The sequence below is a fragment of the Eulemur rufifrons genome, chromosome 16 (assembly GCF_041146395.1).
Source record: "Eulemur rufifrons isolate Redbay chromosome 16, OSU_ERuf_1, whole genome shotgun sequence".
NCBI lineage: Eukaryota > Metazoa > Chordata > Mammalia > Primates > Lemuridae > Eulemur > Eulemur rufifrons.
In genome coordinates this window covers 24,777,961-24,887,086 of record NC_090998.1, presented here as the reverse complement: position 1 = coordinate 24,887,086, position 109,126 = coordinate 24,777,961, and the positions used below count along the sequence as shown (strand labels likewise).

General features: G+C 38.2%; 1 protein-coding gene and 1 non-coding gene across 2 annotated transcripts; both read right to left on the bottom strand.

Moving 5' to 3' along the window:
- Positions 1-27,008: 27,008 nt before the first annotated feature.
- Positions 27,009-103,504, bottom strand: STK38L (serine/threonine kinase 38 like). Its single transcript, XM_069489581.1, has 15 exons — positions 103,489-103,504; positions 91,045-91,125; positions 54,533-54,677; positions 50,493-50,544; positions 44,323-44,445; positions 43,996-44,079; positions 38,000-38,123; positions 35,904-36,058; positions 35,438-35,540; positions 35,188-35,249; positions 33,258-33,375; positions 32,701-32,824; positions 31,466-31,561; positions 29,335-29,426; positions 27,009-29,197 (listed from the first exon to the last, which is right to left on the bottom strand). The coding sequence occupies exons 2-15, from the start codon at positions 91,094-91,096 to the stop codon at positions 29,070-29,072; spliced, it is 1,458 nt and encodes a 485-aa protein (XP_069345682.1). The 5' UTR covers positions 91,097-91,125; positions 103,489-103,504; the 3' UTR covers positions 27,009-29,069.
- Positions 82,690-82,796, bottom strand: LOC138397677 (U6 spliceosomal RNA). The gene has a single exon (XR_011235809.1). It is a non-coding gene; the product is annotated as a U6 spliceosomal RNA (small nuclear RNA).
- Positions 103,505-109,126: the final 5,622 nt, after the last annotated feature.

The following is a 109,126-nucleotide window of genomic DNA, read 5'->3' as shown; positions in this document are numbered from 1 at the left end:
TGACACATCACCTCAAGATGCTTGGTCACACGACCAATAGAAATGAAGAATTAAATGGCCCTATTCAAGAACGATGCCATCTATAGTTAGTATTATACACGAATTATGAAAAACTCTTTTCTCGGCAGAGTAGAAATATTCTACTATTTTATAGTATTTATTAAGAGCCTTATCTAGGTGGAAGATCTATCTTAAAAGTTAAGAAGCTTATAATCCTGTATATGTTTGTGCATGTAGAGATAAATAGACATATAAACCAAAACCAGAATGAAATTAGACCTAGATGGAGGTACGAGCTTATCCTGCAAAAATACAGGGGAAAGGCACTTAATTCTGTTTTGGGGGAGGGAGTAACATTTGAAAGCATTTTTTTGGATGGGTGTTTTAGGCTTAGAGAACACCACGAATAGGAGGCAGCAAGTGTATTCAGTAAAATCCTATGCCATCATTAAAAAATGACATTTATGAGTTTTATAAATACGGAAAATGCTTATGTAATGTTTAGTAAAAAAATGTAGGATGAAAGATACAAACTATGGAAAAATAAGAAACAAAAATAATGTGTTTGCAGGGGAGGGGAAAAAAAAGAAAACCACAATGAAATGTTTTTAGGTATTTCATCTGGGTGGCCAATCAAAGAATTTTTCTCCTTTCTACTTTTCTGTATTGTTCCAAAATTTTCTAAGTATCATGTCTTACTTCTGCAAGACATAAACACAACTTAGAAAGAAAAAGAATACAGATGGACTATTAAGAAATAGCAAGATGATCAGTACAGCTGGACACAGTGTAAAACTGATATTGTGACATCAAGCTAGAAAGGCAGATGGCACTGGTTGATGGAGGGCTCTGGATGTCACATTGAGGAGTGTGACCTTGATTTCCAGGTAGCGGGGAGCTAATGCAGTTGCCTAGAACTGCCGCTCAGCATCATTCATTTCTGAAGCCAATTCTCACCAAGGCAGGGGGAACATTTATAATATAATACAATGTTCTCCCTCCTAGCAGATCAGTTCTCTAATTAGTCTTCCTAGCAAAAATTACAGCTTTCATTCTAATGCACTCTGCCTTTGCCTAACCAAAATGACTGGCCTCTCATCGGGATTCCTGTTTATTTCTGTAAGGAAGTTTGTCCTCTGAGCTGTATACTCTGAGCCCTCTCCACCTTGGGAAATACGGCTTTGCTGCTAAGCCTGGATGGGGAAAGCCAAAAACCGTTTCAGGCAGAGGTCAGGTCCCACAGCATACCTCAGATACAACACTGAAACATCACAGAAGGATCTACCTGTCCTGCCTAGATTGTAGGGAAGAAATTTGATCCTGCTGGCCTTGACCTCAAAAGTAGCAAGATGTCTAAAAGAGAATTCCTGAGTATGTTCCTAAGATTAAATCATTTTAGGGCAGAAAGGCTCAGATATGGTGAGACAGGAACCCAGGTGGAAATCCCTGGAACAAAGTATAACTATCTCAGGCTTCATAAACTAAAATGTACTTAAGCTTATTTTCTCTGTCAGTTTCTATTTTAAGACTCTCTGTTAATTTCTGTGAGTTCCAAATAATAAAGAGGAAACCATACATTCCTAGATTCCAGGGACACAGAGCTTTGCTGGCATGTGACTTTAACCATGGTCACGTAACAGCTGGAGAACTGAAGCAGAGAAAATAGATGTTTTTGGTTACCCAAGGCCAGTCACTTGCCAGGGAAGTACGCAGACGCTCAAAGGACAAATCAATAAGTGGTATGTGTAATATCATCGTAAAACGGGGAATCACAGAGCACCAGCTGGGCAGGAAAGCAAGAAACATCCAGGAGGAGCTGAAAGAAGAACCGGGAGGTGGATGGAGTGCTTGGAAATAACACTTTTAGGGTGAAAAACAGATTTTATGTAAGTGGGAGAGTCATAAAAATATGAAACCATGGTCCGGAGAGAGAAGCTCAGGCTTGGGGATGCAGAGGTGAAGCATTTCCAGCTGATTCTAGGGTCTATGGAGTAGGTGCCCAAGGAGGCGTCTGCAATGAAGTGAGGAGGGAGCGTGTTGAAAGAGAAGAAAGACCCACGTTGGCCAGGAGGACATCAGGGGATGAGGAACAGAGGACAATGTCTCCAAGAATACGAGGCAGTAGCATCCTGGAGGTCAGGAGTGATAAAACGAGGATGAGAAGAGGATGCAATAAACAGAAAACCTAGATGAAGGCAATTAAATGACAGTGGGGAATGACACCTGGAAATGGCCATGAGGCTCAAAGAAATGTCACCCTCACTTCTCAGTTCTGAAATACACAAGAGGGTGACTGGCTCCCACAATGCCCCTTTGGTTAATTCCTTAAAATCTGGGCTAAACACATTACAAATAATATGAGAATTACTGAATTATAAAAGCAGAGATGCTTTTTTTTTTTTTTTTTGGCCTAGCACACGGATTAATACTGATAATTTGTTGTACTGGCAAAGGGGCTTTGGAGAAGGGGAAAGGAGGAGGAGAGAAGATAGCCTCATAATTTCATACACTTTTGATAGGAATGAAAATCTGTACAGGTTGAGCATCCCTTATTTCAAATGCTTGGGACCAGAAGTGCGTCGGATTTCAGATTGTGGAGTATTTACATATACATATTGCGATATCTTGGGGATGGGACCCGAGGCTAAACGTGAAAGTCACTTATATTTCATATATACCTTATACACATAGCCTGAGAGTAATTGTATACAATATTTTTAATCATTTTGTGCACAAAACAAAGTTTTAACTGTGTTTTGACTGCGACTCCTCATGTGAGGTCAGGTGTGGAATTCTCCACTTGTGGCATCCTATCAGTGCTCAAAAAGTTTCAGATTTTGGATTTTCCACCTGTATAACGTTTCCAGAGCGCAATTTGAAAAAATTCTATCAAGGGACACAAACGTATGCTGTTCTTTGATCTAGCAATTCTATTTCTTTGAACTTATACTGAAATTATTAAAGACATACATAAAGACTTTTGTACATAGAATTCATAAAAATATTTCAACACTGTAAAACTGAAAACAACCTAAAGGTATCAACAAACAAGGGAACAGCTAAAAAAATTAGGTGCAATCACGTGATAGACTACTATGCTGCCTTTAAATATAATGTTTTCAAATTATTTATGAAATAGTAAATGCTATACAAAATACTAAATTTTGTATTTCTTTTTTGTTCTTCTTAATTGTTTAAAAATCTAGTGTATTAATAGAAAATCTGAGGTACAGTAGGGCCAACAGACCAGGAGACAACTGCTATTGAAAAAACAGATTGTTACTCAGTTCCCAAGCGGAGTTGGTTGGTCAGAAGGCAGAGTGAGAGACAGAGCCACGTGCAAAAGCTTTAACTGTGCTTTCTGCAGGAGTAGGCAAGGCAGGCTAAGCAAGCTTGGGGTTGGCGAGTTGGAATAATTTCAGCAGACTCTGGGGCATGGGGTCTGTCCCTAGCCTGCCTGGTACTCAGCCCTGGGGTGAGGAGGGCAGGTGGGTGGATAGTTGCCCAGACTGCAAGAGCCTAAGAAAAGAGGTGGTTGGGTTGTAGGCTCTGGATTGATTCGTTTGTATTTGAAAAGTACATTCAAGGGTGAGTTGTTTACTATCTCTGGGAATTGGCTAACCCTGAGGGGGACAGTCCCTCTAGGTGCAGCAAAGCCCCAGATGTCAAAAGCATCAGAATACAGAAAATAAAAAACATGGCTAATTAATACAGTTATATATATTTATTTATATGCATACATTTACATATTTACATTTACATAAATACATTTATGTAATGTATTTCTATAAATACATTTATATAACATATATAAATTGGAGACAGGGTCTCGCTCTGATGCCTGGGCTGGAGTGCAGTGGTGTCATCATAGCTCACTACAACCTCAAACTCCTGGGCTCAAGCGATCCCCCCGCCTCAGGCTCCTGAATAGCTAGGACTACATGCATGTGCCACCACACCTGGCTGATTTTTCCATTTTTTTGTAGAGTTGGGGTCTCGCTCTTGCTCAGGCTGGAATTTACCAATTTTTTTCTACAAGTAACACATAGTACTTTTTTAGTTCAGAAAAAAATAAACACAACAAAAAGTTTTCTTGTATTATTTACAACCTTGGGCATTTCTTTCAAAGGATAAATTTATATCATTATTCAAAGAATCATGTATGCAGTCCTTCTTATATTGTTTTTTAAACTCAAAGAACAACTACAGACTGCTGATGCCATGAACTTTGTGTTGCTAAAGATACAAGAACATACTGAGTCACTTCCATGGAACATCTTTGTGCTTTCCTGAACAGAAGGGACAGGGGGGTTCTAATGTAATGCAAAAGATTCCAGACTGACCTTTGTCCTACGCTGGAGTGAAAACGAGGGAAAAGCCTTCCACACAAGCATTACCTGCCTAGAGAAGGTTCCCTTCGTGGGCGAGAAGTAACTGTACTGGTTTCGGAAAGTGGCAGCCACACATTTTTGACCAAATCTATGTGCCACACTGGACTGAAAGCATCAGTTAGGTGCCATGTCTAATGCTTTTAAAATAACTGTGGCATCAGAGAGTCCATCAAAAGCTGTTGCTGGTGGCAGGGAACAGCCCATAGTCTGCCAAAGGCACCTGCTTTTTCACCGGGAGTGACGAAGTAGACCCTGACAACCTGTACTGATTGGAGGACTTTTCTAAAGGAAGAAACTTCCTGACTGTGTGGACTTCATAAAATATCCACCAGTCAGGACTCCTAGCCCAAGCTCAAGCCCCTGCCACAATGAGAACACCGCAAACCACCTCCACTGACCACGGACTGAACGGCAATAATGTGGCACCAGGTACAGCAAGAGCGTTCTCGTCCAGCCGTCCCCCTAACTTACTGTGTGGCTCTAGGCAAGTTGTTTACACTGTGGTCACCTCCTCATCTACAAAACAGAGGTCATAATACATAGCAGCATTACCTCATAGAGCTTTCATAAGAAAACAGATAAATGTCAAAGTGTTTTGAAATCTATGATATTGGACAGATATTCAGTAGCACATTAATTATTTATCTGAAGTGAGTATAGTGGGCTTCTGGCCAGCTATAAGATCCAACAGACACCACTGTGCATTTCCACCCTCACATAAATGGTCAGACTGAAGGAGCTAAATTAAATCAGAAATATAGTGCCAGATTATTCAGATTCCCACATGAAACTCCTCACATAATTAGTGAAATATAAATTTCTCCCACCTCTTACGAAGAAGGCAATACGAGACATTAATCAATAATCAGACACATAATTCAAAAGTGTGGTCATGGCTGTGAGTTAAAAATAGTGTCCTATGAGACTATTCAACATGCAAGCCACCGACAGTGAAATTATTGCACAACAGCTTTGATTATTTCATTCCATTGCTTGAAATCCAACTGTGGCTCCCCACTGAGTTTAAGACGGCATGAAATACCAGGTCTCACAGAGCCCAGTACAGCCTGCCCATCACCCTCATCCCCTGCTGCCCTCTTACTCTTAATCCAGGCAACGGCCTCAGTGCACCGCTTGATGTCCCCAATCATCTCAGGACCCCCCGTGGCTCTGCTTCTCTGGGTATGCTCCTCTCTTGCCTGGAATGCCCTGTTCCCAAATCAGGCTAACACGAACTTAACTGTCAAGACAAAGCCAGACGTTGTCTCCTACAAGAAACCTTTTCTGATCACTGTCCCTCAAAACTAACACCTGCCACCCAACTGGGCCCCTTTTACATAGTACGGTAGTGCTTTGTAACTGATGCCATCATTGAGTTCACCCCACTTCACTATTATTCTCTCTTTACTAATCAGATTAACATCCCACACCACACATTTGTCCAAATTTTCCTCTCTTCTAAATCAAACCCTGGGGTTCTTTCAAACATGACTCATAGGATACCTTATCACCAACCCAATTGCTCTCTTCTGGCCATATTTTGTTTAAAAATCCTTTGATGTGAAGTGCAAGTGAAATGTAACAACCAGGTGTGTCTAGTTTACAGAGAGGAGGGTAAAGCCTGTGGATAGTGTTCTCAATATTACACTGTCATCATTTATAGGACTGCATTAGCTTTTATTTATTAGGCTTTCACTTTATACTGTTGATTATTTATTCATATAATTTTAAAATTGAAATCGACATTACAGACAGTCTAATATAATTCCCTCTTTTTCCAAAAAAGAAAGAGTTCCATGGTTAAGTCACTTGCCTTTTATCACTCGACCAGATAATCGTGGTAGAGGAACTACTGTGTAGGTCTCCTGCCTTCCAAATAGGGCTTTGCTCAGCTTAACCCAAATCTGTCTTTTCTACAGGCTGTTGGTGAAGCCACACCTGTACCATTTCATGTGTCTTCATTTTATTTTATACTTAAGTGCTGGCCTTTTTTTTTTTTTTTTTTTTTTCTGTTAAGTTTAATCTTCTTTGGTATCATTTCTAACAATATCTTTTGGATTAAGATTATATCTAACTCCTCCCTACGCCTTCCCAAAATACGCCAAATGCAACAGTGGCCAGCAGGACATTTACATCTTCAAACCAAATGACTGGCTGTCATATTGAACAAAAAGGCCAAAGAGAGAACAGCAGGGAATTTACTCACTGTGGCCAAATGCAGCATAGGCAAAGTGAGAGCCCAAGGCAGAGTTATAAAGCACAGTAAAAGGCTGACACTAAGGTAGAGATGTGAATGGTTGGAATGGACTCATACAATCACTTGGCAGGTGGGAAAACTGAACTGGTTTGGATTGGGAAAAGCAGCTGAGAGTAAGACTGTGAACAATGCCAGGGTGTCAGAGAGCCCAGGGATTAAGCTTGCTAGCGGCATGGATTATGTTGGGCCTTGTGATTTAAAATGAGCCAGAGGGGATCTGGTTACCTATATGACACATCCCTCCTACCTGTAAGGAAGAGCCAGGAATTTCCCAGGCTTGATTTGAACAAAGACACGTATATTACCACCACACGTATGTGTGGTTAAAATGTGGATCTGCTTATGTCGCTCACACTGGACTATGTACTACAGATGACCTTAAAAATCAGCAGGTGCCCTGGATCTCTTGCACAGTATATGCTAAGTTCTTCCTGTCTGAGCACAAGGGCATGGCATTCAGGGTGAAACACAAAGCAACTGTATGGGTGTGAATGGGAGAAGCTGGAGGCAGAAAGAAATGACATTTAAGACTTCTAAACCCCTACAGTAACCTCAAAATCAGTTCTCCAGTTTGCAACACAACCTGGTGGAAAGGATATGGTAGGCGAAGCATTAGCAAGCCTATTCTCCTATTTGGATGGTCACCTGGCAAATGGTACTTGTCAGCTGTGGTCCTATAATGTTCTGTAGACCACTAAATTGGTAAATATTCATCAAGCACCTACTATGAACAAAATGCTGCTTTAGGGGCTGGGAATACAATGGTGACAAAAGAAAGAGACGGCTCATTTTCATGGGACTTAAAATCTAATGGGACATCTATGTATCCTGGAGTTCTATCAGGTATTAACCAAAGGCTTTAATGCCACTGGTGGTATGGAGAAATGAAAGAGAAGGCCCAAATTATTGAGAAATGATATGCTTTATGCATATCAGTAAAGAAAATCTATTGCATAATCTTGAAGCTTTGGGGTTCATGGCCATTATCACTTGCCTGTGTGACAATCAATGCCAAGGATGTTATTTGAATGTTTGATTTATCTCTTGCTTGACTATTGTCTTAGTCTGTTTAGTGCTGTAATAACAGAATGCCCGAGACTGGGTAATTTATAAAGAAAAAAGATTTTTTTGGCTGATGACTCTGATGGCCGGGAAGTTCAAGATCAGGCATCTGTATCTGGTGAGGACCTTACACAGTTTCTGCTCATGATGGAAGGCAGAGGGGAGCCAGCCATGTGCAGAGATCACATGGCAAGAGCAGAAGTAAGAGAGGGCAGAAGGTGCCAGGCTCTTTTTAACAAACAGCTCTCGGCCGGGCGCAGTGGCTCACGCCTGTAATCCTAGCACTCTGGGAGGCTGAGGCGGGTGGATCGCTCGAGGTCAGGAGTTCGAGACCAGCCTGAGCAAGAGTGAGACCCCATCTCTACTAAAAATAGAAAGAAATTATCTGGCCAACTAAAAATATATATATAGAAAAAATTAGCCGGGCATAGTGGCGCATGCCTGTAATCCCAGCTACTCGGGAGGCTGAGGCAGGAGGATCGCTTGAGCCCAGGAGTTTGAGGTTGCTGTGAGCTAGGCTGACACCACAGCACTCACTCTAGCCCGGGCAACAGAGTGAGACTCTGTTTCAAAAAAAAACAAAAAACAAAAAAAACAAAATAAACAAACAGCTCTCAAGGAAACTAAGAGAGTGAGAACTCACCTCCAAGGAAGGGGATTAATCTATTCACGAGAGATCTGCCCTCATGACTCAAATATTTCCCATTAGGCCTCACCTCCAACACTGGGGATCAAATTTCAACACGAGGTTTCACAAGGACAAACATCCAAACCATAGCAACTACACACCTGTCTTTTGAATTTGAAGAATCTTAAAGTGTAACTTTAAAAACCATCACACCAACTGGAGCCATAGTCTGACAACAGCCATATAATCAAAGGAAAAGTCAGAACCATGGTAAAGTGTGAAAGCAAAACTTTGAAAACAAAAGTTTATCGTCACATTGAAGAGATGAGATAAAGTGAGAATAGTGAGAAGGTAAATCAAAGTTTATAAGCCAGAAAGATCAGAAACATGCCAGGGAGTTTAGAATGAGTTAAATTTGGACAAACATTTCAGAAGAAGGACAAAAACAGTCATTGAGTCCAATAGACTATAATAGTTTCCAAGTTCATTTGTTCACACATTGTTTCTCATCTGATGGAGTAAGAAAGTGTAGGATTTTCTTGGCTAATTTTTTATTATCTGATTCAACTGTAATTATTTGATTTGATATGAAAAAAAATAAACTAGTTTTACTTTTTTTTTTTTTTTTTTTTTTGGGACAGAGTCTCACTCTGTTGGCCCAGGCTAGAGTGCCGTGGCATCAGCCTAGCTCACAGCAACCTCAAACTCCTGGGCTCAAGCGATCCTCCTGCCTCAGCCTCCCGAGTAGCTGGGACTATAGGCATGCGCCACCATGCCTGGCTAATTTTTTCTATATATATAGAAATTTTTTCTATATATATATTTTAGCTGTCCAGATCATTTCTTTCTATTTTTAGTAGAGACGGGGTCTCACTCTTGCTCAGGCTGGTCTCGAACTCCTGAGCTCAAACGATCCAGCTACCTCGGCCTCCCAGAGTGCTAGGATTACAGGCATGAGCCACCACGCCCAGCCCCCTAGTTTTACTCTTAAAGATAAAAACTACGATAAAATATTTGGAGAAACCCTAAAAATATATCTGGTTTTCTTAATTTGCAAAAAAAGGAGGGAAAAGGAACAGAGGTAATTATCTTGTCCAATTCACTCACCTCACAGCTCAGGAAACTGAGGTTTGGAGAGGTAAAATAATATGCTCAGCTGTGTATCACACACTGCAGTTTAAATAAAAGAAGAAAAAAAAAAACAAACTCAGAACCTAAATACCAAAGCCTCTTTTGGAAAAGCTGAAAAGGAACAAAAGTCACGCAGAATGATTTTCAGTGTCACTACAGAATCCAGTCCTCCCTCCCACTAGCTTTTAGCAAGCGGGGGGGGGGGGGGCAAGTTTGGGGGGAGGCAGCTGTAGTGCTGCGTGGACATATCAAGGAAAGCTACAAACATAGTGTGTCTGGATTTCAGCAAGACGTTTTTCAAAGATGGAGAGGGTGGGCTACTTTGAGCCTTTCGTGATAGCCTTGAGAAAAAAAGGGAGATGGATTAGAAGAGACTGAGGACCAAGGTGGGAATACCAGTTAGGAAACCAACCACTGCAGGGAATGGGAATGACCAGGAGAGTGACAAAAATGGGAATGAAGTCACTATTATAGCTGGGACCACAGCTGCTGACACCCCACCCCCACCACCACTGCTACAAATAAAATAATCTTTTACTGAATCCTGACATGCAGGCAGTAAACCCTTTACACATCCTACTTCATATAATCCTCACAACAATCCTCTGGCGTTTACTGTCCCATTTAGCATGTGAGGAAAGTGAGGCTCAGAAATGAAATAACTTTGCTGTGTGAACTTGGCTGGGCTACAGTCCTCAGTTATTCAGTCAGATACTACCCTAGGTGTTGCCGTGAAGGGATTCTGTAGATGTGATTAAAGTCCATAATCAGTTGACCTTAAGAAAGGGAAATTATCCTTGATAATCCAGGCGAGCCTGATTTGATCAGCTGAAAGGCCTTTTGCCCAAAATGAAAGACACTCCGCCAGTGAACAGCAGTTGCAGCCTGTGCCAGGGTGTTCCCACCTGCCTTTACTGACAGTCTGCCCTGGGGATTGCAGTCTTGCCTAGCCAGCCCCCACAGTTGCATAAGCCGATTCCTTGCAATTACTCTCTTAATACACATCTCCTACTGGTTCTGCTCCTCTGGTTGAACCCCGACTAATATACGTGCCAAACATCACACAATTATTAGGTCAAAGAGCTCAGATTCTCTCAAAGCCTAAGTAGGCCAGTGTTCCATACTCCCTACCAACAGAAGATCAGTTTTAGACCCCGGCACTTCACAGAAACGGCCCCACATCCAAATGCCTCGCAGGCATTCACAGAAGGGAAAGGGTAAAAGGATAAAACCCAGGAAAAGGGTAAAAGGATAAAAGCTCTGCAGACCTGGGTTCAAACCCTGATTCTGCAACCTTAACCTTAGACAACGTGCCTCGGTTTCCTCATCTGAAACACAGATTAATAATAGTACTTACCTTATAGAGTTGCTGCAGATTCAATGAATTACACCATCTAAAGCATTTAGAACACTGAGCACAGAGTAAATACTCAATAAAGATTAAATATTACTAACTACTCAGAAAACCAAAGAATGAGAATGATACATGCTATGCTTCTGAAATAGGGCAAAGAAGGGGTAGAAACGCCCGTGATGACTATAAGGAAATCGGAGTCATGGGAAACCACTCAGTTGTGATGCAGAATATAATGCGTGATGTAAGCACTGAAGAATGTTTCCCCGACTAGGACCATTCCAGAAAGGGCCAACATTTCATAGGCATTATACCTAATCCAGGGATGGGTGAAAGCAAGAAACCACAGTTCATCAGAATTTCACTTCCACATCGAAACAGAAAAGTCCCTTAACTTGTTCCAGGCCTGATTGATCCCCATGAAAAAGAAGAATGCAGGGTTTAACATTTTCAACATCAGCAGATTTTTCCAAAAGGGACAAAAACGTATTTAGACTTGGATGGTCTACGCCCATAGCATTGTTATACATGGGCAAATACAGCCCCCCAAAATACAATTCTTTCGGGTTATGAGTAAACGAAAGACACGATGTATGTCATTGTCATGATTAATATTAATTAGGCATGTTGGGTATGCCAAATTCTACACAGAGCCTGTAAAAGTGACATGGTTCCTGACAATTGGTATCAACAAGAAGAGACACCTTCAGTTTAACTTTGGGGAAAAAAAATACATCAGCATCATAAAAATATTTGTGTTTCTTGTTACTTAATGGTGATTATACTATTAGAGGAGGAGGAAAGAGGCTTTAAAAAAAGGCAGCATGACACTGCAACAGGCAAATGTTAAAATTTTACAAAATGAAACACAACATGGATTTTGAAAGCAATAAAACCCAAAGCAACAATTATGGCTTTAATACTATCCAGGCATAACATGCCATAGTAACAATGATGACCAGAATCTAACGCTGGTTTCATGCTCTTCCTAGACAAATAGCTAACAAAAATTATTTCTAAACCTTCCGATAAATGAATTGCCCTAGGTGCCTTCTACAATTTGAGGTGTGAATTTGAACGTCCCTCTCAGATCAGGCTGTTTTGCTTATGACCATGTGTCCCAGAGGTAGGTATGATTATTGTTGAAAGGAAATGATAAGCCAAAAGTGCTAGCATTTCAAGTTGAAAACTAAAGAAAAGGAGAATTGTCCGAAAGAAGCAACTAACATCATGATGCATGGAAAATTGGGTTTGGTCTCTCTTTTCTAGGTCAGTGCGGTTGCCTGGGTAACTCACTGTAGCAGAGATGGCCTATCTGGAATGCAATATTGTTTGTGTCCACCGTAGTGTAAGCATAGCCTACCTTTGGGTACCACGTAAACCAGAGAGGAAATATAATTCTCCAACCAGGGAGATGGTAACTGTTCAGGGAGCAAACGCAGAGCTGGAGATCGTGTTCAATATTTCATCAAAACTTTTCTCTAGATCTTTGACAAAACAATTTTGACAATCTTTGATTCCTTTAAACATCTACTGATACCTTCTCTATCAAGTATTCAATTTCAATCCCATCTACCATAAACTGATCTTTTAAAATCTGTATTTCTATAAAATATAGATGGGGACCTTCTAGGCACAACGATATATTCTCCCTATATTCTGTTCTCCTAATAAAAAAAGATGAAGATGTATTTTGATGTATACAGAACTTCTGTTTATAAGTAACTTTTAAGCCAGAGCTCTTCTGTACTGTATTGGAATTAAAATAAGAACATCTTCTGATGTCACCACACTTAAGTGTTTCCGAGAGTGCTCTTTTCCCATGAGGAGCATGTTCTGACATGCAGGGCTCTGGATTCCCTGTTGTTTATAAACTTCCGTTGGGTGTTTGTATCTGCAGTCAAGGCTAAGGTCTTCACCTTTATCCCATGGAACTGTCTGGAAAGGGTCTATGAACGCGGTACATTTTTTCCCAAGAATATGCCTGGAGCACATGCCCATATCGAGGGCACAAGAGTGACAGGGTCAGAGGGAAAACACAAGTCATTGTGTTGAAGGGATGTGGAAAGTACAGACACCTGCTTCCCAACAGGCTGCACTAGGAATAAATGAAATAGTACCTGTGATGCTTTCCAGAAGAAAGAATGAAGTGGATTTGAAGATGTAAGTAGCTGCCTTTTCAGGAAAGAAAAGAGGATGAAAGAAAGAAAGGGCCCAGACGGTCTTAGAGTGAAGGCTATGACCTAAGAGCCGATTTATCTGGCAGGAACCAGGACCTCTGCCTTCCAGCTTTCCTACTGATCAGAAATATGCCATCGTTAGCCTTCAAGGTGATTCAGAAGCTCTGTTGCCCACCTGGAACCAAAAGAAGATGCAAGTACCTTTCCTTCTGTACAACAGGAAAATCACCTGCTTGCAAGACAGGCTTTCTGTGTAAACTGTCCATGCTGCGTCAGACCTGGAAGGGGAAGCCAACACAACACTAACAATGCAACTTCCGGAGGCCAATTCTTCCCTTTTCAGCTCTCCTAACCAAAGCCCGAGGGTACCAATATCAGTTCTTCCAAGCACATCGCTGGAGATTTTTCCATTTCCATACCTATCTGTCCCGAAAGACCCTCTTCTTCCCTGCTTCTCCAATAGTTATCTTTCCATCAAGACTAAAAGAGCACCTCCTCTGAAAGCCACCTGTGATCCCCTCCTTCATGAACTAGCTATAATGTCTCCCAACTTTTGGGAGAGGAGGCTAACTCTTACCAGTTAGCCTACATATTGTACCATGTTCCACCTTGTATTACAAACTTTTTGGCTGCATTTCTCACCCAGCTTAGCAGATTTTGTAAGCTCTTTAACCCCTTCCCTTGCTTTGTCCATCTTTGTTTGCTTAGCAAATAGTAGGTATGTATCTAATGGATCGTTTCTGAATGAACTAACCCTGTCCACACCTTAAACAAACTATCACCCATTCAAAATCTACAAACCTTTATTAAGTACTTAATAGGTTCAAGGAATTGGAGATTGTAAAGATGAGTAAGAACCAACCCTGCCCTCCTAGGAATGTGCAACTTAAGGGTGGAGTTAAGAAACCTACAAAAAAACTTGTGGCAAACAGGCACAAGTGTTGTCATGGACACACTAGGACACAGTGTGAAAATAGGGGGCCAGAATCATTTCAATTTGGCAGGGGAAGGTTCCAGGAAGGTTTCATGAGGAAACGGGGAAAAATCATGTGCTGAAGGCCAGAGTTCACGAAACAGTTCCTAATCATTATCTCATTTATCTCCTACAAAAACTCTCCAAGTTAGTAGTTTTATCCTCATTTTACAGAGAAGAAAATGAAGGCTCAGAGAAGTTAAATAATTTGGCCAAGGTCACATAGCTGATAAATAGTGAAACTGGAAATCACACGCCCAGCGGCCTGATTCCAAAACTCATGCTGGTTTTCCTATTTACCAGATCTCCTCCTCCAAGACATATAAAAGAAATGACACCTGTACTGAGCCCTTCAAGCCTGATTAGTAAGATTATACAGGCTATCTGGGGCAAGGGCAGGGGCATTCCAGGAATAGGCAACAGCTGGAGCAAAGACATGGGGGCAGGAAAGTATAAACCATATTGGGGAAAGGTAGATCCCCTCACATAACTGAGTACAGGACGTACTGGGGGGACAAAGTGGAGGTGTTTTGGGAAGAGAAGGCTAGGAGATGATTTTCTACATTCCCCGCCATATGCTTGGAAAATATGATAAAGTTTATTTCTTATCTACTTAAAAATGCATGAAATACTGTAAGTAAAACATTCTGGGGGCTGGTCGCCATGGCTCACACCTGTAATCCTAACACTCTGGGAGGCTGAGGTGGGAGGATCGCTTGAGCTCAGGAGTTCAAGACCAGCCTGAGCAAGAGTGAGACCCCCCCCCCCCCGCCTCTACTAAAAATAGAAAAAATTAGCCGGGTGTGGTGTCGCACACCTCTAGTCCCAGCTACTCGAGAGGCTGAGGCAGGAGGATTGCTTGAGCCCAGGACTTTGAGTTTGCTGTGAGCTAGGCTGATGCCACGGGCATCAGCCCAGGCAACAGAGCAAGACTCTGTCTCAAGAAAAGCAAAAAACAAAAACAACCATTTTGAACATAAGTTATTGTTTTATGGCAATACTCTTAACCTTCAATTCTAAATATCCTTTAATGCAAACCATGGAGTGAAAGAATGATTCTCTCTACATTTCTCTTTCCTTTAGACTTCCTTGTTTTTAATCTCTCTGTAAAGACACTATCTAGAGATTTAAACCGTAAGATTCAAGACTAGAGAAACTAAACACCAATAATTGACTTACATAAATGGCAAATCTCCTATCATGCCAACCAACACTTAAGTATTTTCAGATGAAAATTTTAATATTGTGCAATTGGACTGATTTTATAAAGTTAAAAATATTTTAAGTTAAAAAGTTGGGTGTAACAGTGATATAGAATCTCTTATGTTCTCCCAGATAGACTTGGAACCCATTCTACTAAGTGAAGTATCCCAAGAATGGAAAAATAAGCACCACATGTACTCACCAGCAAATTGGTTTCCCTGAACATCACCTAAGTGCACATTTGGGAATAACACCGATTGGCTGTCGGGCAGACGTGGAGGGGAGAGGGGATGGGTGTATACACACATAATGAGTGAGATGAGCACTGTCTGGGAAATGGACACACTTGAAGCTCTGACTCAGTGGGGGGGGGGGGCGCATGGGCAATGTACATAAACTAAACCCCCATAAGGTGCTGAAATTAAAAAAAAAAAAGAAAAAACAAGTTGGGTGGATAAATGAGGTGTTATAACCTAATGCGGTATAAAGGGGATGTATCAGGGGCCAGTAAATGTGACAGCACCCAAGTAAGAGAAGAAAACAAGGTGGGAGGCAAGCATAGCTAAGCGTTTTAGAAATTATCAGTAAATACCTAGAAATACTACAGGCTACTGCAGAGAACTATTCCACCTGTGGTCCCAGCTCACAGCCTCCTGCCGCTGGGAAGGAGAAGCACTGGGCGAGGCGGGGGGCTCCAGAGTGCTGGGATGTTGAGAACCAGGGGAGCCACTCCAGGTAGCAGCTTGTGAAAACCAGGACAGGAAATCACTGTCTCACAAAACAAGCAGATGTCGCAGGGACCCTCGCCTCCTGCTAGGCACCTGCCACATTCTGGGCTGATGATGATGCTGATACTGACTAATGACCCAGATTCCAAGCACCTGAGCAACTCAGCTGTCACCATGGAAAAGTGGAGGTCTTCAATTAAATGGGACAACTGAAATTAGGGTTACTAGAATGAAATGTTATTAGCTCATTTGTGATTTCCTGACCATTGCATACAGGGAGAGATTTCAAAAGGTTGCTATGATGGATGTGCATAGCACAGAACGACATCGTGTTTTTTAGAAATAGGAAAAAAGTAAAGTGAAATCACTATATTATCTTTACTACTATTTTGGCGTTCCCTATATATTTTAAACATTAATTTTTTATTTGTTTTCCCTGGAGTCAAACACTGGTGGGGTGGCAGTCCCTACCCTCCCTTCCTCCCATCTCCTTCTTTCTCCTCCCTCCTCTCTCACTCCTTCTCCCCTCCCTTCTCTCTTTCCCTTTCTCTTTCCTCCCCCTTAAATCTGTGAAAAGTAATTAGCCCATCCTGGTTTATCTTGAGTAATGAATTTCTGGCTGAAATCTTGCCTTAGGCTCCAGGCCATGAAACAAGAGCTGATGCAAAGCTGATTGGGAGATGACTTGATTTCTGAGTAACAAAAATGAATGTGAGCCACTATAATTGCAGAACTACACCAAGAAGAGCTGGATCTGATAATGCCACAGGTGGAACTGTGGGATGGTAAGAAAAGGCAAAGTGAGAAAGCCGCCCCAGAGATGCCTACACTGAAGCCCATCTCTGGCAGTCAGTCTTGAGAATATGTTGCTCCCTCAAGAGGGCCCTCTCCCTAACACCAAAGATTCTGGAATCATTTACCCGGAAGACGCCCAGTCACTTGGCAGCATGCTCAATCTCAGTGTTTACCATAAGTCTGTGAAAAACGTAAGTGAGCAGGCAATTATGTTCAGCGCCAACTAGTTGTTGGTGGCCACCTTCAAAACCAGCCCTGAGGTTTGTTTTTTTTTTTTAACAACATAAGCCATACTATGAGTTTCCCCCATCCCACTACCATCAGCGTTAGATTTTTATTTTTACCATGAGGCTCTAATGTCAAACTGCCTAGGAAAAAGAATCATCAGAGGTTTTGTGTAAGAAGTACATTGCCCTCTAGTCTGCCATAGAGGCCTGTTTTTGTTTTCCCTTTGGGAATAGGGAAAAGTAGTAAAATACATGTATTTTTAACTACTCCTTAAAGGGGTGTCTGGAATTGAGTACCCTTGTTCATTAGCATCACCAGGTCAGATGGAAAGAAAGGAGAGTAGCACAGGCAAGAACCACAGATCTTAATTCCAGTTCTGTCACTTCCTGGCTGTGTAACTGAGCCAGCCTCAGTTTTCTCATCTGTGAAATGGAGATAGTACCACCTACATTACAAGGCTGCTGTAAGACTAAAAAAGGCACCTCTTGTGAAATGCCTGGGACATAGTATGTCCTCAATACATGTTGGCTCTCCCAGCCCCCACAGAAACATTGCTGTCCTTAACTAAGAAAAATTAATTTTGATCATTCCCAACTTCACATTAGGTATTCAGCGAAATAGCAATAAACTATTTATCTAAAAGCTTGCCATAAATCCATAAGACTTATTTGGGAAAAGCTGACTTTTGAATTAGGAGGTGCATTTTCTCTTTTTTCAGAAAAGTCCAAATATTCTTTCAGTTGGCCCATTTTAATTCACATGGGACAGCACTTTCATAATGGGCTAGACATGACTCATTAATTTCACAAAGCAAACTGGACTTGTAAATTACTTAGGGAACACTTACTATTTCCCAAGGACTGGGCTAAACATTTTATATGCATTTATATCTCATTTGATCCTAAAGCAGATGTTGTATTTGTCCCCATTTTACAGATGAGGAAATTAAGGGGAAGGAATTGTAAATAACCTGCGTGACACAGTCCGTAAAGGGCCGAGTGCAGTCACAAGCCAGAGCAGAGAGGGTGTCTGAGCTTAGCACTATATACACCATCTTCTCTTTCCAACAAAGGGTTTATCTAAGACTACAAATACTCAAATGATAGGATTTTTGAGATTGCCTCATGATCTAAATTCCCACAGCTGTATTAGAATTCCGAAAGCCATCTTCTTTCATTGCCTTATTTCAAAGGAGACTCTACAACTCTATCACCATATTCCAAAAAGAATCAACTGCTTCCCCGAACTTTTCTGCCAGTCGTCCTTTAGGTATCTGGTTTTCTTTTTTTCCTGCCTGCTACCTGTCTTAAATAACAGCTATTTTATAATCATCCCATAATTGTGAGTCATGGTCGCAATGGTCCCATGTAAGAAACCACAGACTATCGCCAGTGAGTACTAGGGAGGAGAAAAAGGCATAGCACAAATTCCAACTCGATTCACAAAAATTCCTCAAAAATATAAAATAAAACAAGCTAACTCCACTGAGGGCTTTGCGGAAGCTGCAAAGGTAGAAGACTGGTCGCCTGTCGCTTACGGAGGGCTGTCATTCTGGAGTGTGGAAGCGCGATGGACCTGCCTGCACGTGCCCACCTGTCCGCCCCGCGGCGGGGCAGTTTTTGAAGCGGGGAATGGAAGCGAGTGTTTTCAATTCACAGGAGATGGGCTCGGAGAAAGAACCCGAGCTCCTTCCAGGGCTGATGACAATTGTTTTATACAAAAGAAAGAAAAACATCTAAGAAGTCCACGCAGCAGGGCGTGCGGACGCCGAGGTGGGCGCCCAGGGGTCGGCGGAAGGAGGCCGCTCACCGTCGCAGGCTGGATGTCCCCTCGCCTGCCCACCTGCGCCAAAACGTCGGGCCGGGGCCGAGAGCCGGCTGCGCGCAGCCCGGAGAGCCCGCGGCGATCCCGGGCTTCCCTCCCCGCGTCCAGCCCCCCGGGAGGACGCGCCAGGCGCCGCGCCGCGCCGCACCTGTGTCCCAAAGGATGTCCCGGTTCCAGAGCCCACTGGAGGTGATGCGGGGCCCGAGGGGACGGCGCGGGCCCTCCTCCCACCGCACGGTGGGCAGACCTGGCGTCCCGGGGTCGGCCCTTGCTCCGGAGCACGGGCCGGGGGGTGTCCCCCGCAGGTCATGCGCCCCGCGCCCACCTGGAGCCGCCTCCGCCGGCCCGCCGCCCGCAACTCACCTCCCGCCGCAGCCTCCTCTTCTGCCGCCATCGCAGGAGCCACCCGGCCGGCTCCGCAGCCCCGGGGGTGGCAGCATGGAGGAGCCCTGGGCCCCCCTCCCCCGGCCCAGGTGGCGGCCCCGGAGCGGGGGCGCGGGGACCCGCGGGGCTCTCTCCGGTGCAGCGGCGGCCGCCACCGCAGCCCCTGGGCGCGCAGACTTCGCCGTCCCGCCGCCCGGCCGGCCGCGGCCACTGAGCATGCGGACTCGGGCTCGCCCGCCCGCCGGTCTGAGCGCCGCGAGGCTCCCCGGCGGGAGAAAGGGACCCGGCCCGGGGCGGAGCCACAGCCGGCACCGCCCCGCCGACCCCGCCCGGGAGAGGCAAAACGCGGAAAGCCGGCTTGAGTCTTTCTAGAAACTGGCCTGTTGAAAACAGGCTTCCATGATCGTGTTAAGTCTTTTTGTCTGAGCGTTTCGGAGAGTGGAGTTGTATCCCGTTGGGGGAAAAGGCAAAGGATGAATGAAGATCAGTGCATGGTGGGGTAGCACAGGGCGCGGGGGTGGGGTGTCGTGCTGGAAGAGCGACTTCCATGGACCCTGCTATTTTCTGCTTTGAGAAGGGCTTAGCTGCAAAGACCGAGATGTAGGCAACAAGAGACAGGGTCACCAAGGAAGCCGGTTTGCCTCCTGGAACAGTTGCGTAAACCCAGAAGCTAAATCCTTTGGGGATCACTTGATGGCTCCACAGCCTATGACGACGTTTCTAGAATACATTGGTTCACTGCCTTCCCACTGGTCCCTAGACCGATTCTTTGGTTACAGTGTGCCTAGGAGAGGTAGTAGAAGAAAGGAACTGCAGAGAAAACACTGAAGCTTTGCATGAACCAGCCTAAATCCAATAATTTTCCTCCAAGGACTCAGTTACAGCGTCCTAACTAGCTGCTTATGCGCCTCGAGGGCAGTACTCAGAGCCACTGTTAGAGTCTGGGGCGGGGTGAGTGTGCGCCCAAGCAAAAGTAGGCACGACAGCAAAAAACTTGCAGCCTTAAGTGGGAACTGGGACTTTATACAGCCAGAGGTAGAAAAAGCTGCTAAAAGCTGTGCTGCCCTAAATAACACACACCAAGACACATCCTTCATCAAAACCATTCTTGAAACATCTCACTCCTAGCTTTGACTTGGAACTTCACCCCAGATAACACCAACACCGATTTCTGCTGGCAGCTCAGAAAGAGCAGTCCCATAGAGGGCTCCCTGAACGTTTTCAAACGCTGGCTTTCCAGACAAGTGTACACTGTTCTCAGGTGGTTTACCAAGTGGAAAGAGGGGTAGAATCTATTAGACCTGGGCCTGTGTTAAACACCACCTTGATGGTGAAGCAGAATTGCTAGGACCCTGGTTAAAACTTCTCTACACATCTTGCTTACAGTGCATTTTCCCCTTTATCCTCTCAGTGAGCCTCAAAACAACCTCTTAATTGTGGTCTTAGTACGGAAACAGAGGTTCAGAGATGATGAGTATTTTTGGCCAGAATCACTCAGTCCATAGTAGAAGCAAGACCATGAACAGTCAGGCCTCCTTCTTTGGCGTTCATATGGTGGTGTGCAGTAAGCTTGCCTGTGAATCATTGCACTCCTCATTTCTTTGAAACGATGATTCACTTCCACCAAAAGCCTGAAAATAAGAAAGGAGGGATCCAGAATCTAAAATACGAAGGCAGAAAGCATAATGCAAAACACGGCAGAACCGTGGGATACCGTGGGATTCCGTGGGGCAAATCACTCTCATTGTGTAGGATGTGTTCCCCTATTGTTCAGGTTCAAACCCTAGTTGCTATTTTTTTTCTTTTTATGTTCAGGCGCTTTACTTTCTAAGACGTGTTTTGGTTTTGTTTTGTTTTGTTTTAAATAGTTACATACTCCCAAGGATAAGGCAGAGGTAGACAGCCACACAATATCTTGCCAGATGGCTAGGAAAGTAATCTCTCATTTCCAACCAGTGATTTTCTCATATTTTATCCTTGGGGAAAATGTGAGAAAAGGGATTTGAAACCTGATTTGCAGAATGCATGGTACAGTTCCTTCTGGTCAACACCATTCTCCTGCCAAAAGCCCAGAAGCAGCCTTGCTCTCCAGGAATCATTGCCTACCCTTGAGTGAAATTAGTTTGTTCATTAATTTTGTTTCACTGCCAAGTACTCAGGCAAGCATAGTACTATTGTCAAGGTGGGACAAAGATTCTTTTGCCCACCCAGAATTAGGAACCACTGCCTCACAAACTAGAAATTCCTATCCTTTTCAGCCTCCTGCTGGGATTGTAACAATATAATTTAGTTTGGGGGTTCTCTTAGGGCCACTTAGATATTTTATTTGATCCAGGACCAAAGAAAATCCACCTGCTTCAGAGTGTAGTTAAATTAAAGATACTTTTTCCAAAGATGCATAAAAATAAATGACAACTACCCATTACTGAGCTTCTAAGTGACTAGGGAAAATAAATTAATATTTAAAATTACCCTTTCTCCTACCCTACCTCCAGCATCCCATGGAGGGTGAATCCTGGGAAAGATGCTTGAATTTGCTGAGCAGGCTGATGAGTGGGACTGCAGTTTGGAGAAACAAGGAAGCCAAAAGACCCCTATGTGTTTAGAGGGAGAGATAGACCTATGGTGGGCTTGTGGCATAGGAAAGTTCAGCTTGAGCTTGGCCATTAAAAGGGGAAAAAACAGAGAAGGTAATTGCAGGAGAGTGTACCCACGGGAGAGAAGGAGAGAGAGAAAGGGAGAGGCGGCCATAGTGAGTGGAAATTTGAGACCTTTTAAAAGGGTATTTAGGGAGCTTCATTGTATAATGCAAACCCTCTTATTTTCCTGGAAAATAACAACTTCAGCAAAAACTACATCCTTTCAATACTTTTGGAGTTCTGTTTATGTTTTTATTAAAGGTGAAAACATTTTGAGATTGGCTTTAGGTGGAAAGTAGGGCTGCCCACAAAATGCAGTCATTTAATTCATTTGTTCACAAACATTTATTGAGCACCTACTACGTGCCAGACATTGTTGTAAGCACTCATTTTTCTACTTTACCTGCTGTACCTCACTTACTTTATATAGATGGTCTCACAATAACCAATGAGCAGGTATTATTTTCTTTTCCCTTTAGCTCACTAGTTCCCAAAGTTCCATGTGAATGAGAACGCATAGAATTTTAGACCCACCCTCAGAGAGTCTGATTTAGTAGGATTGGAGTGAGACAATCTAAGTCCTTATTTCAAATAAACACTTTAGTTGATTTTGAAACAGTTGCTGAGTGCTCTACTTTAAGGAATACTCCTTTAACTTGTCAAAAATGAATTTTCTTAAGGCTCGGTTGTTGCAGGGAATATGCACACACTTTGTGTGTTAAGGAGGGTGGGGTGGGCAGTATTTCTACTAGCCAAAGGACAGGAGTAGCAACACACCAAAATTTCAAGAAAACTACAGGGAGAAACAAAATTTAGGTCAAGAAGGAGGGGATCGTTTTGCAGATATCTCTTGATATGTGGAGTTCTTGCTCTGTTATTTTTCCCTCGGCAGAGTGTGTGTGTGGGTGTAAGTGTCAAAAGCTGAACTAGTATTTACTTTTGCAGGTTTTGGACACTCTTAAAGCAGGCATGCTGTCCCAGGGTCTCCTCAGCCCTCCCAGTATCGTATAGAATTGGACAGGAGGGTTCTTCAAGTTCTTATCAGGATTATTTTACCCAAGAGGACAAAGAGAAGGATGTTAAGTCAAACACTGACAGTTTGCCTTTCCTGCTATGAATTTCTTCTTTGGAAGAGGCTTAAAAGTCATCCTGTGTTTAGGATTTTGATCATGAATGTTTTAATAAAAAGGTAAAGTAATTCAGGGATAAGTTGGTGTTAGTTAGAACCTCACCTGAGAAATGTTTTTATTTCCATTAGTCAAAGCCCATCTTCCTAATTTAGACAAAGCAATGGAGCCACGCCACCCCTGGCCAGGTCTTGGGAGGAAATAAGTTGATGAGGGTCCCTATTTCTGATATAAAAACTTTAGAGGAGAGGGACCAGTGAAGAGATTATCTTCTCTGATGAGTAGGGCCTGAGAGGGATCGCAAAAGCACTAAAGAGACCAAGACCTGGTCACTAGGCCATCTATCCATCCTCTCTATATGTCCAGAAACCCAACCCTATTCCTGTGACCCTCCAAAGGACAAGAAACCTGAGATCCAAGCAGCTGAGCCATGGTCTAGCAGAGTGGTTCTCTTTTACAGATGGGACAGGAAAGATGCTAATGGACTAACGTTCAGTTCACATGTAGGCAATGGCAAGATGCACCAACACAATCTAGGTGCAGTGGCTTCGGGTAAGAACCATTGCTCTAAACCTGTGTGGGCACCCTTTTGATTACCTTGTAGCTTATCAAAAGAACCCGAATTTGGTACCAGGGATGCGAATGAATCTTGATTAATTTTAAGTCAATTTCTAGGCCAGCTACTGGCACGATCAGTAAGATTTGCTTAGAATGCTTCTGTAAAAGATTTTCCTTGCTCTTAACAAGAGGGCACAAGAAGTAGTTTCCTCTCTTGAAGGCCTTACATGTGTGCGGAATGGATGCTTAAGAGTATCTGGGCTGGGTGCAGTGGCTCACGCCTGTAATCCTAGCACTTCAGGTGGTTTAGGTGGGAGGATAGCTTGGGCCCAGGAGTTCAAGACTAGCCTGAGCAAGAGCGAGACTCTATCTCTATAAAAAATAGAAAAATTAGCCAGGCATAGTGGCGCATGCCTGTAGTCCCAGCTAATCAGGAGACTGAAGCAGGAGGATCACTTGCCCAGTAGTTGGAGGCAGCAGTGAGCTATTTAACATGATGATGCTACAGCACTCCAGCCCAGGCGACAGAGCGAGACCCTGTCTCAAAAACAAAACAAGTCAAAACACAGTCTCTGTAGTAGTCTAGCTTCTCTGAGAAAACAAAACCAAGGATAAAGCCAACACTCTGAGGATGACAAAGTAGGGAAATGGAAAACAGGGTCTCACTCTATTGCCCAGGCTACCCTTGAACTCCTGGGCTCAAGCAACCCTCAGCCTCCCGAGCAGCTGGGACTACAGGCACGCACCACCACACCGGCTTCCCTGGTAATGTTTTTGAGATGCTAAACTGACTACCCTGCAAGCTATGTTGTGTTTTAATTACATGAGATACTCTTTTTCCTTATTGTTGAAGCCATTTTTACTTGTGTTTTCTGTCACTTATAGTCAAAATTATGCAAAGTAGTAACTATTCCTTGTGTTCTTCTGAGGTAATTTGTCAGTGAGGCGCACTCCATGGTTTGGGGGAGCAGGAGCACTAGACTGCAAGAGCAGTTTATTACCTGTGTTTTGGCTAAGTCATAATCACTCAGCCTCATGTTCATCCTCTATCAAATGATAGTAATTGTGTTTATTTACAGAGTAGTTGTAAAAAAACAAAATGAATAATGTAAGTGGAAGTATTTTGTATACAAATGTAAGTTATTTGTGTGTCACTACAGGCTTTTGAAAGATAAATTTAGAGTCTTTGGGCTTTAATACCCAAATTGTGTCATTTGGTATTCTCACTGTTTTGTCTTACAATGGCATTATTGAAACGATGTCAGGCAACAGCTGGAACACAACAAGGCTGAACAGGATTCTCACTAGCTCCCTGTGCGCTCAATGGAAAAAGTGTTATGATTGATTGTCAGCATCTTCTATGGGACATGATGCAGCAGTACCTGGGCCACTTGCATTAATAAATTTCTATGCTATTTTGAGGCATTTGCAATTTACTGCTTGCTAATTGGTTTTGACCAAGTGGGGTAGTTGTATATAAGCTGTATACCCAGCAAGTACCTAAAATTGTAACTTATGGTTTGTGTAGCCATATGTTTTTAGCTACAGATTTAAACAGAGATTTTAAATATAAACTTCAAATATTTATTTCTTGATGTGATTTTTCAAGTGTAAAAGTTATTCAGTAATTTACAATTACAAAACAATCTTTCTTGAGTTTTGGATAACACCTATCTCAAAACTCAAAAATAAAACCAAAAAAACCTCACCAACAGAAATTTTGTAAACATAGTTTTTATTCTTGTCTTACCTTCAATGAAAAAGCCCTCACGCCACCAAAACATTTTATGAAACTCAGTAACTGAACACCAAACTCAACAGCCTGACGATTATTCTTCTAGACAATTGCTGGCTTATATTGCTTTTAAAAAAATAGCGAAGATATATTTTTATTACTTTATCCCCTTTTAAAGCAGCAGTATCCCCTCACATTTTTTTTCATAAAAATCTAAAATATCTCTAGTAGTCCCAAGTGTCTTGTATTTATATTTGTTCTAAGTGTTTGTTTCATTAACATTTTTCAGAAATAAGTGCACTTCTAAAGAGAAAATAAAATTTAAGTAAAGACAAGGGAGAAATAATCATGGTTGTAGCAAAACAGTAATTTTCAATGTCCTGAATTTTAACAATTCAAAAAAAAGAATGTGTTTAGTAGCCAGGGACCTCTACTGATTAAAATCTCAATTCATTTATTTATAAATCATCAAAAGATAGCTGTTTCTCCTATCAGTAGAGACTGACTGATTGTCTAAAGGTTTTCTACAAACATCAAAAATAAATGTTACTTAAAACATTTTAAAATTTAAAGATTTACACAAAGATATGCAGGTGTTTAAAAAACAGAAAAAGTATGCTATTATAGATGTAAATGAGACCCTATCTCAAGCCTTAGCAACCAAAGAATATTTTTAATATTCCACATTTCATATTTTCCATTTAACTAACTAGCTTATTGAGTCTGCTATATATTCCATTCAGAAGTGGCTGATTTATAAGCGATTCCTTATTTTCATACAGCACAATGCTTCAATACATTTAAAGATTTAAAGCTATGTTAATGCATAAAAGAAAAATAACATAACTTGCTTTAATATAAAGGTTTTTAATAAAAAAGCCAAAGTCTACATTAAATCAGGAAATTGATAAATATGAATTATACAAGCTTTCTATATACTTAGAAAAACCAAAAACACACAGTTTATAATAAAACTCTTTTAATTCAAAATAGAGTCTAATTTAAAGAAAATGTCATTATGCCCAGTTGATTAGATAGGGTTTTGTCATTTAAATTAAAGATTCACCTGAAATATGGGACGTGTATAATAGAGAAAATTCAATCTCAAGGGTGCTTGCAAATTATCTAGTTAATTTGCATCATGAATCAAATTCTTAGCTTCCAAAGGGCAAACACAGTCTTTAATTGCTTTTAGATAGGCACTTAAGAAATACTTTTGATGAGGAGAAAACCCCAAAGATTGTGAATCACTCTATTAACTCCAGGGAAGAATGAGACTCCAAACAAAGTAAGCTTTCCAGAACTGCCCTTCCATTGCCAAGAAATTATAACTATTTTCCAAGTTCTTTCTGATAATAAGAATGAGGGAAATCAAAACTAAAATGCTCTAGCCGTATGTAATTAAAAAGTAAACTTAGATAATTCAGTTCCTTAATATTAATCTCAATCTCTCCCTCTGTCATCTTTTTTTTTTTTTTTTTTTTTGAGACAGAGTCTCACTTTGTTGCCCGGGCTAGAGTGAGTGCCGTGGCGTCAGCCTAGCTCACAGCAACCTCAAACTCCTGGGCTCAAGCGATCCTCCTGCCTCAGCCTCCCGAGTAGCTGGGACTACAGGCATGCGCCACTATGCCCGGCTAATTTTTCTATATATATATTTTTAGTTGTCCATATAATTTCTTTCTATTTTTAGTAGAGACGGGGTCTCGCTCTTGCTCAGGCTGGTCTCGAACTCCTGACCTTGAGCGATCCGCCCGCCTCGGCCTCCCAGAGTGCTAGGATTACAGGCGTGAGCCACCGCGCCCGGCCTCCCTCTGTCATCTTGAATTAATATTTTTCTGCACTAGAACAGTTGCCACACTAGAACTACAGAATGTTGTAATTTCCTCATAGCTTACCTATCCATTATCACACTAGCAAAACAATCTTTTTTTCAAAAAAGGGGGTGATGTGGGGTGAAAAATCTCATAAACTCCAGCAGAAGTTAAAGATTTTTTTAAAAAAATTAAAGGCAGTTATAATTAGAAAAATTAGAGTTAGTAAAATTGAGATAACCCCAGAGTTTTAATAGCTCTCTCTCCCAAATACTCAAGTCACATGATCCACTCTGGAAAAATGGAGATGAACACATCATAAGTACTCAATAAATACCTAAAAAGAAATAAACCAAAATAAAGCATATGGGGGGGGAGGTGGGGAGGTGGGAGGGACAGGATCGCCTTATTAAAACATTGTGGAGCTACCTAGCAGCAACATTTATAAAAGCTTTTTGTAGATTTGCATAACGATCCTATGCAATTCTTCCCCATTAGGAAGACATTCCTACAAATAAATCATCACTTTAGATTTTGATCACAGATCATTTGTAATGGTTACAATTATTGTATCTTTAAAAAATTCTATCAACTAACAGTTAAGACAAACATTAGGCCATTCTTTGCTAAAGTATTATTCCTCAACTAGTACTTAAGAAACCAAAACCTCAGAGAGTCGTTTAAATTAGAATTAAAATGTTGAGCTAGAAAAAGATTATTTAATTCTTAGGGAAATACCCAAAGAATTTGATGCTGACATTATCTCCCATATCCTCTCATCACAACCCCCCTGGCCTGCATTTACTTCCTTCATTCCATCTAGATTAACCACAGTGATGTAGCTAAACATGAACAATATTGCCCTTGAATAAGCCAACTTCGATCAAAGATCTATCACGTCTGAATACAGCATTCCCACGGGAAAGTAAAATTCTACTCAGTTGTGAACATCCACTCTGTTCAGGATCTTTGGTACATTTAGAGCATAAGAAAATAATGGCATGATAATACAAGTACTATTAAAGGAAAAATTTTCATCAAAAGAAATAAAAGTCAACCAGCCATGATATGTAACAACTTTCTAGAAAACCAAAGTAAATAGCATTTTGTTCTCTACAAGTCCATTTACATGATCAGAAGTTTGACATTTAAAAAAATACTTTAATAAAAATACACTAGTTCTACAAGCAGCCTTCATGGTCATTTCTTAAATTCAACTCATCATAATCAAATTAAAATAATGCCATGTCCTCTTGTTAAAAAAGAATTCCTCTTGTCACAAGAAAAGCAACTTTACATTTTATATAATACAGTACATCTCCCTATGCGTATACAGACTACGTATATAAAGGTCGTCAGTGTTTCTGAATGCAAAGTAAATATATTAGTGGAGTGCTTGAGTGAAGGTGTTCAACTTTCTCTTCCTTATAACCTTGTCACTCCCTACTGTGGAGTTTGTGAAATAACTTGATGATAAATTCTATTTTTAAAGAACCAGTGTATTTCTTTTTAAATTTCTTAAAATCATTACAGAAATTGTCATCATATATATTCTACAGATGTTCAACCAATAGGGCAAATGTTCTAACACCAACTATGGAAGATGGCTTTTACTGATTATGTAGACCCATAAGATTTGCAGTAAAACAGCAATACTGCAGTGTTACCTACAGGTTAGCCTATGTTGCTTTATATGATATGTGTTTCTCCTGAATTGATTAGAGGTGTTACAGTTCAAAGCCATGGCACACACAGGCAGAATGGACCTTAATACGCATGTAGGCAGTGCAGTTAGAAAGGGATGTACGTTCCTTTTATTCCAGTACCTTCGTATAATAAAGTTAACAAAAATAATAAAATATTAAAAAAAAAAAAAGCCAGCTGGCACTGCCAACCAATTCCTGTAGTAGTCTTAGAAATCCTAATCCTGTAGAATTTCCTCTTGTAGTCGATAAGCACCACCGTCTTCAGGAGTATTTCAGTGTATTGTTATCTACGCCAAGCAAGCCTGGTGATGCAGCTACCTGAGTTCTCTTGGTTGTGGGCGAATGTGATCTTCATTCATAATTTCCCAGCTTTCATGTAGGTGGGGATAGAGCCACGTTGAGTCAACCCTTCAAATCTTTTATAGGTATAATTGAGAAAAACCCAGTCTTTGGATTTATAGTCCGGTTCTGTGGTATTTGGCACTAGAAAGATAGAAAAATTAACCAAGAGCAAAGGAATTTCATTTGTGATAACATTAGTGAATGTGATAACATTAGTGAAATGTTATCATCTTCACATTCTTTTTTAATAGTGTAATTTATATTATACATTGTCTTACCTGGCTGTAAAATATCAGATTCAGGGAAGTCATCAAAATTTGAAGTATCATCAATGCTTTTGATTTCTATAGGGATTGCTGCTGGCCTTTCCCTATAAAAAGGTATTGAACAGCCATGGTGACATTTCTTGAACTCTTAATTTTTCCAACAAATATTTCTATTTGCAAATCCTGCATGCTATTCTATAAACATTAGAAAGGCCAAGGAAATTTACTATGGATTTGAGAATAGTTAAGTAGATCTCAAAATAGCTTAGTACAATTTTTTATTAAAATTATTTTCATTTACTTATAATTTTTATATCTTTGTACCAAGACTTTCTCATGCTACTTTTTAAGTGGAAAAACAATTGCTTATGAAAGGAAAAGTAAAACAGAAGAGATTTTATTTAAAATATTTTATAATTATATAAAATATGTGAGATATTGTGAGGACTGGGTCTTTCATAATTGATTTTGGAATAGAATTCTGCTGGGAGAGGGTTCATAAATGAAAAGACATTTGGGAAAATAAGGGGCATGAAGGGTGAAGGGATTACATATTTGTTTTGAAATCTGAATGCAAAAACTTCTCAGACATACACATTTTAAGAGAATCAGAGGTATTCAGTTAAAAAGAAACCAGTCATGAAAATGCCTTTTTATCATGCTAAAAATGTTTTACCTATAGAAATAGTTAAAAGAAGCTGTCAGTTTTTATTTCTTCTATTTTTTTCAACAAATATTTATTGGGTCTAGTAGGTTCTAAGTTTACCAAATTATGTAAAAGCATGTATATATTTTTACCAGAATTATTCCAATTTATTTATACTTAATATACTAACTTAATACACCTAGTTTAGTGGAAAGAACCATAGACCCTGGAGCCCTGAGATCTAACCTTTCTTGTCATTAACTATTAATAGCAGTATGACCTTAGGCAGGTAAGCCCCTGCTCTATGACTGTTTCCTCATTATAAAACATTGGAATGGTAGTTTCTAAGCATCCTTCGACAACTGTAAAAAGGGGGGTGTCATAGCTCTATTCAATGAGATGATGTATGTACAGTATATATAATACAGTGTAGCAGCTAAGAGTTAGGTCTCCAGATTCAAACTGTCTGGGTCTAATTCTAGCTCTTTCAATTACTAACTATAGCATTTGTAGGCAAATTACTTCTCTATGCCTTCATTTCCTCATCTGTAAAATAGGGATAATAATAATTACTATTTTATAGGGTTTATTATGAGTCTAAGATGAGAAATAGAATAGTGCTGGACATACAATAAATGATAAAAAAAAAATACTAGCTATTATTATAATAGGTACAGTGCCTAGCACACAGCTGGATTTCCAGTGAAGAGCTGTCTTGGAAGATGCAAAGGGGCTGGCTAGGCAGGGTAGGGTAGAGGCAAGAACGAGGGCAGGGAGGAGAGGAGCGTTTCAGTTGGAATGAACAGCAAATGACAGCACTCTGAGGTTGGAAGGAGTAGGAAAGGCCATCCAAGATGCAACTTGTGCAGATGAGGCAAGTGCCCTGTCCTGCAGATCTAAAAAAGCAGTTAAGGGTTCTTAATTCTAAGTGCAAGGGGAAGGAGGAAAGTGGCATGATCAGATTTATATTTCTAAATTGTTGTGTGGAGAACAGACCAGAACTATTGAAGGTAGTTTGGCCATAAACTGAAAAAAGGCAAATGCTCACAATTAACAACTATAAGCAGATTCTTTAAAGTTACTTGCATTGTTTAACTTCCCCCCAATGTTTAAAGAAGGGACTTGTACCTTATTATAAGTTAATTAAGGACACACAGTATGATATATTAGAGAGAGGGCAAAAATGAGGGATCACAGAGTGAATGGTAACTACATCTTTCATGTGTTAACAGCCTTCACTGTGTAAGTATGAATGTAAGAATCTAAACAGGTACACAATATGTGTTTTTTCCCCTTAAAGTAGACATTAGCCCAAAACGTGTCATTTAGCTGTAGCCACTATAGTCCCACTCACTTACATTATACAGAAAACACTTAACAACATTTTAACAGTGTCATTTTTTGTATCTAATCTAGTAGAATCAGCGGTAAATTAATCTCTAAATTTAGAAATTCGTTTTGACTCAGACCTCTCCCATTCAGAGGGTAGGGACATACCTTATGTGCCCCCAGTCTACACCTTCAAAAAAGGGATGACCTTTTATTTCTTCTACTCCACTATTTCCAATTCTATTTTCAGAATCAATACAAAATCTAGAACATGGAAACAGAGAATTATCATACACAAGTTATATCTAATGTACTCTAGTTGCATTATTTCAAATATTTTCCTTTTTAAAAAGGCATTACAATGTTTTTCTTTTTACTAAAGTTAACTATGTTTAATTGTGAGAAATGTGGACGAAAATAAAAATCATCTGCCCCAATATGCAGATAAGACAGGTAAAAGAAAAAAAATCATCTGTAATTGCACGATTTAGAGACATTAATAACTACTATAAATATTTTGAAGTCATTTCTTTCTAATCTTTTATAATAATATTAAAAATATTGTGTTGATACAAAGTTACTATGTTAAGACTACTTTTTTTCCACTTAATATAATGGGAAAATTTCCCAAAGTCATTAAATATTTTTCTATGAATATGTATTCTAAAATTTATATATGGAGATAATTATAATTTATTTAGCCAGTCCCCTATTATTGAACATTTAAATGGTTTCTAATTTTTCACTATTAAATAATACCATGATAAACATACTGTATCTAAATCTTTACATACATCTGACTATTTGCAGAAGCAAAATTCCTAGAAATAGAATTGCTGGGTCAAGGGTCATATACAGTTTAAGAATTTTTTATTAGTAAGCTGCCAACTGGTTGTTCTCACAGGTTGTCCTAATTTATATCCCCTCCAGTCATTTACAACAGTGTCAAAACACTTCATCTTAGTTGAGGAACAGAAAGGAACCTTTTGCTTATAAGATTTCATATATAGACTGTCATGATAGGAATTTCTGCTACTAACAATTTATTTTCCCTTTTCTTTTTAATGAGATTAGATCACTGCATTCTAACAGGAGTGACCTTTTACTCTTATATATATCTATATATCTATATCTATATATCTATATATCTATATCTATATATCTATATCTATATCTATATATATATCAGTAACTGAAACAACCTCTTCCCTCTTTTTAACTCCTACTTTTTTTCTGCATACTTCCTTTTAAGAGTTTATGTTTTTTAAAATGCCTTTTCTTTATTGACCTCTTTGACTGTATAGGTCAGTGGTATTCTTTCTCCCCTGACAAAAGTGAAATGGGTCTTTTAGGTCCTTACGAAATTCTAAGACACCATGAACTGCTCTAATTTAACCACGAACCTGAGAATTAAGTCCTTGGCTTTCTCAGATATAGGTACCTCTGGAGGAAACACCAGAGTTTCTTTCCAATTCATCACTTTTCTGTATGTTTCTTGAGGTGTTTCAGAGCAGAAAGGTGGATATCCTATGTATCAAACCGAAAAAGTTTAATCAGCTTTTGTGATCAATTAATTTATACCTACTAAATATGTGCCACAAGAAACAAAACAACCCTGAGTGCTCTATTTAATAGTATAAAATGCCATCATTCATCAAATTATAATAAACTTGCTAACAAAGTCAATAAAGTCAAGGATTTAAAGTACTGCCTCCCCCTTTTACCTGAAAAGCCATGCAGATATAATTTTGATTTGTGGAGTTTGGGTTAAATACCTCCCTTCCTGAAACAGGATCCCTGGAGAGCTCACTGGTAGTTATCAGTATGTATGTAACTTTGGGAGATGTCAGAAATAGGTTTAAAAGAGTTCAGCTATTTTAGCCCATGGTGTCTGCAATATGTCCAAACAATGGCACTCAAGGAAAAGTATATATTATGTACATAATTGAATAAAACATACCTATTAGCATTTCATACATAATCACTCCCAAAGACCACCAGTCACACAATTTGTTGTAACCAGTCTGCATGAATACTTCAGGAGCAATGTAATCTGGCGTCCCAACTGTGGAATATGCCTACAAAGGAGCAGTTTGTCAAACCAGTATTCTTAACATTAAAAAAAACACATATCTGAGCATGGCTTACTACTGGAAAAAGCATAATATGTTACAGAATAGATGATTCCTGCCCCCCAAGAAGCTCAATTTAGTTATTTATATTAAATATATATAGCCCCAAGTTCATTTTAAAAAGAATGAAAAGTTAGTTAAACCCAGTAGGCCTGGCTTTCCACTCACCACTAATGGGTTCTTGGGCAAGTTATTGAGCCTCAGCTTCTGCTTACATAAAATTGGAGTGATAATACCTGCCCTAACAGAGTTGATATGAAGACGAGACAATAAAAAGGAATGTGCTTTGTAAACTACAAACTAACTAAATATGCATCAGGTATTTCCATTATAAACTTAATTCCAAGACACTGCTTATTCATCGGGAAGCTATGCAGTTTTTCTTTCTTAAGTCATATAAAATCTTACAAAAACTATTTCTTTAAGGCAATAGTTCTCAACCAGGGGTAATACCTAGGGGCCATTTGAAAATGTGTGACAGCAGAGTTTGTCATCTCAGTGGCCTGGGGGAGGACATGATTGGCATTTAGAGAGCAGGGGATCCAGGTGCTAAAGAAATTTCCTGCCCCAAATACCAGCAGAGTCCCCTCCACTTCCCCCTTGGAAAACACTGACATAAGCCATGGTGACTCTTGGACATGAGAACAGCAAAACACACACATGAGTAATCACCTATAAATATTCTGTAAATGGGGGCACAGAATTCTCCCACCATATTTTTAAGCAATATTCATTTTTCCCCCTTTAAAAATGTGGAATATTGCAATTATTTTCTCAACTGTAAAATCTGATCTAAAAGTGACGCATTTAAAAGTAGAATGAAGTTTTTCTCCTTAATACATACATAGTTCAATACATTATAACAACACTGAAATGTTTTACAAGCATAGAAAGTTTGAAATTACTTGGGTTTTAATGAGAGAATAAGCTCAATAATGCAAAGGTCATTTTATTTGGTTTTAGAGGGTATCAGATACTACTTTTCGGTCTGTTTACTTTTCTGAGGGAATGATGAATTAGTTTCCCTTTCATGACTTGGTGGAATTGAACAATATATGTACCAGGCATTGTATAAGAAATTAAGAAAACAAAGTCAAAAGGCACATTCCTAACCTTAAGAATGTTCATGGACTTTGTTAACAGGATAAAGGGAAAGAGGAAAATGGGGAAATAATTCTTATGTTTGCTCAGTAATTGGGGGGAAATAGTATAGGGTGAAAAATAGACAGTATAATTCTACATTAAAGGAGTAATTAAATTTATCTGTGGTAAAGTCTGCTTTCAAATTTTATCTATTTTATTATAACATTGTTTACATCCCAAACTTCCTATTTACTTTGTCTATAAAGAAGTTCTTAGAGACTCACAACCACCTTGTTTGCTAATTGGTATCTCTTATATCAGGATTTATACCACAGGTATGGAAAATGGAAAAATAGAAATCACAAGACATGCATTATAATCACACTCAGTGAGTTTTATTTAAAAAGTGCTAATTACTAGTAAACAGATTACTTACTCATAGGCATGCTCAATAAAGTTTTCTAAAGTTAAATCATAAAGCAAAAATCAATAGTTTACTTCACAGGCAAGGAAACTTTATAGAAAAACTACAAAAACTGTGTGATCCCAGAACAAGCACTACCATTGTCATGAAGTAAGTACTAACTCACTGTGAAGACACAAAATAATCGAGTAAAAACCAGATGAAACTTTTAGGACCAGGATACAAAATTCTTAAAGATGTGGCTGACTCACCAGTTGTCTCCTGTTCTTCTTCCAAGTTTCTGCTTTCCTCTTTGAGTTCATGTTCTGAAATGCTAATTTCAACAATATGGAATTGTAACCATGAGGGAAAAACTCTCACCAAGAAACAAAAACACATACACATCTAAATCACATTGGTTTAAGGAGTGGGGAGAGAGGAAGGGAGAGAACCTTCAGTTCTCGACAGTACTAGATTAAACCAGCTATAATATTTTAACTAGAACAAAAAAACCAAACTTACAGAAGTCACTTGGTGGGTTGTGCGTGAGATTTCTGTAGAATTCAGTCCTATGAGCTTTCTTTAATCCCGTGCATAAACCAAAATCAGATAATTTTACATGACCCTAAGGAAAAAAATCCAGTAAAATCAGGAGATTATATTAATTTTGAAAACAAAAGGCCTTATTATAAACTCCTTTTTAAAATGCAATTATTGTAAAAAATTATTAGCTTGGAATTCACACAAGTGAAAATGTAACATTATAAATATTCGAAGATGATTTTTAAAAGTGGAAAATGGAAGAAACAAAAGACAGCCGTATTTCCTGATGTTATTTCATTTCAGTCTTCTCTTAGTGCATCATTTTATGAAAGCATGTAATTTAACAATAATCCCAATTGCAGTTACCCATTTCCAATCACAAAATCAGCTCTATTACGCTATAAAATAATCAGCAAGCTAATAATCCACCAGTTTATTCACATGCCTTGGCATCCAATAAAAGGTTGTCTGGCTTAATATCCCGATGGATGAAACCCAACTGGTGGATTGCATCTATTGCCAGAACAGTCTCTGAAATGTAGAACTGTGTTTCCTCTTCTGTCAAGGTGTCTTTCTTCATTAGCAATGTCATCATGTCACCTAAATAAAGGAAAGTACGTATCATGTTATTGAAAATGCCTTAAAAGGGGACTAGCTTCTAAGAGTTTTCTATCTATGCGATGCATGCCTGATTTTGCATCACCCAATACACTATAACTAACCATCTCTGGGGCCAAATAAAAGTGTCACTGCATAAGCAAACAGTCCATGACATTTAATGGTTTTAAGGTAGAGAGTATGTGAAGTCAAATAAGGACAAAGCTGATAATGAAGTAATATCCACCACTCAACATCCAGAATAAGTCGTTGGGGAAAATATGTCAAACAAGAATAGTGCACCTGGAAACCAGATATATTCTTTTAAATTAAAGTTTCAAAAACATCCCGAGCTCTTTAGTCCAACAAAAACAGGACATCATTCCATTAAAAGGGATATCTCCAGACATTCTTTTATTTTCAAAGAATTTTTTCTTTAAAAGGGGGCAAATAAGTAGTTTTAACTACTGCAAACACTGGTGCATTCACAAAACAGAACTGAGAACTGATAACATTTTTTCACATATGCTTCAAGTCTTTAAAAAAAAATAACATATAGAAATATTCTTTTTCCTCCATTCCTGTTCTCTGTTCCCTCTTTGCAGAGCAAAGATTATCATGGATTTAGTTTGGTGGATATCCTTCACCTTATTTTTTAAATGTTTTATATTTTAAATATGTTTTCATATACACATATATTTATCTATGAATTTATACTCTTTTGCATTTTTGACAAATTGTGGGTATAATTCCACAGCTTGCTTTATTCACTCTACTCTGTTTCTGAAATCTTAACTGTTGTGACTACTGTAAAATATTTTATCATATAATCATGCCAGATTTTATTTATCCATTCCTCCATTGATGGGCATTTATCTTGCATCCAATTTTATTGTGACAATGCTACAAGGAACATCTTGCATACAATTTTTCACTATTGTGACAATGCTGCAATGAACATCCTTTTATAGGTCTCCTTTATATATGTGGGGGAGAATCTCTAGGGAATAAAGCTGGGTGTGGAAGTGCTAGATCACAGGACACATGCATTTTCAGCTTCACTGGATATCTCTAAATTGATCTCCATAAAAGTCAGAGATCAGTTTACAAGAGGCCAGTTTTCCCCACAACTTCACCAATACTCAGCATCATTAAATTTTTAATGATTTTGCTAATCTGACAGTGTGAAATGGTATCTCACTCTTGTTTTTTTTTTTTTTTTTTGAGACAGAGTCTCTCTCACTCTGTTGCCCTGGCTAGAGTGAGTGCCGTGGCGTCAGCCTAGCTCACAGCAACCTCAAACTCCTGGGCTTAAGCAATCCTCCTGCCTCAGCCTCCCGAGTAGCTGGGACTACAGGCATGTGCCACCATGCCTGGCTAATTTTTTCTATATATTTTAGCTGTCCATATAATTTCTTTCTATTTTTAGTAGAGATGGGGTCTCGCTCTTGCTCAGGCTGGTCTCGAACTCCTGAGCTCAAACGATCCGCCCACCTCGGCCTCCCAGAGTGCTAGGATTACAGGCGTGAGCCACCGCGCCCGGCCTCACTCTTGTTTTAATTTGCATTTCCCTAATATCAGTGAAGTTGAACATCTCCTTATATGTTTATAGACTAGCCAGTTTCTCTTCTCTACATTTCTATCATTTGCCCATTGGGTTGTCTTTTTCTTTATTGACTTATTTTCTTAATTCTAGACTTACAACAATCTAATTATACACAATGAACCGAGAATGGTAGCACTCAAAATGTGCCAACTTTATCATTCCTTCAAAATAATCTGATTTACGGTCAAAATTAGCATTATTATGAAAGTAAATATTGAAAAGCTGTGACTGTGTAAAGCCTCAGAGCTAGGAATACAAAAGTAAACCTACTCAATAAAAGTACTATTACATATGAAGATGTGCTGGTGTCAGTCTGTCATTGCTATGTTTGCTTTTACCTCCAGGGAGAAATTCCATGATTAGATAAAGGTTCCTCTTATCTTGAAAACTGTAAAACATCTTCACTACCCAGGCACCATCTGCTTCTACCAAAATATCTCTTTCTGCTCGGATGTGGGCCACCTAGATGAATATATTTTGAAAATATAATTGTAACACATTACTCATTTTTCAGGCTTATCTCTTATATTTATCCAACCATAACAGTAATGAAGGAAAGCTGGAGTTTTAGAAAAAATTTGAAACACATACATGTTCATATTCTCATTAAATGTGGAGAACCTCAGGAAATAGTTTATTGTAGTTTATATCTTTAGGCCTGAAAAGGTGAGATCAACAAGTATGTTATGGGAAGCGGAGGCCTTTGAGGTAAAGCGATGATTAGTCTAAAAACTAACCAGAATCTTTACACAGCCAAACATCCTGGCTTTATCATGTAAATTTAGGGCCCTACTCTGACTTTTACAGTTAAGAGCAGTAAACAATGCCCTGTAGATTGGTATGGCAAAGCCGTATTCTAAAAAGAGCAAACTATTTTTAACTGTTAAACAATGGGCCCGGCTCGATCTTTATTTGTTTGTGTTTTTTTAAGAAGTAGGAATAATTATAATAACTTTACATTTATATTAAGTTATTGTTATAATATAAAATCTCTATAATATCTATAAACATTAGCTACAGCAAATTCGTGTAACTTTTTGGGACTTTGCTACTGATATGTCAGATACATAATTACTAGGGATGCTGTATTACGTGAAAATTTTACAGACTGAAAAATTCATGGGGTTGGCAAAACTGGTCAGTTTTCAGATGTTTTTGCAATAATATATTTATATATTCTTTCTTCAAAGATTAACAGTAAGACTTGATTTTTATGTTTTTGCTATTTTCAATGTACATCTTTATGAACTCTGGCCCAAAGCACATAAGAACACATATTTGTAAACCTTTTCATAATAAAATATGATCTGCTTAAAATATATTTAGAATTATAATACTATATTATTGCCTGGTACAGTAAATACTCTGAGATCAAAGCACAAGAGTTGGTAAGAATTTGTTTTCTGGCATCAAAATACTTTATAATATCTCTGGATCTGTTTCATTAAGTGAAAAATGTAGCAAAAGTTCTTACCTATTACCTTTTAGGAAGTGATTTCAGGTCATAAAGGAAAAGGCTTAAACTTTTGGTGCTGCGTCTAGTGTTGTCAGAAAAAAATAACTGCAACATACTTGGCTTTAAATATTTTAAATCTAGATTATAGGATATGTTTCCAAAATGGGATCCAAAGGTTAGAAAGTATGACATATGGTAATCTGGTCCCACAATAGTAGGAGGAAAAGCTGCTACATAATTTTGTGCAGTGGTTAGTATTAAAGTAAATGTGATACAACTTAAAATATTGATGTATTAGAATTGAGTAGGAAAAGGTTTTCCAAAATGAAATTCAGTGGTAACAAATACAGATTAACTTATGTAAGGGGAAAACAACCCCAAAATGCAAAATCGACGGGATGTTGGATTCCAATGACATTGCCCCCCCATATAGGAAAGAACAGTGGTCCAGAGGCTCCTTGACTTTGACAAAATACTCTAGACCAGGCTCTCCAATACAAATACAATGCAAGCCACATATGTATTAACAATTTTAAATTTTCTAGTAGCCGTGTAAAAAGTAAAACAGGTAAAATTAATTTTAATAATATAGTTTATGTAACCCAATATACCCAAATATTATTTCAGTATATAATCAATATAAAAGTTATTGAAATATTTTATACTTTTGGGGGGTACCAAGTCTTCACATGGTGGGTATTTGACATTTATAGCATACCTCAATTCAGACTAGCTACAGTTCAAGTGCCCAACAGACAGCCCTAGGTGGCTAGTGGCTAGAGTAGCTTAAACTAACTGCTCCCTTTTCCCTTCCTCTAAAACCCTATCTAGGACTAATCCCATTATGGCTAAGTTAGAGTCCTATTTTCCTCCTTGTCTCTGAGGCTATACCTCTTTACCTTTATTTATTTATTTATTTATTTTTAAATTTATTTACCCTTATTCTCATCATTATCTACAATTATCGAATCCAACTCAGTATCTCAACAACCTTCCTTGTCTTCCAGCCCTTTTCCCTCTGGAGAATCACAGCCTGTCATCAACAAAGTCCCCTATACCTCATCTATAACCTCATCTCTAGCTGAAAAGCACCGAACTATACTAACTGGTTTCTCTTCATGATTGCAAATCTCAGTGAGCATTCAACTGCATTTCCCTAGGTCTGCTTTCCCACACTTTAGGATGACTCTTTCCCAGCTTCTCTCTCCTTAAAGGAGCTATCCCTCCTTATATGCCTTTACTGAGGGTTCTGTCTTCCTGCAGCCTTCTCAAGAAAGGCCTGCTTTTCTCTCATGTGTTGCCTGGTGAGGGGGTAGGTTTCCTCCTCACTGTCATGGCTGCTTCTGAACCATTTTGATGCCTTCCTTCTCTCTAGCTCCTTTGAAGCATATGCTCTGAGACCACATCATCCTTATAGCTCATTGACAGAACTCCTGATCAATCCCCCTCACTCATTCGTGACTTCAACTCATGGCTCAACATCTTCCTCTCCACCAATGGATGGATTTCAACAGCCACAGGATGAACCATCAAGTACCCTATCCACACAGTTCCTTGACTTCTTCCTCCCCTTCAGTGATCTTTCCTCCACTACCCCTCAGCCACCCATGGTAAGATTCTTGTCCTCCTCATCACCAGTAATTGTACTCTCTTCTAAAATCTCAACTTTGAGGAACTCTCTTTCTGATCTCCACCTCTCTACTCTTCCAGGTCTCTTATTCTGGTACTTCAATCTCTATGCCATGGGCCCTATCACTTTTTCTCTATTACCCTCCTCATAACCTCACTTATTTTTCTGCCCATCATAGATTTCATTATTCATAGATCACTCTTTTGCAAATGACGTGAACTCCTTCATCCTTCTCTCCCTCCATTGTATTTGCCTAGGAAAACACCAACCAAGGCTAAACCCAAATTTCTGTCTATTCTGCACCTGACCCTGAGCAACTAAGTGTTACTGGAGAAAAATCACCCAACTATACCAATTGGTTTCACTTTAAATTCCTGACTGCAAATCTCAACAGGCATTTGACTGTATTTCCCTACCAAGTCTGCTTTGCCACACTTCAGGATTTCACAACTTCTCTTTCCTTAAGCCTCCTTTCAAGCCACTCCTCCTTTACTCCATTTGCACTCAGGGAGGAAGTTAAAACTTTCCAATGCCAGATCAACCATCCTATTTGTTCCCATTTTCTCTGCTTTTCCTTCCTGTTTTAATAAATGAGTCCCTGCTCCTTTATCTTCCAGCATAGTCCTGTAAGTATCTCCCCTGTCCCCTGCATCTTCAATTTTTCTATTTCTAATGGATTCTTATCAGTACTGAAACTTTTCCTGTCTTAAAAAAAAAAAAAAAAAAAACACCTCCTTTTGACTCTAACTCTTACTTTACCAATCTATTCTCTGTTCTGCTTCATGGGAAAGATCAACCTGTACTCTTTACACTTCTTGCTCCTCATTCTCCTTTCCACCATTTCAGTTAGACCTCTACCTTCCAATCCACTGTAACTTGTCCTTGCCAAGTTACTCAAAATCTCCATGCTGTGGCCTGTCCCCTTTTCTCTCTCTTAGCAGCATTCAACATAGGTAACTACTCACCGCCTCTGAACACTTTCTTCTCTTGGCTTCCAGGATGCCATGTTCTTCTAGTTTTCCCCTATCTGATACAATGTTCTTTCTTGGTCACCATTGCTGGTCCCCCCCCTGCCTGATGTTCCCCAGGGCTTCCATCTAGGCCCTCTTCTCTATACTTGATTCCCACGCAATTTTATCATGTCCCATTACTTTAACCTGGTTTCTTCCCTTTCCCTCACTACTCCATCCTCTCACCCCACAACAGTCCATCAGAGCAAATCCTGCTAGCTCTTCCTTCAAAACATATAATCTATTAAACTTTTCTTCCAACTGCACTGTCACAACCAAAGTATAAGCCATATAAAACATCAATCAGACATGCCACTCCCCTGTTTAAACAAAATAAAACCCCTCCAATGTCTTCCCACTGCACTTAGTATAAAATCCAAACTCTAGATCACAGCCTTCAAACCCTGCTTATCTCTCACTTCATCTCTAGTCACTCTTCGCTTCTGTCTAGCCATAATGGCTTCTTTCTCTTCTTTGAGCAGACCAAGGTTATTCTGGCCTCAGCCCTCTGCATTTGCCACACAGACCACTGTTCTACCAGACGTGTTTTTTTCTTTTAGAGAGGGGGTATCACTCTGGCACCCGGGCTGGAGTTCAGTGGCACAATCAGAGCTCACTGTAGCCTCTAACTCTTGTCCTCAGCCTCCCACCTAGCTAGGACTACAGGTGTGTGCCACCATGCCTGGCTAATTTAAAAATTTTTTTTATAGAGACGGCATCTTGATAGTTGCCCAGGCTGGTCTCTAACTCCTTGCCTCAATCGATCCTCCCATCTTGGCCTCCCAAAGTGCCAGGATTACAAGCGTGAGCCACCGTGCCTGGCCTGTTCTACTAGATCTTTATATGTCATTCTTTCCCATCATTCAGTCTCTCATCAAATATTCCCTCCTCAGAGAGACTTTCCCTGATCTAATTCTTCCTCCTAAACTCAGATCATATGTATGACCTTATCGTTTAAAAAAATTTTCTTCATAGTACTTATCATGACAATGTGAAATAGCTGTCTTGTCTCCACTACTAAAAAAGAACAAGGATCAGATTTGCCTTGTTAATCACTGTATTCCCAGAACATACAATACAAGTAGGCACCCAATAAATACGTGCTGAATGAATGAAATAGCAAAATGAAAGAATGCAGTGAAAATCCGAGTGGGTCATAGTTAAATAAAAATCAACTTATTAATGGTTATTAATGTGTTATACACATTATCATGATTATTAACATAATGTATTATATTGTTGCAATAATAATAAGTAAGCTTCATAGGGACTAAAAGGCAAGTAAAGCACAACAAACAGAGAAATGCCATCTCCTATATAGTTTCATTGTTGAGTCTTTCACTAGAATAGGTATTCAATTTAGGGTTCTAGAGCGTCCACCCATACTGGAAACACAAGTGAACACATAAAATAATACTATCAATGTTTTCAGACATTATGGCCACCCCACGGAACTGTAGTAAGTTACAGGAAACATGAAGAGAGCCCAGGAGTATAAAAAAAGTAGTTATAGATTTTGGATACATGAAAATCAGCAAACTGTCAGGAGACTAGTTTCAATTATTTCATATATGATAGGGATAGAGGGTGCTGAGGACTATTCTTTGTTTTCACTGAAGTCAGAAAAGGAAGTATTTCAGAAGGTATTTTGTTACAGACTCAATGTTTGTGTCTCTCCAAAATACATATGGTGAAGTCCTAATACCCAATGTGACTGTATTTGCAGATGGGGCCTCAAAGGAAGTAGTTAAGGTTAAATGAAGTCATAACGGTAGAATTAGTGTCCTTACAAGAAGAGACACCAGGGACTTCTCACGAGAGCATGCATGTTCTCCTTCACTCCTCCCCACATGCACCAAGCAAAGGCTGCAGAGGACTTGGTGAGAAGGCGGCTGTCCGCAAGCCAGGAAGAGAGGCCTCACCAGAAACCAAAACCTGCCAGAACCTTCATCTTTGACTTCCAGCCTCCAGAACTGTGAGAAAGTACATTTCTGTTGTTTAAGCTACCTAGCCTATGGTATTGTGTTTTGGCAGTCTGAGCAGACTAATACACAGATTATGAATTTGGAAGAAATTTTAAATATAAGAATTGAGAAATACTAAAACAGACTATTAGAAAATTAACAGATTATATAGTAAGGTGTATAAATGTCTTTTTTAAAATTCCAGTATAAACGCTTACTCTAACACCTAGTCAGTGGATGTTCCTTCATGTTATATGTGTTAAAGAACCCGTACCTGCTCTTTTTCAAGCATATCAGCCTTTCTCAGTATCTTCATTGCATAGATATGGCCTGTATCTTTCTTCTGGACCAGCCGCACCTAGAATATAAAAATAAATATTATGCTACACCTCATCTTAGCCAAAAGGCTGAGAAGTTAAAAAAAATAAATATTGTAAGTGTTAAACAATCACTGCTATTTATTCATGAGTGCAAAGCATGTTCCCTTACTGAAAGCAGGAATTTGTTATTGTTGTTATTTCAGGAATTGTATTTTAATACAATTTTAAACTATCTTAAGATATACATTTTCAGCAGTAGTGACTTTAAAAAAGCAGCACACCTCTCCAAAAGCTCCTCTTCCGATAACTTTCAGAGACTCAAAGTCATCCAAGCCAAGTCTGGTCCTCTTGAGCCGTAAGAACTCTGTTTCTTTGCGAGCATGTTGTGATCGGCGTAACTTTTTCTATTTAAGAAAAGACAATTTAAAAGCATGATTTTATAATCAGATTGTTTCAAAGGAACTTACAGTATTAAAAGATGATCCACATAAAAAGAGAGGTAAGGTATCTTAAACAGTATACACCAGTGCTATAATTTATTTACCAAAGCCAAATATTTATTAAACATGGAAAGAGTAAAGCAATTTAAAGGAAATTTTTTATTTTTACCAAGTGATAAATCTTTACTCTTGAGGTGGACTCCATTAAATATTTCATCTTAACTAGTCTATCATATTTATATATACAAAATTTATTCTTTCATATCTATGCTAACTTAATTCCATAAATAAAAATTAAACTTTAGGAAATACTAATAGTATTCCGATACTGATTTTTATTGTCAGAAAATCTACTTTGTTTCAATTCTCTAACTTACAAGGTTGCTCTATCACAACTACTAAGACTTGTGACAACAAAATAACGATGTGTTTCCATAGAGATTTACTTATGGTAAAATTTATTCTTGGACAAATTTTGATAAACTGCTTGAGACTTGGCACACAACTTCCTGAAAATATGAAATTGCAAAAAAAAAAAAAAAATTACAAGAAGTCATTAAGATATCCAAGTCAGTAATTTCATAATCCATTCTACAAAGGTCACAAAAAGTAACTACCATTAATAAGCAACATTATGAAACACCTGAAGGTTACATTTGGAACAGGCATTTATTTCATTGTTCTAAATCTCATTTTTTCCCCTCACCAGACAAAAGTCTGTTTTTTGACACAGTTAGCTCCTAGTAGAGGTAAAACAGAGTGGGAAATAAATAAAATCAGTGAAAAAATTACCTGTTCATCTTCAACTAAATCCTATCAAACTTTCAGTTGTTCAGTTTTGAGGAAGAGATAAGTCAAAATGACCGTAACAGCTCAGAAACATTGCTTCTAAATGCAGCTCAAGGGACAACCATTGAATAGTCCCTCCCTGCTGCTGTGTATATCTGTTTTAAAAAGGGTTAGATGAACTATTAATAATATAATAATGTAATTATGTAAATATGTATAATCAATGCAATGGAATTCTGATACTTCTAAACAAAATTAATCCAAAAGGATGAAATCAAGAAATTATATCTTTAATTCAAATAGCTAAACATACTCAGGTATATCAATGGTGGAAATTAGGGCAGTATGAAGATAAAGTCAAGCATAGAAGTTTAAATGCTTTGCCTATTGTCTTTTTCACATTTGATATTGATCATAAAATATAATGGTACTATGGAAAAATTAAGTAGGCAACCACGAATTTTTTTTCTTGGTAAGAGGTGAGGCAATAAAAGAAATTAAGTAACTATGATGAAGATGTAACAATCATTATTCTATTTACCTAAAACTATCCAGATCTAGTGGCTATGTAATAATTTAAAAAATAGACTTCCCTTCCAGCTATATTAATATTTTAAATAGTAATACATTTCCATCTTGAATATGCCTTGCTTTTCATCAAACATTTTTATTTCTGGGCTTATGTATTGATATGGTTTGTCCTCACCAAAACTCATGTTCAAATTCGATCACCCTGCTGCAGTTTTGGGAGGTGGGGCATAGTGGCAGGTGTTTGGGTCATGGGGGTGGATCCTCATGAATGGCTTGGTGCCACTCTCGTGGTAGTGAGTGAGTTCTTGCTCCTATGAGACTGGATTAGTTCTTGTGGGAATGATTACTTCTCATGAGAGTGGGCTGTTATAAAGCAGCTTTTGCCCCGCTGTACAGGTCCCCTTCCTCTTTGACCTTCCATCATGTTATGACGCAGCACAAAAGCCCTCACCAGAAGCCAAGCAGATGCTGGCACCATGCTTCTTGTACTTCCCAGCCTGAAGAACCATGAGTCAAATAAACTTCTTTTCTTTATAAAAAAAATAAAATAAAATAAAAAATAGACTTCCCTAATCATGGGATTTCCATGGCTGATTTTCATCTTTTAAACATCAGTTTAAAGAAGCTAAAATTATACTTAGATAATTACAAAAACAAAGATGGATCCTAAAGCAATACTGAAGACTATTTTTTCCTTCTTTCTACATAAATACAATGACAAATTCCCTTTTTTGCATGTAATAGATGTTCAAAAATACCTTCTGAATAATTAAAGGGTACAAATAAAAAAACTGAATTACAAGTAAAGGAAAAGACAGCCCCCCAAAGTAGCTTATTTCACATTTTAAGACTGTAATTTTTAAAAGGCCACTTGGTGGCACTATAGTATCATGTCCTTCAAAGCAGTGATGAGGTTTTTTAAATTTTTTTTATTATAAAAATAAATATAAGAATTTAAAATTAAATCTCTCCCTTTTGGCTTATAAAACAGAGCACAGTTGGGTATAGTTGCAGAAACCTGTCTAATCTGAATGGAAAAGATGACCTCATTACAGTTTCTTTACTTGTCCAATGGGTCGTGTAATGCAGAAAGTAAACAATGTTTATGTAGTTTGGGGCATTGCCATTTCATGGCAGACAGGGAGAAGTACAAGCATATGGAACACATAATTCTACAAAAATGAGAAATCACCTATAACAGCTACATTACTTTTAAAAAAATCTATTCCATGATTGTAGTCATCAGTGTTGTGGTGCCAGAGGTAAGCTGAAGCAAGTTCACATTTTTTTAAAAAAATTCATGAAAAAGCATGTTGATATATCTGCTCACAACTTGTATAGATTAAGTAGCATTGAAAGGCAAACAACATCTTTGTGGTAATCACATTCTTTCCTTCTCCAAAGAAGACAACAGAAATCTGTGGACGGGCTTCACATTTCATGGCTCTCTTTTGTAGTTTGAACTTGCCTATTTTGGTTTTCCTTTAGAACAAATAATATTCCATGCTTGATAGGATTTTCTTAAGTGAGATGAAACTAGAAATTGTTTTCTTCCTTTTTCCATTCCTTTTTATATGGGTGTTCTTCAAACTCTCAATCTGTAGGGTGCCCAGTTTTTATAAAGACAGAGTAGACAAAGTTTTGAGATATGGAAGGGCTCAGCTACCAACTTCATCTATTTTGTTTGTATGAACAATTTTAGTTAAAAAACCCCGTCCCACATAAAGATAGTTCCAACATGTTTTATATTAAGGTTGAGAGAATTTGTTTACGTTATAGAATTTGACATAATCCAGACGTAGTGTGGGGCCTAATAATAAGCATTTGTGGGATTAAAAATATCTTTACAGAAAAAATTTAGAAGTTTTATAAATAGATGTTATGGGCCACTGACTATTTTTATGGGCAAAATCATCTCACATTTTCTACAAGCTATTCAGAAAAGTTAAAGAAAATAGCCATAAATGTAGTTAGTATTTGCTGATGCAGACCAGAGATTGTAAACGAGAAGCTAAAAACTGTATTCAACCTACAGACATATTTGATTTGGACTGCAAGTTGTTTTTAAAACATTTTAATTACTTGCTGATATTTTAAAAAGCAGGTGACTCTGAATAAAAGTCCAGATTTCCACCTTCTCTTGAAAAACAGGAACTTGGCCACATTAGGCCAACAGTGGCAATCGCCTTTAGGTGGGCCACTGTTTCCTAATTTGTCAGACTCCAGCATTGGTGCCAGTCACCAGGAAACATGTCAAAGTGGGCTGAGGCTCTTGTTTTCTTACAGTAATATGCAAAACCATATGTCCTTATCAACAGATAAGCCGCGAGGATCAAATATTTTAGAAACAGGAAAAATAAGAATCTGTATCTTTGTGGAAGTAAAAAAAATATTCTTATAGGTTACATATGTAAACAGAGTGCATCTGGATCAAAAGAATATAACCTAAGATGCCATCATGAAACCAACCTGGCCAGCTTCTCTCACTTATGTTACCTACTTGGACCTGGGGCATCCCCTACACTTCAAATTAAGATCTTATGTTTAAGATTTATCAATATAATGATGTATAATATATATTAATGATTATAATTACATGGTTATTAATAAGAAAGTTTATGCTAATAAAAAAATAAGGAAAGATGTACTCAGTCTTATTTTTTTCTCTGGAGATCAGAATACAGATTTAAATCATTACCTTTCTCACTAAAATTTAACGAATGTAAATGAAATGAACTTTTAAAAAATTTATTATGGTAATTTCATACACATTATAATAAATAATTTTAGCTGTAAGAATACTTTAGTTTTCTGGATTGAGTCAAGTGATTAACAAAGTAACCAACTTTAGTATAAATCATAAAATATTTTATTTGATTTAAACATTGCAACTCAGGATACAGGGACAGTCCTAGGAAAGGTGCAGGGAAGGTTAGATAAGGGTTTGATTGCAAGTCATCATTTGACAGTCTACTTTTTAAATGTAGAAACTCTTTTCTGATCATTGAAACTGTTAAACTAATTAATCTAGGTTATGGCTCCTTATTGCCTAGAAAATAAAGTATACCTTTCTTAGTAAACTATTGTAAGCCAAGTTTTCCACTGTGTGCTGTCAACTTACCTTGCTCCCTTTATAGCTCAAATGTAATTACCCATTATTCTGTATATACATTCATTATTTTGTATATACCTCTTATCTCTACTGTAAATTCTAACAGTTCTTTATAATTCAAATCAATTGTTTCCTCTTCCATAAAACCTTTTCTGATTCCCTGAATTAGGGGGGAAAAAAATCTTGTCTATATTTTCAAAGTTTGCCACATTCTATCATGTATATATATTTTTACATACATACACACATGCACACACAGATACAATCTCTCCTTCTAATTTGTAAACTACTTGAAGGCAAAATCCATTGTTCATTTATTTACCAAGTATTTATTCTAGCTCTCTGCCAGTTCTGGAGATGTAATGTTGAATAAGACATCGTGGAAGGCCGGGCACGGTGGCTCACGCCTGTAATCCTAGCACTCTGGGAGGCCGAGGCGGGTGGATCACTCAAGGTCAGGAGTTCAAGATCAGCCTGAGCAAGAGAGAGACCCCGACTCTACTAAAAATAGAAAGAAATTATCTGGCCAACTAAAAATATATAGAAAAAATTAGCTGGGCATGGTAGCGCATGCCTGTAGTCCCAGCTACTCGGGAGGCTGAGGCAGGAGGATCGCTTAAGCCCAGGAGTTTGAGGTTGCTGTGAGCTGGGCTGACGCCACAGCACTCTAGCCCAGGCAAGAGAGTGAGACTCTGTCTCAAAAAAAAAAGAAAAAAAAAGACATCATGGAGTTTCTAGTCTCTGGAAAGATGGTATTTTAAGGCTACCAAAGGGACGGGAACAGTGTTATGGGATAATAGAATGCAGGAGAAGTACCTTGAGAGATTAAGGAGGATTTCTCAGTGGAAGTGATACCTAAAGTGAGACCTAAAGCTTCTTGAAGAATAATGGGAATTGGGTAGGAGTAAGGAAGAGTTCCAAGCAGCAGAAACAGCATGTGAAAAGGTCACAGACAAGAGAGGGAGAAATTAAAGTAATTTACATAGGTCAGCATAGGCAGCAGGGTGGGTGACAAGAGATGAGGCTAGAGAAAGAGAAGCAGAGGCCAACTGGTGAAGGTTCTTGTGGACCAGTGTGAACAAGTCTGCCCTTGCCCAAGAGCACCTGGGAGCCAGTGAAGAGTTATTAAGCAAAAGAGTGATGTGATCAAACCTCTTTTTAGACAGATCACCCTGGTTGCAGTATGCAGAAAAACTGGGGGCAGGAAGTAGAGGCACCCGCTGGGGACAGTTATTCTTCAACTGAGATATAGAGTAGTTTAAACTCGGTAGTAGCACTGAACTAGAAAAGCAGATAGTTTTAAAAGAATATTTAGAAAAAAATTTGAAAAGAGTTAGTAACTGATTGATTACTCCTAGAGCCTGTCTTTCTTGTTCCACAAACCTAGAATACTGTAATTTTCACTAAATATATGTTCTTAGAATTAAAAAAAAGCTGCTTCCTTCTAAAGATATCCATGATAGCAATAAAGAAGTCCATATTCAAATGATAAAATCCATATTATCTAAGTTATAAAATCATCTGATATCAATAACTGAAAGAGTCACCACAGTACAGTAATTATAAGTAATCACGTTACCTCTTCGTCTGCTAATCCTTCTTCTTCCATGGCCACTTCTAATTTCTTTTGCCTTTTCAAAGGAAAAAATAATTTAAATTTTAAATACATTCCTAACTATTCCCATTTAAGAAATATACATTTATTTATTCAAGTTAACCACTTCAGTTTGGTATGCTAAAAAAATTCAAGTTGGATCAAAATAATCACTAAGAATAGTTTTCTTTCTTAAAAATATAAACCCAGATTTCACTTTCTCATATTGGCCAAATGAATAATTTACTTCTAAAGCTTACTTCACTCTCCTGCCTAAAGGGTCAATAGTAAAGATAACTAATGTTCTAATATGGAAAACTCTGTTATCTAATGTTCAATCCACCAATTGAGAAATAAATATTTCTCAATGTTTATACCAGAAGTATAAAAAGGTAACTATAGTGACTAAACGTATAAATTTTTAAGGTGGATATGCCTGTGTTTGAATCTCCTGGCTCTAACATTTATTGGCTAAATGAGCTTGTCTAAGTCCTTTACTTAAACTCTTAAGCTTGATTTTCTTGATTAATCAAGGAAAGATGTTTAATACAACTGGACATCTTTTATTTTATTCTATTAAAATTCTTTGAAAATTGGAAAGTCATATATGTATATTTTAAAACCCCCACCAACTACCAGAACATTTGTTTTTCTAGGTACAGTCAAGTTCAGTTACTCTTTTTTTTTTAAATGGCATCCTTAAAGTTACTTAAGCTAAGCATTTGGTGGGGTGGGGGTGGGCAAGGTGGCTGAAGTCACCAAAACTAGAGAGATGGTTGTGGAACACATTTTATAACTCCTTTCCAAGTGAATATTAGTATTTTATATCTATTGTATTGGTTTTTCCTAAATATAAAACCTGGGAGAATGCCTCCTAATTAGTTTTGGAGTGTGCCAGAATAACACTAATTTTTCAGCATTTAATCAAAAGGGTTGAGGTCAGTACTGAAACCATCATACACATTTTTCAGTATTTGTTATTCATGACAGTATGTCCAAAGGTAAGCTTTTTCCTAAACCATTAGTAAGATCACTTATTTTTCTTTCTTATGGAAAATTTCTAACAAAAACATCTAAAGCTTGTGCATAAATGAGCACCCCAATGGAGAGGATGAGACCTAATACCATACTGTCCACCCACACACTTCCTCAGCTCTTGTCATAGGCACCTGGGTGTTTATCACACTGATTTTCATCTTTTGTTTATACCTCCAACCCTTAGAATGGAATAAGCTCGTAACATCAATGTACCCTTACGCACTTCAAAGCTGCCTGTTGAATGACTTCCAGTTTTCTTCTCTGCAGAAGGCATCCAGAGAGTAAGAGACCATTATTCTAGGAGGAACTACCAATACACAAACAACTTTATTCTTCTCCCAAATCTCCACTGCCCCCTTCCCTCAATTCTTGCCAAGACTAACACTTCATGAAACCATCCCTCATTCTGGGAAGAGATACAGTAACATTCATCCATTTCTACCACATGGAAACAGGAAGATCCATGATTTCTCCTATACCTTTTTTAAAAATAGTTTTCCTCTTAAAATGCTCTTGCACTTTGCCTTGATTAATACTTTACTAGGCTTATGCATTTATCCAATTAGGTAAGCCTTAAAAATACATCAAACATGTATAAACTTTTAGAAAATAAGAGCTGTTTAATTTGACTTTCATGGCACCAAGCTGAGACTGCTTTTTTCTCCCCTTAATAACAGCAGGTAATTTTATTCTTACTTTCCTTTGTCTGGAAATAGAGGGCAAAACTGAATTATCTTAAGGTTTCAGCAAGAAAAGACTATGGACCTTCAAAATTCTGATGAATTTTTTAAGAGTCTGCTTTTTGAAGACAACATAGGTCTTTCCTTGGTTCTCTTCTACTTTATTCACCCTCTCATGATCTAATCACTTCTGGGGACTTAATTACATTTATAATTAATGTAGTTACTGATATATGTGGATTTATTTCTAACTTATTTTGTGCTTTCTATTTTTGCATTTCAATTTTTCAGTTTTTAGTATTTCAGCTTTTCTTTTTCCCTTGCCTTCTTTTGAACTGATTTTCTTCTCATTTTGTATTTTTCCTTCTACTAGTTTGGAAGTTACCAACTCTATGTTTATTCTTTTAGTGGTTACCCTAGAAATTACAACATATATACCTAATTTGTCAAAGTCTTAAGTTAATTGATCTTTACCCCTTGTCTACAAAGATCTTTAAGCACACTTTAATTCCAGTTACTTCTCTCCTGACTTATATTCTGCTGGAAAATATTTTAATTCTACTTTTAAAATTTCATAAGATATTGTTATTTTTGTTGTTTTACACAATTTTTGTTGAGACTTATCCACCTATTTACCATTTAGATCTGCTATTGGTGATCACTTTCCTTCTGCCTAAATTGAACTTTCGGAATTTCTACTGGCGGTGAACTATCAGTTTTTGCTTGCCTCTGGCTCCATTATCATCCTTCTCTTCCATTGGGAATTTTAATTAGAGATATGTCTGCTCTTTTCACCATTCTTCTCCATGTTTATTTGTTTGTTTGTTTTTTGAGACAGAGTCTCACTCTGCCACCCCAGCTAGAATGCAGTGGCATCATTATAGTTCACTGCAACTTCCACCTCCTGGGCTTAAGTGATCTTCCTGCCTCAGCCTCCCAAGTAGCTGGGACTACAGGCTCGCACCACCACGCCTGGCTAATTTTTCTATTTTTTGTAGAGGTGGGGTCTCGGTCTTGCTCAGGCTGGTCTCGAACTCTTGGCCTCAAGCAATCTGCCCCCTTGGCCTCCCAGAGTGCTAGGATTACAGCTGTGAGCCACCATATCCGGCCCTTCCTCCATGTTTCTTAACTCTCTTCCATATATTCCCACACTGTAAGTTGATTTCTGAATAATTACTTAAATTTTATTTTCTAGTTCAATAATTCTCTCCTCACCTGTGTCTAATCTGCAGTTAAACCTGTTCAAAATGAAGTTCGAAACCTGAGTCTTCTTCTCTAGCCCTATTTCACTAAATTGTACCACTCTCAGTTTGCCCAGGCATAAAATTTCAGGGCCAATTTTGACTTATTTGTCTCACATTTCGTAAGTGGCCAGTTGCCCTATTTTGTCAATCTTTCTCACTTCTCAGTTCTTCTCTATTGTTGTCAACACAATCCAAATTCAAGCTGCCTTTTCATTTGCCTGGACTACATAACTAGCCTTTTCTGTCTCTAATTTCCCATCCTGCCCCCAAACCATTCTACCCATCACAATGAAAGTTCTCTTCCACAGAAACACTTGTCATTTAACTCTTCTGCTCAAAAATATTCAAGGCTCTCCACTACCATGAAAATAGCTACATTAACAAAGCATCCAAGGCTCCTAGGATGTTAAAATCTAGCACATCCTGTGCTTGAGCTAAATTGGACATTGCCTGACCTGAAGGTGATTTCTTCTATCTCTAATATCCTTCCTCCTGCTCTTTTACCTCTTTTCTCCTTCCTTTTATGCATGTATAAATAGTACTCTTCCTTTAGAGCCCTGTTTAAATGCCACCCCTATTTATGGAGCTTTCCCAGTTGCCTTAGTCAAAAGCAATCTTTCCCTTCTTTGTCCTTCTCTTAGTGATATTTTTTTCAGTCTTTCCTATAATATTTATGCACATTATCTCTCTTACTATAAGTTTCCTGAATGCAAAACAACATGTCATTCTTTTTTTATTCTTCTACTCCCACTGATACATAACACTGTAAATGTTTTTAGACTAAAGTCATAAAGCTTCCCTCTAAAAGAAAGTATATCACAATTTTGTGGTTGGAAAAGATGTAAAATATCAATTAACATGTGATATAAGACTTTGGGTAACTCAGGAAAACTACTCTGTGAAAATAAAACAGGTAACTAGGTACAGTGTCAGTACAGGAAACTTAAAAACAGCATGCAAAGATCTACAATATTCATATTATTAATGGAAAACATGTTTACACTCCACTTACAACATAACAGCTTATTTAACTAAACAAAATTTTGACTAGCCTTTACTATACCTGGTTTCTCTCTCTTCATGCTGTAAAATTAGGTTGCTATAAAAATTCTCCAATGTGAGCTTGGCTACAGTCACTCTCTCTCGGGTATGGTTGCTCATAGGAAAGGTGGTTGTAGTCCCTGCCGTCATTGCCATAGTAACAGAAACTGAAACAACATATAAAAACAAATTATTCAGTAAAAAACTTTCTACCTTTTATAACAAACTCTGGACATGTTTAATTTCTACTAAGATTCTACCCTAACAGTCCACACATCCAAGTCTTTCATATTATAAATAATACAAAGCTAGGAAAGAAAGAAAAAGATGCACTACTCCCAAAGCAAGAGAAATTAATATTGTACTGGCAAAACCAGGAGTGAATTACAGTAAAGAAGTGCCAATAGCAGTCCAAACATAATACATTTATATATAAAAGGTCATGCTGAATAAGCATTCAAAACAAGAAAAGTTCAATCTATTTTTTTATTGATTACTAAATAAAATCCATAAGATATTGCTAATTTATCCCTGATAAAATGCCAATCTCCTAAGAGTTAATGTAGTTTAGTTAAAGAGTTAAGAAGTAGCTTCTGCTATATAAGTTCTATGAAACACGAAGTGTTGTATCAAATGTTTACACAAACGTCAGTCTAAAGCAATTCTCGTAGGTATATGTTTTAGGGGAAAACTACTTTCAGAAACAGGCCCCTTTGGACGGGGTCCATAGCTGCCCCATTTCATTCTGAATTCTGTGTCATTCCAGATAATGCTATAACAAGGAGTAGTATACTTCTCCAGAATGTGAGTTTCATTTCATTTTCAAATGAAATTCAAATGACTACAGGAATCTGGCAGGAAACACAAATGTATGAATCAAGCTAGGTAACAATAGGGAAGTTTGGGGGCCTTAATTGGACAGTGTATGTCTGCTTAAAGGCATTCAAGTGCCAACTTTGAAAAACCACAGGGCCGGCCAAACAAAGTTCTGGTTTGAGGAAGATAATCTGGACAAACAGATAAGGAGTATAGCAAAATGGTTGCTTCGCAGGGGGATACACTGAACTCTGGTGGCTGATATGGGTGTGGGCAGTGACCCTAACAGACTTGCCTACCACAGCCACATCTGGACTACAAAAACTACAACAATTCATACATTAAAGAGGCTTTTGCTTATCTAGGTGAGGATCACAACAGAACACTCCAAATATAATCCAGATTGCTAATAGTGACCATTCAAAGTTGCATTCTTAGCTGAAAAGTACTCCCCCAAAACTTCCACCAACACCCAACACCCACCTTGCACATGAAGATACTGACCCCTAGATGTATAGACCTGAACTGGACTAGATTCCAGGGATGACAGAATGAACCAAAATACCTTTCTTGTTCTTCAATGTCAAGCAAGTCAAGGATAGTTTGAAAGTAAACAATTTAACTAAGTCACAATTCTACTGTTGTCTTACTGAGTTTACACCTCAATGTACTGCTTGAGCCCCAAACTCATTATGTCTAAAACTGAATCTGTTGTTTGACATTACAAAATTGTTCCTCTGCTGACTACTTTAAATCTTTCCATAACAAGAAGCTGATCATGTCACTTGTCTAAAATCATCCATGGCTCCTTATTACCTACAGCAAATGAAATTAGCTTAGCAAGATCAACAACTCACATACAGTGAGTGAGGATATGTATCAGGAACTTTATGATATTTTATTCATTGATTTCTCCTTTTTTTTCTTCTAAGGGTTTAAGATAGTGGCACTTCCCAAGCATGACTGCATTTCATCCTGACACCAGCCCTGTAAAGTAGAGAGCTGAGGCACAGCTAGTAAACTGTGGAGTCAGGACTCTAACTCCACCTTGCCTTTCTGGCATTACCTGCTGCTCTTCCTCACCACTCATCCTTCTCCCAACATACAGGGCTCTTTCATGCTTCCAAGCCCTCGAGTGACCTATTCCTGAACCAGTTATACCCTCCACTATCTCTGCTTACAGAAATCCTGCTAATCCTTTCTGGCCCAATTTAGCTGAAGTCTTACTATGGTGACTTCTCGAACATTCTCTACCCAGAAGAGACATCACATTTGTCATTCTTTCATGTGTGTTCTCTAACATTTGTACCAATACGTCTCAGGTACTGGTGCTTATTGCTCCATTTGCCTATCCTTTTAAACTAGGAGTACCTCACAGCAAGAACTTTCCCCAATTCATTTTTAAACATTCATCACGACAGCCCTGTATCTGACATATTGTAGTCATTAATGAATGAATGAGATAACCTATCCAGTGGCGGAAGGGGGAAGAGTTGAAAGAATTAGCAAAAAGTAAAGTAGTCTATAAAGGTTAGCTAACAACCAACTGTGGAAAAAAGAAATTACCGAACCTAGGAGTCAGAATTTTATAGATCTAATAATCCCAACCCTGCTGCTAACTGATTATATATGGTTTTATTCAAATCACCAGAACACTCTGAACTCAAGTCACTTCTCCCCCAGACAGGGATTGTAATATTTGCTCTACCTAGATCACAGGCCTACTCTAAAGCCATCTGGGACAATATGCAGCAAATACACAGGAGTGTAAACCACAACGGCTTATACAAATGTAAGATACTATTTTAGGCATTAGTTTGTTTTTAATATGCTAAATGTTTTAATAATAATGAATATTATTTTTAAAAACAATGAATATGGATTAAAGACTTAAAAAGACCTGAAACTATAAAAATCCTAGAAGAAAACCTAGGGAAAACTCTTCTGGATGTTGGTCTAGGCAAAGAATTCATGACTATGGCATGGGCATGCATGGGCAACAAAACCAAAAATAGACAAATGGGACTTAATTAAACTAAAAAGCTTCTGCACAGCAAAAGAAATAATCAACTGAGTGAACAGACAAACTCCAGGTGGGAGAAAATATTTGCAAACCATGTATCCAACAGGGGATTAATACCCACAATTTAGAAAGAACTCAAACAACTCAACAGAAAACCCACAAAGAATCCCATTAAAAAGTGGGCAAAGGACATGGGTAGACATTTTTCAAAAGAAGACATCCAAATGGCCCACAGGCATATGAAAAATGCTCAACATCACTAATCATCAGAGAAATGCAAATTAAAACCACACTGAGATATCATCTTATACCAGTCAGAAAGGCTATTACTAAAAAGACAAAAACAAAAGATATTGGCAAAGATGGCAGAAAAGAGAACTCTTATACATTGTTCCCTTGGTGGGAATATAAATTAGTACAACCCTCTATGGAGAACAGTATGGAGATTTCTCAAAGAACTAAAAATAGAACTACTATTCCAGCAATCCCATTAGTAGGTATCTACCCAAAGGAAAATAAATCATTATATCAAAAAGATACCCCCACTCATATGTTTATCACAACACTATTCACAATAGCATTGATATGGAATCAACCTAAGTATCCATTAGTGGATGACTGGATAAAGAAAATGTGGTATATATACACAATGGAATACTACTCAGCAATAAAAATAATGTCCTTTGCAGCAACAGGGATGTTCCTAGAGGCCAGTATCTTAAGTGAAACAAGTCAGACACAGGAAGACTAATATCACATGTTATACTTATAAGTGGGAACTAAATAACATGTACACATGGATATAGAGTGTGGAATGACAGACAACAGAGACTTGGAAGGGTGAGGAGGTGGACAATGAGAAATTACTTAATGGATACAATGTACATTATCTGAGTGATGGATAGCCTAAAAACCCTGACCTCACCGCTACACAATCTATGCATGTAACAAAAGTTTACTTGTACTCCATAATTTATACAAATAAGCATTATTTATACCCTTACTAGATTGCTACCTAAGGCAATGCTGCAAAACCCTTTTTAGAAATAATGTTCTGTATTTCAGGATCAGATGCAGAAAAGTCAAAGAAGGAAAAGTGGAACAAGGATGGTATATACCAAACATCTCCCAAATCATATTTGTTAATTGGGACTTGTGGGTGAGAAAGGGAAGATGGACTGGAAGTCAAGAAATTCAAGTAAATTTTAGAAACTCAGATTATATTAATACAAAGTTAAACAAATTTCTTATTGTAAGACTTCCCAGCATCTTTAGTATGCTAACATTCATCCTAAGTCCTCAAAAGGCGATAGGTATATAACTTGCAGCAATATTTAGGGAACCTTCTTTAGGCATATAAAATTTAAGTTCATAGATAACTTCTCTTCAAACACTTTTTAGTAAAAAAAAAGCCTGTTACTTTTTTCAACAAACATTTGGGGGTGGGGAGGCTTAAAAGGTCCAACAAAGACCAACACCTAAGGATTTTGGTGCTTTCTGATTTGTGTTGCCTTTCTTCTAGCAAGCAGGTACTAATGAACAGGGAAATGTCTAGAAGATCTGTAGCCAATAAGAGAATTTTCAAAGTGGTTTGCCAGGTCCTAGAAGGAAAAAAGGTCAAGACTCTAGTTGTCTAAACTCTAGTCGTCTAAAGCAAGCCTTATATATTCCTTTCAAAAAGTGAATGATAACAAAACAAAAAACCTTTTTATAATGCCTTTTGAAAAAAAGCTCAAAGAAATAATTACTTACAGAGTTAACGTGGTTCATAAGAAATGCTTGTAGAAGTCAAAGGGAAAGATGTATGATGAACTCAGGGTGTGGCTCTGGAGGGAGCTGACTGGCCGCCAAGGGGCCTTGTACAACAGGCTGCCCAGCTCCGTCTGCCAAGGGGCAAGGTCTGGCATTCAGCTGCCAGTGCCTCAGGGCAATCAAATTCTTGAAGCTCCTTCATCCTAACAAAGTTCACAAAAGACTGATACACAAGACAGAAATGGCAACTTATTGATTTACACAATGAGAAATTGAGTAACAAGGAACAGAGACTTGCATCTTGTGGCAAATGCATTCTATCCTTATAAGCAAGCTAGATGTGAAGCCTTAATTAGGATCAGAAGATTGCTTTCAGAAGATTGCTTGGTGAACATGGCATCAAAACAAAGAGAACTGTTATTCAATTTAAATGTTTAAATATTTAATAGCTGTAATAGAAGGTGGAACCTAAAAGAAACAAGACCGCTGGCTATCTTGCCTGGTGCCTCTGCCCACTGGAAAGAGCTGGAAGAGATGGCCAATATTAATCGCTGCTGCTACAGAGCTTTCGCAGAATGAAGCAAAATTGGGGGCTAGAGGTGTGCAAAGCTTTTGAGAAATATCACTGAGCAAAACTTTAGAGAAAAATTTTGTGAAACATACTAAAGTGTTAGGGAATTCAAAACAATTCCAAACAACAAAAGTTGTCTGCATTCACAGAATAGAAATGGAGGTAGGCATAGTGGCCCATGCCCGTAGTCTCAGCTCCTCCAGAAGCTAAGGTGGGAGGTTCGCTTAAGCCTAGGAGTTCGAGGCTATAGTGTGCTATGCTTGTACCTGTGAATAGCAAGACCCTGTCTCTAAAACAAGAGAAAAATAGTACAGAAGTAAACATGAGGTCATTTGAAATAAATATTTATAGACCTGAGGTCTTTATAAAAGAGGTGTAGGCTGGGTGTGGTGGCTCACGCCTGTAATCCTAGTACTTTGGGAGGCTGAGGTGGGAGGATGGCTTGAGGCCAGGAATTGGAGACCAGCCTAAGCAAGAGCGAGACCCCGTCTCTGCTAAAAATAGAAAAATCAGCCAGTGCTGTGCTGTGTGGGTGTAGTCCCAGCTACTTGGGAGACTGAGACAGGAGGATAGCTTGAGCCTAGGAGTTCAAGGTTGTAGTCAACTGTGATGAGGTCACTACACTCCAGCCTCGGTGACACAGCAGGACTCTATCTCAAAAAAAAAAAAAAAAAGTAAATAAATAGGTATAAACAGAAGATAAGGTTTCTTCCATCATAAGAAGATATAATGAGTTTTACTCCAAAATCCAGAAGTGGATGTCAAATAATGAAAAATTACTTTTAGATACTATGTAATTTAATCATAATTACTATGCTCTTTCCATTCTAGTTACACATTCATGTATGCCTTATTTAAAAACCAATCGGAGCAAATTCTATGTCTATTCATCTTTGTAATGAAAGCATTATGGCACTTGGCAAAGGGCTGAGCACCACAGTAGGCATTCTGTAAATGATGGTGAGTAACTCAACTCAGATGTAATGGACTTTAAATGACACATGGATTTCATATATAATAATTTCATTTTGGTTAAAAAATAAAGAATCATTTGGTAAATGTGTTAACCTTTAGAAACAAATCTTACTTAAGAAATACATTGCAGAAAAAGCCAAAAATTCTACCCTTAGTCATGATTAAATAGTATCTTTTCAGAGATTAGCTTTAAAAACAAAACAAAAAATCATTTCCTTCTCATCAGACACAAATAGGCTTTTAAAAATTTAAGTTATACAAAACTAAGAAGTGATCAAATTATTACAAAGAATGATTTAGAAGACTAGCACTTATTATATTGTAAATTTATTTCTCTAATGGATTTAAAACTGTTCTTTGTCTTTTATTAAAGACCTTTCTTAACCAGAAAAAGAACAGGATACAATTTGCAAGTCTAGAATTCCTGGACTGATAAAAACAACACTAGGTGCCCTTGAATTTCCTGTTCACGTGTGTTTTCTCCAGACTGCCCTATTCATTAATGGAGACACTACCAATAGTTAAGTTCAACATTCTTTAGTTTATCAAGCCTGGGGAAAGGAGATAACAAATCTGGCACTCAGGCCATTTATAAATAGATGTGGTGTCTCCAACCATTTGCCATCAAACTTCTAAACAAGAAAAACAGAACTGCTTTACCTGACTATAAAACAAACTATTTTACTGGTGATTCCACCTTCATTTTCACATACTATATTTCAGAGGAAAGAGTATCCTAATGTTACTATATTGCCTTGCAGTATAAAAATTCTCCTAAATTCATCAACAGTTGCAACCATGATGCCCTAGGCTACAAGTCCTCAGATTGGATACTGTATATGCTGGGTCCCTACTGATAGGGCAGCCATAGCCTCCTTCTTCTTTGAGGTACAGTCCTAAGAGCAAGAAATTCATAGTCAAGAGGACGGGGTGGGTAAATTCACACCTAATGGGTACAATGCACACTATCTGGGTGATGGACACACTTATCTTTGACTCAAACTGTATAAAAGTAATTCATATAACCAAAGCGTTTGTATCCCTGTAATATTCAGAAATAAGAAAGAAAGAAATTCATAGTCAGGTGAGGGTTCAAGTCCCAGAATTAACTTTGACTAGTTGTATTATTTTCAACCAACATTTATTGCAGATATATACTATGTGCTAACACTGTACAAAGTACTGAGATCGTGAAGATTGATAAAACAGTTCCTGCCCTTAGGGAGTTCACAATCTTATGGGGACACAAAGTAGGGTGAAATCAGTTCAAGAGAAGTGTAGTCAGAGGTTTAATAGAGGCGGAGATGCCCGAACTTCTCTTGGAGGGGAGGGGCTGTAGTAAGAGTTCACCAGTTAGATGGACTCAGCAGAGAGGAAGAGCTGCAAGGCATGAAACAGACTGACACACCTGAGTGTACAGATGGGTTGAGCATATTTGGTTGAATGGCAGAAAATAAAGATAGAAAGACCTTTTTTTTGCCATGTTAAAAAATTATCCTGAGCATAAATGGGAATCATTCAAGGCCTTTAATTAAGTGAAGAACAGCCAATACAGAACATTTATTGAGTGTTAACGCAAGTACCAAGAACTTTTCTAAGAATGTTACATGTTTTAATGCATTTAATCCTCCTAACCAGCTCTAAAATCCTATCTGATTTGCACTTAGGGATAGATCATGCCAGCACAGGGAAGATGGCCCAAAGGCTGGAAGTACAGATCAGACTAAAGGCAGTAAATCCAGTTAGGAGGCCTCAATAATGAATACTCAGGGCTAGCCTGCAGCCATATTTCGCTTGCCTTGTGCTGTAGTTTAGAAAATGGAAGATTTCACATAAGTCCAGATTTCTGCTTCCTCTTGAAAAATCCAATCTGTCAACAATGAGCTCACATTCCTGCCTGGAAATAGACAGCTGAGGCAGAACAGCCGGGTATCCCGTATAAACCGTGTCCGCTGGGACACTAACTTTCTACTCCTCACATCCAGCCTTCACTCATTTTATTACCTGTCTGCTTCCTTTACCATTGGAGATTACAGAATAGCGCAGAATAATGAGGGCCCAAATTAATACAGGAAAAGAGATGGAAAAAGGGCTCAGACACTCAGCTGGAAAGACTTCTGTGTTTCAGATTTGGATGAGTGGGCAAATGATGATACCGTCAATACGGATAGAAAGTAGAAGAAGAGTTAACTTGGGGAAAGAAAATAAGGTTAAGGCTGATCCTTGTCTGTCTGAGTGACTTAGCCCGCCTCAGGGTCCACTCCAAGAGTGCCAGCCCGACAGGGGTGCTGAGATGCTTCAATGGCAGCAGAGCACAGGACAAAAGGCCAGATTGCCTGGGCTTGAATTCTGGCCCAGCCACTCACTACCCGTGTGACATGAAGCAAATTATTTACTTTCTGTTCTTCAGCCTCCTGTTAAATAAAGATAATGGCCAACTTGTCTGTGTGCTTGTTATGTTAGTATAAGACTTAATGTGAATTATGAAAATTAGTGTTGGTAAAAGGACTTAGAAACAGTACCTGGCGCCGAGATATGTCATGAGTTTGATAAATCAATAAATGAGTGAAAAATATTTTTAAAATATCCCCTGGCTTTCATCAAATGGTAAAAATGTTCTCTTTTCTGTTCAACCTTCCTCCTCATCCCTCCTGCCTTGGGCTCCTAGTAAGTTAGTTTGTAAATGTAGTCTTTCATAGATATTCCCTCTCTCTCCTAGTCTTAAACCTACTTTATTTGACAAATTAGACTGTTTTTAATTGACAGAGGAGAGATATGTATCAAAAAGTATGTATCAGTTTCCAAAACAGAAACACTTCAAGTAAAAAAATAAAAGGAACTCTTGGTAAAAGGCTTACTAGAAGTCAGCAGGGATTTGGGGGTGGAACTCTGGGTAGAATCAAGTGTTTCGGTGAAGAAAAAACTAACCACTTCCCTCACAAAACAGAGTGATTCTCATGAGGCAACACAGCCAATTTACTTATAACCTCTTTACTGTGTTTGGTATTAAGTGCTTTTGCTTTTGTTTTTAGTTAGCACGGCCCTCTCCATTTGGTGGATTGCCCTGTTCACTGGCCCAGAGGAACGAATTTCATAAACAGACACACTTGTCCTTTGCTCTTTTTGTGAGTCATAAGCTTGGTGATGATGGCACAGTGGTGCTGAAGCTAACATTATCATTTTTATTTTCCAAATTGTTTTAGAAATTGATACTTTTCCCACTGACAAAAATACAGTTAAATGGTTGAATTCCCAAAAGCTTATTTGGCTATAGTAATGCCTAACTATGTTGATCCAAATAATTACCAAAAATCCCTCTGAACCTTAGAGTATTTTTTTTTTAACTTGCAATGGGAAGGGAACGTGCTTATGAACAGAATATAAACAATTAAACTAGGAGATAAATGTCCCAAAGCAGTAATTTTATCTAAAAAACTGGCCTATTTATACACCTTAATGTTTAGATAAGGTATCGCCCTGTTTTTCTCAAAAATATTCAGAAAGAAGCAGTCTCTTCTTATAATATTTACAAAATTGAAATTGTTCCATTGCTATACCCCAATTTGGTAATGCATTCGATTTGTCTGCAAAAGATATTTAGCTGAATCTATCAAGTCATAATTAACTTAAAAAAAAAATAATAAACTGGCCGGGCTCGGTGGCTCATGCCTGTAATCCTAGCACTCTGGGAGGCCGAGGCGAGTGGATGTTTGAGCTCAGGAGTTCGAGACCAGCCTGAGCAAGAGCGAGACTCCGTCTCAAAAATATATATAGAAAAAATTAGCCAGGTATGGTGGCGAGTGCCTGTAGTTGCAGCTACTCGGGAGGCTGAGGCAGGAGGATCGCTCGAGCCCAGGAGTTTGAGATTGCCGTGAGCTAGGCTGATGCCATGGCATTCTAGCCTGGGCAAACAGAGTGAGACTCTTGTCTCAAAAAATAAAAAAATAAACAACCTTAGCTGAAATTCCAAACAACTTCAAATATTTATAATTTGGCATCTCAATGGGAAAAAAATCAACGCCAATTTTTAGAAAGTAGAGGCATCCCTAAAACAATTTTAAATCAACTTCTATTTATTGATGCACACATGAGCAAATACATAAACATACTTGCCTTCATTAGGCTAAAAGAGAAAAAAAGTCACCACTTGCAAGAAGGGGTCGTATAGGTACAGCGGAAGGGAGATGGGGAATGGGGGGGAACCAAAGTGAGTATTTCAAAATTATTTGTAAAGGAGGAAATATTCAGAGGTAAAATAAAACAACAAAAACAACAGGGAAAAAACATTAATTTACATATAAGTTGACATATCTTTATTTTATTCAAATTTAAATATATATTGACATATCTTTTTTCATATTTAACTTATATATAAAATTTATATATCTAGAAATTTATAGAATTTGTAAATATGAGATTAGTAGCCTAGAAAAATTTTAGAGAGTATGAGAGAGAGAGAGAGAGAGAGATTAGTGATCTAGAGTAGCAGTCCCTAACCTTTTTGGCACCAGGGACCAGTTTCATGGAAGAGAATTTTTCCACAGTTGGGAGTGGGTGGAGGGTGGTGTGAGGCAGAGCTCAGGCTGTGAATACAGCTGTAAATACAGCTGAAGCTTCACTCCTTGCCTGCAGTTCGCCCCCTGCTGTGCCACCTGGTTCCTAAGTTTCATGGAAGACAATTTTTCCATAGAGTTGTGGGGGTAGGTGGCAGAGCTCTGCTGCTGGTCCCTAACAGGCCGCTGACTGATACCAGTCCGCAGGATTTGGGGACTGCAGATCTAAGAATTCTGGGCCACCAGATTTAACCTATGGCTCTGAATTGGGGGTCTGGATGAATGAGATGAACAAAGAAGGATCTACCCTTCCCTTTTCCTTGCCGGCTGAGTCATGCTTCCAATCACGTCCAGTATCCCACTATTATGAGTCTTCTTCTATATTTTTCACTTCTGTTACAATGAATATGGGTCAGTGAAAATTAAGACAAATTATTTTTTAAATAAACAGTGAAATTTAAAGTTTACGATTTATGCTTTAAAATGTTAATTTTAAAGATATAAATTTAGAAATGAAAAATAATCCTGTTCATAAAAGTGGCAAGGTGGAGGAGATGAAGAATGATAATCATAAAATATATTAAGAATATCCTTGATTTTAAAAAGTGTTGGCCTTTAATGAGAAAACCTAGGGAGAAAGGGAAGAATTATTAAATTGATGGAACTGGAACAAGTGGGTATCTACTTTGAAAAAAAATTAAGTCAGATGTTCATTTCACTCCAAAAGGCAAAGTAAATTCTAAACGGTTCAAAAAGGTGAACATCAAAAAAGGAAGGAAGACAGAAAGGAAGGGAGGGAAGGAAAGAAATAAAAGTAAAAAGAAAATTAACTTAAAAAATTTTAAGATGTTGACAAAGTTCCATTAATCAAGAAAAATTATAAGAAAATACATATGAATAACTACTGGATCTTTGGAAGGGAAAGGACTATCTTAAAAAGAAATCACCACAGTGAAAAATAGGTTTCATTATACAAACGTTTGGAATATACATATATACAATGTATATCAAACAAGATTAAAATATAGTAATTTGGGGGAAAACACTGCAAAATAATAGTGTATAAGTACATATAAAAGTATATATTTAAAAATATATATATTTCTAATATATGTAAGCTCATACATAGTTTTCTTTATATTAAAGCTGTAAGGAGAAAATAAGGCCCTAATAATAAATAAATAACACTAATTGATAATAAAATAGCCTAAAACATAAGAAAAATATTCAATTTTACTAGTAAATCAAAGACATGGAAACTTTAAAATAAAGCAATATGTTCCCTATCAAAGTAACAACAATTAAGGGGGAAAACACTCTCTTAATGGGGTCCAGTCTGTCATCAGATGCTTTTCGCATGTGCCGTCTGTGCTTGTGTTAACTGGTAGGGATGTAACCCTTCCTAAAGCAGAATATTATACCAAGAACCATAAAGATACTTTTTATCTTTTGACATACATCATAATTCCAACTTCAGGAATCTATCCTAAAGAAATAATCAAAATTGCAGCAAAGATTTCTAGAGTTTAATCAAAGCATTATTTAAAATAGACAAGAACACTGAAGAAAATTTCCCCCCAAATTTTAACAACAAGGGAAATAATGTTCAGTAAATAAGCAGGATATAAAGTTCTATCTTCAAGTACATTATGAACTCAACTATATTTAAAAAAGGAGGGGGTAAATTATGGTGATTTTTATACCTTATCACTTTCTGAATTTCCCAAATTTTCCATAATGAGAAAACAACCATATTTATGATCATTACAAAGTGTTTAAGAGTGATCCTGGGAGGGTGCTAGAGGTAAGGGCAGTAAAAGGGAATCGACTTGCACTGCTCAGCAAAAGAGGTGGTTTTTCAGGTACCACTGTACTTGGATTTTCTCCTACGAACCAAATTCTCTGTTCTGGTTTAGTGGAAGATTATCAAGAACAGCAAAAAGAGTTGGATGTCACGGAACAACGCTAAAGACAAACAAGAAGATTAATGAGGGGAATTTTAAAGAGTTTTTCAGTCCTATCTTGTACTTCCTTTTAGCACATGACTTTCATTTCGAATAGGAATTCATATTTTAATTTTCCCATTCATTCAAAACATTCAAGGCTCCTATGCTTCTACATCACTGAAGAGCTTCAGGAGAGACATGCATTTTTCAATAGTACCAATTTGTTTTATATATATTTTTTTATTTTTTATTTTTGGAGACAGGGTCTTACTCTGTTGCCCAGGCTGGAGCACAATGGTGCGATCATAGCTCACTGCAGTCTCAAACTCCTGGACTCAAGCAATCCTCCTGCCTTAGCATCCTGAGTTGCTAAGACTACAGGTGTGTGCCACCACACCCTGCTAATTTTTTTTAAGTTTTCTATTTGTAGAAATAGGAGTCTTGGCCGGGCGCGGTGGCTCACGCCTGTAATCCTAGCACTCTGGGAGGCCGAGGTGGGCGGATCGTTGGAGCTCAGGAGTTCGAGACCAGCCTGAGCAAGAGCGAGACCCCATCTCTACTAAAAATAGAAAGAAATTATATGGACAGCTAAAAATATATATAGAAAAAATTAGCCGGGCATGGTGGTGCATGCCTGTAGTCCCAGCTACTCGGGAGGCTGAGACAGGAGGATCGCTCGAGCTCAGGAGTTTGAGGTTGCTGTGAGCTAGGCTGATGCCATGGCACTCACTCTAGCCTGGGCAACAGAGTGAGACTCTGTCTCAAAAAAAAAAAAAAAAAAAAAAAAAGAAATAGGAGTCTCACTATGTTGCCCAGACTGGTCTCGAACTCCTAGCAGCAAGTGATCCTCCCACCTCGGCCTCCCAAAGTGCTGGGATTACAGGCATGAGGCACTACACCTGGCTTTATAGTTCCTAATTTTAAAGTTACTGTGTAGGGCCGGGCGCGGTGGCTCACGCCGGTAATCCTAGTACTCTGGGAGGCCAAGGCGGGTGGATCGCTCAAGGTCAGGAGTTAAAGACCAGCCTGAGCAAGAGGGAGACCCTGTCTCTACTAAAAATAGAAAGAAATTATCTGGCCAACTAAAATATATATAGAAAAAATTAGCCGGGCATGGTGGCACATGCCTGTAGTCCCAGCTATCCGGGAGGCTGAGGCAGTAGGATCGCTTAAGCTCAGGAGTTTGAGGTTGCTGTGAGCTAGGTTGACGCCACGGCACTCACTCTAGCCCGGGCAACAAAGCGAGACTCTGTCTCAAAAAAAAAAAAAAAAAAAAAAAAAAAAAAAAAAAGTTACTGTGTTATTTTGTTTGCTGTTCCTTTTCAAATGAAAACCACCCTCTGAAAAAGATCATACTAACTTAACAACTTAAGAGCCAAAAGTGGCAGTCCTTTTGGGGGTTAAAAATTAGATAAGACTAAAATTAAAACATGATATCACCAAGTTTACAATTTTAATACCTAAGTAGCTATGAGTTACTTTTAGTTATTTTGAGCCATTTAAACTCTCCCAAGAGGCTTCTGACCATCACAAGGGACCAAAGAAAACTGTTCCCAACTAAAAGCAGACATACCATGTGACTCATCAGATGCAGATACTGTGTTAAATAAACAGACCATTTAACTTCTACAACCATGAGAAAATCCAGAAGGTATCTACTTTATTAAGACACCAGAATACACAAAACTTGAAGGGAGGAAAAAATTTTAAAGCGCTAATGAGTTTTACCATTAATGCCTGAATAGCTCATTACCTAAGCATTGAACTGGACCATATTTATTGACATATGATCTTTAGAACACAATTCTGGATTATTTGGAAAACAAATATAAGAGAGGAAAAAAACTTAAAATGGAATAAAAAGTAAATTGTATAGTTCATTGTCATCAAGGATATCCTGTAATTCAAGTAAGTACACTGGCAAACCCTCCCATAAATCAGCTTACGAGTTCAATTCTGTTTAGCATTTTTCTAGACTCTACTACAGATCTAAGATCGAAAATTTAGTTCACCAAGGGTTAAGATTGTTAGAATCACAGAATTTGAATTCAATTTTGATTACAGAAGTTGGTCGTCATTAAGTGATGTAGATTTAGCTCAGAACCCTAGCTCTGTCTATAATTACGTGCCCCATGGCAAGGTTCTCAAAATCTTATACACGGTATGGGGTCATGAGCACTCCCTGCCAAGGACACCTGAGCATGACGGCAAACCTAGGTATACATATATTCAGATCTCTGGAATTTGCCAGAAGTATTCAATAACAGAAGAAAAAAATATTTCTAAAATATAAAAATGTACTTTTTCCATTTTAAACTGGAAATATCTTTCTTCCTATATACAAAAGTAAAATGTTTCATGTAAAAATATGACCATAACCAGAAGTTTATAAATTGCAAAGTCAAATGACTTCACAATCCTACCTCCCATAATATCCAGTTTTAACTGTCGAGTGAGAGACTAGAGTTACACTCCCTGGATTTAAATTCTGGCTCTGCCACTCACAAACTGTGAAATCTCTCAGGAGTCCTTATCTACAAAACAGAGATAAGGATATCGTATAAAAATTATTAAGTAATGTTTATTGAGTGCTTTACAAGCGTAGGCATTGTTCTAAGCATGTAAAACATATTAATTAATCTTAATAAAGTGACTAATAGATATGTGTTAAAGCCCTTAGAATAGTGCCTGAAACTCAATAAGGTACTCATTAAATGTTAACTATTGCTACGTCCTTCCAAAGCTTTAATGCATCTATAAACACACACACATATAGTGTTACTATAAATGGACTCATATAAACTGTTCTATAATTTGCTTTCTCCATTATAATCTTACAGACACCCTTCCTTTGATATTAATAAAAATAGATCCACTTCATGCTTTATAAGGAACGTATAGTGATAATACTTTCTAACATATAGTGAGTTGTTTTGTGCTCGACACTGTGCTTTATGAGTATCATCTCACTTAATACTCATACTAACCCTAAAAAGTGTGTGCTATAATATTATTCCTATTTAAAGACTAGGAAAGTGAGACTTAGCTAGATTAAGTTACTTCCCCAAGATCATACAGCTAGACATGGTGGAGCCAAGATTTGAATTTAAGTTCCTCTGAAACTAAGTCATCATGGCATACCGCACCTTCTATGGTGGCAGTTTTAAACCAATGTCCACTAACAGATGTTTTAGATGGTTTCCATTAGGGAGGAGGTAATTTTTAGCAATGCTGCAATAAACATACTGGATCACAGACTGTGCGCTCTTTCTCTTACTATATACTTCCAGATGTGCCACTGCTGAGTCAAAGAATATTCACAATTGAAATTCTGATACGCACTGCCAGATTGCTTTCCAGAGATAGTACCAACTGACCATCCTTAATTACATGAGACAGCCAACACTGGGCACAGTCCAGCTTTTTAATCTTTGCCAATCTGACAGGTTAAAAAGAACATCTTGGTTTTGCTTGTACATTCCTTTGACTACAATGAAGTAAGCATATTTTTATATATTTCTTCTTTTGTAAGCTGCCTGATTTGAGTCTTTTGCCTAATTTTCTAGTGAAAAATTTACTCTTTAAGAGATTCAGACTATACTTGAACAATATATCACAGCCCATTTTAAGTCGCTGAAATCGTATCACAATGCCAATATTTAAATAATTTCAACTTATACAACTTAAGAAGAAAACAGAGTGTGTTTTAGCACAAGCAAGAACTATAGCTATTACATTAGAAACTGGCACTTTCCTATAAATCAACAGAATCAAACAAAAAATATTGTCACATGACTCAAAGGTTGAAAATGTAAGTGTAAATAGAAACAGCTGTCCAGACTAAGATTTTCTATTATTCAGATGTGACATTAAGATGTTATTTATTTATTTGAACCAGCATGTATAATTTCTTTTTTAGAACAATGCCAATTTACTCTTCAACAGAAAACTTCCCAGCTTAAATAATGAATCTCTGAAAATCGACTAAGCAGTGTCCTTATCGTTGTCATTACCATCACTGTTGCCATCATGGTTACTATTTACTACACACCTTCTCTACGCTAGAGGGTACTGTAGACATTATCTCATTAACCTTTGCAACAACCACAGGAGGTAGGTGCTATTTCTCCATCTCAGAAATGAGAAACTGAGGCTCAGAGAGGTTAAGTTACCTGCCAGCGGCCTCTCAGCTAGAAAGTGGCAGGGCTGGGATGTGAACCCTGCCTCAATCCACAGCTATTGTTCTAGCCACCAAGCCTACTCCTTATGACCAGACTCAGTTAAACAAAGCTAAAGCCAAAAATATATCTGTAACTTCTACGGCAACTCAAGAGAATTACTGGTCTTTTCTTCCATGATCACCTTATTTATTCTTGGTAAATCTTAAATGATTGTATTAATATAATTTCTGGTTTTAAGGAAACCTAAAAGGATTAACTTGTCTATCCCTCTAACAAAGACAAGGCTGTGTTAACCCTCCACCCACCTAAACTGCCCTCTTGCCCAAACAACTCTATAAGCCTTTCTTCTTTCTATAAGTTTTTAAAAGGAGTTTAAAAATCTCTATTGGGAATATGTGCAATTATTTCAGATTATTTTAAAAATGTATTTTCTATCCTATGCTGTCCTCATTCACTTATCTAAATAGGGAAAAAAGTATCAGAATGCTTTATTGTATGAGCAGGAAGATTAACCAATATTGGATGGCAGCCAGAATCCTGGCAAAGATGTCATCAGCAGGGAGTCAGAGTTGAAGTCCAGGTTTAAGCTGCATCTAGATGGGTTCCCAGGAGGCCTAAAATAGCCTCAGGAGGCCAAAAAGAAAAAGTTCCTCTGGCTCAGTCTCCTAGTGATGACAAAGGAGTCCCTCTTATCTGCTTGGCAGCCTTACAATCAGAAAGTTCTTACATCTAACGCAATTCTCTCCCACTGAAATTCAAACCGAATGCAATTACTTTTACCATATTCTATAAAAATGAAGAACTTCACTGCAGCAAGTAACTTGCTCAAATTCTCACACAGAATAAGAAAAACGTAGCTGGAACCAGTAATGATTTCCTTTGATTCTCTTTCATTGCATAATCAAAAGTTCTTAAACTTTCAGTCCATTTTGCTGAGAAGAATTAACTCCATGAGAAAATTGTGAAACTGATTTGACAATAAAGTTGCCTTTCTGAAATCTTCATGACTGCTACATATCTGAGAATTTAAAAACAGGAACCCCTCACAGTGTTTTTAAAGGTTTTTTTTAATGAAAATAATAACTATACCAGCCTGAGCAAGAGTGAGACCCCGTCTCTACTAAAAATAGAAAGAAATTATATGGACAACTAAAATATATATATACAAAAAATTAGCTGGGCATGGTGGCGCATGCCTGTAGTCCCAGCTACTCGGGAGGCTGAGGCAGTAGGATCTCTTAAGTCCAGGAGTTTGAGGTTGCTGTGAGCTAGACTGATGCCACGGCACTCACTCTAGCCTGGACAACAAAGCAAGACTCTGTCTCAAAAAAATAAATAAATAAATAAATAATAATAACTATAGGTAACTGCTATCACACACTTCTATGTCAGGTACAGTGCTAAATGTTTAACACACGTGATGTTCTTAGATCTTGGAACAATTCTATGAAGCAGGTGTTTCCCATTTACAAGTAAGGAAACTGAAGCTTAGTTAAGTCACCAGTTCCAAGACATACAGCCAGTGAATGGAACCTGGTCTGCCTCTTACTACAGCCTACAGAACCCCTTAACTACATGGTCTCTCATCTGACCTTTACTTTTAAATGAATAAGCCTCCCTTTATGGAGTACATTGTACCTGAAAGCATCAAGTTCTTTATAATAAATTGTATTTGTCTCATCTCTTCCCATTATAAAACCATGGAAAACAACCACACCAAGATTTCACAAAACTAAAGAGAGTCATACTTAACAATGTAGCGAACACTTCTAACAACTAAGGGAAAGAATATGTGCACTAAGACTTAGAAGTATGAGTGTGAGCAACTATCGAACTTTTGCACTATGAACAGTCCATTTTGAGATTCTGTTCCTTTAATCTATTTATTCATTTATTATCACAGCTAAACCAAACTATTTTCATAGCTGTATAATATACAGACGCTCCTTGACTTATGATTGAGCTACATCCTAATAAACTCATCCTAAATTGAAAACATTAAGTCAAAATTGCATTTACTGCTGGCAACACAGCAGACAGTCCCGAACTTGTGATTTTTCAAGTTTATGATGGTGAGAAATGATATGCATTCAGTAGAAATTGTGAGGAGCTCCTAAACTTATGATAAGGTTATGTCCCAATAAAACCATGGTAAAGTCAAAAAATTGTTGAGGACAATTTGTATTTTGACATCTGGTTGGGCAAGCCCCTTCCCTTTTTCCTGTATTCCCCCCCAAATTTTTACATTTTCATATGAATTTTAGGATCTGCTTTTAAAGTTCAATTAAAAATTCTGCTGGGATTTTGATCTGGTATCATCTTTTGAAAAGAGGAAAAGCCTCTTTTCCAGCCTCGGCTGATTTCACTTTCAGGGCCTGATTTCTGTTCCTTTGCCAAGGTATTCCTGCCAGCCAGGGCACAAGCATCCAAACTGAAGGTTAAGTTTTTAAAAGTTCCCTTAAAAAAAGTTGCAGCCAAACATACAGTATTATTCATTATAGAAAACAAAAGATACTCAATAAACCTATTAGTGTTTGCAAGACATATTTAGGCTTTCAGGATAACCAAAGAAGGAAAAAAAACAGAAGAAACCAACTAAGTTAACAGTCTCACTGGCTTCAGGTAAGGCTGAACAAATAATTACATGATTATTACCTGCCAATGTACCAGGCACTATGCTAGTAGGAAGAGGCCCAAATAGTAAGAGATATGAATATGATAAGATCCTATAATATTATTGGAAAAAGGTAAGATTACTCATATAAACAATTAGTGCATAAACAATTGGCCTGAGTGGGCCTTCCTGGTATAAGCAGGGCTTTAGAACAGGAAAAAATCAGTGTGGGCTACAGTGCCCAATAAAAACTAAAAATTAGGTAGCTCAGCTCTAGATTAACTAAAAGCTTGGTGGTAATTAAAATTTAGTGACAGCTATTTAGAAGGCAATGTGAAGAGAAATAGTGATGATCCCAACTTGGTTTATAAATCAAGGCTGGGCTATCCGTGTGGCATTCTAATAAAAAGGCAGAGATCCTGTGAGCAAGTGTCTCTCATTTTTCTTGCAGTAGTTACTCAAATCATATGCATAAACTGTAGCCAGCACCAGACTTACCCAATGGGAAATCCCCAATGCTTTGTGGCTACATGAGGATGTTTCAGAACCTGATCCTACTCTCCCTATACATGCCCCGAAAAATTCTCTTCTCCGTAGGATTTGCATTCACAAAGACTCCACCCAGTTTCCTGACATCATGGAAATTTACTGGTTCACTTGGAAGACCTAGTATGTGGGCTCATCTTTTGTGGAAAGAGGTAGTTCTTTCTAAAATTACTGAGTCAGAAATTTTTACCAGCATTACATCTGGTTCTTTTTTAAAGGTGGGGAGGTTAGTTGAATAAACAGGATGAACACAGTATATCTACTTCCAAGGAACAAAAAAATACTGCTAAACATAGTTGGGAAAATTGATCAGGGGGAATTAAGGTGGAAACTTGCTTTAAAAATTTTAAATTATATGCAAACTCTATTATTTTTTAAAGCATTATAAGATAATGCAAAGCAAGACATCTCCATCATTTCTTCACCAATATGTCATGCCAGAAAATATTACTCAGAGAGGGTAGACAGCCTTTCCTTTCTCAAGCATTTTATTGAAAATGAACAGAAAACTTACCTGTGAGTTAGTTTTAAGGCAGGTTTACTAAAATCAGGGAGTTAAGACTATTTAACCCTCTGAGGTTATTTCCAGTCCTGTTACTCTGTTTATACTTTTTAAAGGTAATTACTAGTACCTTACATTAAACAGAGGAACACAGCAGGGTGTGTAGTTTTCATAAAGATGCCTCAAGACTCTAATGAGATATGTTGTAAATCATAAAATACTACTTCACTTCACACCTTATAGCTTTGTAGTAAGTGAAATTGGGATAATTTGGTGGGCTGCACATTTTTAGAAGTGAAATAAATACTTTATATAGTTCCCTACATACCTTAAGAGTTGTGAAGATCAAACGCAAGAGGTAAAAATGTTTTATAAAAGGTAAGACACTACTCAACGTAAGATTATACATGCACTGGAACAATAAATATTATAAATCCAGGATAATGGTTATTTCTGGGGAGAGAGGAAAGGGAAGGATTACCGAAGCATCTCAACTCTATCTGGAATGTTTTGTTACTTAAATAAAATCTGAGGCAAGTACGGCCTTATTATTTTTCTCTGTAACTGTATGTATGTTTGTAATAATTCAATTATAAGTTTATACTGTCATTTTGAGAAAAAAAATGACAAAGATTCCAAGAAATCTTAAAGGTTTCTTTCTTATGGATAATTTTTTAAAAGCTACTTAGCTTTACTCATAAATAGAATACCTTGCTTTTTATTAACTAGTGTCTACTCTCCTTAGTAATATCATCACCATCTTTTCTTTCTGACATCTCCATCTTACAGAGTTTAAATAACAAAGCACAACAACTCTCTCCAGGGCATATGAACAAAAGGAAGTTCAGGGAGATGGACTCAGTGGAAGGGGTGGTCCAGGGAACAGCTGCCTAGAGGGAGGAGAAAGCACAGGGACAGGCGGCCAGCAGGAGAGGCTACCAGTTGTCTGCAGTTGTATCTTCAATGGGGCTTCACTATTTCGTTTGAATTATCATGACTTCCCAGAATACCAGAAAGACACATATTTATAAGATTAAAAACATATCTAATACATACTAAAATATTAATGTCTCCAGATAAAATAATATAACATCAAGGATTTACTGCAATATAATACAGAGGGCAGTAGGTGTGGGTTTAGATAAAACAAGACTGGTCATGGATGACCACTGCTGAAACTGGTGATGTGTACATGGGAATACATTACACTCTTTTACTTTTGTGTACATTTAAATCTTTCCATAATAAAGTTTTAAAAAATTACCCCAAAGCTAAAATAAATGATTTAACTATCATCACATGAAAAATATTACACACATTGCAATTTGTTAGGCCTATTCATGGCAAAGGGATCAGGCAGCCAGGGTTAGTCCTGACGCTACCACTAGTAGCTGTGTGCCCTTGTCTAAGTGACTCAATCTCTTTTGTTTTGAGCTTCTCCATGGAAAAAAATGAATGGGTTGGATGAGATAGCTAAGTTCCCTTTAAGCTATAACATGATTATTGGATTTATAGAACTGGCTTATAGATAGTTGTATAATAGAGTAAGAACTGCAAATACTACTAATGATACACTGGGACCACCTGGGAGTAACTTTAATCCCTCATTTATTTATTTATTTGACAAACATCTAAAGAATGAATACTATGTGCCAGGCAGTGTCACATGTGAGTAGAATACAAAGTTAAATGACATAAAATCTCTGTCTTTCAGATCCAGTCTAATCATGGAAGACAGACACATAAACAAATGACAATAGTACAATATAAGTGTGATGACAGGGATCATGGAGTTGAAAATACCAAAAGGCATTCACAGTATGGGAGAGCTGGGAATTGTAAATAATGCTGTAGGAAGGAGGGAGAGAGAAAGTGGCAAGAGATGAGACTGGACAGGAAAGTAGGCATCAGATTGAGAAGGACCATGATGCGATGCCAAGGAATGTGGAAGGAATCTTGCAAAGTGATAAGGAAGCCATTTTAAAGATTTTTTTTTTTTTTTTTTTTTGAGACAGAGTCTCATTCTGTTGCCCGGGCTAGAGTGCCGTGGTGTCAGCCTAGCTCACAGCAACCTCAAACTCCTGGGCTTAAGCAATCCTACTGCCTCAGACTCCCGAGTAGCTGGGACTACAGGCATGTGCCACCATGCCCAGCTAATTTTTTTTCTATATATATTTTTAGCTTTCCAGATCATTTCTTTCTATTTTTAGTAGAGACAGGGTCTCGCTCTTGCTCAGGCTGGTCTCGAACTCCTGACCTCGAGCAATCCTCCTGCCTCGGCCTCCCAGAGTGCTAGGATTACAGGCGTGAGCCACCGCACCCGGCCCATTTTAAAGATTTTTAAGCCTGGAAATGCTATGGTCCAATTTGTTTTATTAATACATGAATTGCTGGAGCAGGAAAGTAGACAATAATTATAATATGCAATTCACAATAATTAACCGAACACTAATTATGTGCCAGGTAATATGCTTAACACTTTATATACATCATCTCACTTGATCTTGATCCTCGCACGAGCCCTAAGAAGTGGTACATAATGCTACTGCCATTTTGCAGCAGGAAAAAACTGGGGCATAGAAAAGATGTGCGTCCTACTCAGTGTTATAAAACCAAAACAAGGACCCTTCACCAGTAGGCAGTACTGCCTCTCCCAAACTATGTGTAGGTGGACAGGCATTATTATCCCTATTTTAAAGATAAAAAAATCTAAGGCTCAGGAAGTTGGCAAGCCTTGGCTAAGGTCACACATTTAGAAATGGAGCCACCATTAGGCTCCCAGCCCAGGACCCCTCCCACTCTGCCTCTAATGCTGGACCTGCTCCACAAAACAAATCTTAACCACCCACAGGGATCAGCCAAGTAGAAAATCCACACCCTTGTTTAAAAGAAAAAGATATACACATATAATACAGAAGAAAAGAAAATCAAACACAAAATGACTTAGTGTCAACATAGCATAAAGGTCATGAGGATGTTAGGAAAGAAAAAAATCAATGAAGTTTCTTTTTGACACAGTCAAGGCTACCTTTAAGTCAAATCATAAAAGAAACTACTTTAGAAAACAATGCATTTTAACGTTCTGATCTATGGGTTTACTTTTTATTTTTGTTTTCCCTATATTTCTTTATGTGTTTCTTTTACAGTCCACATTTAACTGTCAAAGTTTTCAGTACTTATCAGAGACTTGGGGAAACGTTAAAGAGCAATTTTCTGTCCCCAACCCACATAGAAAACAATGTCTACAATTAATCCTCACAGAATCTATTGCCAAGTAGCAAGCAGGTGCAACATTTCTCTGGTGTATTGTGTGTGTTGGGGGAGGGGGGCTGTGAAAGGAACATTAAAAACAAACTGGGGGGCTCATTTCTTCTGAGTGACTTGCATCTTTTAAGGCACTTGGCTGTTGACAAGATGATCCCACCCTTGAATACACGGAAGTTGTACCCAGTCTCACAAAGCACAGATGCAGTCACCCCAGACACAAGTCTGGACTTCCCTCCAAGACAAATATGGAATTCAGTCTGTGTGATGCCTTGAAAGCAGCTAATTAATTTGCAATCCCTTGTTATGACCATACAAAGGAGGGAAAAGAGCTGCCTTCCAAGTCCTTCCCTGAAGGGAAAGCAAGAGAGGAAAAAGCATAATATTTAAATCCCATAGCAAAATTTTAAAACTTTTCCACTACTATACACACCCTAGCTGAGTCACCAGCATAGTACCCTCCAGTAGGTCACCTCAGTGCTATCTTTCCTATACATGGTCATTCTAAGTCTGTGCTAATTCTACTCAAAACTGAATGGACAGCAGGCCAGAGTGTGTTTCATTCTTTTCACTTAGCCATTTAATCCCATAATTTTTAGAGTAAATGCATTGACCTTAATTCACGTAAGTCTTAATCTATAACTAAACAAATAAATCACAGCTGACTGAAAACTATTATCTGAAAACAGCCTATAGCTAATGCAGTAACAGCAATCTAAAGAAAATTGCTTTACCAACCACTGAAAATGTTTTAAATTGAAAAAAAAAAAGATTTGAAGGAGGAAAATACTTTTAAGCTAAAGCTAATAAGTGGACACTATCCCAAATATGTTTAATTATTTCCCGGGTAGTTGTATGAGGGTTCCTAGGTGGCTGTCTTTTAGGATGGCTCTATCTCAACTGGACAGTAACTATCCAAGCCCAAAATCCGGTTAGAGCCCTCTGTGGTATTTTTAAAACCATTTTCCAGTGACCACCCTCCAAATATTTGCATATGGCATATGGGGGATTGAATGAAAGGCTATGAATTCCCTGAAATCTTCCACAGGCCATCATCCACTCAGGGAGATTCAAAACTGATCATAATGGAAGCCTGATCTACCACACGCATCCAGCAGGCAACTCCAGCTCCATGTTTTGCTCCTACTTTAAAAGTACTAGATCCCACCTACCACATTGAAAATGTGTTTTCCCATATTCTTGCCCTCACATTTAAAAAACAAAGTTTTAGGTGAATTCTTCTCTTAAAATTAAAACAGAATTAGGCCGGGCGTGGTGGCTCACGCCTGTAATCCTAGCACTCTGGGAGGCCGAGGTGGGCGGATCGTTTGAGCTCAGGAGTTCGAGACCAGCCTGAGCAAGAGCGAGACCCCATCTCTACTAAAAATAGAAAGAAATTATATGGACAGCTAAAAATATATATAGAAAAAATTAGCCGGGCATGGTGGTGCATGCCTGTAGTCCCAGCTACTCGGGAGGCTGAGACAGGAGGATCGCTTGAGCTCAGGAGTTTGAGGTTGCTGTGAGCTAGGCTGACGCCACGGCACTCACTCTAGCCTGGGCAACAGAGTGAGACTCTGTCTCAAAAAAAAAAAAAAAAAAAAAAAATTAAAACAGAATTAATATTTCTTCAGATACCAAGTTGATAGATATCAATGAATTTATTTCTAAGACTCTACAACTAGACTGCCTGAGTTTCAATCTCTAATTCCATTCCTGCTGGCTGTGTGATCTAACACAAGTTACAACAGCTGTCTAAGCTGATGGGTTTTTTTTTAATCAATCAAAAGGATTGTTGTGAGTTAATACATGTAATGCACTAAGGGTAGTACCTGACTCATGGTAAGTGGTCAATTTGAAGAAACTATTATTATCATTATCACTGCTACCTATCATCACTGTTGTTATCTTTATAATTATACTGCTAACATGTCCCTCTTGCCACCCTTCCAGTATGTGGAAAAATCTATGAAAAGATAATTAGGATCTTGAAGTACTAAGCTAAGTAATACATTGACAGTTTGGTCGGCAAGTTACATATTCCAAACTACTAAGCCTGTTATTTAACATCATAAAGACCTAACTAAATTAACAGTTTAAGATTTATTTGGATCTCTTATAGGCAACTGCTCATTTGGAGAGACAGATGTATCCACAACTAGGCTTCAACACTGAAAATAAAATTATATAAAGGGGATTAAATGGGTAAACTTTCTCCTGGGGTTAAAAAAAAAAAGAAAGAAATAGCAGCAGTAGCAAAAAATGGTAATGAAGATTGAAAGTTATGGGTGATGAAATATAACATATGCACCACGAATATGTCATGGTTATTAATATGTAGAGTATTCAAGATTGTGTATTAAATCTAATTTCTATATAATAAAATGCTAAGTTAAAAAATCATCATCATAGAATGAAAAGCCACAAACTAGCAGAAGATATTTGCAATACATAAAAACAAACAATTATATACAACAATGGTATTACAATAATAATAGCTATTCTTATTTAGTTCTTTCTATGTTTCAGGTACTGTTCTAAACAACATACATGTATCTTACATGCACTAAGAATTCCTATGAATCAATAAGAAAAACATAAACAAAATTTAAAATGGGCAAAAAACCCATATAGGAATTTCACACAAGAGAAAACACAAATGGCCCATAAACATAATGAAAGATGCTCAACTACAATTATAATCAGAGAAATTAAAATTAAAACCCCAAAGAGATACTATTTCATGCTCTAGATTGGCAAACACCTAAAAGGCTGTCAGTATCTAGTTTTGTTGAAGAAAAACAACAATGGGAACACTTATTCACTGCTGGTGAAGGTGTAAATTGGTGCAACTGCTTTGGGGAACAGTTTGATGCTACTCACACACACACTCAATGACCAAGCAATTCCACTCCTAGGCATACACTGTGAAAATACTCCTGCACACGTGGAATAGGAGACAGTGTGTAACAATGTTCACTGGAGCACTGTTCCTATGGGCAAAAAAATAGGAAACAATACAAATGATCATCAACAGAAGTGGAATAAAAAATATTGTGGTATATTCACATAACTGAAAATTGCACAGTGGTGAAAATGAACAATGTACCACTACATGGATGAATCTCAGAAACATAATCTTGAAAAAAAAACAAGTCATAGAAGAATACCTACTGTATGTTTCCATTTACATAAAGTTCAAAAGCACACAAACCGGCCGGGCGCGGTGGCTCACGCCTGTAATCCTAGCTCTCTGGGAGGCCGAGGTGGGCGGATCGTTTGAGCTCAGGAGTTCGAGACCAGCCTGAGCAAGAGCGAGACCCCATCTCTACTAAAAATAGAAAGAAATTATATGGACAGCTAAAAATATATATAGAAAAAATTAGCCGGGCATGGTGGTGCATGCCTGTAGTCCCAGCTACTCGGGAGGCTGAGACAGGAGGACCGCTTGAGCCCAGGAGTTTGAGGTTGCTGTGAGCTAGGCTGACGCCATGGCACTCTAGCCCGGGCAAAAGAGTGAGACTCTGTCTCAAAAAAAAAAAAAAAAAAAAAAAAAAAGATATTGAAAAAAAAAAAGCACACAAACCTAAAAAATAAGATTGACTGAATGAGATATATTCCTAGGTGGTGAAACTATATATAAAAGCAAGAGAATGTTTATCATAAAATTAAAGACAGCGTATATAGTTGCCACCGGGAGGAGAGCGGGCAGGAGATGCTCTGAGGAAGGGCACACAGGGAGCTCTGGGATACTGGTGAAATTGTGCTGCTTCACCTCTGTGGTAGATACTTTGGTGTTTCACTATTTTTCTTTATACTGTACAGATACACTTTGAATTCTCACTTATGACACACTTCAAAATAAAAAAAAATATTAACAATTTATTTCCTTTAGATGAATTGTGGGCAAGTCTACATAAGCAATTCATCATTGAAACAATATATGGATTTCAGACTAGGAAAGTAACTATTTTAGGAAAAAGGATATAAGAAAAACTTAAAGCTTGCAACAGAGGCCAGACATAGTGGCTCATGCCTATAATCCCACCACTTTGGGAGGCTGAGGCAAGAGGATTACTTGAGCCCAGGAATTCAAGGTCACAGTGACCTATGATTGAGCCACTGCACTCCAGCCTGGGTGATAGAGTGAGACCCTGTCTCTTAAAAAAATAAAAAATAAATAAAAACAAATTTTAAAAAACCTGCAACTGAAACTTTAAAATTAAGTCAAATGAATTCATAAGCAAAACCCAACAATAAAGTAATGATATAAAGCATCACTTGTCCAAGTATGTTCTACAAAACATTTTTTTCTTAAATATGTCTGAGGGAAAACAGGTTCTAGCAATAAAATATGTTTGGAAAATACTAAACAACTGAATATCCTAAAAAAGGAAGAGAATTTCCCAGGCCTTCAACTCTGGAATATTTTTTTTTTTTATATGGAACGCTTCACGAATTTGCGTGTCATCCTTGCGCAGGGGCCATGTTAATCTTCTCTGTATCGTTCCAATTTTAGTGTATGTGCTGCCGAAGCGAGCACTGGAATATTTTTTACATGGCAAGTTACACAGTGATTCTTCTAGGATTTGTGTTTCATATAACACAATTTGGGAAACATTTTACAACACAAGCCATACCAGACAGAATATTGCCTTCAAGAATGAGGTGAAAGCAGGAGATGAATACTCTGGTAAAGGGTACACAGATATCCTAACCCTGAGTAGCTGCCCTGTCCAACCTAAGCCCTGGACAGATGGGATTAAACCCCATAACCAAATAGAACTCTTTAGGAACTAAGTGAACAATCACTGTGTTTTATGAACAGGGACACAGCTTTTCTGAGATTCCCCTGGGAAGGGGGGAACGGTGTAGGCATAAAATGCAACATAAAAGATCTAGGTGGAATATAAAAATTTCTACAACTTTTAGGGTCATGGTAGACTGACAGAAGATTAATTGAGGTAGAGATCAATAGAAGCCTCCAGCACAGAACTTTGTGTTTCAAACTGTATCTCTCAGTTTTTCAATTAGTCCTTCCCTGATAAAATTAGATATTTGTGAACTTGACCTGAAAATTCTTCATAATGTGCTTTTATTACCACAGGAAAATAAAATGAAAATGCTCTTTGAAAGAAAATATATAAATACTGCACATTTATTTTAAAAGCTTCTCTGGACCACTATCGTTAAGTCTTTGAACACGCTTACTTCTCTTGGAAACTAACTTCTGAGTGGAAATGAAATATATTTTTAAGAAAAAAGTAGTCAGACACAATGCCTTTGCATCTTGAAATATGTTAAAATATTGTTTGAAAAAGTCAAACATCTGTCACTTCAGGGTACCACAGGGATTCAAACGGAAAAACGTGGTATTGGCAGGAGTTTCTCCCTGGTGAAGGCCAGCGGACTGTCTTCTTCGGAGGGCTCTTGACAAGGTAGCATCTATTACCTTGGCCATTCACAACAACCTAGGCCCAACTCTCAGCCTTACTGGTTCAGAAACTGGATTTTTATCAGCATGAATAAGGTAGTTCCATTGTTTAGATGCAAACAAAACTAACCAAGCTTCAACAAACTTGGAATACAGATTTATTATTAAATACAGAGTGACAAATATAACTGTGACAGAAATAGGAATGCCTGTCTACAGCCATAAATAGCCAATACTTTCATCACAGCCAGACTTATATGGACAGCCAAATCACAATTAGAGATTCCTGGGTACATAGGGAATCATAATAAAAGAAATAAGAGAAATTGAACATTTAATAGTCTCCTTTCATTCAATTTTTTTTAAAATTAAGCAACTACTATGTCCAGATAGTCTTCTGGGTACTAGGGATACAGAGGTCTGTCCTTTCAGGGAGGTCATACCTAAGCAGCAGGTGAAGAGTACATATTTTATAGAAGTGTATTATAATATCGATAAGAGCAAAAAATTTTGGCGGTAATCTAAGTCTTCAACAATAGAACAGTATATGAAAAAAAAAACAATAGAGCGGTATTAAATAATGGTAAGTCCAAATGATGGAAAAAAAAAGAAAAGAAAAAAATGCCAGCCCTTTAAGAATAGTATTTGCAAGCAGTAATTCATCACCTGGGGAAAATTATCATGATACAATGTTAAATGAAAAAGCAAGCTATAAAACTGTACATAGTGCATGATCTCATACACGTACATATATAAATATATGTATATATTTCCTCTCTCTATATATGCATAAGAAAAAGAGCAGAAGGAAAGTCAAATCTTTAGTCAAATCTTATTGATTGAAGTACTATAGTAATTGCCCTTTTTTTCCCCACTATACCTTTTTGCATTTTCCAATTTCCTAAAATAGCATTGCATGCCTTTTCTTACTAGGGGAAAAATTACTTCAAAAGTAATTTCAGTCAAATAAATAAATGAATAATTTTGAAAAAGTAATTTCAGTCAACATGTATACTAAGAACTCTTCAGATGTATCAGTTAGAAGCTATGCATGAATACCAGTTTTTAACTCACACAGGGCTCCTTTCCCATGGCTTGAAGTGATAATCAAAAAGGCTAACACACCTGAGTTTCTTAGCCCTTTGTTTCTCATCCAACAGCCAGTCTCATATTTCTAGCTATTTGCTAAACAGTTCAACTTACACATCTTACAGATAACTTATGCAATCATCCCCAGTATCCTTGGGGGATTGGTTCCAGGATGGCCTTCGTATACCAAAACCCACAGATGTTCAAGTCTCTGCTATAAAATGGTGTGGTATTTGCATATAACCTTCACACATCTTCCCACATAGTTTAAATCATCTCTAGATTACTTATAACACCTAATGCGATGTAAATGCTATGTAAACAGTTGCTATGTTGGATTGTTTTTCATTTGTATTTTTTTATTGTTTTCTTTCTTTCTTTTTTTTTTTTTGAGACAGGGTCTCATTCTGTTACCTAGACTGGAGTGCAGTGGCATCATCATAGTTCACTGCAGCCTTGAACTCCTGGCCTAAAGTGATCCTCCCACCTTGGCCTCCCAAAGTGCTGGGATTACAGGCATGAACCACCATGCCCTGCCTGTATTATTTTTTTAATTGTTTTTTTCCCCCAATAATTTTGATCTGCATTTGGTTGAATCCACAGACGCAGAACCCATATATATGGAAGACTAACTGTATCTAATTATGCCCAAAGGTAAAGGCATAACATTTCCCCCACAGCCAGTCTTCCAATAACCCCTTTTCTGTCCATGGCATTAACCTTTCTTCCAGTCAGAAAGTTTGGATAGCAGCCTTAATTCATCTCTCCCTTTCCCATTTCAAGTTCATTAATAAACTGTCAAAATTTCTTTCATTCCACCTTACTCTTCATTCTCACTTCCATTAGCACATCAGCCCAGGCCCTCATCACCTGGATTATAACAGCAGCATTACTGTACCAGTGTTGGAGCAGTTCTTCCTGATGCCATTCTCTCCCATCTCTAAATCACTGCTCCTTATATAAAACTTAGATGATGTCATTCCTTGGCTTAAAAACTTTTAAAGCCTTCTCTTTTCTACCACTCCAATCTAAACTTCTAGGCCTGGCTTCATTAAACCCCATAATTTGGCCCCACCCTAACTACTTAACTTTATTTTCCACTATTCACCAGTTTCCTCCCTAATCAACCAAGAGACATGCCATAATCAACCTCACCGCTAAGCCTTGGAATATCTAAACTTAAAAATGGTCCTTCCTTTCTCCTCTACTTGTATTTAAAGAACTTGATGAATGTTTCCTCCTCTGCTAAGCTTTTCATGATTTCTGCAACCTCATCTATGTTTCACTTTTCAGAGTTTGTCTAGCGCTTATTACAAATCTCACAATTAAGCATTTAATTACAAAATCTCATGTAGATAGATTTACAGTCATGTATGTTGCCATCTTCCACTAAATTCCATACTCCTTGAAGGCAGGAGCCGTATCTTATTGTTCCCCTAAGTATTTAGCATGATGCAGAGCACACAGAAAGTACTCAAATCTTGTGAACTGATCCAGCAGAAAGTGACCAACTTCAGCTCTAGCCTCCCTTTAACATGTACATAGCAATTTGGCCAAGCACCATCCTAAGGGATGTAACAAGGGACTCTTTAAGCACATTATGAAGGCCCTTTAGGTACAAAACTGGACTAATGAGGGGTCTCTAAGCCCCATACCAGGGATAATAGAGACAGAGTTCTTGGGATTCTCAAAGTATCTCCCAAGTGGATAATAATGAAGAACCTCAAACACCTTCCCATCTCCCTGAGAACAGGCACCCTGCCTTTTAAGAGTGCTTTGACTGGAGTGATTGCCTAAGAGAACTGAATAATAAAACAAAAGACCTGAATAGAGTCCTATTATTCATTAGATGACATTACAGAAATTACCAAATCTCACAGACCCTCAGTTTAATTCAAGTGGTGCCATACTGCTATTAGGTAATTGATGGTAACTGCCAATCCATAAGCAATATTTTCGTATGTATAGTAATAGTGCCCCGTGTTTACGAAGTTCTTTAGAGCAGGGGTCCCCAACCTATGATGAGTTGTATAATTATTTCATTATCTATTACAATGTAATAATAATAGAAATAAAGTGCACAATAAATGTAATGCCCTTGAATCATCCCGAAACCATGCCTCCACTCCCCGGTCCACAGAAAAATTGTCTTCCATGAAAATAGTCCCTGGTGCCAAAAAGATTGGGGATTGCTACTCTAGAGTCTTCAAAAGTCTTTCCACATACATTATCTTTTACTAACTGACCTTTCCTAAATAAAAGGTGGGAGAGACACAAAGTGTCCTGTCAAATACATAACAAACATTTTGTTTTATTCTGAGTGTACTGCAAATATGCTTACCCATATTATTCTAAATTTAAGAGCTACTTCAGAAAGTTACTACTTAATAATTTTATGAGTTTTTTTCACAGAAAATGTAATGTTTTAGAATGTATAACCTATCAATACGTAGCAAAATTTCTATAGTGTTTTCTCCCTTCTAACGAGGTATTTTACCATTCTGTATTCAGTCAATGGAAATATATGGAATTTACCAAATGTAAATTATGAAAACTAATTTTCAACAACATTTCTATTTTTTAAAGTTGACATTTTACTTTAAAGACACAATTTGTATTCAATTTCAATGCAGAATGGCTGGGTTCTCCATACAGATATTATTATTGTCTGGGCTCCAATTGTGAGGTTTCTTGTGGTTTCTTCTAGCAAGTAAATAGTGTTAAAGAATGGTATAAATGGTACATGAAGGTCTGGCTCATACCTTAGCATACAGGTATCTGTAACAGACTCTTTGCTGGAGAAGAGGCATATCTTGCAAAAACTAAGGAAAGAATATGTTAACCCAGAGATTTGCTACTGCTGCTGTGGCTGCTAATAAAAACTAACATTTACTAACTGCTTCCACATGCCAAGCACGATAATAAACTCACTGTATACCATATATATAGTATGTTAATATATGTAAGGCTTTTAAAACTATGTCTGGCAAATAGTAAACTCTACATAAAAGTTTATCATCATGTTCTTCATATCATTTAATTCTGAAAAAGGGATTAATGCCCAGAAAACAGGTATTACTTTACTGTCCATTATACAGACACAAAAACAAGTTTAGAGGGCTTAAATAATTTAATTTGTTCCAGGTCACACAGTTTAAATGGTGGATCTCGAGCATTGTCTAATCACTATGTAATTTTTTTTTTTTTTTTTTTTTTGAGACAGAGTCTCACTTTGTTGCCCAGGCTAGAGTGAGTGCCGTGGCGTCAGCTTAGCTCACAGCAACCTCAGACTCCTGGGCTTAAGCGATCCTACTGCCTCAGCCTCCCGAGTAGCTGGGACTACAGGCATGCGCCACTATGACCGGCTAATTTTTCTATATATATTTTTAGTTGTCCATATAATTTCTTTCTATTTTTAGTAGAGACGGGGTCTCGCTCTTGCTCAGGCTGGTCTCGAACTCCTGACCTTGAGCGATCCACCCGCCTCGGCCTCCCAGAGTGCTAGGATTACACGCGTGAGCCACCGCGCCCGGCCACTATGTAATGTTGATTCATTGATCAAGTGGACTTTCAACTGAAAATGGAAGAAGAGGTAGAAAAAGTTCAGATATTACTGTAACAATGAAAGAAGCTGGGCATGCTGTGGGAAAAAAAAATGACAGTAATGATAATAGTTAAGGAAATTACTTGTTGCAAAAAAACAAATGGGAAGGGTTTTAGCCACAATGTGGTCTTCGGTCCCTGAAAACCCCATACCCAGAATATGGGTATTAAACAAAGAAAGAAAATTGACACTTTACAAATAAGTTTATATGATAGCATGAAGCATCACTGAGATTTGATGGATGGGACTCTGAACTGAACAGAGGAATGGCAGGGATGTAGAAGCATAAAGAATTGCTGATATTCTAGAGACTGAAGCTGACAGAGAAAAAGTTCAACTTTTGGGATATCTGCTAGAATTCTCCCACAGCTAAAATCAACACATCTATTAAATGCCTTGCTAATCTTCCATCTTTCAAATAGGAAAAGAAATATTCTGGGCATGAATGTGACCACTGGGAAGAAATAAGCTGATAAATGGAACTGCTGGAAAATCTGAGAGCAATTAACCTTACAATTTTCACGTTTGTTACAATAGCTGGGAATGGAAATGTGGGACACATTAGGGAACACAAATTACAAAATGTTCAGAGAAAAGAAAAGTAAATCCTGCCTGAGACTCAAAAAAGAAAGATGAGTCATCTGTTTTAGGAAGCTCTCAAGAACAGAAGTCTAGTTAAGCTAGCTTTGATTAATTAATTCAACAAATATTTACTGAGCATCCACTCTGTGCCAGGTACTGTTCTTGGCACTATATAAGTACACAGGTGACACAAGAAACTTTGCCCTTATAGAGCTTACATTCTAGTGGGGAGAAGGGCTGGATAGAAAGTACAGGGGCTAGGAGAGGCATTAAAATCTTAAGGTCATCAGGAGAGGTTTCATTAAGAAGGATGTTTGAATCAGGTGAAAAACAGTGATTTAGAAACCTGGGGGGAAGGTACTATAGGGGGGAACAGTAAGTGCAAAGGCCCTGAGGAGTGTGCTGTAAGAAACAGCAAAGAGTTTGCTGTGCTAAGGGCAGAGTGGAGGGCAGTGGTAAGAGAGAGGAACAGGAGCCAGAATGTGCAGGACCCTGTAGAGACTGTAAGGACTTTGGGTTATTCATGAATTAATTATATCTGTAAGAATTCACACTTATTAGACTCTCTTATACTAAATGCTTGTGTGAAATACCTACATTTTACTAGGTGTTGTGAGGAAAATACAAAGGAACTAGGAAACACGATTACTACCCTGAAGACAGTGTCCATTTTAAACTCTGTTGAAAGTAAATTATAAACTGAAAAGGAACTTCAAAGAATAACCTGGGAAATGTTCTAAATCTGTACATGATTTGATAAAATACCAGATTTAAACTCTGGGCTTTAGAACAAATAATTCTCAAAGTTATATCACAGGGAGAATCCAGGAAAGAAGAATGAGAGCAGGAAACAGACAATTAAAGAAAGAGAATGAGTCAGAAAAACATGGAGAAGAAAGGTATAGCCAAACAGTATTGCTCCTCTTTCTTCTAGTCACATAGAAAAGATAAAAATTTGAAATGGTTTAGTCTAAGAAACAGAATTCTCTATAAACTGCAAGGATATTAATGACAGAAAATGGGAAGAGTCTGAAAAGAATGGCTGCACAAAGGAGCCCTTCAATGAACTCAGATTTTAAAAGACACAGAAAAAGATAAGAGGGACACGTAACACGGATGCCTATAAAAGAAACACAGGATGATATCAGGAAGTAAAATGCCCACAATGAACTGACTGTAAGAAAATCATGAAGGGTTACAAAAGGGATTTTTGAATTTATGTCTAGAAGAAGAAATTTATAAAAGGCCTAGGGGGTGAGGTGATTAAGGTAAATGGTATAGTTAATACGTGACAGGGAAAAAAAAAGAAAACCACTTCTATTTTGTGTTTTAAAAACCTTATACTTGAATACCACCTTACAGTTTACAAAGACCTTTTACATACGTCTATTTTACAATATCCTTGAGAAGCAGGTACCACCGCTATTTTATAAGGAGAACTCTCAGGTTCAGTGTGCAGCCCGCCACTCAAGCCCTGCCTCTCTTGGCCTGCAAGAATGACAGCCAAAACTGGAGTGTCGGGACAAAAGGGCTGAAGCCCAGGACAGGTGAGAAAGCCATGAGAGTGCTGCCCTCGAGGCGCTGCAAATCTTCTGACTTGGCCAGGTGCGTACCACGGACTTGCATGTGAATTTTGCTGAATGCTGTTAAGTACTCTTTGACAAATTAAGAAGACCAGAGAGCTCTGCTGAAGCACAGGAGATACACAACTCATCTTTCAAAATGAAGAAAAAACATGAACATTACAAAAGAATATGAATGTTACAAAATCTTAACTGTTGTGTTTATCATTCAGCCCGAAGAAAATTCTAGAACGATTACAAAACAGTTTTTGAATAGACCGAGATGGGTGATCACTGAGAGTCAGCATGGGTTCAGCAGGCACAAGCCTTGCCAAGTAACTATTCCTTTGGCAAAGCTGCAGGACAAATCTATGTGACTCTCTGAAAGGTATTTTTTAACAAGCTCCACTCTCCAAGACTTTCGGGGAGGAAGGGAGATATGGGCTGAATAACAGATGTATTTATAATTGATTAAACAACAAAACTCAGAATGCTCATAAATAAGTTCTGTAAGACTCACTGGACTTAGGCAATACTGTGACCAACGATCTGGATAAAGCTTTTGACAACATCCTTATTAAAATGTAGGGATGATGGGAACCTGGGGAGAAACATGAAAAGTAGGGCAGCATTTAGAAACCAAAACAATTTTAACAGAAGATTAACTTTAATAAATGAAATTTAATCGAGAAAATGTAAAGGATTATATTTGGGCTCAAAAAAATCAAATGCTATGTATACATTGTGACAAACTGTTACATACATAAAGAACAACTAAAGATTTTCATTGAATAAAAGTCTGACATAAATTAAAAGTATGAAATGGCTGCCCGCCCCGCCCCAATTTACACAATCTTAATCTTAGTCTGAGTTGATAGACACACAAGGGCAGGAACAAGGAAGATGAATGCCATGCTCTGTAACGTACTGGTTGCCTCATACCTGGAGAAGCGTTCAATACGTGGCAATGCCCTGTCATCATACAAAGGGGGAAAGTAAACGCCCTCATAATTTGAAAATTAAGTCACCCTCTGGGAGGAACACCAGCATGCATCAAACGGAATGGTAGAAATTAGCCATCAACATAAGTAATTCCAAGAAAACATGTGACTGAAACAATCTGGGGATACTCAAGTCCAATCAAAAGTGAGCAGGGTACAGTTTCTGGGAGGCAGGATTGGAACATGAAGAAAGCAGAAACTGTGTCAACTGCTGTTTTCTTCTGGCTAAAGAAAAGACTGTTAAAGGGGGTCCCATTAACCTGGGGTTGTGGGGGAAGCAGGAGTTTAATAAGCAAGACTTTGCCTGCTTCCCCCCAACACTGAGGTGAAAGGATGCTAACCACATCCAGAGCAGCGCTGGGCAGGTGCATCCTCCTAAAGAGGCCCCACTGGGTTATCCTGGCTTAGTGACACTCCCCATTAAGATCACCTGTTTGATTAGAATGACTGGCTTTCACGTAGATTCTCCCATAGTGGTGAGAGTGTGCCCAGTAAATTGCAAGCTTCCACTCTAGTCACAGTTAAATTAATAAATTCACCAATGGACATTCTGTTTTTTATGTCAGTCTCTCTGTCACTTTCTAAATATAAGTAAATTCTCATAATTCTGATGACTTCTAGACACAAAGAAAAAAAATTCACAGCTACGGACTTGAAAAAATGAGGTCTATACATTAAAAATGACAATCTGTACCCAGGCTCTACCCATCTGAGAAGCCCTGCCTTTCTTTATGACAAATCTATTTGACCTAAAACTGAACCACGCATTTTAAGTGAGAAAACTAACAAAATGAAACACGCAGATGGGAGTGACTAGGAGGGCAATAGATCTGGAATCCATGATTTTTTAACAAATTAAATGAAGCTGCTTAGCCTGAAACAGACAAGATATAAGACAGCCATCTTCAAATATCACTCTTGCGGTGATATGAAATTATCTCTAATTCTGTGATAAGAACCAGTGGAAAGTTTTACATAAGGAAGAACTTTCCAATTAACACTGTTCCACGCCTGGCACATAGCAAATGCTCAACAGTGTTATCTATTATTGTGGTTTAAGATATTACAATAAAAAAGCCACAAAAGAAATATGTACCAGTCACTGCAGGAGAGCCAACAGTGAGGCACCTAACCCTGACAGGAGGTGAGAGTTCAAGGAAGACCTCCCTGAAAGAGGAAATGCCTAAGCGGAATACTAAAAAAAAGCACAGGAATTACCCAGAAAGTGTAGGAAAAGGCATTCCACAAAGTAGAGTGAGACCCAAGGTAAGAGAAAGCTAGTGGTTCAGTATGATCAGAGAGGTGAGCACTGGGAATGATGGAAGATAAGGTTGGAAAGCTAAAAAGGCGCTGCTTCATAAAGGAATTCCCATGCCATGCCACGGAGTCTGGAGGACACCGCTGGGAATTACTGGAAATTGCAAAGATGGGAGTTATGTGATCAACTTTATGGAGAGCCTTGTGGCAGCCACATGGAAGACAGATTGAAAGAGGACAAGACTGGTGGCAGGGAGGGATGGGTGGTTCAGTAGTCTGGTGCCGGAATGAACATTCTGGCACTGGAGAACGAGCAAAGACAAAATTCAAGAGGCAGCAAGGGGGCCTTAATAAATGACTGGACATAGTGATAAACAAGGAGTCAAGGGAGACTTCCAGGCTTATGGCTTAGGCAACCAAATCGAGAATAACGTCACGCATCGAGAGAGGCAAGGAGCACGAGAAAGATTCTGGGAAGGGAGAAGATAAAGTCAGCCCTGGGCAAGTTGTTGGATCCAAGTTATGTGTGGAACACACCACAGTGGTGATATCTAGGACACAGATGGACAATGAAGCCTCAAGCTCGGGAGAGAGGTCTGAGCAGGACGTACAGGTTTGCAGCCACCATGGCAGAGTGGTCACTGAAGGTATCAGAGCTCATGAGAGCACCCAGGCCTGCAGTGTGTGGCGTGAGAGGGAAAGAGAGCCGCGGGTAGAAGCCTGGAGAATACCAACCATTGAAAGGAGCAAAAGTTAGCTATACTGTGATCTGTTAAGTTTCTTGTTTTTAGGCAAGGAACTTAAAGTTTAAGGCAAAGACTAAACATCCACTTGTTGGAGATGATGTAGAGGGAATTCACTGCAGAGAATTGGTCTAGATGACCTCTACAGCATCTTTCAACTCCAAAAATGAATCAAAAACTTCAATACAGCATTTCTTACAATCTGAGAAATAACTTTTTACCACCATTACAGAAAAACTAAAATCATACGTATTTTCATTTTGTGGCTTTGTTAGACCAATAATTTTTTAAAATCCTAAAGAAGAAATTTTTTGCTGCTTGATAATGTTTTCTGAAAGAGAAAGAGTACTTGGTTTTCTTGAACAGGAAAGCACGGGCTCTAGATCTAATTTCTTACCCTATTTTTCCTTCTGTGGGTCAGGGCATACTGTTGATTAGTGGGAGAATGCAGTTTTACTACTAGTAAAAACTCAAACACATGTTCCTACTTATTTTTCCCTTCACTTGCTTCCACCTTCTGCCTGACTGAGGCTATACATAATCTATGGATTTAGATCTTAAATCTTTTACTACATTTCAGAAACGTGCCTATAATTTTTCACTAATATTTAAAATATGTTGGCTTCTGTTTCCCTTTCTGCTCAATTCTAAAAATAAAGAGACACAGGTACATACACAGTTCTTTTTTATTAAAGCCAGAAATGTTGATTAAAACAAACTGCCATTTTTGGCATAACAATACACCCAGTGTATTTTTAGACAGGACTGCTGGCAGCTCAACTTAATCCTTAAGTATGGCACTGATCCCACCAAGTGGCACCTGGAGCAGGTGTGAAAGGTACTTGACCTCTTTTAACCATATGTACTTTTTTTTCCTGCCCCCACCCACCCCATGCTTCTCCTATCTCTCTGCAAACCTGCTTCTCCTTTTCCTTTTCTTGTCTTTCACTTTCCTCCTGGGAGTGCCCATAAACTTTTACTACTACCAATAACGGCACTAAAGCCAACACAGCTGCCAAATCTTGGCCTAGAAATACAATGGATATAATTCTAATTGGAGACTATCATTAACTGGTTGTCCTCAGAAAACAACTGTTTTAGTGGCCTAGTCCACAGGACAGAAAAGATAACCTCTGCAGAAAGTAAACCTATGTGAAAAAGAAACCTGTGGTGCTTTTTAGCTCTAGCAATCCAGTGTAGATTACAGGTCTCTGAATGACCAACAAAGGACAGTGGGCTGGGACTAGAGACAATGTTTGGCACCATTTGAAGTTTAGAGTCATGCTAAATCATTAAATTTTATTATTTTAAAATATAATAAGGGTTAGAGTAGAGCAGATGGGGAAAAATCAAGGCCAGAACCAGAATAAAAAGACTTCAACACTAGGTATTATAGTACTGGGAAATTTTTAAGGGTTCCATAAAACTCCCCAGGAAAGGTAAATAATGATGTTCCTACCACAACCTCCTTCCTCAATCAAGTGCACTTGAAGTATGTTTTGATGCAGTATTCTCTTTATACGACAACACTAGTGGCTCCAGGCACTCAAAGAAAAGGTTTTTAGTGGATTTATTTTTCTTTATCTTTCTAGCTGATGGTATCATTACTTTTTGTGTTTAATTTCACAAAATGGAAGGGAGAGACATTGGCACTACCCTTGCAGGCTGGGAGTGGGAGGCGCCGCAGCAGAGGAGCTTCCACTGGGCTGTAAGAGGCAACAGAAACTTTTCCTTACAAAAGCTCAGAGTGCCAAGCTGGATAAAATAAACATCAAAAAGCACAGCAAGGAAAAAGTTCATTGATCCTATCCAGCCTCATGTCCCAACACTAAAACAACCCAGGTTCTTGTGGCTCCCTGAATGTGCTTCAGTCCCTGACATCACTATGTGATAACATCTTCCTGCAGCCTGTTGGCCTGAAAAACTCCTACTCACCCTTCACCAAACACTCCCACCTCCCTGGAAAGCTTCTCTCACTCTCTCCCAAACAGGTGCCCCTTTCCCTGAGGCGCACCTCTCACTGCCCTTTCATTATAGCAGCTACACCCAATTGCAGTTATTTCTATACCAGTGCATGGGGCCCTGTGGTCACCTGCCAGCTTTCTGAGAACCATGTTTTCCCATCTCTACATCTTCTGGTACAGTGTATGTACCTCATATGCAACTCACAGAGAAAGAGCTCCCTAGGTCTCAACATGAAGGGGCAACACCCATCCACCCAAGTCTCTCCTTTCCAATCTCACCTAGTTTAGAACTTCACTATCTATCTCCTAGAATATGTAAATTAATCTCTTCATTGGTCTTCCCATTTCTGGTCTCTCTTCCCTTTAATCCATTCCGTACACACTACTGCCACTAGAATCTTTCTAAAGTACAACTCTGATTAAATGTACCAAGCTGAGCCGGTGATGATGCAGAGAATGAAAAGCTGAAAACCACCTATTCTCTGAGCTCAATGGGCTCAAATCCAATAGGGCAGAGAGAGACCTAGATAATTAACATACAATTTATCAGGTGCTTTAGAGATATACCCAATTTATGCTAATCCCTCTGCCTAGCATGTCCTTCACTCTTAAATGGTCAATTCATATTTCACTTCGTATAGGAAGCTTTCCTAATCTCCCCAGCCAGAAGCAATCTCTCATTCCTCTGCTCTCACAGTGCCCTGTTATGGGCTTATCACCTTGTATTTGAATTACAGTTATTTGTACCCATACATTATACCTCTTACTGGATCAAACTTTTCTAAATGGAAGGGCAATACATCTTACCCATCTCTATTTTTCCATGGTACCTAACACAGTGCCCTGCACATAGTTGATAAATGTTGAATTATGATGATTAACCTCACAAAAACATTATGAGTTTGTGATTCCTTTAGCATGTTGCCAGTATTAAGAATATCAATGGGTCAAATATACGCAATGAAGTACTAAAATTTTTCCACTCTAGCCAAAAAAATAGAAAAAGTCTATTCTGCTTGGCTAGATAAGAGTCGACATATGGAGAACATCCTCAACCAGATTTGAAAATGTCCAAATGAAACAGATCTCTATTGTAAAAACACAACAAAGGGCAACTCCGTAGCACTATAAACCAGGCAACCAGTCTCTGCTGACAAATATAGAAAAGTCATACGGGGCAAATATGGTATGGCACTTCCATAGTGGGAGCAAGTCAGTGGGCAAATGCCTAAGTAAAAATAAACACAGCTAGTAAAAATTAAATTTGATAAAACAAGTTACCAGTATACAATAATATTTCAAAAATGGATCATTAAATAAGCTCTCTGATCTCTCAAATAATACAACTTTCCATAAGTGAATAGTACCTGCAGCTTATCCATTTTGTAAGGTTCACATCCAATTTCCTACAGCAGTGCTACTGTAAGATATCTCATCAAGCGCTTGTTAGGATTCCCAATTCTTTAATTTCACTTTTCCTATCTGTCCTCCTTTCACCCACTCCTTCATCATAATTGTTTTAGTTAGAATGCAAGCAGCTGAGTGCAGGATGAGGTAGACAGCAATTTAACTAAGAATTGAGGACTTTAACATTTCAAGATTAAAAATGCAGAACTAAAATTCCAGCTTCTTAATTTTGACAAAAAAAAAAAAAACAAAGCTCAAGGCTCAAAACTATAACACCTTTTAAGAAAACGCTGTGCTATAATGATATTTACCTGCTCTAATTGGCTTGAATGAAGTCAGAACATTGGATTATACCGTTTATTTCAGCATTAAAACTGCTGAGGGCAAGAACCTTGTTTCATCAACTAATTTTGTAGAGTCCCTTAGTAAACACTCTAACTGTAGTAGCTTTTAATTTCTCAGGAAGACCATGTGTTAAATAAAGTGCTTATACTACATGATTGCTATGTGGATTAAGTAAGAAAATGTGTAAAAATGTTTCATAAAACTAGAAAGCACAATACAAATACAAGGTGCTCCTAGTATTTTCTTAAAATAAGTACTAAAAGCAAATCCTCCTCTACAGGAAATCTGAATATACATGAATTATTTCTGTATACTTTTCCCAAGAGAATTTATGTTTGATATGCAAAATTATAAGTAACTCATAAAGGGTAAATTACAAAAAAAAGGGGGAAGGAAAGGGAAGAAAGAAAACTCATGTGGGACCAGAAGAGGGAAGTATATTAAAAAGAAAAGGAGAAGTTTTTATAATAAAATAATGCAATACAAGACAAAGCAAACCTGGGTCTTGGGGATCAATTTCTAACTTCCCCACCACTTCCTATCTATCTGTATGACCCTGGGCAAGTTATTTCACCTCTCTAAGCTCCAGTTTCCTCATGTGGAGGTACAGATGATAACTCATAGGGTTGCTGTGGGGATTAAATGAGATAATATAAATAAAGTACCTGGCACTATGTCCGGTACATAGTAAGTGATAAATAGTTACTGTTGTTGACAAAATTATTAGACCTATACCCTGACGGGTGACATTCAGGAATAAAAAAAGAACCAGGAACCTACAAAAGGGAAAGATGAAATTTAGAGAGCTAAATCTGTATTTTACCATTGGAAGATGAAGTTTGAGAAATATAGATTACACAAAGTATTTTTCATATTAAAAGTACAAATTACTGTGTCTCTAGGATTGCTGAGGAATCTAGAGAACTGTGGTCAAAATCTCCAAGTCATAAAACCAGAACAGCAATAACTATTACTATATTCATAAAAGCAGAATAGTAATGGGAGAACCAGACCAAAAAAAAAAAAGTGCTTATTAATGTGCACAGAAGCTTCTTTGTCCCAAACTCAATTTTCTAAACTTTCAAAGACTGAATGAAAGCTAGACTCCATAGCAAAGGCACAGCAACTCTGTATGCCAAAAATAGATGGTATTAGCAATTACGCACAGTCATTTTAGTTTCTGCTATCTTGTTCTTTATTCTGGGGAAGTGTGTTGTATTTGTAGTTGACTTGAGGTGTTAAACATTATTAACTCGATCCTATTCAGAAACTGCAAAAGTAGTAAAAGGGTTCTAAGAAGTAAGAAAAAGAGGAATAAAATTCCTTCCTGAATCAGATGAAGAGATAGTAAATAATTTAAAAAGGTAAAAAAAAAACAATGAATGCTACCTGTGCATATGGGATCAGAGACTTATGTGAAAATTCTATACCTGTGAAATCAACGAGAATCAGCAAAAAACAGGGAAAACAGGAAATCTTCCATTGATGTTGGCCAGAAAACCAACATGAATTTGGGTTGCCAACTGGACTAGTATTAACTCAGGAGAAGGCAAGGAGCTTGTTCAAGAATTTAAAAGCTAAGCATAGCACAAGTGCTACCATCACAAGCCACAGACGACTGCCAATGCTGGAGGCCTGTTTGAATTGATACAATATTCAATGTGAATGGTCAGGTCACCATAGGACCTGTAACCGCTAAGGTCTTCCCTAAGATCTGTGCAGAGATCATCTAAGAGGGAAGCTACCTGCCTCAGTGGATTTTCAATGTAGACAAAACCGGTCTCTTGTGGGAAAAGATTTCTATCAGCAAGGAGGTAAGAGTATGTCTGGTCTCCCTTTGATGGACCAACTCACGTTCCTTTTTACTAAAAACAATTTCAAAACCAAACCTGTACTTAGAGGACCTTGTAAACTTTATATAACAAAGCAAAGTTGATATCTGAGCAACTCCAAGAAATTATGGGCTGAAGATCCTGAGGATTTTGTCAATCAGGGGATGGTAAATGGAAATGGCATATCTACCACCACTACCAACTTGTTAAAAAAAAAAAAAAACCACACACTTTTTTTGGGTTTTTATTTGTTTTGCTATCTGTGTCTTCGTTTAATATTGTAAATATATGTACTTTAAATCCTGGCTTTAGTTTTGCTTCTTTTCCCATTAGGCTTTAATCTCATCAACCATGAATTGTCTTACTATAGGGAATTTTTAGAACCTACCCTGCTCAGTCAATGAGAAGACATTTATTATATTTGTTCACAGAGACTATGACTCTGGAGCTCTGCTTGGAGTATGGTTTAATCAAGGGCACTGACAAAAGAGCTGAAGATCTTGCTAGACAGTTAGGAAAGGGCAGGCAGTACCTATGCTCACCTTCTGTATTCTCTGCCTACATAGACTTTTTTCTAACCTTTAAATCCAATTGAATTTACTGGGGTTCCAATTCTTAGATAACCAATAACAAATGTGGACTATACCTGAAACTTCATAAATAAAACCAGTTGGACCATTCTTTCAACAATAATTTACAGTGCTGAGTAGGTCTATACCTGGCACAATTTCTATAGCATCTTTTGTTTCACAATCCCAGAGAACTTTCAAAATTGCCCCAACATAAAATTTCTCTCATTTTATACATGTACAACACTCTATTCAAAACATTGTTTCTGCCACTATAAGCATGGCTGTTTGCGGAAATAAAAACTAAAAGGGCTGGGACTGACATTCAATCATTAACTACATTCCAACTTCATAATTCAATCCAAAAAATGCCCAGTGCCAAGTGGTTTTAAAAATGACAGGACAAAGCCAGGCACACTGGCACACGCTTATAGTCCCAGTTACTCAGGAGGCTGAGCTGGGAGGATTAATGGAGCCCACGAGTTCAAGTCCAGCCTGGGCAACACAGAAAGACTCTGTCTTTAAAAAACAAAACAAAAAAAAAATACAGGACAAAATACACAATTATTCCATTAGGCAAAGGAGTTAATATAGATATAACTGCTCACTTCTAAATCCTTATGGGCATCTACAAGTAATAAAGAAAAATTATCAAAAGTCCTACTCAATAGTTACATTTAATTTATACCAAAAATAAATTAAAATATCTAACATGCCAAATAACTTATTTACCAGGGTTTTCATTATTTTGTAACTCTTTCTAGAAAACTGATCCCAAAATTTAGATGCCATAGAAATGTATTTGCCCAAATCAATTCTTTGAAACTGTAGACCTGAAAAAGACCATCATGAATGGGAGACAAAGTAAGGATAGTGGTTAAGAACAGCAATACAGGTACAAGCCAGAACATCCACGATGAAATCCTGCTTCAACCACTGACTAGCTATCTAACCTTGGTACCTCAGTTACTCCAGCTGCAAAACTGGGATAATAAAAATACCTACCCCATACGGTTGTTATGAGAATTAAACCCAGGTAAATAAGCAGTACATGGAAAGGATTTAGCAGCAAGCAGGCAGCATTGTATAAAGCGTTTGCTTATTATCATTATCATATGACTAGATCACCCAAACCATCTACACAAATGCCTTTTCCTACTCAGTCTTCCTTAATTGGTCTAGCAGGATTTGATCCCTCCCTCTTTTGCTTCCTCATAAAATGCATTTTGTATGACAGTTATTTGGGCGAGTACATTTCCCTCCCATTAGATTACATCTCCTTAAGGACAGAGACCAGAGTTCATCTGAGTGTACAGGGCAGCAAACATTGTTGCTTTTCACTTCCCTTCCTCTAAAGATTCTAAACAATAATACCCTGTCAATTAGCAAACCTGTACCTGGAGACAGCAGGCTTATGTAACCAATGCACCCAAGTACTGGTCATATCTTGCTAAATATTCTCTTAAGATTTAGACAAAAATTTAGGGGAAGAATGAGGGGAGAAAAGGAGGATTCACTTAATGTTTTTTAGCTACTGACCAAAGATATCTTTTAAATTTTTAAATGTCTTAAAAACTTGCTTTCATTATCTCATTCAAAAAGACCACGGTGTTTTAATATAAAAGTACAGTATCATAATTTCTGCATATGTCAAGTCTAACCTAATCATAACTTGCCCATCTGCTGATTTTAATGTGATCCTAGATGACAATATGCTTGCTTGATTCACCCTACACTAATTTGTGTAAAATAAAATCATTTTAATATTATACTGAGATGCAAATTTTTCTGGCTTGATTTGTGTCCTCTTTTTTTCCTCTTAAAAAAGTGCCACAAAGGAAAAAAAAAAGCCTCCAACGTATCCCAGATCACTGGGAAAACACTTTCTAAAGTATGTTACCCAACTTCACTAACATGATGCTGCCCTTACTTTGAAAAAGCAAAACTTTTCCGAAAACAAACAGCTGAATTGAGTCCACTGCTTTGTTATCGTTTTCTAGAAAGTACAATTTTTCCTTTGTCCTTACAGCATCCTACCTCTAGAAATTTAATTTTTAGAGTAAAAACTACCGAGGACACCTATTTTTTTGCACAAATAATCTTAGTCTCTATTCTTTGACTTATTTTAAAACAAACTCAAAACCAAAAGTCTAGAGAAGAATTGCTCCTATATAATGTAGCTTTTCTAAGCCTAATTTTTTCATTCCCAATGCCAGGGCCTTTCAAAAAAGTACAAAAACTACACCCAGCTTTGCTTATTATTCTAAACACATCCCAACCAAATGGGAAACATTATCAGCCATCTTAACAAGGAGAAAACAAAGCTAAGTGAAGTCAAATCGAAAAATTTTTTAATTCATTGTACCTCTTTTGAGATCAGGAGTTCTCAAATAAAAGTACTTTGATGAACCTATGCAATGAAATTATGAAAATGTCATAATTTAACATCATATTTTGGACTAATTTCTCTCCCCTCAAATAATCTTGAGAGTGGTTAGTTAATTCACATACAATACCTCTCTCCCACTGGGGAGAGAGTATAATAAAGTTAATTGTTTTAGATATCCTGAGGCTTAGAGAGAAAGGCCAGAATTCAAAGAGGTTTCCAGGATCCTATATACATATATGATTGAGACAAAGAACTTTCAAAGATCTGCACTGGGTAAGCAAAACTGGACTTAAAAACAATAGACCCTACCTTAAAGTAGGGAAACCTGTCAAATTTAAGCCCCTTCGCTCCCCACCCCCCCAAAAAACAAGTTCTCACTCATCAGTCCTCCTTTTACAACCAAGAGGCATATAAACTTAAAACACTTAAAGTTGTTCTTTCAGATTTTAGCAGTAACAAAGCTAATACTCAGGCCATTTCCAAGTAAGTGGCTTCTATCAAAACTTACCACAAGTTACGTGAAATAGCCAAGAGTGTTGGTTCTGCATTTTATCAACTAAGGAACAACAGCATCACACTTTTGGACAAGCCACCACTTCCAGCAACACTAGCCCTCCCCTCGCCTCCCATTTCTTTTTATATCATTCCTCCACACTTAGAACTCGAAAAGCGATTCCACAAAACAAAAAAGTAGCACCAATAAACGGGAGGCCACTGGTTTTGAAAATAAAGTTTGCTGTCAAACTGGCAACTTTTTAAAGGTGAAACGTACCCTGCTGAATCGGGTATAATCTTTCCTATTCCCGTACCAAACCACCACTCATTTGCCCCCGACACTAAAAGTGAAAAGAGGAGTGGGAGAAAATGATGTTGCAGGGAAGGGTCTACTGTTTCAATGGTAGGGACAGATTTTGAGGCTGCTTTTGAACACTTCGTGGCTTCTGGGAGCTGGGAGGCTTTACTGTGTCTCTCAGAGAAATGTTTAGCAATCTGACGCATCAGTTTTTAGGAATGGTACACAAAACAGCCCCCACAATTGAAGAGCCATGCCTGGAATCCTCCCTCTCGGTGACATCGGCTGGAGGGCACGGGACAGGAGAGCAGGGGCTACCAGGAGAGGATCGCGACATTTGTTATTGTTTATGGATCCCAGGCAGGGACCCGGAGCAGGGTGCTCGGGGCCGAGGAGTGGACGGAGAAAGGCGCAGGGAAGGACAAAGATTCCTCCCCGGGCTCCAAGCTACCTCTCCGGACACACGGGGCCAGTAGTACCCCGGGGAATTAGAGGGCCAAGGCCGTCGCCGCAGCTTCACCGGAGACGTTTCCAGCCCCGAAATTAGCCCAGCTTCCCCTGGACACCCGAAGACACCTAAGATCCCCCCTGCCTCTGCTCGCAGAGTTGGGGCTGGTACCGCGAGCCCGGGCCCCCCAGCCGAGCGCCGCATCCGCGCACTCACCTGCCTCCGGTCGCGCCCGCGGCCGGCTCAGCCTCCGCACGGACCGCAGCCGGCCTGGCGCCCGTCCGCTCCCTTCTCCCCGCTCCGCCCTCGCCCCGCCCCCGGGAGGTGGGACCCGCGGCCGCGCCGGAATCTCGGGGCGGCCTCCCTGAACTCTCGCGAGCCCTCCCTCCTCGGCTTCTCGGTGGCTGGGCCGGTCCGACTCGCCTTGACGTCATACGCACCACAGCCGGAAGTAGCCTTCTGTCGTCAACGCCGGCCCCAGCTCCAGCCCCACCCACCTCCGCCTGGTGAAGTCCTGACTGGTTTAGGGAGTTGGCTGGGTTGTCACCCCTCTCCCTCTCTCACCTGCCTCACCTCACTGCCCTTTTTGCTCAAAACTAGTTCAGGCCTCCATTGAGAATGGCCCAGTGTGTTGCAACATCCTAAATGTCACACATCCTAAATGTCATCAGAGTTTTTCTCACTACTTTACAATGCAATGCAAAGAATGTTAGAAATGGAAGGGGGCTTAGAAAGAATCACGCATCCACAAATTCTGCAGATTAGGAAGCTGTGGTCAACAAAGATGGATGGGCTGATCAAGTTGCTTAGTCAGTGGCCGTGGGAACTAGAAGCCACCCAGGTTCCTTGACTCTTCCTGTAACCATGACTGGACTCTAGAGACTTGACAGGAACTAGGATTTAGAAAGGCCACAAAAAACTTGTTTGGGTTTTCTTGGAAAATCTAAATTAACTGACAGTACTGGGCATCTTTATCATTAGGATCTGAGAATTATGTGCAAAATCACCTCCCTGTAGGATGACTCAGAAGGGATGGCTTTGGGAAGATGGTGCAATTTGCATTTGGGGATAAGACTGGCCTTTGAGCAAGCCACGTAAGAGAATCACTCCCGATTATTATTGACAAATTTATCCTCAGTCGGAATATCATAGGTTTTATAAAATACCCTAAGCTTTTAGGCCAGTAAGACAATATATGAGGCTGGTACTGGGCTTGCAGAAAATATCATTTAGAAATGCCAACCATTATCTTTAGGTTTTTGGAGAGCAGGTGTCACATGTGCAGACTTAGGAAAGAATCATGACACTGTTTCCCTCTCTTTTCTTACACTTTATGCTTTTTCTTATATAGCTTAGTAGTGGGAAAAGCACTAGTCTGGTAATTAGTATATTCTTGGGGAGATCAGCTCCACTTACATAAGTCATTTTGAGGCTGGAATAACAGTGGTCATATACAAGCATAAGAGGTTTAATTGTAAACAAACAAGCTTGACACACACCCCTCTCCCTGTACTGCACACATACATATATCACTTCAAGTGGGTAGGATTGAGAAGAGTTTATGGTTTGTTCTATAGCAAATTTATGTTTTCAAAAGTGCCATGCTTTTTTCATGACTTAGGGTAATAAGAACTAGTATAAAGCATCAATCAAGATTCATATGGGGTAGGCTAGAGCTTTGACCTATAGTTTCTGTTGAGATCATTGTAAACAAATTCCCCCAGGAGGTTGTTGAAGGTACCTCAATTAAAACAAATGAGAGCTATGTACTCTTTTGGAAGATTGGTGAAGTCTATGAATCCCTTTTCAAAATAACATTCATAAATGCACAGAATAAACTACCTAGAGTTACAAAGGAAACTGATTATATTAATATAATCAAAATACTAAAAAGTGAATTTGTGATATAATTACGTGGTAGGTAGCATATATGATGGCTCCCAGTGATCCTCACCTTCTGGTATTCCTGCCTTGTGGAATTCCCCTGTCTAGTAACTTGGTTCAAAAGCTAAGTAAAAGTGATGGGGTGTCATTTCCATGATTAGGTTACAAAACGGTTCTGGCTTCCATCTTGCTTGTCCTCTCTTGCTCACTTTGGTGTAAGCCAGCTGCTGTGTTGTGACCTGCCTTATGGAGAGGCCCACATGGCAAGGAACTGAGAGAGATCTCCAGTCAACAGCCGTCACTCCAACAGGGCCCTCAGTCCAACAACTTGTAAGTAACTGAATCCTGCCAACAACCACATGAGTGAGCTCAGAAGCAGACTGTCTCCCAGTTGAGCCTTGAGATGACTGCAGCCCCACCTGACACTTACATTGCAGCCTTGTGAAACCAGACCCTAAGCCAACAGACCCAGCTAAGCCAAGCCCAGATTCCTGGCCCACAGAAACCATGAAACAATAAATATTTATTGTTTTAAGCCACTTACTTTTGGGGTAATTTGTTACACAGCCATAGATAACTGAAACAGTTATACATTTGCTTCTTCATTAATGCATTAAATAACAAGATCAAGACCTACAATAATCTTGCAATAGCGATACACATAAATGATATTTTGAGATATCTGCAACAACCTTAATAGGGTAGAAAATATGTGTGATTTCTGTTGAGGACAAAGTCACAGGTATTGCTAATATTACTGTGGTTCGCTGCCTACATTCATAATGGGAGAAATGCTCATTTTCAGTTTAGGTTTAATGAAAAAATATAAACATGTATAATACATATTAAAAAGTTAGTATACATATTATATATATATATATATATATATATATATATATAAGTTCACAGACCCAGGTTAAGAACGCCTGGCCTGAATAATACATCATTTGTAGGGACTTCCAAAACACTTATCACCAACGGTCTTAGACAGAATTAAAGCTCAGATAATAGATACACATGAGGGCCATTGCTAAGCTATAACCTATAGTTGAATATGAATTTTTATCCCCTTCCTCCACTTATTCCCTTTTCTCCAAGTCTATGCTAAATGTATTACAGGTAGATTGGCTAAAATTGTAGGGCAGAAAGAGTGAAAAAATCATGGTGAAAACCTTTTCATCACTCAGTGCATCTGATTTTTGTTTTCACCATGAGAAATTGTTAGCTCCTTGACCAGAGGGCCTCTTTAGTATTTCTTTCACTCTCTTTGGGCTACCACACAGTAAGTAACCAGTGAATGCCAAATGGCTGTAGTAAGTAATAATAGAAGGAAAGCTTTTAATAAAACACTTCCACGGAAAAAATAAAGCTGATTTTCTATATGTACAATCTTGCAACTATGGGATAAAGCCAAAGCAGTAGTCAGAGGCTAATTTATTGTTTTAGAAAACACAAAAATGAAAAACAGATGAACCAAGCTTTCAACTCAGGAAACCTAATAAAGAAAACAAAATAAATCCAAAGAAAGCATGAGGATATAAAAATTAGAGCAGAAGGGGGTCGATGGCCCTTATGTGTACCAAGTAATGTAAATCAAATATATAATCATTCCCATATATACCTCTCTTTAGCAAATGTATGTAAATTCTGTTCTGATTAACAATTTCAAATATATTTTTTATAGATAAAGGCAGAAATTAATGATTAATCAATTTAGAAATTAATTAATTTTTTTGAACCACAAAAAAACTGAGTTTGGCCAATAACTAAAAGGTGATTATCTGGAAAAGTTGAGGAAATAGGAAAAACTTTGGCAAACTAATCCAGGGGGATAAAGAAAAGATACATACAGTAGGACTAATAGGGATATAACTACAAATATGGAGATTTTTGAAAGCATAAAAAATTATTATGTACACTATTATGCCAGTAGATTTAAAAAGGAGAGAGAGAATAGATGCTTTTCAGTGCTCCTGGAAGGCTGTCCTGATGGAAACCTACTAATTTTTTTACTATAGAAAAAAATGAAAAGTTGGTGGGATAAAAAAATTGAATGGGCCTTTCCAGTTTGACACTAAAAGTGCTTGACTCTGGGCTCCTCTTCTCATAGCTGTGACTTTCAAAGGGGCTCTGGCCCAGAGCAGACAACTAAATGCAGTTAAGTTTGTTTGAAATAAACTCTGTAGTCTATAAGTTGTAGAGAGCTTTCAATGGACCATTTAATCATACACATGACAATCCATTCAAAACTATCACCAGACTGTCTTCTGCAAAGCACTTTATAAACCTCCAAACAGTGACTTCTAATTGATCCCTGCTTTAATTTTTAACTGATTTGACTGAACTGCAAAATATTTATCATAGGGTTTAAAGCATCCCAAGATTTAGGTTACTTCTCCCCAAAAGTGAAAGACACCTACATAAATCAGAAGCCTGAAAGAAAGCATAAAGGAAAGGTGAAAAATACATTGTCTAACTCTCTCTTTGCATTATGTTTATTGCTCTGCAAAGGCAGCAAAGAACCACATGAGATTTGTATTTTAAGGACCTGGCTCTGTTACCAGCTGTATAACTTTGCACAGACCAGAAAAGTTCTCTAAAATCCTATTTTCTTACTTATAAAATATCAATATCATGTTGAACATTGCTAATCTCTATGCCAGAAGGAAAAGACAAGACCCCAAATTGAGACTTTTGCTCACAACCCATTGGCCAAAAGAAGTCGCATGGCCGCAAACAAGATTGGCAGAAGATGGTCTGGTGATTTTTTTTAAAAAGAAGGCAGGAGATACAATCTTTGTGTGTGTCAGGAAGGAGAAAAACCAGAAGTATTTGGCTATAGTACAAATGACTACCAGATATCGCATATGTGAAAAAACTGTCCAAAGGCTAGATATTATATGATTTTTTCCCCCTTTTCTTAAAGAAAAACTGATAGTTAGGCTCTTGACAAAAGCAAAATGTAAGACACTATAGTATTTTGTGATAATATATGCTATATTTGATATGATTTAAACTTTTTAAATCTCAAATTAAAAAAAAAATTTCTGTTTACTGTCTTCGGTCTCCTGAAAATGATTGTCATTGACATTAAAGGTTCACTACTAACATTATGATAAGATTTTAAGAAGACTTTGCCTTTTTAAACTAAAAAATGTCCCTTTTTTAAGTCTCACTTTCTCATTCCTAATTTTAGGATTGAGTCCAAAACTTTCATTTTCTCAAGTAAGAGAAAGAAGACTTTCCAAAGACTGCTTTTCATTACAAAAGTGAAATTCAACTTATACAAACCCGTGCATGATTAATGTGGGCAGCTCCAAAAAAGATAAAATAATTTCAATACATCCTGGGAAATTATTTTAGTCACCTTGTTTTATTTGTTCATATTCTGTGATTCTAGCACTTAAAATTATTATACCTTTAAAAAGCAAAATCCATTTGAATTGTTACAATTACCTCTTCAGAGAGGGTGTCAGGTCTCAGAAAATATATACACTAAGAGGATTAAAAGGGAAGTTTCCTTTTTATACCTCCTATCTTTTGGAGCAGAGATTTTTTTCCTTTTCTTATAGCCACCCAGTCCTACTCTAACAGCTATCTGCTTTACCAATTTATTTCTATTTTTTAGATGTTGAAATTCCTGGGACTAGAGGAATAGGCCAGAGGGGAATATCTTAAGTCCTACTCCTGGGGGCTAGTAGATGCTTCTACTGTGGTCTGAGCCTGTAGGGAAAGTCAGACACAGGGACAGCTAACAGATCTGTTTTCCATGGTGTGAAGTAAACTGTCCCGGCATAGAGGCAGAGGCAGGACAGACCAAGGGGGCAGGCAGGGCAGAGGGTCCTCACTAACAGAGGGTCATATTATATAATGGAAGGATGATCACATTGGAGTCCACTTTTGGACTAAGGGCTAAATCCTTCGTCTTGTGGTCTCAGGCACATTTCTTAAACTCTCTAAACCTCCATTT

Excerpts from the sequence above, each read along its gene's own strand:
- STK38L (XM_069489581.1), bottom strand. The coding sequence starts at position 91,096 with ATGTTGTCAAAAGCTTTATCCAGATCGTTGGTCACAGTATTGCCTAAG. Across the intron at positions 44,080-44,322 it reads GAAGAGGAGCTTTTGGAGAG|GTGCGGCTGGTCCAGAAGAA; the intron begins GTGTGCTGCTTT and ends TTTATATTCTAG. Across the intron at positions 29,198-29,334 it reads ATCTGATATTTTACAGCCAG|TGCCAAATACCACAGAACCG; the intron begins GTAAGACAATGT and ends CTATCTTTCTAG.